Here is a 144179-nt window from a genome sequence, read left to right as displayed (position 1 = left end):
GGTTAAAAAAGTTATAATTGAATTAAACATCATATAAAATATAAAATTATACTCAAATTTAGCAAGAAATACTCAGTTATTTTCTCGAAAAACATATTCCGTATTTGCACGAATAACAATAGTTGTGTGTTTTGTATAAAGCTACAATATCTTTCTTGTAGCGTTACAAACTATTTCTTGACAAGAGGTTTACAAAGAAATAGTTTTAAAAGTACAGAAATTATCTTTCTGTCTAACTAAATTCTTGCTTAATGTTGTAGAAATTAAAATATGAAAAATTATTATGAATATTTCCTCATATTTGATTCGTTTTCCTCATTCGGCGATAACTATTTAATAATTTGTTGAGTTGTCCAATGTGCATTGATTTTTTTTTTTTGCGTTTTTACATAAAAAACTGATTTTTTTTTAAATTTTAGGAAATTTAAGAATAATTTTTTTACATTTAATCACTTGTTACGGATTTTTCTTCAAAAATATAAATTTACGATTTTGAAGCATACGGATATGGAATACGAGTTAGCAACAGCTGTAAATTTCATGTAGAAACGCGATTTTCTAGCCTTAAAGCAGTTCTTTTAAATTTCACTTGTGTCGTCATATTTTAGTTGAGGCGTCAATTTGTGAAGTTCGAGGTCACATAGTATGTCCCCGTATCGTAATACAAGATGGCCTCTGTTCCCATCCAGTTGTGGTTCAAGATGGCGACCCGGACTCAGGTCATTGACCCGCACGTCGCACCTCCCCCGCTACCCTGTCCTAGAACACCCATAAGCACACTACTGACGTTGATCCCGAACAAAATGGAAGGTCACATTGATTTTCAATAATGTTGAGAGCAGAGGACCTACTAAAAACCTTCAAGCAGAACTGGAGTGACCTAAAAAAAAATATAACACTAAAGCCGATGCTTTTTTTTTCTTTCTTCCTGTGGCTCTAAGCACAGTTTTTTTTTTTATTTATTTCACCTCCCCCCCCCCCCCTTCTACGTGCATGTGTGTGGAAGTTGAAAGCTCCGGAAATACCAAAAAGAATATATCCTTCTTTTATTTCCTGTGGGACTTCGTCCTGCGAGGAAGCATTTGAACCCGCGAACGAAAGGAAATTGAAGTCACTACCCCAGTCTTTAAATTTTTTTTTTTAGAAATAAGGTTGGAAGGAGAAGAGTGAGTGGTAGGAGGATACTCTCGAGGTGATCCGAGTACATATCGAATAAATACGGACGAGCGCGCCAGACGATATAAAAGAGGCAAAAGAATCAATAATCTCTCCTGTCCTCCATGAAATAATGAACTCGCAGAAGCTCTCTTATTAAAATTAAAAATTTGTAAAATTAAATTTAATGACCACAATTTCATTCCTTAAAGTGAGACATGAAATGGACGATGTTGCGAGAAGAAAAAAGAACGAGTTTCCAAGATTTCCTGTGCTTTAAAATAACATACACGTAACTCAGAAAGATTAAGAAAATAAATGTGTGTTCGGATTTTAAAATCTTCATTAGAATGATATCTCACTAATCTATTTAACTACCGGTTATTAAAATATTACAAAATCTTTACCCTTCACTAACCCATGACCACTCCTGCCTTTTCCAAGGGCTTTTCCGTGATTACATTATTAGATGCATTCCATGAGTTCGAAAGGGGGGAGTTACATTATCAAGAGCCTCAACATAAGTACCACGTCATTTCACACCCAGCCTACGTCGTGGAATCAAATACACTGGAGACTAATACATCACAACTATATACGAACAATACAGGCGAGAAAGTGGATTTCCCTAGCGGCAAGAGGTGTGATTACAAAATATCATATAGATACATTGATAAATTATATATTATATAATCTGTTATCAAAGATTACTAGTTCCTTTCAAGAATTTTAAAGCAATGGAAGTTTCCCCCCCCCCCCAAATCGGTACAATTTTATACAAAAAAATTAATGAGTTGGTGTTCTATGCATTCGCGCATAGTTCATCCTATTGAGTTCAAAATTTGTACAGTTGTTGGCACTTTCGTGAAAGTTTCTGACACAGAACTATCAACGTACTTCGATTAAAAAGTGTGTTTTTTTTTTAGGTAAAACGTAATTGGGTGTTAAATTTCACTAGGGGTATTATATTTCAGTGGAGTTGTCATTTTTGAAGGTCAAGGTCATATAATATGGCCTCCGTGAAGTCATAATCCAAGATGGCCGCTGTCCCCATACAGATGGTCACCCGGGCACGCAAGTCGTATCGGATTATATATACTTACATATAATCCGATACGAATTTCGCTATTGCATTGTTGAAGCTTCATTTGTATTCATAGCAACGGGCTTTTGAATTGTTGGTAACTTCTGCGTCTCCATGGCAACGGCCATTGCATCGGTTTTTGTTCTGCTTTTCTAAGAGAAAAGAAATTTAAATTACTTGTCACAATGTTGATACAAAATGAACTAAAAAAGTTACTTTGTTCACACTGGACATATCTTCTGCCATCTATCGGGAGTGACGTGACAACAACGCCAGGTTTTTGTGACAAAGAAATCTTGGAGTTGTCCGGTATTCGTATATAATGTATTTGGAGGGAAATCCGCACGTGATTTGAAACACGAGAGAGTTAAGCGCTGACGTCACAAGGCGCAAACGTTCGGTGAGAAAGATCACATATTTGGCTTATCGAAGTTAACAAATAGCAAACGTTCAAAAATGTATGCGAAACAAGTGCAAGTGAGTAGCTAGTTGATTCGGGAGAGCAACTACACGTTCAGTTGACAGTAGACTCTTAGGGGACAAAATATATCTAATTAAACGTTCTTCCTGGTTGTAGGTTATGGGTGAAGTACAGACTGCCATATTGGATTTGCGAAATCACTGCATGATCTTGATTCCGGGCGTCATCCTTATCCATAATATTTAACCCTAGAAAATGCAAAAGATCGCCTATCTTGCTTTCATCTGCTGGTGATCGCCACATGGTTTTTTCCCCCTCTGTTAGTGTTTAACATCGTTTCAGGTGTTTGTTCCTAGAGTTGCGCCAGTGTCGCTCTGTATCGTGCACGTAAGGTAGATGTTCCATTACCTACAAGCGTTGTTGTGGACATAATCAAATTAATTGGAAGAGAGGTACGAGTAGAGACAGGGAAAATTTGCGGTTTCAATGACCTCTAGGATAGAATGAAGGATTTTGGAGCCTAGTCTATCGCGAATCTGTATGCCCTCTAGGAGTAGGTGATTGGAACCACGACAGGGTTGATCTCTGGCATGGAAAAATGACGCCTTTTATCCACACAGGCATACTTGCCTCGCACAGGACCTAGGGAAAGGAGGACCGTTTATGTACCGAAGACAAAACAACATCGTACAGTAAATATGGAAGATGCAACCGCACACAGGGCCGGATTAAGGGGAGGGCAACGTGGGGGAAAGCCCCGGGGCCTCCACAAACGGAGGGCCCCCACAATAGAGACTTCGGAAAAAAAATCTTTCAAATTCCGACACGTAAACACTAGTAAACATCTTTTCCTTTGATATTCTTTTTTTCGCTGTTTTATCTTTACCTACAGTACATACATGATTATATTATTGTTAAATATTAACATAAATATTCATTAACGCTATAATTTAATTTCATATAATTCTTGTCTCCGATTATATTTATGTATGTTTTTTTTTTTAAATACTAAGAGAATCTACTTGATTTCACAATAAATTATTTATTGGAAAACTCGGCTGAAAAAAAAATTGTTAATTTTATTTGTAAAATAATTCGGGGCCAGGGGGCCTCCGCTCCTCTGTTGCCCCGAGGCCTCCAGACCTCTAAATCCGGCCCTGACCGCACAGTTAAAGTGTTTTGATGAACGTGCTGCCTTCGTTTCGGAAAAGGAAATGGCAAAAAAAAAGTGCACGGTACTCATTCGGACGTTCTTTGCGAAAAAAAAAATGCAATGAGGAACTCCGTAAGTCGCGCGGGCTGGCACGCTCGTGCTTCGTGCGAGTAACGGTACGCGGCCAAATGTTGTACCCCCGCGTCGTCGGTGTTTGCGAGGAACGGATCGCTCCACGTCACGTGATGTGATTGGGGGAAAAAAAGGTAATCCCAGACGCGTAAAACAAAACAAAAAAAAATTTACTCGCGGGAAAAGAATCCTTTGAGACGTCTTCTTTCCTGGTTCGTTGAATCGTTTCATGTGACAAATACTCTTCTGTTTCCATTTTTTTTTATACCGGTGAAATATATATGTTTTTCTCTTTATATCTACATGATTTTTCTTTCTTTGGGCCATTCTGGTTTTCCCTTCATCGTATACTCTCCTACATTAATTTCCTTTCTCTGCAATAAAAAAAATGCATGGTGGATTTTTTATTTATACTCGGACGAAATGTTTCTTGGTTTTTATCAGTTCCACCTGGCACCCATTACATTATGAAGGGAGACACACTCGCACACTCCTTAATAAATTCTTGTTCTTGGCTATGACCCTGCAAATCAAACAATGTGAAAATCGTTATTATTTATGTGGTTGTTAAAATACTTTAAAAAAAACATGATTTCCTTACGTTATCTAGTTCTAAGTTGCGAGGTAGTTATTAATGATATGTCTTTTTTTCTTTCTAAGTTATGTCGTTTGTAAGTTGTGTGGTAAAGCGTTTTGTGTGTGTGTGTTCTGGATTTGTAAGTTCCAAGTTACAATAGTCCTACTTTTCCATGTGCAGGGCAGGGAAATGAATGTCACCGGGGCATCATTATTGGCTGTATGCAAAGGACAAGCATCAATATGACGCAATCTACGTTGCCAGAAGTTGGCGCTTCCATACCTAGTTTGGTGTTTGTTGACATAACACCTTGTACCCCTTTCTCGGGGTACCGTTTTACAAGGAAATTAAAAGGAAGTTTATATTATAGTTTTCCTTTAGTATAGTTTATTTGAGTTTTGGTGTTATCCGTACGGAGGTATTTTTGAAATATTGGTAACGTTTTTCAGCGCTAGCGTCGCCCGGGAGCACCTGGTAACAGTTAGTGAGAATATCATTAAATAATTGTGTTTATTAGTTATATTTATAATGTAGTTATATATTTGTATAAAACTATTTTAATTATTAATGCGACATAGCGAAGTTGGACAAGTGGTGCTCGGGGTAAAACGAAACAAATCACGAGCTCAGCGCGCATGCGCGCGAGGGAGACAGACGTTTTCCCTCCCTTCTTTGAAGGAGGGGAGGGGAGGGAGGCGATCAGCTGTTCTGGACGACGGGCCGGTGTGTGAGGTGGTCCGCGCAAGCGGCCTCGCAAATAAATGACTTTTGCGAGTGTGGGGCCGGCTTGGGCAGCAAAATAACTCGTTGGTATCTGTGTGCAAGAGTAGCTGTAAAGCTCGTCAAGAAGATAGTCGCGGTACTATCGCGGCGGAACGAGGCTCCTTCCGGCTAGTATAGCCGTCAGCACCGACTGGCCTGAGGACCAGTGGGGTTTAGCGAGGATTCGCTAATCCAACGGAGACGACGAGCCGATACGTGAGTGACTTCCCTTGTGATTCCCCTTGTGCAACGGGGTTATGCTGCAAGAGATTGGTGGCAGAAATAATTACGTCAAGCCTGAGAGTGTTATTTTACGTCGGAGGTCTGTTTTTCCCCAGCTACATTTAACAACTTTATGATATGGACACGTGAAGTAAATAATTGAAACTTATGATGAAATTCAAATGGTAGAGACTCGCGTTGAACGTTTTAAGGGTACCCGTCCCCCGAACAATCGAGCATGTCGCGTAACAAGGAAGGTGTTAACTAGCTCGAACTTGGTTTATCAGAGATTTTAAATCACTATAAGGTGTCTATTGTAACTGATGTTAAGTTTAGGGGATTTTTATATTTCCTTATCATGTGCTGGGTATGAATATATATATATATATATATATATATATATATAGTTTATAGCATCGGGCCCGATTTAGTTAATATGTACCGGCGAATGCTTATATTCTTTTAATGCTTGTAATTGTTTGATTTCAGAGGTTCAGATTAATAAATAATGTTTTGCCGTACTTGCCGCAAAAGTTGTGCTTTCTCAAGCAAATTCCTTTCTTTCGCTGTTTAATTTAAGCCCTGTTTTTTTTATACCCGTGTTGATTGCCGAAAGGTTTGGTGAACTGTGTGCCGTAACCTATTTTTCTGATATGTCGGATGGCGATACACTATACCAGGTAATTCCCGGCACTTGTTCGCGGTTTGCGACGCTCCCTTGGGGCTTACGGGGGCGTCAAATGCGCCACTCTGCTTTTGGGATTTGCTTGTGGCTAAGCATAGCGGTTGTGGTTGGTATTGGAGTAATTTCAATGATGCCTGTTAGCTGGATCTATAAGCTGACTAAGCCCGAGTTACTAAGTAACGTTCAGGCTGTGGGTTTGGCTGTAACTGACGATGTGCACCCCGACGAGCTTCGCAAATTATTTTTTGAATATTTAAAGACTGAGGGATGGGTATCGGGTAGTCGCCCGGCCGAAAGGGCGATACGTGAATTTCAGGAAAAAAGTAATCCGGAAGGCCAAGTTGAAAATAAAGTCATCATGGAAGGTATTAAAGGGGTGCCGTGGTTACACGAGACCGCCATTTCGGAGTGGGTTCACCAACTGACGAAAGAAAATGTGGTTAGTAATTTGGAAAGTCTTGGGGTAGTGGTAGATGAGAAGGATGATTGGCCTATGTTGCAATTGCAATTGCTAGCTGAAATGTTAAAAGAAGGTAAGGAATCGCATAAACAAATTCCGCGACGTGTCGACAGAGAATTGGAAAATAAGCTGGAAAAAATGTCATGGTTGGAGAATATTAAGGCGGTTCCCAACTTGCAACGGGGGGAAATCGAAGATTGGATTTTATTTTGTAGGGAAGTGGAAAAATTCCTGGAATTAAATTATAAGGTGAATCAGGAAATTTTGATGAAAAGTCTGGCAAGTAAATGTTCGGGTGTAGCCCACACCGTTATTACCGACGGCATAAAACGCGAGAAAAATTGGAGCGAGGTGAAAGAAAATTTGTGGAGTAGTTTGTGCCCGCGTAAAAGAAAATTGGGATTAATGCAGCAATATATATTTAGGTTTCAAAAATTTGATGAAAAAACTGTGGAATATGTAAATGATATTAAGTTGTATTTGAAGGTTTTTGGATTGGAGCTGAGTGAAAGGGCGGTAGTCGATATAATTATCGAAAATATGAATCCTGATATCAGAAGGGAATGCAGTTTTGTCAAATGTCCGGGTAATTTAGTGGAATTGAATTCTTGGGCTGTTGAGGTCGATAATGTTATGTTCATGCGTCGTGAGTACGATAAAAGACGAGTGGATAATAAGACTGATGTAGTAAGCGTGGGTAGCAGTAGGGTAGGAGAGGAGGATAAGGAGGTTGAGAGTGAAGTTGTGGAGCGGGATAAAGTAATGAGTAGGAGAGGGCAATAAAAATGTGAGTGTAGTTATTGTGGGCGGGCCGGGCATTTAGCCCGTTTTTGTTTTAAAAGAAAAAAAGTCCAATACGTCGCAGAGGTTAAAGGATTAAGGGCTTGTTATGATTGCGGAGTGAGGGGTCACGTATTGAAGGAGTGCAAAAAGAATAAAGCAAAAGATGTGGTATGTGGTTTTTGCGGTAAACGGGGGCATTGGGCACGGAGGTGTGGCATGAAAGCCGAGCTACGTAGACTTAGGTTCGGAAATAAACATTTTTTAGCGGTGATGAGGAGTTCAAACACTTTCAATATTGGCGTTGAAATAGAGGGAAAGGCGGTTAAAGCACTCGTGGATACAGGTGCAAATAAAAGTTTTATAAACAGAAATTATTTGGTGGAATGCCAGCGAGAAAATAAAAAATTTAAAGGGAAGAAAATTGTTCAAGAAGAAGTGATTAAGGTGCAATTAGCGGACGGGAAAGTGTATGAGTGCGCTGAACGGGTAAGGTTGCATGTAAACATTGATAAGTTTTCCTGGGACAGGGAGTTTTTTGTCATACCGAATTTAGTCAGCGAACTGATTTTAGGGATGGATTTCCTCACGGATACCCAGGCAGTTATTAATTGTAAAAGAAAAGAAGTGAGGTTTGGGTTTGAACCAAGTGTGAAAGTACCGTTTGGAAAAGGGAAGAAAGGTAGGGTTATTTGTGGTGGTATTGAGGGTGTGAAGGAGCGTTTAAATACGGAAGAGGTGAAGCAAATAGAGAGGATCATAGAGGATTTTAATGACGTGATATGTAAAAAGGTGGGTAAATGCGAGTTGGCTCCCTATAAAATTGAGCTGACAGATAACACCCCGGTTAAGTGTGTGCCATACCAATGTGCCCCTCCCAAATTGAAAGCTTTTCGGCAAATAATTAAGGAACTTGAGAAACAAGAGATCATTGCTCCTTCCAACTCAAATTATGCTTCTCCGGCCTTTTTAGTAAAAAAGAAAAAGCCGGGAGAATATCGTTTAGTTTTGGATTATCGTTTGCTCAACCAGAAAATTAGGCTGGATCCTTTCCCCTTACCAAAAATCGAAATTATTTTTCAATATTTAAGCAAAGCTAAATATTTTACGGTGTTAGATTTAAATGCTGCTTTTCACCAGTGCGTCCTATAAAAAACCAGTCAAAAGTTTACAGGATTTGTTACACCCTGGGGGCAGTATGAATGGAAGAGGGTACCATTTGGGGTCAATTTTGGAGCGCAATGTTTATCTCGTATCTTAGGAAATATTTTGCAGGATTTTCAATATAAGTTTGTTTTAAGTTTTTTAGATGATATTTGTGTATTTTCCGAGAGTTTTGAGCAACATCTTCAGCATTTGAGAAAGGTCTTGGAAAAATTAAGAGATGCCGGATTTACAGTAAACCCGGAAAAAGTGTGTTGGGCGCAAAGTAAAATTAAGTTCCTGGGTTTTGAAGTAGGGGAGGGTGTATTACAAATGGACCGCGAAAAAATTTCCCCAATTGTTAATTTCCCTGCGCCAAAAAACGTTAAAGGAGTTATGAGGTTTTTGGGAATGATAGGTTTTTTTAGTAAATTCATCCCTGAGTATGCCGATATTTGTGTTCCCCTAAATCAGTTAAAAAAGAAAGGGCAAATTTATGTATGGGGAGATGAGCAAGAACAAGCTTTTTTGAAACTGAAGAAAGCGATCTCTGAACCCCCCATATTAATGTTACCGGACTTTGAAAAAAGATTCGTAGTGCAAGTAGACGCCTCTAGCAAAGCGTTAGGGGGAGTTTTGCTTCAAGAAGGTAAAGACGGGTTTCACCCAATTATGTATGTAAGTAGAACATTGAATAGGCATGAACAAAAATATGGCGTATATGAGAAGGAGGCGTTGGCGTGTATTTATGCTATTGAGCGATTTGAAAATTTTCTAGAGCACGCGGAATTCGACCTGTGGACTGATAATGAAGCATTAACTTGGTTATTCTCCCATCCCCGCCAATTGGGAAAAATAGGAAGATGGGTTATGAGGTTAACTCGTTTTAGGTTTAAAATTCACCATCTTAAGGGACGCGAAAACGTCATTGCCGATGCCCTCTCTCGAATGTATGATTCACAGAATTTTTGTAGCGAGCCAGACGAGGAAGAGGTAGGGAGTTGGCAGGGAGATGATAAAGGCGAAGGAAGTGAAAATGAGCACAGTGATAGTAAGGAAGAAGGCGAGAATGGCGAACCAAGGGAAAATGAAGTTTGTAATATGCTGTGGGGTTTCCCGGAAAGTTTTGAAAATATTAAAGAATATCAGGATAAGGATCAAGAAATACAAAATATTAAGACTCGTATGCGAGGATCGAAAGATGATGAATTTCAGATATTTAAAGACCAAATTTATAGAGTGCAAGGTGGAAAGAGAAGGCTGGTAATCCCTGTTTTGATGAGGCCCATGATTCTACGTTATTTTCACGACTCTGTAATAGGGGGACATGGTGGAAAACAGAAAACCCTCGATAAAATTTCTGAACATTTTTATTGGGAAAGTTTAAAAAAGGATGTGGAAGAGTATGTAAAGGGGTGCGAAGCCTGTCAATTAGCTAAGCAGCCGGTGAATAGTAAGGTAGGTTTTTATTCAGTGGTAAGCCTTTCCAGGCCCTGGGAAAGGGCCTATGTTGACGTGTTTGGGCCCCTGCCCCGATCATTGCAAGGGAACAATTGTGTTTTAATTTTATTAGATGGTTTCAGTAAATTTTGTGTACTATTACCTATGCGGGACATGAAAAGCGCCAGGGTGATTTCCGCCTTAGTTGAGAGAGTCTGGAAGCTTTTTGGGGGACCCGAGCAATTGGTTTCAGATAATGCGAGTTATTTTAATAGTCACAGTTTCCAGCAGATGTGTTTTAGCTGGGGTATTAAACACGTAAATACTAGTCCACACTATCCGCAACCGAATTTAGTGGAAAGATTGAATAAGGGGGTAAAAGCAGTGTTAACGATTTTTCACCATGAACAGCATAGGAAGTGGGATGAGTCACTGGAATTTTTAAATCTTGGATTAAATATGACGCAGCATAGAAGCACAGGTTACACCCCTGCTAGTGTATTTTTGGGACGAGAACTATGTCATCCCTTGTTGAACATATGGGGAATTGAGCCAACTAACTTTACGGTGTCTAGCCCCCGCCTTCTGGAGAAGGTTTGGACCGAGGTGTCAAAAAATCTGGGTAAAGCTCGCTCAAAGTTAGCCCAGAAATATAATAAGGGGAGAATAGCAAACCCTTATAGGGAAGGTCAAGAGGGGTTTTATGCCGCCAATTTTTAGCCAGTGATAAGGGAAAATACCTTAGTGCTAAATTGCAATTTGCGTTTGCCGGGCCTTTTATAATTAGGAAGTTTTTAGGTCCTGTTACGGTGCTTCTAGAAGATGTGGAAAAAGGGAAGTTTGTGAAAAAAAGCACATGTTAGCCACCTTAAACCTTATTCTAGGAAATCTTAAATATGGTAATTTGTAGTTATCTAAGTTATTAGGGTTTAGTCTTGTTGGTAATTATGTTTTAGAGATTGTAAAGAGTACGCCGTACGTTTTTGTTATTTATAAGTTTTTGGTAATTTTTTTTTAGTGCATTAATTTTGGGGTAGGTTTAGTTTAGCTTTCGGAGTGAGGTACCACTCTATTCAGTGTGTGTTCTATCATGTCTCTTGACTCGTGTTTTTGAGAAATTTTCCGCAATCTGTTTGTGATTCTAAGGCTGTGATTTATTTCCTTCTATAAGTGTTTAAATGTTCTATTCTATGTTTTTATTGGTACCTGCCCAAAGAAATTGTTATTACCTTAGTTTTATTTTTAAATTTTTTTTTGGGGGGATATTGTACCCCTTTCTCGGGGTACCGTTTTACAAGGAAATTAAAAGGAAGTTTATATTATAGTTTTCCTTTAGTATAGTTTATTTGAGTTTTGGTGTTATCCGTACGGCGGTATTTTTGAAATATTGGTAACGTTTTTCAGCGCTAGTGTCGCCCGGGAGCACCTGGTAACAGTTAGTGAGAATATCATTAAATAATTGTGTTTATTAGTTATATTTATAATGTAGTTATATATTTGTATAAAACTATTTTTATTATTAATGCGACATAGCGAAGTTGGACAAGTGGTGCTCGGGGTAAAACGAAACAAATCACGAGCTCAGCGCGCATGCGCGCGAGGGAGACAGACTTTTTCCTCTCCCTTCTTTGAAGGAGGGGAGGGGAGGGAGGCGATCAGCTGTTCTGGACGACGGGCCGGTGTGTGAGGTGGTCCGCGCAAGCGGCCTCGCAAAAAAATGACTTTTGCGAGTGTGGGGCCGGCTTGGGCAGCAAAATAACTCGTTGGTATCTGTGTGCAAGAGTAGCTGTAAAGCTCGTCAAGAAGATAGTCGCGGTACTATCGCGGCGGAACGAGGCTCCTTCCGGCTAGTATAGCCGTCAGCACCGACTGGCCTGAGGACCAGTGGGGTTTAGCGAGGATTCGCTAATCCAACGGAGACGACGAGCCGATACGTGAGTGACTTCCCTTGTGATTCCCCTTGTGCAACGGGGTTATGCTGCAAGAGATTGGTGGCAGAAATAATTACGTCAAGCCTGAGAGTTTTATTTTACGTCGGAGGTCTGTTTCTCCCCAGCTACATTTTACAACTTTATGATATGGACACGTGAAGTAAATAATTGAAACTTATGATGAAATTCAAATGGTAGAGACTCGCGTTGAACGTTTTAAGGGTACCCGTCCCCCGAACAATCGAGCATGTCGCGTAACAAGGAAGGTGTTAACTAGCTCGAACTTGGTTTATCAGAGATTTTAAATCACTATAAGGTGTCTATTGTAACTGATGTTAAGTTTAGGGGATTTTTATATTTCCTTATCATGTGCTGGGTATGAATATATATATATATATAGTTTATAGCATCGGGCCCGATTTAGTTAATATGTACCGGCGAATGCTTATATTCTTTTAATGCTTGTAATTGTTTGATTTCAGAGGTTCAGATTAATAAATAATGTTTTGCCGTACTTGCCGCAAAAGTTGTGCTTTCTCAAGCAAATTCCTTTCTTTCGCTGTTTAATTTAAGCCCTGTTTTTTTTATACCCGTGTTGATTGCCGAAAGGTTTGGTGAACTGTGTGCCGTAACCTATTTTTCTGATATGTCGGATGGCGATACACTATACCAGGTAATTCCCGGCACTTGTTCGCGGTTCGCGACGCTCCCTTGGGGCTTACGGGGGCGTCAACCTTCGAAAGCCAATATTGTATGCGTATATATATGTTAGGTAATTTGTCTCTTTTACCATGTTTTCCAACACAGATGTCCTTATTACAAATGACTGCATTGCAGCTAAACGTATTGGATATATAAGCTTCTTAATCATAGGCTTTCGCACCTCAATAAAAAAAATGTTACATTTCATACAGAAATGTTAGTCAATCATAAATTTTTCTCGTGAAATTTTTCAAAATAAGTACAGTTTGTGGAATTGTTCACGAACTGTTTCTACAAAATCAAAGTTACCCACAGGCCTTGGTTGAATTACACAAATGAACGCATTCAGTTAAAACAACTATCATGTCGTGTATGTTCAATGTGAAAATACTCAGACACCGAGTGTTAAACTAATTGATGTCAATAAGCTGTAGCGGTAAAAACCAACTCATGTCATTGTATACGTCCATAATATTATACAGAGTAAATTTAGTTGAGCGCATTGTTGTGCACCTTGAGCTATGGTCGAGACAAAACGTGCGACTGACAATTATCATTCCATGGGTTCGAATTGTCAGCAGTTCACTAATTTCTTGATGGCATTAGCGCCAGTAAATGATGATATGATAAAACACCGATCAAAAATTCACTTACTACATTTACAGGCTCAAGTTACAGAAACATAACTATATCTTCAAAGCGGAAAAAAAAGATTTTGTAGAAGTGAAACTTCTTTGGGCGCGATAAAAGTCTAATTTCAAGGTCGAATTTTAATGCAACGTTTTAGGGAAACTTTTTAGTGAAACCTTTCTGACTTGTCCAAAGAGATATAAAGAGAGCACTATGCTATCTACGTTAATGGGATCGTTTACGTTCTCCTCTTTGTGCGACGATTCGTCCCCTGCCCAAAAAAAATAGAACCGAGAGAGATAGATGAACGAAAGAGTAAGACAGAGAGTGTGTGCATGCGCTTGTTTCAGAAAATAGGTATAGGTATCCTATACAACCACCTGTGAATGACTTGAATTTTATATTTGCTATCAAAGGGCTGGCGTTCCTCCTTGTTCAACCCACAGCGTAGAGAGCCCTTTTTCCCACATAGATAGCGCTACTTGTTATGAATTTCATATTTCGTTTAGAGATTTGGCGTGTTCCAAATGTCAGAATCTTTTGAAGAAACAGTGACACGTGCAGTTTTTCTTTATGATGTATTTCAACAGTGAGTAATATTTATTTAGAAAATTATTTTTTTTCTCATTCTTCTCTCTTTCTCTCTCTCTCTCTCTCTCTCTCTCTCTCTCTGACGTTTAATTACTTACGATATATACGTACTTACGAGTGCAGGTTTTAATTGCCAAAGAAGTTTCACTTCTATCACGTATAATGAGTTACACGCTCTCTTTTTTATTTATAATCGTCTTTACGGGTGGCATAGTTAAGGCGATACTCCTTATGGTACAGTTAACTACATTTTCTGCTATTTTATCATACACTAGCTGCCCGACCCGGCTTCGCACGACTATACTAATGGGGGAAAAAAATTAAGCCACATCTCCCATTTACAGTAAAGATAAATAAAAAAAAATCAGTGAAAATTTATTTCAATGCTGTATAATGTACCGGAGAGAAAATTAATAGCACCGATTGTTTCCCGTCTCGTGCACGCAACGTACAACTGATGTACCCGTACTTCGCTACGGCAGTCTACAGGCAGATCACTCTTGCGCCGCTCATAATACATGCCCCTCCTTGTGGGTACGCCACTTCCGTGCGATGCCCGTTGCCATGGAGACGCAGAAGGCATGAACAATGCAAAATCCTGTTCTCATGCAGACAAAGTACCCACTGTTGCCTGGTTTTAACCAACCCATGGGTAATTTTCGGAAAATGTCATCCTGCGTAACATAAGGAACATTACTGTGAAGTTTCAAGTCTGTAAAATATATATACTTGAAAAAAGGGCAATTTTTGATATTTAAAGTACCCGCAAAATTTCAACGGTGATGAGGACTGCACTAACAATGAAATAGTCGTTGCCATAGAGACGAATGAAGCATCAACAAAGCAACAGCCGTTGCCATGGTTATTTCCTACCAAAAACTGGAAATTTTGATATATTACGCCCCCGAAACTCCCCTTGGGATCGGATTTCCGCAGAATCCGTTCTTAGTGAGCGTCTACATCACAAAATGAGTAACTATGCTAAATTTCAAATCAATCGGGTGTATAGTTTTAGAGATCTCGTGATGAGTGAGTAAGTGAGTGGTATTTAGCTTATTTATATATACACATATATATACTTTTATATATATATATATATAAGTCCTTGTCAGAATTGTAATGGGAGAGGAAAATTATTGATGGTCCGAAAAATGAAAATTAATTAAAAATAATAAAAATAATTCTAGTAAAAGGAAAAAAAAACATTTAAACACAGAGAGAGGAAAAAAAACAATCGTTTAGGTTTGCGATTTAAAGTGATAAAAAGTATTTAAATACTAATTGAACTCTTATGAGGGTACTGATTGCTTCGTTGTTAATATCACACGGGTGTATTTTACTTGTATGGGAAAATTAAGAATGATAAGGCATCTAGTGCGTGGCAACAATGTTAATAGACAATAGGAAATAAACTTCTAGCGCCTGCGGCATTGTCAACACACACTTCGTACGTCTACTGCATGTTGTATCTAACCCCCTCCAACGCATTTGATTCTAAATTGGACTTTTAGTAAGGATCCCTAATGTTATTGATAATATTATATAGCATATAGCCTTCCTCGATAAATGTAATATCCAATACTGAAAGAATTTTTCAAATCGTACCAGTGGCTCCTAGATTAGCGCGTTCAAACAAACAAACAAACAAACTCTTCAGCTTTATAATATAAGTATAGATGGTAATTTAAAATAAAAACATTACATGAACATAATATATGGAAAATAGTTATTAAATTGTAACTAAATGTTCAAAGATAAGAGGCAACCAGTACAGAATTAAACCAAAAAGATAATTTAAAGGTAACTAAAGATTCAGAATGGGTACACACGTGCTGGAAAGTAATTAACGCTTAGAGAAAATCCGGTATTGCCAAAACAAGATGATAATAATAAGCAGTGTCACATTAAAACCAGTCACTCATAAGTATATTCATACACAGATTCAAGTGGTAGGTTAGCCGTGAGGTGATCATGGAAATTAGGTGTTCCGAACATTTTTTTTTCAGCGTGTGTATGAAATTATATAGGTTTTTTTTATTGCCTTGTCATCAGATATTGTTCCTTCAATAGCCTGCTACTTGCAGCTGCATTAAGTTCCTGACAAACATTATGTTTTTATTTACGGGGATTGCTATTTTTCATTATCTGTGTGTATTTACTTAATAAGTTACTGTGATAACAAACGAATAATCAAAGAAAATTTTGATATCAATTAAAAAATAATAATTTTATACAGAAAAAAATAACAAACAACTATGGCATACTAACCATATCTTAGCATTATTGTACATCTCGATTTGGATAGTATTATCACGTAAACGAAGAGTTTAAATAAGCACAAATTTTTGTAGATATAAAAATATACTCACGTCAGTGAAGACTTTGCTGCCTCAAATATTTGTTTAAGATTACACCACGTTTTACATTGAAGCGCCCCGTCAAACAGTATAATCACTTAGAGGCTTAGCATAGTAACCCGTGTTGTTTACATTTCTTAATATTTTGGTTTTGACTTTTGATTGGACTACTTGCTTTTTGTCTAGAGTCATTCTCGTTAAAATAACTGGCTCTAATTACTTTCATGATATAATAAAAAAAATGCCCATTTTTTTGTGATTTGAAATGCAAAACTACCATACAATTGAAGAATATTCATGATCTAGATTTTCGGTCTAATACAAATTAATTTATAATGCTTTAAAAGTAAACTTATTTTAAAAAATTGTATCCTAATGTAAGGTTTAGAACGCTCCATTTTTTCGCCGTAATATAGTAGGTATTCGAAATTATGTCATTTAAAGAAACGAATTTAAAATATTTCTGCAAAGTTCTTTTTATGTAAGGTGTGTGCTTTATTGTGGATTTAAAACAGGGCTGATCTACTATAGCATCTAAGTTTATATCCTACCGTGAACTATCGATCTATCGATCACTCGATCCTGTTATCGGACTTCCAAAACAAAGCGCCCTGCACAGTCGATAATCGGGTGGGTCGCTGGGTGAATGCTGATAATCATGTTAACACGCTGTTTACGACCTGTCGAATGACGCAAAGTGTGTGTTAGTTCATGGCCTGTTTGGTTGGGGGGGGGGGGGGGCTGTAGGTGGGAGGAAGGTGTGGAACTCGATTATCGACTTTCTTGACTCCCGATTGCTGACAATCCTCGTCACTGCCTGCGGTGGCTGCGGGCAGGAGTAGGGAAATATGTCTAGGACGCAAACGTATTATACGACGGCTGAAAACAAGTTATCCCGTGCTCCTAAAGACGATGCCGTAGTGGTTTGGAGCCCATATCATCTTGAAGACCTCAACACCTTAAGGGTGTAGGTTCTATATAGTTTTACTTCTAGTATTTCTTTTTTTGGACGTGATCCCTGCCTATAATATTAAAAATACTTTTATTCTTCTAGAGACACCACTACCCACTATATAACCCAAAATGAGTGTGTCGAGGGGAAGACACAAAGCCTGAGCGCCAAATTTTTCCCGTGGTGTGGAGGCCTCGATCGCCGGGAGATTTTTCTAGCTCCCCGGTATAAATTTTTCAAAGTCCCGAATGCCTGTCTCGAGGGGAAACACAGAGTCCGAGTGCCAAAATTTTCCCGGGCTGTCGAGGCCTCGATCGCCGGGAGATTTTTCTAGCTCCCCGGTATAAATTTTTTAAAGTCCCGAATGCCTGTCTCGAGGGGAAGACACAGAGTCCGAGTGCCAAAATTTTCCCGGGCTGTCGAGGCCTCGGTCGCCGAGAGATTTTTCTTGTTTTAAATAAATTCATAACAAAGCCACATTTAACTTTTTTTAAAATACTTTCTCTACAAAACAAATCCTTATTTAATGTTTTTTCTGAACTTTTTATGCCAGTCCTTGCGTAAGCTGAATGCGTGAAATCATGTTTTACACAGATTTGTATTAACCGTTCCAATGTAGCCTTCGTGAAAAAATATTTTATTTTTATTTTTAGTAAATTATAAATAAATCAATAAATAAAAGTTTTCCCAAAAGTATGAAACATTCAGGTTTCTATAGTTTAAAAAAATGTAAATTTTAAACATAGTAGATTATAAGTTATTACCTCTTATGTTCTAAATACATTTACTAATTCATGTTTTACATATTTCTAATTTCATTAAATTATACTCGTAAGTTAGTCCGCTGATTGCTTCCCTCTCCTCCTGTAAACCACAACCCCCCTTTCTTTTAAAGCTATTACCAAATCGTTAGTGAGTTCAAGGCCCCTGCCTACGGCATACACACGTTGTGCAGCGTTTCAAATAAAAACCACGCTATTTTAAAACTGCTCAAGATATCCGAGTGGTATCATGTTTACGAAAAGCCTTAAATAATACGCCGAGGGCGGATGAGTAGTCATGTTTCCGGATTTAGTATTTAAGGCGTATTGTTAGATTAGTTAAAGTGGAAAAAAAATCGGCTGTCTGTAAAGTCGGTTTACGGACGATAGTTTAACGTGACGTCATAACAAAACATTGATGAAATTATTGCATACTTGTATGAATAAAATTGAATCATTTTTATTGAATTATCACTATTTTGTATGGATACAAAGAAGGAGTGAAAGGAAATCTACAATTTAATTGATAAATTTACTTTTATTTGCACTCATTAATTCAAATATGTTTATTACTTTAACGAAGATATTATTTTAACTATAACTTTTATACATGTTTGCTATTTAACTTCTTCCAATCTGTGTTATTCTGTTAAGGATATGACGATGATAGGAAAAGTAGGAAACGAATGGGAGTGTTTAAAGTTTAATGTGCCTCGACAAAGTCAAATCGATGGTTGTTCCAATCGAGTGGAAGAGAGATAGATGCGGCGCAAGCGTACAGTGAGCGTAACGGGACACAGCGTAACGGGACAATGTGCATTACGGGACACTTTTTCGTGCGTGCAGCCGGCGTTCATCGATTTATTAGACGTTGTCACGTCAAAAATGGCTTGCTTTGAGAGAATTTTAGGCATGGAACACTCGGTCCATATTCTTGGAAGCACTAGAGGGGTGTTTTTTTTAAGTAATTACTGTTTTGAAATTTCGGCCACTGCAGCGCTGCGAGGTGTGTACCTACATTTTTTGGCAAAGCCACGGACGCCATTACGAAAACATTCGACCGTGTTTACGTTTGTCTGTATTTGAAATGACTCCACCGATTGAGAATCCCGCCGACTGTTGTATACGCGCTGTGATTCGTTTTCTTAGAGCTAAAGGCGTGAAAGCGGCTGAAATTCGTCGTCAGATCATTAAAGTGTATGGGAACGGTACTAAACTGGGTTAAAACTTTTAAAGATGGCCGCACGAATGTTCTCGATGAGAAGTGAAGAGGGCGACCTCCTGTCATTACTGAAGATTAGGTGCAGAAAGATGACTTAAAAGGTACATACATATTACGATTTTGTGGTTATCTTACATGCTGCAGTGGTTGTTAAATCAAGCGGACGTATTCTGTGAGGATGGGATTCAATAGCTGCTTCCATGGTACGATAAGTACCTCAATATTTGTAGAAATTATGTAAAAATGTAGATTAATAGACACCGGAAAAAATTCACGGATTCTTTTCGTTTTAGGCTAACATCCAAACAAGCATATCTTCGTACCGAACATATGTCATATTCCCGAGGATATGAAAGACTGTAAATAGTGTCCTAGAGGTGAATGAAACCGCGAAATTTTTTAATACCTGTAGATTAACGTACAGGCATACATTTAAAAATAAAATCGTTAAGAAAAGTCTACTAGTTTTTTTATGTCAAAATGGTAATTACTTTAAAAAAACACGCCTCGTAAATTAAAAATTAAAAATTATGTTCGGCCACTCAAAAAGACTATAAGTTCAACCGTGTCGGACGTAAAAATAAAAAAATAATGACCAGGAAACACCGATAACGTGACGGTGATTTCGAACGCCCTTATTTCCTTCTCCCGAACACGCCCGCAGGGAAGGCAGTTGCTACGGCAGCAACACACGAAGAGCAACCCCCGTCAGGAAGGGTCTCTGGGTGTGGGTGAAGTGGTAAACGGGGTGAAAAAGGGGAGGGGGGCTGAGCTGGAAGTGCTACCGAAGCGGAAATTATAGCGGAGGACTCGATTTTCAACCCCCCACCCCCACACCCTTTTCACCTTCACCTTTTGCCTTCGATTGGTTATAGAAGCAGGAGGACGTTATGTGGTTCGTGTTGGCTAGGAAGGGAAAATGGGGGAGGGGTTGTCCTGGAGATCTTTCAGAATCGAGGAAATGAACCCGGGTGGCGAAGAAAGGACCAAGTAACAAAAGCCACGTGATACCACTTCTTTTTTTTTTTATGGGTTTGGAAGTGGGAGAGAACCTTGTTCTCGGGAAATGAAGACGTCACGAACTGGGATTGGAAACAAAAGAAGGAAAAAAAGATTAGAATAATGTTTCCCCCGTGGTGGTAGAAGTTTAATAGCTGGATCGCGTGATTTTGAAGTTTAAAAAAACAATTTCAACTAGCGTCTCAGAAAAATTTAAAAGTATTTTTTTTTTCCTAGTTTACTTGGGCTTTACATTCATGTCGACAACGAGATCATGATTTATAGTAAACCATGGTTAATTGAAATCAGGATGGATGAATGGGGATCCTAAACAAATTACAACTTTTTTTTTCAATAGCGGTGCTTAGCTTGGTCCGAAGAGTGATTGAAGCAGAGAAACTTGCATTAATGAATCGTTACCCGTACAATTACCATTGTTACCGTTATTATGGTTATTTTAATCTCTTTGTGATACTCGTGCCATGAATTGTTATGCTTACCATTACCATGGCACTAGTACTAATGTTGTGACACTTGTAACATTAGTGTGGTACTCATACGATGAATTGTTAAGCATGCCATTACCATGGATCTAGTACGATTACTGGGGTAGTCACGTATAATACTCATACCATAAATTGTTGGCAATTCTTGGCAACTGGTTTCCAAGGGAATCTTTTGTAAAAGTACAGAATTATTTTTTTTTTTATGTGAGTTTACAAACCGTGGCATAGTAGTCTTACGAGTATATTTATTTTTGTGTCTGGACAAACATTTCTCTGGTATACCACAAGGCGCAACGGTAAATCACCTATGCCGCACCAGTGAGTACCACTGGTCTATGTCTTTCATTTTAACTTTTTCGATGATCCCGCTATGTTGATACGTCTAACTGACAAATAACAACTCACATTTATTCATTTTTTTGCCTCGGAAAATCAACTGGAAAAAAAAATTCAAATGAAAGTGGAAGCAATTTTCACACATCCTACAGGATGAGATTACACTAACCGGGGGGGTTGAAATTCGTTCATTTTTTTTTAAACAAATACTTTATGTTTGCGCATGTAAATTGAGCCAATTTTAACGAGTTCGCTCTATCGTCAAGGTCTCTTTGGGAGGGGTGTGGGTAGAGGGCACAGGAAACAAACCTGGATGGCTTTGGTGGTGTGACGAGCTTTGGTGGTGTGACGAGCTTTGGGGGTGTGACGACCGCTCTCACGTACCCTCACACACACACACACACACACACCCTTACCTCATACACCTCCACCCAAGACCCCACGGGTCGAACTCGCCATTATAAGGTAACCTGCCCCTCCGGTAGGTTTCCAGCGGTCTCAGGCCATTAAAATTAACGACGGTCTCCATAAAACGCAAGCTTTAACTGCCCTCGTGGCAGTACCGCCAACACACTAAGCTTTTTTTTCTCCCCCACTTCACCCCAACGGAAAAAAAAATGAAATTAAAATAATTATTCCTTCGCTCAGAGTTCGTTATAGTTATAGCGAGGTTTTAATCTGGTTTCTGGCGAATCGAGGATTCGCGTCGGTTTCCGGATAAGAAGGGTTTTGATAGCGCGGCAGATTTTTGAAAATTGTTATTCGTCCTTAATTGGTCGCATACAACTGCTTCTGGGTAACAGCCAGGACCGTCTGCTGTACCTGTGAATATATATACTGTATAGAAGTCGCCAGCCCAGGTTAAAATTTCTAATACGGTTTGAGGTAGTTGGTCAATTCACCGCCGCAATCGCCACCATGTCTAGGGCATCGACCTGTGGTGGTCCCTAGCGGACAAGTGTCGAACTCTTCAAACACCCCTTCCCCCTCCCGTTGAACTACCTTGAGCTGCAGTGAATGATTGGTGGGGGGGTGCGGGGAAATGACAGCGGGCGACAGTGCTGCGCTCTAACGTGTAAATAACAACCTAAGACGATACAGGGCGTTACGGCAGCGCCCTGCAGCGGTGCAGTTCCCAAGCTGCTCATCATACGCTTCTGAAAAACGTAGAGTAAATCCTATCCACTCGCGACTTCTATACAGTAGGTATATATACTCAAAGGCTGTGCCTTTTCGTCAAGGCTTGTGTGGAGCCATCTTCTTGTGTGTCCGCGGCGCAGTGTTTGTCACGCACCGCCGAGCTCTGGTAGGCACCCTTGGCCGGACGTGACTGCTGGAGGAGATTCCTGCAGATAAAGAGTGTCTCTGTTTCGGTGCGCGCGGCGAGCAGCCCCTCGCTGTGACCGGCCAAATACAGCGTGCGTCCGAACACGAACGAAAAATGGGGTTTGGCAGTGTCATGGACACGGCCGTGTGTTGGACGTCTATACGTGTACGTAACAGGTAATATTTTCCATACAAAATATAAAATACGCTATTTTATGTATGTTATAATCATTTTTGAACACTAAAGAAGTCGCGTATAGGCCGACATTATATATTTATTATTATTTTTATTTTAACACCATATATATTCACTGTACCTATTTTACACTAATGTTTTGTATGTGCAATCGATAGATTTTGACGAGAGCTGACGATTGAAACTCAAACGAACGTCGTAGCTTCTTCGAGTCAAAAGTTGTACTAAATGGAAATCTCGAAACGCAGCGAAATGATCTCAAACTGACAGCGCTTCCCCCTCCACCGCGCGCGATGCGTCACAGTCCTCACTTAGCGTAACGAATTCTTTGATCCTTTAGCTATCCAGTGGTGTAATTAAATTTTGCATGGAGATGATAGATATGTAGCTGCAACGCCAAACTGTATCCCCCGATTTTATCATCATTCGTTTTTTGAATTGCCTCCCACTACGGAAGCAGATTTAAAGACGTATTCGCGTCAAAACTTCAGCTGCAGTAGAAAACTCATGGACGACTTGTGGTCTCAACTCATTCCTATGAGACTAGTACACGCCTTCGAAGTTGAAGCTGAACAACATTTCAACTGAAAATGATAGGTGAGTATTTAAGAAAGGACACAAGGCTTCTGTAATATTTTCAGTTCAATGAAGTTCTACAACCACCACGAATTTTGTCGCCAAAGCAAAACTGTTTCACTGAAATATGTTTGAAAATGTAGGAGTCACCACCAATCATTTCAGCGAAATAATCTTCCTACGGCTACAACATTCGCGTTAGTTACAGAAATTCGTTCAGCAAAGCAAAATCCATACGCTAGTGTTATATCTTAAAACAGTTTATCTATCATATAGAACTAACATTTTGCTCAGCCCCAACTTCAAAGACGTATATAACACCCTTGGGAAGCAGGCCCTACTTCAGACCACAAGTCGTATTTTTGTTTTAAATTTATATTGTCGTGACGAAACTGCAGCAGAATTTTCTTCTTCAAAGTCACTCTGTACAAATACTGCTGCAGAATTTCCAGAGCTAACGGTGTTAATCGCCTTTGAAGACAGATGTAACAAGACATGCCGAAACGCAATGGAAAGACCATCATTTCCACAGACCTGTTATCAGCTGAGGTGCCGAGCTTTAGTGATTTATATAGTCACAAATATGTCACACAAACAAGTTATATTTCAAAAAATTAACACATGGCAACTTAAAAAAAAAATAAAATTAAATTGAACAGTTGTCAGGTCGTATATTTGAGTCATGGGTGCTTTGAAATAAGGTACTGAGCTGTTCTTCATTACACTGTGAATATTATATATATAAATTGTGTTTTCAATTACATTAATTGACACGATTCATTCTTATTTTCCGCACCCGCCACTAGAATTCATTGCCGGAGCAGCTAAGTCAACTATCATATCTGTTTGCAGAGTAAATTTTAAAATATATAATAAAACGGCTCCATTAAATACGAAAAAAAGTGTTAATAAAGTACTAAAGCCCAGATTTATACCTGATTTTTTTTCCAATGAATTTTATTAAAATACTGCCTATTTGTTCAAATCCATTAAACAGACTGTAATACTATAAAGTTTTCCCTTGGCTTCGTGAACTACGGTTCGCGCCATCCGCCACAGATGGCAAACGACTTCCGTTTCATTCATGCAGTAATTCCTGCCAAATGCCGTATACCGAGAGCTAAGGAGTTACACATCAAAAATACGTTGATAAATGCGTCGATGAAAAATGTGATTTATCGTTCTTTATGCTCGAAATTTATTCTTAAAGAAAACCTTTACCAAGTATTCCTTTTTTTTTTTTTTTCCTTGCTAGAAAATCGTCTCAGCATAGTATAGTTCATACTCTTGCCCGCTGTGCTTTATGGCTCCTAAAATCCGACCACGAGAGGGGGGGGAAAAAAAAAAGGAATTAAACTTCGGTAAAGGGCGCCCCGAGATTTATTAAACGTTGTTCGAGAAAAAGCGAATGGGGAGGAAGGCCTCCTTAACCCCCCCCCCCTCCTTTATCTTCTCTTCCCCCCCGGAAAAGAAAACTATCCCTCGTACATTCTCCATGCTTCTGCCACCGCAATAAAAACCTCACCCTACTTCCCCTCACCCATCCTTTTTATTCCTTACTTTTTTTTCCCCCTTTCTTTCTCACGGAGTCCTACGTGCCATCTTTATTCCTCCCACCGAAAAGCGTGACCACCTTTTTATTCCTCCCAGAAGCGGGCAATTTTCTCTCTCTCCCGGCTTGCCTGCCATTTCGCGTTCAACCTCGCTTGCATCCCACCCACCCAACCACCCCCCCCCCCCAATTTTTTTTTTTTTTTTGCTTGCCGCCCCACCCATCCTAGCCCCTCCTTTATATCATCCCCTGCACACACTTATAAAACATACTGTCAGACGTTTCAGTTACCTGCAGGCGGGCTTTTTGAGCGCAACGTGAGCCCAAACTTGCAAAAAAAATAACCGCGTGAAACACACACGCTGCATCAACGAGCAGGGATGGGACAAGAAACACGCCGTCTTTGCTTCAACAGATTTTCCACCCGATAAACAATTATCTACCATTGCATTTTCTTGATTCGGTCTTGATTAAATCACAGTACACTTTTTTTTTTTTTTTTTTTCGTAAATGAAACAGAAATATTCACGCAAACTTACAAATATTTCTAAATTGGTACATTTACATTAAAACAGTTGTACCGCTATAAAATTCTGGGTTCGGATTCTTACCCGGGTATCTATCCTTTGAGTTGTTCCAGTACCTCCAATAGTTAAATTTATTTGTAAACGGTTCCATGAATATATTTCCAGTATTAACTGCGCACACTGATATGAAACAAAATAAAATAAAAATTATTGAATACTCGATTTGTAAAAAAAATATGCTTGAATGAAACATTAATTTAAATATAAAATTATGCAACAATGTTCGTAATAACTAGGTACTAAGCATTTCCCGTAAAAAGTATTTCATATATGTAAAAAGAACCATAATAATGTGTTGTACAAAGTTACAGTAGTATTATAAACTATTTCTTGGCAACTGGCTTCTAAAGGAATCTTTAGTAAAAGTACAGATTTTTTTTATTTATGTAAAATATGACCGACTGATACAAATATTTTATTTACTCTGCGAAATCATTGGCATTCAGTATCGAATTCCACTTTTGCGAATGATCACTCTTGTAATAATACTGTTCCAAAACCACATGAAGCGCATCAAATGCACCAACTTTACATTTTGGTATTTTAAGCCACACAGCCTACATAAATGCACGAACTGCATCACAACTGTTCCGAAACTTCCTGAAGCGCATAAAATGCACCGATTTCGAGAAAATTTGTAGGAAATGAAAATTAGTCTAACATACATGGGTTGGGTTCTGTTCAGTTCTGTTGGGTTAGGTTATTGACATTTTGTCAAACAGAATTGAGTTATGTTTTAATAAGGAGAAACAAGTGTATCGTTTTTCCTTCAAATCAATACTTTTCGTATTTTTATCACGCTCGACAATATTTTGGAGAATTGTAGGTTACATTTTGTGTCCGAATTTTGTATTATAGTTTTATTTCCAACATGAGAACACATTAATGTGCTCGTTACCGAGTTAAGATGATTACACATCAGTAGAGACCTGCAAAATTCGCGGATTCATTGACCTCTAGGATAGACTCCGCAGTCCTTTAAATACTCGCGGAAATGACACCTGTTCATTGGCTACTGACGCGTGAGACGTTTAAACCAGGCTGTCCGTAATTCGGCACTTTCTTGGTTTAGTGTTTCCCATTGGCTCTCATTTCCCCGGATATAATGTGGGCCAATCGCAGAAGCGGTACGAAGGTATAGTTGTTTTGATGCTAGCCTATCGCGAAATGAATCCGCGAATTTTGCATGTCTCTACACATCAGTGACGAGTAGGTACTCGAAAAATCGCTCTCATTTTTTCCCCCGTTTCACGGACAATTTATAAATTTACTATACATAAATTTTAGTAATTCTTACGTACTATGTAATCGATGTATAGTTAACTTTATAAACTTGTGAGTGGATACAATAAATGGAGAATAAATGTTGGTTGTCTGTAAAGTCGGTTTACGGACGATAGTTTAACGTGACAACGTCATTACAAAACATTGATGAAATGATTGCATACTTTTATGAATAAAATTGAATCATTTTTATTTAATTATCACTATTTTTATGGATACAAAGAAGGAGTGAATGAAATCTACAATTTAATTGATAAATTTACTTTTATTTGCACTCATTAATTCAAATATGTTTATTACTTTAACGAACAGATTATTTTAACTATAACTTTTATACATGTTCGCTGTTTAACTTCTTCCAATCTGTGTTATTCTGTTAAGGATAGGACGATGATAGGAAAAGTAGGAAACGAAAGGGAGTGTTTCAAGTTTAATGTGCCTCGAAAAAGTCAAATCGATGGTTGTTCCAATCGAGTGGAAGAGAGATATATGCGGCTCAAGCGTACAATGAGCGTAACGGGACACAGTGTAACGGGACAATGTGCATTACGGGACACTTTTTTGTGCGTGCAGCCGGCGTTCATCGATTTATTAGACGTTGTCACGTCAAAAAATGTTTAAAAAATTTTTGCAAAGGTTAATCAATCTCCTCCCACCGAGGTAGTTCTCGTTCGAATCCCTGCAGGTTTAAACCAGAATTGGGAACGTGACGGACGTTTTCGTGAGACTTTTTTTTTCTCACTGTACTCCCACTACCCTACGCATTGTCCTTTATGTCAGTGATCCATTATTATCTAATCGTTCCTCATCATTAGAGACCTGAAAAATTCGCGGATTCATTCGGTGATAGGCTAGAATTCAAACACATATACCTCTTAGATAATTTTGCTATTGGCTTACTGTTCATCTGGACGAATCTCAACCAGTTATAAACCCTCAACCAAAGAAGGATCGAATCACAGACAAACCAGCTGAGACGACTTACAAGTCGGCAGCCAATGAACTTGCGTTATTTGCCCGAATGTACAGGGGTATGTGCAGTCTATCCTGAAGGCCATCGAAACCGCGAATTTTGCAGGTCTTTACTGATCATTTTCTACTAAATTTATGTCAATGAGCAATTAAGGCGTCTACCTGGTCGGAAGTGTATCTGTGTAAGTGAGGCGGGATGATAAGTGCGACGCTCGCTGGTGCTTCTAGCGCGGCTATCTCCTCTAAACACGCAGTCTTATCGTCGTTCGTAGGGAAACTGTTAGATTTTTCGGTGACCGTAACATTATATGGCGGAGAAATGAAGATTAATTTCAACTGAAAGTTCCTTGAGTGCTTTTAAGAATCTGTACCGGATATTTCAAGCCAAAAAAATTATCATGAAAAAAGATTTTAAAGCCAATTTTCACTCTTATGAAATTACAGTTTAAAAAATAAATACGTTAACAGAGTTACTCATCCGCCTTTCAGCGTATTTTCATAAACAGACACCACTTATATATATATATATATATATATATATATATATATATATATATCGCCGTTTTCAAATTGAGAGTTAATTTTTTGAAGCTCTCTGCACTATGTTTAAGTGGCGTGGGTAGGCGGGATACTTAAGGCTCAATTTCGCATGTCTAGATGGTGATTACATTTTATAGCCAACATTAATGTTTCCAGTTATATTGCCACTAATTTTTTTCACCACACAAACATTACAGTTTGTATTTTGTGTCAAAGGTTTTTTGCTCGTTATAATCTATATGCCATCTACTCTTTGGAAATCCACAGATAAATAGGCATGATTAAAAATGTTTCCTGGCTAGCTATTTGTTGGGCTTCTCGTTTGAAGCCAAGTACGTGCGAATAACGGCACGTTTCTCCTTGACTGTGTTACCATTAATAATGTCCCGAAAAAGAAACTTGGACATTATTTCATTTGTATTTTTCCCGACTAAAAACATTGTTAATGACGAGATAACCAACCTACGTGTAAATATCGTTGTACAACGATATTTGTCGCCATGATGGAAAACGATTATCAACTAGTCATTGATAGGACAACTTCTGTGTGCTGTAGAAGTTGTAAACATTCAGAGCGACCATACAGTGAGGTAGATGGGTGAAGTGAGCTATCTCTTTTTCGTCACTGGGAAAGACGCAGGGGTACCTACCGGACAGGTCGAGAGCTTCGTAATAAAAGGAATAAAAATAGGAAGTCTCACCCATAATCGATCGATTTTTCCCTGTATATTTCAGACTAGTTAAAAGTATTTCAAGAAGGATATAGTTGGATTTTTGACGTATTGATTACCGGGTAATTTGAGGGGAAATTTGTGGGAGGCGGGCAGGACTGTAGTTTATTTATACTAGGGTAACGAGCAGATTTAGTAGGGAGTCATGATGCAGACACAAGTGAGGTAGCATTAAGAGAGCAAGTAAGGTGGGGGGGGGGAGAGGAGGTTACGAAGGCTGGAGGTCCGGACAGCTAAGCCAAAAATAATTATATAACTTCAATTGGTGAACAATTCAACTCACCCAGAAGAAGCCAAAATAGCTATGACCATTAAAAAAAATTGGTTGTCTCTAAAGTCGGTTTACGGACGATAGTTTAACGTGACAACGTCATAACAAAACATTGATGAAATGATCGCATACTTTTATGAATAAAATTAATCATTTTTTTTTAAATTATCACTATTTTGTATGGATACAAAGAAGGAGTGAAATTAAATCTACAATTTAATTGATAAATTTACTTTTATTTGCACTCATTAATTGAAATATGTTTGTTACTTTAACCAAGAGATTATTTTAACTATAACTTTTATACATGTTTGCTATTTAACTTCTTCCAATCTGTGTTATTCTGTTAAGGATATGACGATGATAGGAAAAGTAGGAAACGAATGGGAGTGTTTCAAGTTTAATGTGCCTCGAAAAAGTCAAATGGATGGTTGTTCCAATCGAGTGGAAGAGAGATATATGCGGCGCAAGCGTACAATGAGCGTAACCGGAAACAGCGTAACGGGACAATGTGCGTTACGGGACACTTTTTCGTTCGTGCAGCCGGCGTTGATCGATTTATTAGACGTTGTCACGTTAAAAGTAAAACATTGATTTTGTATATTTGAGTATCTTCCAAGTAATAATTCCGATGCACAAATCTAATATCAGTAATACTTTAAAGCTTTTTTGGCTTTAACATTAAACAGTCTTTAACTTGAACATATGTCTTGCATATCATTTAGGTCTTAAAAAATTGTCCAAGCTAAATTATATACATCCTTCCTTCATCATGGTAGAAAAAAAACTTTTTTTTTTTAACCTCTACCTCCTAGTTCACCATCACATAATTTTTTACGCAGTTACGTTCTAAACGCAGGTTTCTCAGATGTTAGTAAAACCTAAATTTTATTAATATTTAAATGATAAAGTAAAAAATTGAAGATTCAAGATAAAGGATATATCCTCTTTATGGTTTCATGCTTTCAATGCATTTCAGGACTGGCGTGAAATATTTGGCCTTTGAAGTCCATGGAAAAAACAAATTATTTTATGACTTGTTTTCTAAACAAATCCTTGTAGGAACAAATAAAGTTATGTGAGAAATTGTGAGCAACAGTAGGTACGAAATCACAGAATTAAAGTACTTTTCGTGGCCTAGTTCGCTCAGTCGTTTCCCAGCTGAGAGGCGGAAACGTAGCCGGTGCTCGCGTGCGGTTCGGAACATGTGATCCGGTTCCCAGGCTGGGATATGCGATTTAGCTTCGCAGATGAACGGGCGGGATCCGGATCGAACCGGATCGATCCGGCCCGTACCGGCGCGCTCTTCGAAGCGGAACCACCGCGGTTTTTTTTTTTTTTTTTTTTAACTCTCGCGAATGGGGATTGCAGAACTCAAAGGCTTTGTCTCGAAGCCGACTTAATCGCGGCTCCCGTCAGGCACCGCTGAGCTGCTCGCAACGCCATGAAATAAATGACTAGGGACAGTTTTTTTTTTGCGAAACAAAAAAAAGAAAATAATAATAATAATTCCGAAGCTCATTAGACTGCAGTAAGTTATTGCCATGAGAGAAGCCATTGCTACAGACCAGCAAAAACATTTTCGCTTTATTACGTGGATAAAAGCTCAGTGTAATAATTTCTGTACCTTGAAAATTATTTTCTCTTTTAAAAAATATAGGGGAGGACGGGGCAAGTTGGCGATGTTAAGAGTTCGCCATTTTTTATAATTTTAATTTTGGAAATACGATTTCCTTCTTTCCATACACGATTAGAATAGTCTTTTGTCGTGGTGTAACTACGTGGAAAAATCTATATTTCTATATTATCTCAAAAATTCTGCCCTTTTAAAAATATAATGCAAATGTGTCATCTTGCCCCGTTACCGGGGCAAGATGACTTTGACTACGGGGTAAGATGACATTTTTGACACAAGTTTAAACATATTTATTCTTAGAATGTAAACTAACTAATTTAACATTGTTACATGCTTTTTTACATATATGGCATGTTATTAAAGGCTTGGTTTGTTGAAAATTACAATTAATAGTTAACTTACATAACTAATTCAGAGTTGGTGTTTTTATAAACAATAATCGCAAACAAATGTTCATCCTTCAAAGTTCGAGCAGTCCTCGTTCCACCATGTGTGGCATTTGCAACACTCGATCCAGTCTTCTGATGGAGGGTCGACATAAATCTCATCACACACAGGACACTGCACTTCGGATATTTGAGCTGAAGTCATGCCTGGCGAAAGTTGGAGCTTCTTGGATTTTTCTCGAGAATCGAACTTCAGTTTCTTAGTAACAGTTACTTTTTTGGCATCTCGAGACTCATGTCTTTGTTGCTTCAAACGTTCTTGTTCTATCCTCTGAGATTTTCTCTGAACCAGCATCGGTTTCATGGGTGAGCTTGTGATGACACTTGCACATTGCTTATGACTTCTCCTTTTTCTCACATATGGTCTTTCTTTAGGCAATGGTTTGAAATCGAAAACACTTCGGCACAGTTTTGGCTCAACAGGAGTAGCATTTCTTATAGGCCCTATCTTAATGAGAGTAGCATTTCTTGAAAGTCCTGGCTCAACGGGAGTAGAATTTCTTGAAGGTCCTGGCTCAATGGAAGTAGCATTTATTGAAGGTCCTGGTTCTTCAGTTTTCTCTGCCTGATGTTCATTTACTGCTTTTTCCAACGCAAGATCATGATCGGTGGGGTTCGCTGCAGCTAAATCATGCTCAGCAAACTCAAGGGGATCATAAGGCTCGATTCCACATTCTCGGAACCCATTGACTGCATTACCGACTGTAGCTGCTTTTAAATAAGCAGTGCTCAGTAGCTCACCAATTTTTTTGTCAGTTATGGCTTGCCCTGGATCAGTGACCATAAAGTTGTCACAAGCTTGACTGTAATAGGTTTTTAATGGCCCAAAAAAGGAAACATCCAGCAGTTGAAGACGATGGGTAGTGTGGGGTGGGAATCCGACCATAACGATGTGATTTTCCCGGCATATTTTATAGCCTCCAGTGTTACGTGTGTTTTATGGTTGTCAACAAGCAACAGCACATGAAATTCACTGGTTTCTTTGACATGTAGTTTGAAATGTTTCAAAAACAACACAAATATTTCTCCATTGCTCCAACTATTATCACTGCAATGCCCAACGGTTCCCGGAGGGGCTCTTTCCACAAGTTCAGGTCGCATCCGATTTCTTGCGAAAACCAAAAAAGGGGGCAGGTAATATCCGCAAGCATTAATGCAACAAATAATAGTAACATTTCTTCCTCTCTCTGCCAAAATGATCTTGGAAACTCTCTTACTTCCTGTGGGTGAAATAACCTTTGGTAGCCTATTAGGTACAGTGGAAAGTGCAGATTCATCTGCATTGTAAATGGCAGAAGCTGGAAATCTATGTTTTTCCCGCACTTCTTTCAAAATTAAGAAAAACTTGTCAACATTTGGCTTGTTAAAGCCCATTGCTCTGGCAATGGATGTTTCCTCTGGTCTCCGAAAACTGAACTTACATTTTTTCAGAAAACTAGCCAACCAATCCTCACCTGCCATCCTGGTCTCCACATTGAACGGATGCGAAATTCCACTATATTCTGCAAAGTAAAACACAAGTCTTCTACATTGCTGCTTTGTCATCCCAAAAAACAATTTATCCGTTGCTGTCGAGTAGTTCCTTAAATCTTCTAGCTGCTCTTCAGTGAAAACTTCTCGAAATCTTCCACCATGAATAGGCATTTCCTAGAAAAAAAATACAATTAGGTAGGTTAAATACTTTTTAATTAGAATTTTTGTTTAATGAAAGCCTGTAGGGCATGAACAATTAAGACACAACTGAGACGCAACTGTAAAAAGCACTTGGGGCAAGATGACGAGTCGTCATCTTGCCCCAGTCAACTTGCCCCGATCAGCAATGTTATAAGTATTGGATTTTTTCGCTAGGAAAAAAAATAAAAGGTTAACAATATATAGTGGTTAAGAAAAGTATATTGTCTAAGGTAATAATTTGTGGCATTGAATAACCAAATATCTTACCTGTTTGTCCATGAGATATTACTTAGAAGTTCTTGAAAATTACAATACGTCAGACCAAATGTATGAACATCATCTAACAAACAACTAAATGGTGGCAGCGGCTTCATTGTGCGATTCTTTAGTGCCCAACAGTGTGGAGCGCTAGTAGTGTCTGTAAGGTGGTGCTATCTAGTAAAATGACGTGGAACTAAGTCATTCGTCATCTTGCCCCGCTCGTCAACTTGCCCCGTCCTCCCCTACCATTTAAATAGGGAATTTTTTTTGTCATATTATTTTTTTTAATTATTTTGTTATGCTGAGACTATTTTCATAATACCGGTAAAATCATAAAAATAGTATAATCACTATAAAATGCTTTTAAGAATGTTAAAATTTCCTTGATAACTGAGTGCGATTCTGAAATTATGTGAAAATAAATAAATAAAAATTTTACGATTGAATAGTTGGTCACGGGTGGTTCGACACGGCCCGAAGAACATGAGAACAATAACAAAATTTCAAATAAATTCCATGACCAATCACCATATGCAATTCAGACGAAAGGTAAAAAGTGACAGCGACCAATAGAAAAAAAATTACTTGTTTACTTACAAGCATGTTTATTTCACCTTGGGACCAGAAAGGAAATGTCCAACTAAGTTATTAGATACGGCTCCAATAAAAGCGAAAAATACTCGAAAACGTCTTGAATCCCAGCTTTGGACCTGATTTTCGACGGTAAAATTCACTGAAAAGTAAATACTATAAAGTTTCCGCACACGTAAGAAGCTATAATTCTATGGCATTATAAAAATATTAATTGAAACCGGATAAAATACGTATTATAACATTAAGTATATGTTTCTTAATTTGTATTGCTTAAAATAATGAAATCTGCCTGTAAATATTTTCTACAAACAAACCTTAACCTTACTGATGTGATGAAAATTATTATAAGATAATATATTAAAATGTTATTAAAAATTTTAAAAAAAATTTCCAGTGACGTTATTTGAAATATGTCTCTTGATGTTAAAAAGCACGCGTCCTGCCGCTGTATAACAAGCCTATTGGGAATCTATAGGAGAATATGTATTATAATTAATTGTTGTAATACCAGTATCATTATTTTTATTAAACTTGGAATTACTCCTTACTATGACTATTTTATTATACCACATTTATTCCAGGGAAGTTTCACTTTCATAAAGTTAAATTTGGCACACCAATACGTTTGGCATGTCCCTTAATATTTACGAAAGTGACTTGGTACGGGTTTATGTTGATACACGTGGGTCCACCATCTTGGTTACACATTTCCGTTTATTGAATTCCGTTCCAAATTCACGAAATTACTCTTACGTAATGTCGTTTACCGACAGCTACGATTTTTACACATCAATAAAACTTCGGTAACACAATGTCAATAAAATGTTATTTTCGTCAGAATCAAATTGTACTATACATTTTATTTTTGCAGTTCCTTTGTGGTAGAAGATTGACACTGACAAAAATATAATTAATTTTTATGACGTTGTTAATGTGTACATACAACAACAGTTTGCTAAGAAAAAACGACGTTGATTAATTTAACACATGTTATATGTGTTATCTCATATATGAATTCAAATATTTAATTTAACAAGTTAGTTATTAAAATAAAAGAGTTAATCTACATTCGTGTATTTTTAACGCAGACTATAGTAAAATTTTGTTTTGTTATAACGTTTGTGTAAAATCACACAAAATATTCTAGTTTTTATGTTAGACAAAAAGTCATTATAAATATAACTTTGTATATGCAACTATACGAATTTTTATACAGAGTGAAAAACTGTTTCAAATAACTTATGTTGTCTTATATTTAATATTTCTTTTTAAAATTATTATATTAATGAGAAGAAAAAAAACTATTTAATTTGAGAATCCTCGCCTTAACAAATTTGTGAACATTGTTGATGAATCAGTAAAACTTGAGTCGCTGAATTAGAACGTGGGGATTAACAGATTAAATGGAGAATTTAGAACATATAGATTTTCTAACAAAAACACTTATTCGGAGTAGTTTGCATTATATTTGAATTTGGAAATTTGAATTTACTCATTAACATTTTGTCCTTTAGTCATTTATGCGTGAATGATGGCAAAACCGCTCATATCGTATTATTTTAATATTTTACCATTACATGGACTGTAGGTACATGTTACAACAGGTTGGTTCACTATGCCGTGGTTGTTTATTTCAGCAAGGGTCTGAAGATACACTGTTAAAAAATTGTCACCTTAAATTATTACGAAGAACTCTGGTTACAAATTATCCAGGCATCTTCGTAAATTTACAGACACTAAGTTCATTTATTTAGAACATGAATCCAAAATATAAATTCTGGGTATATTAACAAAACATTCAAAAAAAGGGTAAAGTCCACAGTAAGAGCACGCTTATTTTGTACACACGTGTGTTTACCTTTGTTTAGAACGAGACGCACAGTTCGGAAGTCTAAACACGGCGTAATGTCTACGGAGGTCAAGTTATTTGAAATTACGAAGGTCTCTTCGTGCATTTGGCGGTGAATTCCAACGGTGTAGCTCTTGTAGATCGTGGAGCCCTGAAAGTAGATAATACTTCTCCACCTCCATTTACGGCCCTTTTGCATTTGAAAAGAAAAAAAAATTATGCGAGCGGACGGGGGGCGTAGCGTAATCCCCCCCGTCTTGAGCCCGGATCCATCCCAATTCCATCTCAAGGTCTCGCTACCGGTAATGACGGGAGAGTACTTTCAACGAATCCCGGGGCTCGAAATCCCGTCATTACAACGAGCGCCGTAATGGTTAGGCCTGCCGCTTGAATATACATATATATATACTTTTTTTTCGTTCGGGGATGAAGAAGGCTTTACAGAGTAGAGGCTTTACGGCGCAACCTTTGAACTCTTGTCTCCCGACGTAGACTGCGGCGCGAGAGAAGCGGAGAGTCGTGGTTGTAGAGAGAGAGAGAGAGAGAGAGAGAGAGAGAGAGAGAGAGAGAGAGAGAGAGAGAAAACATTTTTTTTTTTTGGAAAGGGTGGGGGATGGGTTGTTGGGTTGGTTTCCTGTCGCAAGAAAGAGCTGCGCTTGACATTCTATTCATGCGGAATGAATGCCAGTGATCTGTGTCTCCGCGGGTCGGGCAGAAGGGGTGGGGGGGGAAGAGACGCCTCTGGGAGGTTGGCACCACTGGGTTCCAGGGGAGGTTCGTCGGAGGAGGAGTGGGAGAATTTGGCAAAAAGGACACGCCAGAAGGAAGAGGGGGAGGGATGCCCTACGGGGGATGAAGATACATCGTACCCCCGCGGGGGTGGATGGTGGAGGGGGGGTGGAGGGTGGGCGAAAAGACAAAAGATTTCGTGCGAACACGTAAGGGGTAATACATTCCCTGTGACAGCCCGTGAGGCTCCGTAGAGAAAGACAGGCAAGTTCCTTGGGAACGGTAGTCGTTGGAGGTGTGGGGGTGGAGAGAGAAAACGAGATAAGCGATACGATGGCGAGAGAAAGGAGGGGTTTACCTTGTCGTAGGGTTGGGGGGGGGGGGCAAGAGCGTCGAGGCTAGTCGAGGGAAGCATTTTGTGTGCGGGCCGCGAGAAACACGGCAACGCCGCCATTAATTACCGCCCACGCAACCCGTCTTCCGTTGGATTATGCCCGCTGATGTTTTCCCTCACGGCGTTTCTCTCTCTCTCTCTCTCTTTCTTTCTCTCCCTTCCTCGACGTGGCAGCTTTGACGTAATATTTTTCAATACGTTTTCTTAAACGTTTTGTCATGTACACATTATGAGTAAGATTTTTTTTTTTTTTTTTTGCGCGGGAAGAACTTTTGACTGGCTGAGTGTCAAGGATTTTTTTTTATTAAGTTGCATGTTTACCGCCGGCAAAATATTTACAGACATTTCAGAACCGAAGCAAACGCGTCTTAAAAGTCTGTGAATCGTGTGCTGACTGACGTTAGTCATTCTTCAAAATCATCATCATCATCATCCTCAGCTGCTTATAGCCAGCGGCCCGGTCAGCAAAGTAAAAATGCCTGCAAATTCCTCTTGTCACTACACCATTCCTCATCCTTCTCACTGTTCCAATTTTCTATCTGCTGCACTCCTTTAAACTATCTTTTCTTCCCACCTCCTGCTTGATCTTGCTTGGGGCTTTCTTCCTGTGCGCTTCAACTCCATCATTTTCCTGGGCAGACCTGAGTGAAGTAACACCAGCCACGGCTTCGCACGGATGTTATCTACTAACGTGGCGTCATTTAGAGTTAACAAATAAGCACTTACGTGTAGAGACCGGAAAAATTCGCCGGTTCATTTCGCGATAGGCTAAAATACAAATGGTTATACCTCAGTGCTGCCTCTGCTATTGGCTCACAACTCACCTGGATGACTCTGGGCCAATGAGAAACACCCGACCAAAGCTTTATTGAATCACAGGCTGCTGCTACGTTGGGACGCCTCACAAGACAGCAGCCAATGAGTGGGTGGCATTTGACCGTGTGTACGTATAACTATGGAGTTCATCCATAAGGTCACTGAACCAACGAATTTTTCCGGTCCCTTCTTATGTATATCAAGATTTCTTAAGTGTCTAGTGTTTTCAAAGATTATATGCATTCTAAAACTACCTTACTTGAATAACAATCTAACAACCTAAAAAAATTTAAATACGATAAATTATTACAGAAAGAAAAACACCAGGGAGTACTAAAATCATTAAAAACTTAACAGTAAAACTACTTATTTAATTTACGAATAAGTAAAAAGAACGTAGGATGCGTTGTCAGAGCCACGAAAAAAAAAGATGTACTTTTAAAAAATATTCCTTTGTAAACCAGTTGCCAAGAAATAGTTTGTAATACTACAAGGAAGATATTGTAACTCTGTACGACACATGGCTATACGGTTATGTGTGCACATGTGAAAATTATTTTTCGAGATAATGCTGAGAATTTCTTAAGAAAATTTACGCAAAATTTGATATTTTAAATGACGTTTGATTCAAGCATAGTTTTTTTAACCATGGAAAAAATAATAGAATATTCAATAAACTGGCATTATTTTGTTTTGTTATTCTTATTCATGTGCGTAATTATTCAGGGAACAATTTACAAATAATTTTAAATATTGCAGATGCTGGGAAAAAACAAAGCAATTTAAATGCCTGGTTAAAAAAACGAACCCAATATTACTTCTAAAACTATTTTGTAGTGATACAGTCGTTTTCATATAAATGTACAAAATTACAACTATCTGTAATTTCCCGTGAATATCTCTGTTCCGTTTACAAAAAAATACAGCGTAATGTACGTGACTCATTAATTCAGGGATTAATTAAGCAAATTTTCAGAATCTTTCCATTCCTATTTAGTATTACGTTCTGGTAGAATTCTTTCCTTTTTATTTATCATTTTATCGGCCATTCTAATTTTTTTTTTTTACAGAAAACCACGAAAATTAAATTTTGCAACTATGACTGCGTGAATGTCATTGTGAGAAAAATATAATTATAAAGAAAAGTCTTAATATTATTTCAATCCTATAATTATTAAGCCATTAGTAAGTACGTCCTCGAGAAAATATCAATTTGAAGACATCGGTTTAAACAAAACCATGATAATAAAAACATTTTCTGGGTCGTAAGTTTTTTTTTTTTATGTATGTTGCACCTTCCGATTACAAGAAAGCTTGAAATATAAGATACTAATTCTGCTTTTCTGTGACAAAAAATAATGTGTGGGTGAATGTAAAACTATCAACTTTTGTTTCTGTACGTTTAAAAGATGTATTTGGCGCTGTGTAAAAAATTGGTAAAGAGTCGTATAGCTTACAAAAATTTAATAATTTTAAATTTTTGACATGTTTTTTTTCTTATTAGTAGTGGAATTTTTTTTTTAAATAAATATTTCTAGAAAACCAAATTGTGCTGCAGGCGCTTAGGTAAAACAAATACACATATGTTCTACTTTTATTACAATAACCTGTTAAGTTACACTTTTGGATGTATAGACAAAATTACATATACATGTGTTAAATTAAAAAGTGTTATTTTTTGTCGTTTTACTGCAATTTTAGGTACACACACAAGTCATTGTAAAAGTACAAAATATTTGTCAATGTAAATTTTTTACTGCCAAGTAAATGCAAAAAAATAATGTCACCAAGATTATTAGAAGTGATTTCATGAACAAAAATTGAACGTAATAAAATTATAAACCCATAAAATATTTTGGAAAATAATGCAAATTAATATATGTCCATTTTTTGTGTAAATTTACTCAACGGGCATTTACATTAACTGTGTAACGCCCCTCGTGCCTCAAAATAAAATTATTTTTTTTGATAAAAAGTCCTTGGAAGCATGCTGGGCCCATAACCCAGAGGTCCGTGGATCGGAACCACGCTCTGCTACCAATTGTAACGCCCCTCGTGCCTCAAAATAAAATTATTTTATTTTGATAAAAAGTCCTTGGAAACTGCTGGACAAAATACAAAGAAAATTAAAGTTAATTACCAGAGGGGGCACGAGGCAGTGCACAAGACAAAATTTACACTCCCTGCACACTAGTAACTTGGGGAGTTCGTGGATCGATAAAATGAAGAAGGTATTTGATAAATAAATACACTACATCGGTAGCTTGGTCTATAGGTTTTCCTGGTTTATTATTAAGAGATTTTTTTTCTTCGCATTATTTCAACATGACAATAAAGATCTTAGTAAGTAACAAAGTTAAGGGGGCGCCCGGGATTATTTAAAACAATACATATTACACCTTAACAAATAAATGATTACATAAACAAAAATTTAAAAATTGCACCAAAATTTGATTCTCCCAATGATTACATATACATGAGTTTCCTTGATTTTACATGTTCCTGGGATTACGTTCTTAAAGCCCTGCTCGCTGGTATCTTGTTAATTAATTTAGTTGATTCGATGCAAGTAGAATATATATATAGCTTATATCACCCGGGCCTTCCCAGGGTTTCTTCGGACCGAGAGGAAAATTCTTCTAAAGGGGGAAATCAGCAACAGGTCCCGAAGATCATGTTGGGAGCAATTTCTCTCCCCGGAAACTTTGACCCTGTCTGAAACACAGCCCAAATTCAAAACGAATTAGACCTGCGTCCAGACAGTCATACACAGTTGGCGCGAAAAGCCAACAACGGGAATTTGGGGAGCAAAAAAAACGGATTACTCACCAAACAGGGTGTGGAAACAGGGCTCGCGAGGTGTCTCGCCCCGACATCAGGATGGCGCGTACCGAGAATTCGCGGATGCGCGGAAGAAACTAAAATTTTTAGGAAGGTAAAAAAAATAATAAAATTTAACTAAACATGACTTCTTCTAAATACTACATCTGACTGGCTACTGTACCACTGGGATCACATCCCTAAAGCAAGCTGACTACATTCTTGTGCACACGAATTCGCCGTTGCCGCGAAAAGCCTCTTAGCACAGAGGACGCCGAGAAGACGTGGTCAGTAGCCGAGGTCGGAGAACTAAGTCCGGCGATGGCGGTCAAAGCTTCTAATTAAATCGGGCGCTCAGCCCTAAGAAAAAAGGGGGGAATGTTCGGCTCAGGGCCGAAAACATGCGGAGGTGCCCGAGGCGGGCGTGACAACAACACGACATGCGCGCTCTCTACCGGCGGTAACAGGAAGCTACAAAGAATCGACTTCAACAGGCCGCGAGAAGGAAGCATATGGCTTAAGGGCGCCGCGGCGCTGCTCTCTAGCAACGTAAAGGGGAACTAACTGAGGCGGTGAGCTGACTTGCCACCAGGTGTCATGAGGGTGAGCTCTGCATGCTGGCGACCAGGCCCGCGGTTACTTTTTCCTCCGCTAGATGTCGGGGACGTCTCTGTCGGACCAGGGAGAAGGTCCTTGAATTAGGCCATCGTTCTGTCAGGTCACTGCTCCTAGCTTGATTTCTCAGAACTAATGTGAGGTGGAGAGAGAGGAAGGGGGGGGGGGGGGGGACAGAAAACGCCACTAGCTTGAGAACGTCGGTCCACTGGAGACTGCTTCGTGACGAGACTTGCTATTCTCAGCAGCCCTCTAAGAAGAAGCAGCTCGCAGGCCAGAAGCTGCTCTATGCGAATTTGGTCATGAAGAGAAATAATATTACAAACTCGGGACGTGACTGCAGGCGAGAGAAATTTCAACTGGGCTGACCATGTCCACATTAGACAGCAAAATATCAGATTGGCCTCCTGGGAAAGGGCTTCGTTCCACTGGCACAAAGTTTAAATACGTGGCGTACACCGGCCTAACAAAAAGTAAATTACCCCCTTAACAACCAGATAAATTAAAAAATAAGCAATCCCAAAAAATTTTAAAATTATAGAAAAATTAAAAATAGGTGACGAAATGCCTAATTTCCGGCACAACTGGCAGTTATGGTAAAGATACACATTAGTGCAGATGAAAACTTATATATCACAGAGTAAAATACTTCAACGGCTATGATATATTTACGAAACCATTTTAATTGTACTTTTACGCTTTAGATAGTAATTTTACTTGAACATACTGTAAAAATGCATCAATACATGTAGGTGTAAAATTGCACTAACGTCGATGGAGACTGTTGCCACACACATTTTGTGTAAAGTTACAAAAAAATTATAGTGTAGTTTCTCCGATACAGTTAGTCGAAGAAGGTTATCGGTGTCAGATCCCACCATACTGTAAGAACTTGACTTTTGACTAAAATATTCAAAACAATTACCTATAAGATTATTAACACTTGTAGTTATTGGAGCATCGTCATTTAAGTGAATGAGACAGAGCGACACTGATGTACTCTAGGAACAAACATCAGGAACGAATATGTCAACTACTATCAGACACAGCAAGATGGCGACCACCAGCAGATGAAAAGACGAGAGATTACCATCAGATGAAAACAAAAATTTTGGCCTCTAGCAGACGATTTCGAAATAGTAGTCGTTTGTATATTCTAGCATTCAAGATGGTCGAATTCAAATTGCGGCCAGGATAAAGGTCTTACAAAATGGCGAAAGGTATCTAGCTATAAAGTCAAGTTTAAAGTAATCAAAGATGGCGGACCCCGAAACTGACACCGACAACTCACCCCGACACCTGGCGCAGGAAAAAAACTATTATATGCTGCTTGAAAAAGAAAATATATTGTATTTAAGAAACGTCTTTCAGGAAGCGTTTAAGTACATGAAATTTTGTGTCTCGTTTTTGCGGAATGTACTAAACTAAAAATAATTACAAACATGGAAACAGACTTGCTTAGTGATAAGCAAAAATATCAGTTTCATTTTTTTTTTTCATTGAAACCCAGTGAAAATATTTCATATGTTTCTTCTTTTATGAAAAATACTTCTGAACTACTTATATCTGTGGAGTTTTATGTTTTAAAAAGTACAGTCTTTGTAAAGTACCTACTCTAATCTCCAAACTATAAAATCTCACTTTCTAGTTACGTGAAATGTGTACAACGATACGAATGCGTAGAGAATAAACAATACGGTAGGAGAACTCACACAAACAAACATCATATGATAAACCGTAGAAATATCGGTACCACCTGAACACAAATTCAAATTTTCGTCCGTGTTGGGACGCAGTTTTATGTTCCATTCAATTATCTTCCTTTCCTCCCCTCCACCATCTAAAATCCGCCCCACCGTTATTACGTAATTCCTGTCTTCGCCTTCGCATATATCTGAGCTCTGAGAGAGTTTTCCCTTACCAGATAATGAAAATAATCCAGCCCTTTAAATAAACAGGTCCTTTGGGGTTAGTGGTTCCGTTTTTTTACGTCGTTTAACCTTTAACGTAGTCGGTCAAAGAAGATATGTAGTAACCGAAAGACTCCCAAGTTGGATGTAAAGGTTTAAGTGATAAAAATATTTTTGATATGTAACATTTTAGTTCTCGGTGTACGGCATTTGGTGGGAGACATTTCGTGAATGCGACGGAATTCAAGGAACGGAAATAAGTAACAAGCCGGTGCTGCCATCTGTGTTGGATGGCGCGAATAAAAGTTCACAAAGACAAGGGTAAACTTTGCAGTATTAACTGTTTAATGAAGTTCAACAAGATAGTTAGTATTTTCATAAAATCCCTTATCGAAAATCAAGTGCAAAGCCGGGTTTCCTAATTTTTTTAACGTTCTTTTCTGCTTTTATCGGAGCGGTTTCATTATAGAGTTTAAAGTTTTGCTCTGCTAATAAAATGATTCAATAGTCGACAAAGCTGCTCCGGCACTGAATTCTAGCGACGGGTGCGAAAACTATGTGTGATTCGAGTCAAAAAATGTAGTTGAAAACAAAAATATATTGCTTATATTTATCAAGGTCAGGATTATTTTAAAGAATTCTACGTTAAATTTCGTGTCAGCGTTTCGGATAATAAGTGTATTTTCAACATGAGAACACACGAATTTTCTCGTTACCGAAGCTAGATGTTACACATCTCTGGCGAGAGATTTTCAAACATTACAACATAGCGAATTTTTAAAGTATTATTACCGTTGTGATCATTTCCAAAAATTAATTCGATATTTTAGGCCAATTGGTACGCGTCAGGAGTAAATATTTGTAGTAGCCAGACACTATGTATAAGATTCAGGCAGTCTACTTTAATACATACTGTGTTTCAACCAAGCCTGATGTGTAGTATTGTGAAATTAAATAACTTTTTTTTTAATCTAAATTATCTATTTAAACAAAGATGGTGCCTTTTGTTTTCAATTCTTTCCCTTACGTGTGAATCAAGTTGTCAAGTTATATTTAAGAAGAAGACTCAAATAATCCTTATAAAAAACAATTAGTTTTAAATGGTTGACCACCAAAGAACGATCGCTCAATTGTATTTATGCATGGATAAAACATAAGCCAAAAGGGGCATAATAATATAAAACAGACTTAAGAAACCAAGAAAATCTCTATAGGAATCACTCAGGTAGCGGTAAACGTATGAAAAATTTGTGCTGTCCTTATTACGAATAATACTTAATGTAGCGTTTAGTTAGATACATTCTTAGATAGAATCAGTGAAATGTAAAAAAAAACTATATATATTTTTTTTTAAGTCTAAAATTGGTTATTTAGTTTTCCATCAAAGCATGGCTTGAATTCGGAGCAGTTACGGTAACAACAAAAAAAAACCTTTTCCCTCTGTCACAGCAGATATACGTAAACTCACGAGACATTTTCTTCTTATTCTCTATTGCTGCTGTCTCCCCTTTCTTTCGTTTTATAACTCGCCCCGCAGTGAGCTTAATGGCCGTTACGGCACGCCAGATGCAAATAATAATAAAAAAAAGAAGTACACGTTTAACGTTTCGCTCTTGTGGCGTGGTTTAAGATGAGTTTCTTGGTCGTATCTTTGAAAGGGAAATAAAAGGGAACGTAATTATGTACTGGCGTAGAGAATAAGGCAAGAGGGAAAACAAAAGACAAAAGGATACTTAGCCCATTTAGGGAAGAAGCATTTTCGAGAAATGTGATCTTGATGTTTTCTTAAAATGAAATGGTCTCATCCCCCTTTATTTTTTTTTTAATACGACACAGAAAGATTTTACTCGACAAACTAAAAACATTTGTGTGTTTTTTTTGTCTTTATGATTTACAGTAACAATAAAACCAGTATTCATTTTAGTTTCAAAAAAGGTTAGCTAAAGTATCTTACGTGATAAGAAGTACCTATATTATAGAACAGTGAATTAAAAATATCGGTTACGTTATATTTTAAGCTTAATATCCAAGAGAAATTCACGTGTCCTCAAATTCACTAAATATTATTTTCCTTTTTCACCACAGCTGTTTAGTTAAAATATGAGCCACTAAAAATTCAAAGTTATGTTGCTGGGGAAAAATTTTTAAATTTTTATTCACAAATAATCATGCCTGCATTGTCGTTAAAATACTGCAACAATACTTCAACAAAGTTAGCTATTGTGTTACAAGCTAAGTTTTATTGCCCGAAAGAATCATTGATTTTCAGATAAACAAAATATATCGAAGAAAATATAACTAGCACTTATCATTATCGTTGATTGAATGTTAAGTTTGTTTAATTTTGAGAAATAAATGGTATGGATTTTTTTCTGTTCCCTAAAAAAAAAGTTTTAGAGTGCATTCATTCTCATAGCTTCATAAGTTAATGAATAAGGCTAGCAATAACGTATGTATATAATTGTTATAGCTGCGTGCGTGACAAGTTTCGTGCAGTTATTTGGTAAACAAAGTCCTTTATCCTTTCCCGTACGCAATGAGCTACCTGTACATAGTACATTTGTCGTATTTCTCCGTCAATATTTGGAATAGGACACCACACTGCAACGTTTTTGTTCTAAATGGAACAGAATTATTCATTTAAAATTACAGTTAATTATAAATATGTACATTTACAGGGAAACAGCTGCAGTTCGAAGTAATGCTCGGTACGGATTCTTACCCGGGCATTTATGCTTTGCGTTGTTCACGTTTCTCCATTAGTTAAAGTTATTTGAAGAAAAAAAACCGTTACTTGAATATCTTTCCAGCATTAATGATCATCTTAATAAGCATAATAAAACAAAATAAATTTCAATTTTTGAATATTCACTTATCTTTACCGTGTTTATGCTTGAATGAAACATTAATTAAAATATAAAATTTATGCGCTAATTTTCGTAAGAAATAGTTTTATCTCGAAAAACGTATTTCTTGTATGCAAAAATAACCATAGATATGTGTTGTATTAAAAACTATTTCCTGGCAAATTGTTTCCAAATAGATGTTTTTTTGTAAAAGTACAGAATTTTTTTTTTCCTTTGCATATTTATATGACATATTTTTCTCCAAATTTGAACGGAATAACATTATGTGTCCTTTGTTTCCTTTGTGAATCACCTTTTATATTTCTTTGTGAGGCATCACACGTTATGTTTTTACTCTCCCTGGAAGAGTTTCCTACCTTTTAAAGACATAAAATAAGAGGGAGAAAGAGAGAGAGATAGAGATCGTGTAAGACGAGCAACGGGAAGATTTCTGATTTCGGAAGGCGTCCTGTTGATGGATTTTTCCCGCGGGAATTGGGGATGAAAAAAAAACCGAGTCCTCAGTAATGTATCAACACGACATGTCAGCGAGCAACTTGCAACAAAAAAAAACACGGTTCTAGAAGTGTATAAGGGGTGTTGGTTAGGAGGTGTGATATATTAATCCGTAGTGTTGAAGAGGTCCTAACGTCTGTCAGGATAAAGTTTTTTTTTCTAGCCAGGATTCCATTTTTTTTTCTACCACTCCCATAACAAATGTTTTATCTTGGAGGAAACGTCAGTAGAAGAAAGGAAAATCAATCGTTCCTAAAACGTCGTACGTCAAGCTTCTTTGATATTTCATTATTCGAAGCACTCAACTTAGGCATTCGAACAAACTTTATTCTCCCGCCGAAAAAAAAAATCTGGCGTATTAAAAAAAATTTTTTAAAAATTGTTGTTTTTATTGATCATACGCGGAATGAAACCGTATAGTAAAACTTAATAAATTGTTTGTATTCACATTCAGAGAATTTCAAATATTTAGTTTTCAATAAAAATGTATGTCTAATGTGTAAAAAAATGTTTTAAAATGGGTGCTACGATTTAATTTTATAACAATGTTTAACCTTAGATTGAATTCCCAGGGGCGTAAATAATTGTTACGTATATCCAACAAATTATTCAAATGCTCTAATGGAGTAAGAAGTCAGGACGTGGGCGTGTGAAATATTGAAGTCAAAATGAGAACGATCCCAAAAGTAAATTAGCCATTTTCGTAGCAAAAAAAAATGAATTAGTCATAATGAATTTCATTTCGATACTTCGAAATACGACACTAACTCTTTGCTAATTTTTTTTTGCATCTTTGTTTAACAATGCTCACTTCATTATGTTTTTAGAACTTATGCTTCTTTAGGCGCGTTAGGAAAAATATGATAAGAATGAATTTTTACGAAGCACGGGCAGCATGCAACAAAAATTTATATCTGGAAAAAATTCTGCATACAAATAAAAATTATATTTGTGCTTTCAAGTATATTACCTAAAGTTTATTTGTATAAGTGAGGTAATTTTTCTGTGGGTTTAATTTATGTGCAATTATAAATTATTGTATAATAAATATTTAATATTAATAAATAATAATAAACATTCCTCATATTTATTGATTTTCTTTGTGAAATTATACTAACCTCGATTACTTTACTAAATTAAATAATTAATTGTATAAGCGTGTTTACATTAATATTGAATACTGAGAATTTATTTTCTTTTTTATTTTTGATTGAATTTATACTTTACTAACAGTATTTATAATATTGTTACGAACGCGAGGACCGTGTCACGCGCCGTCCACTGACGTAAGGCATGACACGCGTGCCTGGCCGGATTACAAGGGTCGTCGATACCCCCTCCCCCTTCCGCGCCCCCAGAATCGTCCTTCCTCGGCGCCGTTATCTATCGCTGAGGGGCCTTGGGATTTCCGCGGGCCGCCGCTCGTAGTGGCGTGAATGAACGCCGCCTTTCTCGATGTTTCGGGCGTCGGGTCGTCCCGTGATGACACTACTCGTCACAGCTGCTCTCGTCGGTTCGAGAAGGGCGCCCCAGGTACTTAAGCAGCGACGCCGGCCTCTGCGACGAGTGCCGCGAAGAGAGTGAGTGACAACCCCCTCCCCCTGAGAGTGGCGCGATGCGGAGTTCCACGGGACCGCGCGAGTGCGACTGAGTGGCGCGAGACTGTGTGTGAGGAAAGGCGCGAGGTAAGGGGCGAACCACTGATGAACCTAGCTCCATTGAGTAGTGCGAACTTTTGCATGCAAAATTAAAGTTCCTTTTTTTTTATCACGCCAAGTAAGTAAAACTTCTAACACGCGTTCAAAAAACACGCACCCATTTTTTTTTTTTAGATTACGTGAATTTAGTTTTTTTACAAGCTTTTAATCAAACGTATATTACTAGCCTTTATGGAGTTACAGTTTTATTTTTCTTCTAAACAATGGCTAACCATAGTAACTTCAACTTTAAAATAGACACCCTCTCCATGTTCTGTGTCTCTTGATTCTTCCACTTCTAAACACACTATAATAGCATTTTTAAGAGAAAATTTTCTATTTCATAAACTTTAAAAAAAAATTCAAGTGCGATATTTAATTCGGTAAATCGTAATGCATGCCCACCTGCCGTATAAAAATTTCCACCCAATTTTGTAAACCTTTTTCAGAGTATTTTATTTTTATCTTGCTACAGTAGTTGTGTTTTATCTTTTGGCAATGAAAAGAGCTAAAATTTGGTAGGAATTAATCACTAAAATAACTCTCGTTATAAATATGGATGGGAGAGGGAGAGAGTAAAAAAAATTGGAAATACGCAGAGTGCATTAATAACGTAGTGACTGCAAAAATAAAATACAAATATTCTAAAAGCGAACGCCTCGATGGTCTTCGAACAAGTGCTGGCGTTAATGGCGTTTCACGGTCGACCGAGTCTGTTGTGTCGCAAAGAACAGCTAGTGCGGACGACTGGAATTCAGTCGCGTTCATTGCATTGTTAAAAAAAAAAAAAAGTCAACCTTTTTTTGGAGGGAATCACTGCCTGAACCAGAATTCACGTTTACCTTAGATCTCACTCACTCTTACCCACCCACATAAATTTTACATAGACCCATATCGTGCGAGAGAAGGAAAAAAAATTGGTTGTCTGTAAAGTCGGTTTACGGACGATAGTTTAACGTGACAACGTCATAACAAAACATTGATGAAATGATTGCATACTTTTATGAATAAAATTGAATCGCTTTTATTTTAATAAAAAAAGAATAAATACTTGATATTATACTAGTAATCAGATTTTTAAAATGCAAGATCAATTAACCTTTTTTGCCGAAATTGTTCTTGTAATAAGCAATGAAAACCATATTAAATTTTCACTTCTCTTTGTAAACAGTCGACGAAACAGTTCACGTGTAGATGACATGTAATTAATTTTAGAAACTTGCGTTTATCTATAAAGTTTAAATATAATTATGAACAAGTTTTCATATAAATAAACTGTAATCAAATATCTATCATCAATGATATGAATCACCATAATTTTTTAGTCAATTGTAACATAACCTATTATTACTGCACTCGCCGACAGCGTAACGGAACACAGCGTAAGGAACAATGAGTCTAACGGGACACAGCGTAACGGAACAATGAGCTTAATGGGACACAGTGTAACGGAACAATGTGCGTAACGGGACACTTTTTCGTGCGTGCAGCCGGCGTTCATCGATTTATTAGACATTGTCACGTCAAAAAAGGAAACACAATTATCATTATTTATACCATCACTTCAATACTGTTGAGTATATGATGACAATTTTTCCTATTACCCAAAGGTAAAACTTTTTAATTATGTAAACTTCTTATCTCTCGGTGTAGTTATTTGGTAGGAGCACCTGGTTTCGTAACCATGGAACGGAAGTCGATGAACGGAAATGGCGGACCCACGTGAGGCAACATAAACCCGTATCGTAAAAATTAGGGTATATACCAAACTCACTGGTGTGCCAAATGAAACTTTATGAAATTGAAACTAACCTGGAATAAGGTTGGTAAACTAAAATAGAAATAGTAAAACATAATCATTTTTTTAAACTGGCATTACAATGATAATAATACATTTTCTCGGGTCGTTACCACAACGCCGAAATACCATAACGCCGAATGTCAAAATTGACCACAACGCTGACAGCTAGAAAACTGCTGTGTACCTAACCTAGCGTAATATAACCTAACCTAACTTAACCTAGCCTATCCTAGCCTAGCCTAACCTAGTCTAACCTAACCTAGTCTAACCTAACCTAGTCTAACCTAACCTAACCTTTGTGGCAGTCCTGCAATGACATTTTTCGGCGTTGTGGTAATTCGGCGTTGTGGTACACAGCAGTTTTCTAGTTGTCGGCGTTGTGGTCAATTTGGCATTTCGGCGTTGTGGTATTTCGGCGTTGTGGTGCGTCCCCCATTTTCTCCCTTTCAAATCTCCAAAATCTTTGTGGCGCAGATGTATTACGCGCACTTGATGACGTCAAGGGACATGATTCAGAGCTCATCACTGCAGAACTTTTTTATTACCTTTTTTATAGCAATGGCTGTTGCATTGTTGATGTTTTAGTCGTCTCTCAGAAATGGATATTGCATTTTTGATCTTTATGTTGTCTCCCAACAACTTCTATTGCCTTTTTGATGTTTATTCTTTCTCCCTTCAATGGCTTTGCATTGTTGTTTTCTTCGTCCCCCGGAAATGGCTATTGCATTTCTGACGCTTTAACCCCTTTCTAATCTTAATCCATTATTTTTTCAGTTATCTTTGGTGACATATTGGCTTGATATTTTGTTTATACAAATAGGAAATTGAATGGTCTCAAAAACTTACATTTAAAATAATTATTAATAATTTTTATACACCAATTACTAAAATTCGATATATTTTTTTTGTTCGAGGTGCATCAATAGTGTACTCTGGTTGAGAGTCGTGTATTATAAGCACGGATACATCAGCTGGTTTAAAAACCATTCCAGGTAATTCATTAATACTCTGAATAAAACCATTAAATAAAACGGTTTTTGGCGCAGCATTGAATTTTGCCGTCAGCAGAAAAAAAAAATATTGGAAATTTTGAGTGAGACTTCGCCTAAGCGAGGTGAAATTTTGTACGTTTCGCACTCAAAATAGGAAACTCGTGACCTTGAACCTTATACAATACTCTTCATCTCGCTTTATAGTTTCTGTGAGTCAAATGTGACTTGAGATTAGTTCTATTGTCATAATATTTGTGTTAATATAACTGTTGAAAAGGGTGATTTCACCATCAATTTTACCATTTTTATTCTGTGTGTTGGAGATTCTTACATCATACGCGATAAGGTTATTTATTCCCTTGCATTGTGAGATTTCGTTATAGAATTTTGGATGTAGTTTTCCCAGAGTTAGGTAAAATTTGCATTTAAAAATTAGTAGTCAGATGCGTTCGAGAGGAATTGCGGTCTATAGTCTAATGTTTTGTAACTCACTATTTGATTTTAAGTTTAAGTTTTGACAGAGATTTATATAAAAAAAATTAGGACACTTGTTAAACGTAGGTAATGTATTTTACAGTTAAAATATTATAGAGAATATAATTACAATTTTTAAATTAAGAAACGTTAATAAAACAATTTTTTTTAATCTATATATGGTAAGAGTAGGAAAATTATTAAGACAAATGTAACGCTTTAGCTTCAGTTTGAACACTATAAGCATTCCCCCCCCCCTCTTCTGTTTTAATTCTAGTAGTAACTATTTGTAACTTCAGATACGCAATAATATGGATAAACTTGAAAAAAATCTATGGTAGTTTATACGGGAAAAAAAAAACAGAACTTACCCGCAGGAAACTTGGCAAAGTTAAGGACATTCCATGATAGCCATATATTTTTTCATCCCGCACTTCATTGGCAATAAAAAAAAGAGATTACCTCAAAAATAAAGACGCTAGCACCTGTTTTAGGTTACACTTTCTTTAAACATCATGCGCAAAGCCTTGTGACATTTAAACGCTTCGATACTAAACTTTTATATCCGTTACAGTCCGGAAAAATTCATTTCGTGATATGCTAAAAATTCAAATAATTATACCATTGTGCTGATTCTGCCATTGGCTCACTCTTAATCTGGAGGACTGTCGGCCAATTATAGACCCCTCAATCACAGAAGTATAGAATCATAGGCTACCCTGTCGAAACGACTGACAAGTCAGCAGCCAATGAACAGGTGGCATTTTACAGAGTAAGCACTGGATTGTGGAGGCTACCGTAGAGGTCATTCAGTCCGCGAATTTTTACGGTCTCTATAAATGTGTATGAAATATAGCTAGAGACAGAAAAATTCGCATATTCATTTCGCGATAGGCTAGAATCTAAACACACGTATATAACTTAGTGCTGCTGCTGCTGGCTCACAGTTCGCCTGGAAGTCTCTGGGCCAATCATAAACCCTCAACCAATATATTGACGAATCAAAAGCTTCCCAGTTGTTATGTTTCCTCGTGTGAGCAGAATGAGCATGTGATATATGTGTAGAGGACTGTGGAGTCTATCCTGTATGTCCATGAAGTTATGAATTTTTTCTAGTCCATAAGTACAACCCGCAAAATATTCGTTAATGGATGTTCAGAAATCTGCACTTTTAAAAAGTTTTTTTATAGTATTACTTTGTTGCTAATTTATTTCAGTATATTTAAACCGATGTTTGCTTCTATAATCTAATTATAAGTTAAAGCAATCTAATTAGTTATAAGTTAAAGTAAACAATGGTTACTCTTAAAAAAAATAAATCCGTCAGGGATATTACATTTAAGAAGTTTCGCGAGACGTTTTATTACAGCTGACGAAAGGACTCTTTAGATTTGTGTACCTCCGCACTTTATTTAGGCCCTTGCATTTTATACCTTCCTTCCTTCCTTTTTTTTTTTTTTTTTTTTTTTTGCTTTCCGGGAATACGTAACCGTTCCTCCGTGCGCTAAAGTTTCTTTACTCCTTGCATTATTTATCATTTTCTCGTGCTTCTTGTTTTCCCCTCTCTTTCCTGTCCCCGCCCCTCCCCCTCCTACCCGTTCCCGATCCACCCATTCGCTGTCCAAGCTGTTTCAAACTTCTAACTGTATTTGCCCTCACTTCTCCGACTTTATTTCCACTGCCTGTAAACTTCTCTTAGGACTTGGCTGGAAAAATGGCGAGTGTCCCTTTTTCGTGTGTAAGCATTTCTATTGATCTTTCACCCCGTGAAGCCATGTTCTGAAGAAAAAAAAAGAAATTGGTATTTAATTTTTTTCGATGCTTTTGACACGGTTGGATATTTTCTCTCTTGCAGCATATCTTTCTGGAAATTTTAAATTTTATTTAACTTTAATTGACTCTCTCTCTTTCTCTCTCTCTCTCTCTCTCTCTGGTCAAATGAAACCTTTCTAAAGTTATGTTTAGTATTTCCTTCCGTTCAACAAAACTTTGAAAAACCCACTTACTAAATACCCAGTATGTCCTACGGTAAGGTTTCTAGGTGTGAAAATATTTTTTTAGTGATATTATGCCTTTATACAATATCGAACTATGAATAAGGGGGGAAACGGTGCCTGCTACACAAAAAAAAACCTTGAAGTATTATTTTATACTAGCGCTTTTGAAGATAACTCATGTGCACAGCGATAACATATCAATAGGTTAGGCATGAAATAAAATATCCTATTAAGAACGTTCTAAATATGGCTACGATGTATAAAGTATGCACTACTTTCACATCCTTGGAACATGTAAAATACGTATTTATATTGACCTGTGGGGGAAAAAAAACATTACGATATCTGATAAATATCCCCAAATAACACAATTAAATGCTAAGTACATTACTAGAATTATTATTTCAATGGGGAAGATAATTTAAAACTGTATTTTTTTATTGGACATAACACCATTTCGGGTTTGCTTATCGTAGAGAAACCAAGAGACAGCGGTTGTTTCCGGCTTGTTTTCTACGTCCATGACTGTGTCTTATGTTCTGTGTTCTTTGCCTGTTCTTGAGCTGTTTCCATGACACACAGTGCGAACCCACTTTGGCGTACGAAACAAAAATAATTTAATTCATGACATCCTTAGGATATCCCCGATACACTCGTGGCTGTGTGGATTCAATTTCCCTGTAGTCCCACTTCCCAAACTACCCAGCGAATATTTTGGACAGAAGGCTGCGGTGGTTAGGCGGTTTAATTCGTTTGCCTCCCGTCCAAGATTGGGACGTGGTTCGATTATTGGCAAGGCCAAACCGGGATAGTGGACGCCATCCCGTTGCCATCTTGTTGTCAAATTTCGTCAAAAATTTCTCGAAAATGACTCAAAAATCCAAAAAAAAATATTCAATATGCCAGAAAAACTGATTTTTTTAATTTATAAAATTAACTTAATTAAATTCTTTAAAAGTTTAATTTATAAAAAGGTATTGGATTTGAATCTGGAGAGGAAATTCCATTAAGAATTGGCGATGGCTCCTTCCTCCAGGCAGCCACGGCAGTCTGATCTCCCACCCCAAATGGAAGGCAGATATTACAACAGTCAGTATGACGTTATGGCGGCCATCTCGTTTTCATCTTTTGGAGGCTGCCATCTTGGATCCGAGATATTTTTTTCGTCTCCTAGAAGGCGCCACCGTCATCTTGTTTTCAGTAATCGATACAAGGAACACTAGTACACATGCCGTCTGCTAGAGTGCGCTGCCACCTCTGATGGGGATTTTGGGAAAAACTGCACCCTTCCGTGAAAAATTTCCCCTCTGGACTTCTTAAAATTTTCCTTTCACAGCTGGAATTTTTCGAACGAAATATACATTTTTTAAATCGAAAATTTGAGTCATTTTCGAGACATTTTTGAGGATATTTGACACCAAGATGGCCGCTGTGACGTCTCAATACAAGATGGTCGACATTGGCTCCTCAGCTCCTCGTCATGGACCCTGTTCCCGGAACGCATCTTATATACTACTCACAGCATTACCGCTCGGCGCGAGGAAAATACTTGTAACAAAAAAAATTGGTTGTCTGTAAAGTCGGTTTACGGACGCTAGTTTAACGTGACAACGTCATAACAAAACATTGATGAAATGATTGCATACTTTCATGAATAAAATTGAATCATTTTTATTTTAATACTAAAAGAATAAATACTTGAAATAATACTAGTAATCAGATTTTTAAAATGAATGAATAATTAACCTTTACTGCCGAAATTGTTGTTGTAATAAGCAATGAAAACCACATTAACTTTTCACTTCACTTTTTAAACAGTCGACGAAACAGTTCACGTGTAGATGACATGTAATTAATTTTAAAAACTGGCGTTTATCTATAAATTTTAAATATAATTATGAACAAGTTTTCATATAAATAAACTGTAATCAAATATCTGTCATCAATTATATGAATAACCATAATTTTTTAGTCAATTCTAACTTAGCCTATTATTACTGCACTCGCCGAAGGTGTAACGGACCACAGCGTAACGGGACAATGAGCGTAACGGGACACGGCGTAAAGGAACAATTAGCGTAACGGGACACCGCGTAACGGGACACAGCGTAACGGAACAATGAGCGTAACGGAACACATAGTAACGGAACAATGAGCGTAACGGGACACCGCGTAACGGGACAATGTGCGTAACGGGACACTTTTTTCGTGCGTGCAGCCGGCGTTCGTCGATTTATTAGACGTTGTCACGTCAAAGAACCCCGAAGTGTGTGTCTGTACGTAGTCCAAGATGCAGCAGAAGTGCCGCGTGTGTCATCTCCTCGGTGTCACTCGTCGGCAGCGTGACGTGTGTGTGTGACGTGTGTGACGTGTGTGTGACGTGCGTGTTCCCCCCGCAGGCGGACGCGCGCTGCGCATGCTGGAGGTGCGCATCCCGCTGCACGCGGTGCGCGACCAGGACGCAGCGCTCGAGTGCCGCTTCAACCTGGAGGGCGAGACGCTCTACTCGGTCAAGTGGTACAAGGACGGCAACGAGTTCTACCGCTACCTGCCGCAGGACAGCCCTCCGGCGCAGCTCTTCCCGCTGCCGGGGGTGTCCGTCGACGTGAGTACACACCCCCCTACTCCTTCCCCCACCCCTCCTTCCCCTTCCCCACTCCTCATCACCCCTTCCCCTTCGCCCTCAACAACCACCCACATCCGCGTCGTTTTGTGATACGTAGAAACCACTCTGGAGTCTAGTCCGACGCCACAGTTCGCGACCGCCCCACTTACACGATCATATTACACAGCCACAATGAGTGCTAACTGGCAGCACGACGGTAAACGGCATAAGCCGCCCCCCCAAAAGACCAGACCTGACCAAACCAATGCGGACTGAAAGTCCAAGTGCCCCACCACTTGCATAGTAGAACTTCTACCACGCCCCACTCTTCTTCCAGGACCATCCTTCTATTCCTGTAATCCACCTGCTTGTGATAATGCATGACCTTTGCATCCCGCATGTATGGGCCCAGGGTTTTCCCTCTGTCTATGGAGGTTTTACCTGGGCCCAAATTATCTAGTTTTAGTCTAGAATCAAGAGTGAGGGGAGTTAGTCATGGCGAAAACGTCTGCCATGGCTGGCCAATCCCCTCCTAGCACATGATGCACGTGACCTTTTCTGCATGGTTAAAAACCCGCATGTTTAGAGCGTATAGGGCTTGCCCTGAGACGCACTTAGAGTCTTCCCTACCTAGACCCCTCCCTTACACACATAGTTTTAACTTAGGTTAGGAAAAAAACGTAGAAACCAGCAAAATTCGCGGATTCATTGACCTCTAGGATGTACTACACAGTCCTTGTAAATACTCGCGGAAATGAAAACCTGTTCATTGGCTACTGACGCGTGAGACGGTCTCAACCAGGCTGTCCGTAATTCGGCACTTTCTTGGTTTTTGTGTTTCCCATTTGGCTCACAGTTCCCCCCAGATTAAAATTGTGGGCCAATCGTAGAAGCGGTACGAAGGTATAGTTGTTTTTGATGCTAGCCTATCGCGAAACGAATCCGCGAATTTCGCATGTCTCTAGTGATACGAAATTATCTCGGCCAAAGAGATGTTACATAGGGACACCTGCATTTCGCGAATACGTTTCGTGTCACGGTATGTCACAAAACACTGTAGCTTTTTCTTAGAGTGATGGCGAATCGTGTGCGTGCAGCAGTACGGTATCATCATTCCACATTGGCCCCGTCAAGTGCGGGAAAACACCTCTCGCCACTACAGCCAGTAACTAAGAGTCCCGGAAATATCGCGGATTCCTTTGGCCTCAGGATAGAATTCAAAGTTATAGGTGTGCTCGACCCATGTTTACTTTTCCATTGGTTGATTTCTTAGCGAGAACATTTTCATCCTTGTTATTTGGCACTACCTGATTCGCTTACTTCTCTCCTAGCTGGACATCGTTGGCTCACGGTCGTAAGAGGGGCGTGTCCAGATAACTGCGGTCCAATCATGAACACAGTGCGACAGTGTGGAGGTTTGCATTCTAGCTTGCGACTAAATGAATCCGCGAAATTTCCGTGACTCTACCAATAACTACAAGAAAAAAACTACGGTGGTTTGCGATGTACCTTGACACCAAATTTATTCGAGAAATACAGGTGTCCCTAGAGATGTATAAAGAGAGCACTATGTCATATACGTTGCTGGGCTCCTTTTCTTTGTGCGATGATTAGGGACCGGAAAAAATTCGCTGGTTCAATGACCTCTAGGATGAACTTTATAGTTCTACGTACACTCGGTCAAATGTTGTCACCCTCTCATTGGCTGCTGTGTCTTTTGTGAAGGTGGTCCCCAACGTAGCGCGGCCTGTTATTCGATACAGCTTCGGTCGAGTGTTTCTCTCACCGGCCAAAAGGTGTCGTCCAGGTGAGTTGTGAGCCGATAGCAGAGGCGGCAGCACTGAGGTATAACTAATTTTAATTTCAGGCTGTCGTGAAATGAATACGCGAATTTTTTCCGGTCTCTAGCGATGATTCGTCAACTCGCCAAAATAAAAAAAGACCCGCGAGAGATGGATGGACGATAGAATAAGACAGAGAGTGTGCACATGCGCTGTTTTTTCCTTCTTCAGAATAATAGATATTGGTATCCTACACAGTCAGCTGTGGGTGCCTTGAATGTCTGCATTTGTTTTACTGGCGCGCTCTTTCGTTCCTCGTACAACCGGCAGCGTAGAGAGCGCTGTTGAGACAAGACTCTGCGTTTCCCGCATTGATAGCACTACCTGTTGTGAAATTCATATTTCATTTAAGATATTTTGGTGTGTTCCGAATGGCAGAATCGTTTGGAGAAACAGTCACATACACGATATTTTTTTTTTATGGTGGGAGTATTTCAACAGTGAGTAATATTTATTGTTTAGAAACTTGTCTTCTCTCTCTCTCTCTCTCTGGCTTCCGTTTTACCCCTTCTGATATACTTAGGAGTCGAGGATCACTTCTATCACATGTACGGAGTTGCATGTGCAAATAGGATTTTGTGGCATATTAGTTTCATTCTTAATTAAAGGTATCCATGTATTTTTTATTCAATATTTCCTTTAGTTTCCTTTAGATTTGGGTTTCTTCCATGACAAACAGTGCAAAACTGTGATGGTGTATGTGGAAATAATTGAATTGTATTAAATTAAAGTTCCTTTGTCGCGTTTACCGTCTCGCTTCTTCACCCCGGTGTGCGTGGCGTTCGCAGTAATCCTGGGGTCGGATTCTTGCCCGGGCATTTATGCTTTGCGTTGTCGCAGTACCTCACATAGTTAAATTAATAATGTGTAAACCGTTTCCTGTATAGCTTTCCAGTATTAACTGCGCACATTACTCAGAATGATACAACAAAATAAAATCACATTATTTAAATATTATATTATCTTTAACATTGTTTAAAAAATATATGCTTGCATGAAACATCAAATAAAATATAAAATCGAATGCCAATTTTCGTAAGAAATACTCAGTATTATATCGAGAAAAAAACGTATTTCATATATGTAAAAACCCACCATAGCTATGTGCTATACAAATTTCAAATTTCTTTCTCGTAGTATTTCAAACTACTTGTTGGAAACTGGTTTCCAAAGAGACCTTTTGTAAAAGCACAGAATATTTTTTTTCTTTGTGCGTTCTAGATGATGAATGAGGAAAAAAATGTTTTTTGTTGATTTACGAACCTTTAAATTCATAAAAAAAACATTAAATAAGGACTAATTGAGCATTTAATACATTTATAAACAATAAATTATGGTTGTGTAGTGAATTTGTTTTAAATCAAGTGCAAAATTACAAAATTTTAGCTGAGACCTGAAAAATTCGCGGAATCCAAAATCGTTCATATCCATGTTGCGTAAGTGATTGGACTACACATTACCTGAGGAAATCTGAGCCAATGGAAAAACCACTAACAAAATAAGTACTGAAACGCCAGCATCCCAGTTGACAGGTCTCACGAGCCAGTAGCCAATGAGCAGGTGTAGTTTGTCCGAGCGCATAGAGGATCGTGAAGTCAGGGCCGGTGCAAGGTAAATTGGCGCCCTAGGCGGAAAACCTTAATGTCCCCCACCCCCTCGGGCCGGACACCCCAAAAAAAATTTTCCTTGCCTCAAAATACTTCACGTAAGCCTAAGATTTTGTCAACAATCAAATGAAAGCAGGCTTGTGTTTTTTTGTTTTTTTTACTTTTTTACTTATAACAAATCATAAACAGGTCACCGTGGACTTTAAATAATTACTTATATCAATATAAACATTCCAAACTGTTACAAAAATCAATTTTCATATAGTTTCAATAATCGTTAAACATATTATATGAGCTGTTATGTGTCGTGCTGCGCCGCCCCCAGCTACTTGGCGCCCTAGGCGGTTGCCTAGTTCGCCTATATGGACGCGCCGGTCCTGCGTGAAGTATATCCTGAAGTTCACTGAAACCACGAATTTTTTCAAATGTTAATAAAGGATGCTGTCCTGTTAAATCATCAGATCTAAGTATGGATTGTGCTGGGCAAGGGGGGGAAGGAGGTATGGTCGGACACTGGATGCGAGTGGTGGCGCGGCTCGCTGTGGTGGGTAATGGGAATTGGTGGTTGCGGAGGGGGGGGGGGGGGTGGTGGGGATGGATGGGGGGTGGATTAGGGTGGGTGTGGGGTGGGGTCAGTCCGCAATGCCATTCCAGCCATGTGTCGCCCCACCGGGTATTGCCGATAACGGTGATCATGCCCTTCGTCATTGTGGAGGAAGGGGTGGAGGAGGTGTTGGGGGGTGGGGGAAAGGGTTCTGGCCTAGGGAAGAGAAGAGGGGGAACATGGCCGTCGACACGCGGCGAGATATCGAGATATCGATTCGCGATATCGGAACGAAGCTTCTCTCTCTCTCTCTCTCTCTCTCCCTCTCGTGAACACAAGTCCGCGCTCTCCGATAGGATCGCCCCTGACCGCATGTATGTACCAGAAGCTGAAATAATAATAATAATAAAACTGTGTCGGAACGCGTCGGGAAATTAAGCGGTTTACACAGACTAGAGCTTATGCATCGAGAGCGCGTGGATTGAGAGGGCCGTCTAGCCATGGATGTATTGATACGGAATGGGTCGAAATATAATGCCGACACTCACCAAGGTGTGTTATTATATGGTATTATATCTGCTGTGAGGCTGTTACGTGTTAATTAACAACAGGCAGTAACAAAGTATTAAATAAAAAAAGCTGGCCAATATATTGATTGTGCAATTAATAGGGGTAGGCATTTTTCGCGAATAAATCTGAACGCCTATTAGACTGCAACAAGGTATACGCGCACCAGCGGTTTCTTCGTTGTGATTGGCGGCCTTTCTACGAGAGAAGTAGTTGCCTTATTTGGCTGAGCCAGTAAGGACGCATTTTCTTCCGCAATGAATTACTGTGATTGGTGCTAACAATTCGTCATGTAACTGAAAGAAACTCACCCAATCACGAAACACAGACGATGCTACAGTGTTTTAACTTTCAGCTAGTCTCGGAATCTTTTCGCGAAATGTGCATGCCCCTGCTGATAAGTGTTATAGATTGGAAAAATTCGCGGTTTCAATGACCTTTAGGATAGACTCCGCGATCCTCTGTGTACTCGGGAGAACTACCGCCTGCTCATTGGCTACTGAGTCTTGGCACCTGTTTACTGGGATGCGTGTGATTCGATACTTCTTTCGTTGAGCGTTTTTCACCAGCTCAGAGTCCTTCCGGTAGACGGTGGTCCAGTCACACAAACTGAATGAGTATTGAGGTTAGCCTTTCGCGAAATGAATCCGCGAATTTTCCTCTCTCTACTGATAATCATTTAAAATGGCAAGAAATGAAGCAATCCTAAAAGAAAGATTAGTTTGTTTTTTATTTTTGTTTCACGTATTGACTTAGAGACATGCAAAATTCGCGGATTCATTTCGCGATAGGCTAGCATCAAAACAACTATAAGTTCGTACCGCTTCTGCGATTGGCCCACATTTTATCCGGGGAACTATGAGCCAATGGGAAACACTAAACCAAGAAAGTGCGAATTACGGACAGCCTAGTTGAGACGTCTCACGCGTCAGTAGCCAATGAACAGGTGTCATTTCCGCGAGTATTTAAAGGACTGTGGAGTCTATCCTAGAGGTCAATGAATCCGCGAATTTTGCAGGTCTCTACGTATTGTTGATAGTGAATTTGTCTAAAATGTAAAAATAAAAATGGCCTAGTAAGGTGCTACGGCCACACAGGGCGCTATGCTCGCTATGTTCGCGATGTTTGCTATGTTTGTTATGTTCACTACGCAAGTGAAATACAGCCAGCTGCATCTCAGGTGTCACTGGCCACACACAGCTGTGTACGCCTTGTTCGCTGTGTTGGCGACGTCACCAGGTGTTTGGTTCTCGACTATTTTTTTTCTAAAACGTCGCTGAATTCGCGCATACGCAGATAAACAAAAACATTTGTTTTCGCGAGGAATTGTTATGTACTTCTGCGTTTGTTTTTTTATTAAGTTCAATTTCTCTCGGTGTTGTGCTTTAAATAATTAAGTCAACGGAAAAGTCAACTGAAAGATCACAAAAATTATCCATGTTTATGGAATAGATCTATGGAAGAATGTAGAAGGCAGGATTTACAGGACAGTGCTTGGGATTTGAACCCAGGGGAAGCTATCAAACTGAGTTGAATTTATCCTGAAATAATCCATGAATTTTGTTTCGTCTTCGTAAGCAACTGCTTCATCAAATGATTAAATTAATCAAATTCTTTTTTTTTTTTAATATTAAATCCATGAACATTTTTTTTACGTTTACGTACTGTGAGATCCAGCAGAATATCATCATCGTCGGAATCATCACTCGAAACCCACGGCATGCATCTCTCCGACGTCGCGAACTAGACTATCCTGTCTGGCCGCCTGGCGCAGCGAACATAGCGAACATTGCGAACATAGCGATCATCACGGACAGTTAGTGAGGCGGGATGTAAAGCACGCTCGCTGGTGCTTCCAGCGGGTTATTGATATGGGAAAGTCGGAGCACAATACAGACATGCAGACGACGTGTAACTTTCACCAAGACTACGTTTATTGCAAAATCACTTCTTTCAGGTAATACACAAATCAGTACCACCAACTGAGCATTAAAACATAATGACAAATTCTCACACACGTCAAAAAAGACTAATACCAACAGTTATCACCTCCAAGCACAAAACCATTATATTTAAGCGGGTTAACATATCAAGTGACGTAAAAGTTAAAATTAAGGTGTTTTGCTAGTTCCTTGCGTGCTTTCAAGAAACTTCAACGGGTGTTTCGTGCCATTAAAAATATTCTGAAAACACGTTGTTTTAAACAATTTTCACTCTCCTGAAAATACAGTTTTAAAAACAAAATAATGAAACAGAAACTACTCACCCGCCCTCAGCATTTTCATGCTTTTAGTTAAGAGACATACTCTGGTATCATCAACAGATTTCAATACCATTGGTTAAAAGTGGTGGTTAAAGCATTATAAGTGAAATTTAAGGATTTTTTAGGGCCCTTATTCAAATAAAGACAAATTAAGGATTTTTTTAAGGATATTAATGAGGTGTGCGAACCCTGCAAACAAAGCCCTCGCGCGCATAATACAAGGATAGGTTTGTATTGTATAGTCTGTGTCATGTTAGAGTCCCGGAAATTTCGCGGATTCCTCTGGCCTCAGGATAGGATTCAAAGTTATAGGTGTGCTCGACGCATGTTTACTTTCCCATTGGTTGATTTCTTAGCGAGAACATTTTTATCCTCGTTATTTGGCACTACCTGATTCGCTTACTTCTCTCCTATCTGGGCATCATTGGCTCACGGTCGTAAGAGGGGCGTGTCCAAACAACTGCGGTCCAATCATGAACACAGTGCGACAGTGTGGAGGTTTGCATTCTAGCTTGCGACTAAATGAATGCGCGAAAATTCCGTGACCCTACTCATTTCCCGAATGACGTCACACGACGTTGTTTGCAAAGCGCTGTTGGCAGAGGAACAGTGGCAGAAGGTACTGCAGTACTTCGAAGAAGTGTCAGGTGACGCAGGGTTGTTGCCCTCCGCAGATCCGCAACTCGTCGGAGAGCCAGGTGGTGCTGCGGTCTGTGAACCTGTCCAGCACGGGCCGCTACCTGTGCGAGGTGTCGGCGGAGGCGCCGTCCTTCGAGACGGTGTCGCAGCACGGGGACCTCGTCGTGGTCGGTGAGTGCGCGTCGACACCTGTCTCCCTTCTCTCCCTTCTCTACCTTCTCTACCTTATCCTCGTCTCACCCTTCTCCCCTTCTCATCCTTCTCCTCCTGTCCCCATTCTTCCCCTTCTCCGCCTTCGCTCCTCTCTTTTTTCTCCCGCTCCCCTTGTTTCCATTTTCTATTTCTCCCCTTATCTACCTTCTCCTCTACTCACCCTTCTCCCCTTCTCATTCTTCTCCTCCATTCACCATTCCTCCCCTCCTCCGCCTTCGCTCCTCTCCTTTTTCTCCCGCTCACCTCGTTTCCATTTTCTATTTCTCCCCTTATCTACACTGAGAGAAAAGTCTGTTTGCCTCAACAAAATATTTCTTTGTATATGGCGAAATAAACATATATTTTGTTAATTCAAACAAATATTTTGCAGTAGGAAAGATTCTGTTAACCCAACAAAATGATTTTGTCTACTCAAATATATATATATATATAGTTAGGTGTAACAAATCATTTATGTCACTTTTACCGAGTTTGGTTAAGCTAACAAAATATTTTGTTCCACCAAGTAAATATTTGTTTTGCCATATATAAACAAATACTTGTTTGATTCGAACAAACCTTTTTCTCTGTGTACCTTCTCCTCTACTCACCCTTCACCCCTACTCACACTTCTCTCCCTTCTCACCCTTCTCTCCCTTTTCTTTCCCCTTCTCCTTATTGCCTTCTCCCATTTTATCTCTTTTATTCTTCTCCCCTTATCTTTCTCTCCATTTTCTCCTTCTGCCTTTCTTTCCCTTTTTTCCATCTCCCCTTCTTTTTCTTTAATCCTTCTCCTCTCTTCCTTTTTTTCACTTGCACATTTTTCTACCTTTTTCTCCCGTTCCCTATCGTCAGAAGTTTCGAGCCTCATTCATTACGTAACCTCGATAAAATAAAACTGGTTGCACTGAGGCTACAAAATATTTTGCCAGTTAGAAGATAACGGGTTTGATCGGAACAGGGCCTAGTTGGTATAATATTCAACTAATCGTGTGTTGACTGAGGTGAACTACTCAAGACTATACATATAATGCTAAATAATGTGTGTTAACAAGATAATTTTGCAATGCTTCCTAAGTAACTTATTAGCAAAAGAGATATTTTGTGGTACTAATATTTTTTGAGCAAAAAAAATAGTACTTTGTTTTCACCACAACAAGACTTAAATAAAAATATTTTTTATTACTAAGAAGCTACAACTCAGTCCTGAGCCCAGGAAGTTAAATTTCCACAAGTTAAAGATTCCCGTTATTAATGATTCGAGCGTAATTAAAACATACTTTATGCGCTCAACTTATTATTATTTCAGCAAGCTGTACATGGCATTTAGCAGGCCAGACTGGACTCGAACCTGGGACCCTTGGCTCACAAACCAGAACATACAAACTTTGCTTTTTACTGGTTGGATTTATCAGGATGCAACCCTACCAAATGTTCCGTGGTGAAAACGAAACATATTTTGTAGTCTCAGCGAAATCATTAATTAGTGAAGACAATATTTTGCTATCGCTAATAAGACACTTCGTGTACCTACGATAAAATGTGATTTTTTTGACAACATAATTTATTTGTGGGGTGCACATGTTACCTATAAATAAATACGTATTCAGCTGATTGCATTTCGAAAAGTTCTTATTTTTTGATAGTTTGCATATTGTAAACATTCTAATTACTGCAGGTTTGCATTCTGAGATAGTATCATATTTGGCCTGGTTCACAGTGACTTAATATTTCGTGGTGGCCAAAGAACTATTTTTTTTCAGAGCAGTAATATACTCAGACAATGGTGGGGTTGTAAACGCCATCGCCTTTTTATGGACATACCTGAATTACTGTCGACTTTTTGTACATCACATTTTATTTTTATTTCTTCAGTATAAAAGTTTTAAATTTTTCAATTTGAAAACAAACGCAGTTGTTGAGCTAAAAAAGTAAATTATGTTTTCAATTATAATTTGTTTCACTAAGTTTACAAACCAGTCTTGAAATTAGTATTTACATTTGAGTACAAGAAAGTGTTATTCTATTTTGAATTTCTGTATTTTATAAGAAGGGATGCTAGTCGAAGCAGAATAGGCTACTTGTACGAATAAGCATTAATAGTTAATGATAATAATCCGTGGGTATGTGTTTGATAACACACCTATAAGTACTTATAAATAAACTACACACAGTAATTTTTCATGTGTTTGATAACACACCTTTAAGGCCTTATAAATAAACTACACACAGTAATTTTTTTTCGTAAATGAACAGAAATATTCATGTAAAATTACAAGATATTTATAAATTTGTACATTTACATTCAACTTTGTATCACTACAAAATAGCGCTCGCAGTATTACTGAGTTCAAATTCTTACCCGGGCATTCCTGCTTTGTGTTGACCCAGTACCTCCAATAACTAAAGTTATTTGTATAACGTTCCCTGGGTAACTTTTCATTATTAACTGCGCACATAATAAGAATGATAAAATAAAGTCAAAATGTTGAATATTCGATTATCTTTCCCGTGGTTTAAAAAAAAATATTCTTGAGTTATACTTTTTCGGTTTTAATGTAACTTTGATTCCAAATTACGTTTGAAAAATTCATAAAAGAAAGCGTCGTGCTCATAATGTTACAGAGAACAATATGAAAAGTATCTTTTCACAGTGTTTTTTTTTCAAAACAGTTTTCTTGTCTAATAAATAATGTGTACATATTTTAAAAGTTTAAATCGTGTCTTATTATGACTGTTCAAGTTAAAAAAAAAAAAAAGTGAATTCCAGGATAGTTTTCACTATAACAAAGTTTCATTTGGCACACCAATACGCTTAGTGTGGCCCCCGTATGTTCACGAAAATGACTATATATGGGTGCTTGTTCCCACACTGCGGGCCCGCCATCTTGACGACTTTAGGGTCGCGGCCGTAGCAGAAACGCGCGTGCATATTGCCTTTTTTTTCAGCCCGTTTGATTCGCCGTTTGTGTGATATGCAAGCGCAATTCATGGCATACTAAAAATTTCTTCCTGAACGCGCATAAAGATGTAAAAAGGGGGGGGGGGGGGGCTCTGCCCGGTTACCGTGTAATAATGCAGACGTGGCCAACCCTTTGATAATATCGTCATTGGAGGAGGGGTCCGGCCAGCCGCCAGAACAGAAGACCGCGCAGCACATGCCAAGGGCTATCGACCAACGGTTCCGTCCTCTTCGTATCATCCTACCCCCCTCCCCTTTCCCCCTCCGGCAGCCGAATGTTTCCGATTATCTCGGCCGATTGCGCTGTGACGTTTCGGGTGCCCGGGGGATAATTGCCGGGGCGTCATGTCCCCCCCCCCCTCTCCCCACACTCTCTTCCACCCACCCCATTTTCCCCTCGCGACGGGAGCCTTCCGTATTAAACGTCAACATCGCCCGCGAGTAATCCCTCCCGACCCCCCCCCCCCCAACTCCTCCCCCGCCTACGCCGCGATCAGCGGGACGGCCGGTCAAATGGGGGGAGGGGGGGACGGGATACGGCACACTGTTAAAATTTTCCTCCTCCAATTCTCAAGGGGAAGCCTTCTTTTCAGAGACGAGAGAGCCAAACGCCCGATCGTTAGGGACCGGAAAAAATTCGCGAGTTCAATGACCTCCAGGAAGAACTCCATAGTTATACGTACACTCGGTCAAATGTCACCCACTCATTGGCTGCTGTCTTGTGAAACGTCCCAACGTAGCAGCCTGTGATTCGATAAAGCTTTAGTCGGGCGTTTCTCATTGGCCCAGAGTCATCCAGGTGAGTTGTGAGCCAATAGCAGAGGCAGCACTGAGGCATAACTATTTGTATTTTAGCCTATCGCGAAATGAATTCGCGAATTTTTCCGGTCTCTAATGGTAACTAATGGTCAATTAGGTTAGGTTATCTACATTATAAATACTTCAAAACATTGTGGAAGGTTTATTTGGTTAGGATAGCTACATTAAAGATGCTCTGAAATCATATAAACGGTTTCCTAGCATGAACTTCGGGCACCATGACTTCGGGGAACTTCGAGTGTGGCTCTCTCGTCTGTGAAATGAAGGCTTCCCATTCACAAGTGATCCAGGGATCCTCGTGAATTTCCGGCAATCTTCGTAAATTTACGGACACCCAGTTAACCTACTTTGGAAAATGAAACCGTGTTAATATTCTTGGTACATTAACAAAAAACATTCAAAAACTGGTGAAGTCTACAGCGAGAAAACGCTTATTTTTGTTCATTTTTTTTTAAATGAATCATTTTAACTCGGAAGTCGAAATACGGTGTGGTCTCTAATATCGTACTAATGCTAGCATAGACCGAGACACGTTGACCTGACCGTGTTTATTTATTTACCTCTGTATATCTTAAATAAGCTGAGTGAGGCGGAAGGGGGGGGGGGGGCTAAGTTGGTGACTATTCTGGGTAGCCCTGGCCTGGTCATGCCTGAAGCTCTAACACCTTCCTGATCAAAAGGGGCAGTAATCCCTTGACAGCTTTGTCTCAATATTACTTGCCCTGGAATGTTAAATAGATCTGTAAGCCGACTCCCAAACTACCCTTAAAGGGCGCATATTTGGGAGGACAGGTGGAGGGTACCGACCATAGGTTGGAACACAGATGTATATCTCACAAATGGTTGGTTGTACGAAATAAAGCGTAAAAAATATTATTCCATTTTAAACTCACTCACAATCACTATTTGTTTTTACTGAGGATTAAGGACAGTAAATATCGCAATATACCAATTTTTCATGGCGTTCGGTTGAACTTAATGGAATTTGATGCGCTGCAGCACTATCTAGCGGCGAGTTACGAAAAAAATGGATTGAATTAAAAATCTTCACCGGGAAAAAACACTTCGATGTGCCAACTTTCATGGCGATCGGTCAAACGGTGTCAGAGTTTATCGACGTCATTCATACATAGGCCTACATAATAACATCCCATTTGATATATAGATTATTAAAGCGAAAGTTTCTGAGCGAGTGTGTATGTTTGTTACTCAATAAAGCCCGAACCGCTTAGCGAATTTGGATGAAATCTGGCATAAAGCTAGCTCATAACCTGTAGTAACACACTGGCCACACATTGCTATGAAAATCCATCCCCAATGGATTGAAAAAGGGGTGAGTTCGTTTTTATAACAGAAAATCATAGGCCAAAGAAACAAACTCACTTTTTGTGTATCTATGACATACCGCCTATGATTTTCTATTGTAAAACTGAATTCGCCCCCTTTTTTACTCCCGTGGGGTGAAATTTCATAATTTTATGCAGCCTGTCACTTTTCGGCCCATAAACTATCTATATGCAAAAAAACATATCGATCCGTTGCTGCGTGAAAGGACGAACAGACAAACACACATTTAGAATATTTTGTAGGTATTATGTCGTACAATGCAAAGCCTTGATCGTTTTTTTTTTGACGTGACAACGTCTAATAAATTGATGAACGCCGGCTGCACGCACGAAAAAGGATGACTCAATGTCCCGTTACGCTCATTGTCCCGTTACGCTCAATGTACGTTTGCGCGGCATCTATCTCTTCCACTCGATTGGAACAATCATCGATTTGACTTTTTCGAGGCACATTAAACTTGAAACACTCCCATTCGTTTCCTACTTTTCCTATCATCGTCCTATCCTTAACAGAATAACACAGATTGGAAGAAGTTAAATAGCAAACATGTATAAAAAGTTATAGTTAAAACAATCTCTTCGTTAAAGTAATAAACATATTTGAATTAATGAGTGCAAATAAAAGTAAATTTATCAATTAAATTGTAGATTTCATTTCACTCCTTCTTTGTATCCATACAAAATAGTGATAATTCAATAAAAATGATTCAATTTTATTCATAAAAGTATGCAATCATTTCATCAATGTTTTTTTATGACGTTGTCACGTTAAACTATCGTCCGTAAACCGACTTTACAGACAACCAATTTTTTTTTAGTTACATTTAACTGTTAGACCGCGGGAAGAAACCGTTTGGCACAGCTAGTTTTAAATAAACGAATAACTCTTCGTTTATTTCAGGTGAATCCTTCGTTGGAAGGTCCGGAAATTTGACTGTAATTTCTGACAGTGTAGGGACGCCGGGTGCTGGCTCGGGTTGAAGTTGCATCCGGAGCTTCTGCGTCACACCACGGATCTTCTTCCCAGCCAATGGAGGGCCGAGACCGTGCGGGGCCCCACCCCATTTGCGTTTGCGGGACCCGAATGTTTTGGAGAAGTGCTCCATCCTTGGGAAGGGGGGGGGGAGGGGCGTGGGAGTTATGGAATAGCCAACCTCCGGAAAATTAGGAGAACACACTTTCCAAATCAACGTTTCGAACCCAACTTGAACTTAAATTTCGGAGAATGTTTTGGATAATTTTGTGTTCGTAATGAAGTATACTCGAGTGTGTTTTATAAACGATAATGATCGAATTCCTGTGACAGTAAAGAATCAGGCAAATTTTTGATTGTTTTTTTTTATAATAAGATATCATGAAAACTCAATTACACTCTAGTAACTATTTATCACTCTATTTTCTCGTTAATGTCCGTATTTTTGACAGAAAACTAGACACACAAGAAAAATTTAACAAAAAAAAAATGCGAGCTAGTCTTTCAGTACCTACTCGCCTGTGATTTGTAAACATCTAACCTCGGTAACGAGCCAATTAATGTATTCTAAAGTTGTTCGTGTTGCAGATAAACTTTGAATAAGCGAGTCTTTCGAAAGTATTAACTCCGTAGTAAATTTTGTGTTTTTTTTTTCTTTGCGGAAAAAAATATATAATCTAATGCTACTAAAATAACATAATAAATAAACTTATATTAAAAAAATAATAAACCGCTTTTATCATTGAATTAACAAAAATTAAAAAATAAAATTTAAATCTAAGTTTTATGTCCAACAGCCAAATAATGCACCCACCACAACTCTGTATAGCTAAAAACTGGGGTGTTTGATATCATTTGTCTTAAATTTTCTGTCAGTAATTTTAGGATTTTTTTTATTACGAAAATGAAAGAAGAGAGCTCCCTCCCTATGCTTTTAGTTATACAGAGTTGTGATGCATTATTTTGCTGCTGTACAAAAAACTTAAATAAAAAATTTATTATTTTTAATTATTAGTTCATTCAACGATAAAAGCGAGGCTTTTTAGTTTGTTAAATTATAAGTTTATTTTATTATTTTAAGTCACAAAATAAAATGAAATATCGAATATAAGTAATTGAAAAAATTTAAAAATACTAAATATGAGTGATTAAAGTATTTATTTGTTATAATGAACTTCAAATTAATCATTTATGTTCACGTAATCTAGTCATTTCAGCCAATGCGTCAACAATACATGGAACTTGTCTTGTTATCTTAGAGCAATCAAATTTTTCTACTTGGAGACCATCCAGTGACTTTACGCGACTAAGAGCTACTTAAGCCTGCTCAGCAGCAAAGAGACGAGATCCCAAATAAACAACTGAATAATCTACAGTGCAGTCTTGCATTTTATGCACGGTAGATGCCCAACTCAGTATTAATGGCAACATTCAGCAGTCCCATAGCTGTATTTCGCTGGAAACTGGGAAACTGAATGGCTATTGGTTTAATTATATGTACACCGTCTATGCCGAAATCAACAAGGACTGATGGAATGTCCGAATCATACAATAAATCACGCCGGAATAGTGGCCAGATAATTTCAGATATACCTAGTACCCATATTGCCATTAACGAACCCCTGGCTCATTTTCCACCATAACCTGACCTCGAAAACACTCTAAAAAGAACATACATAATTAGGATATTTTCTAAATTTAGGATTATTACGCCCCCCCCCCCCCCCTCCCCCTCCTATACCGAGAAGGAGAAAGTAAAATCCCGGGAACATTTACCAACATAACCCTACCTTTGAAACCCTCTAAATCGAAAAATATATATATTTTTTTAAATTTTCGAAATTTAGGGGCATCCAAGAAGGAAAAAGACGAAGCCCGGGCACATTTTCCACCATAACACGACTTCGGAAAAACTCTAAATAGAAAATAATAATTTTTAAAATTTTCAAAATGTCGGGCCATTACGCCTCCCCCCATTTTCTGAACACATTAAACACCATAACCCTAACTTTTGGATCGGAAACACTCCAAATCGAAAAAGCATTTATTTTTATAATTTTCGCAATTATGGGTCTTTAACCCTCCCCCTACCCCCTTAGGGTAGCAGTTGACCCCGGGACAAATCCCCACCATGCCCCGACCTCATGAATATACAGAAAGCCTGCTCGAAAATAGTGATTTTTTTACCCGCTGACCCCCCCCCCCCCCATTTACCCCTTAACAATGCCTTAAGTCATCAAAATATTGTATTGTCAAAGGTTCTTTATATGTATGCAAAATTTCAACACACTCGAACGTCGAAAAGTGGGTAAAAATTGAATGGAAAGATTTTATAATACAGTCTATTCCTTCATACATACACGTCAAGCTAATAAAAGCGTGGTAAAAACACCGCGCATAAAAATTAAACAGGGTGATACATACCTAGGTATCGACAGAGCCGTTGAGCCATTGATAAATAGCCAAAACTGAGTACAGATAAAAATAAACTTACTGTTCGTGTTTTTAATTGGTAAAAAAATTACGGTAATATGTATTTATAAGGAAAAAAACACAAACAAAAATAATAATTGTCGTTAGATTTGTATGAAATTACAAACCGAGAAGACAAAAAAAAATTTTTCAAACCGGCCGGGGGGGGGGGGGGGGGAATAAATAAATTTGTAATCAGCGAACAAATACAATATATTAAATTCTTTGGTTTTTATTCCTTTTTTTTTTTGTTTTTGTTGTCGTTGACTTAAATTATGTTGGTTCAACTCATTTAAATCCTAACGGTGAAGACCTTTAAAATGCTCTGTTAACGTGGAGAAGCCACCGTAGCCACGGTAGTTAAAACAGGAAGAAAAAAAAAAGCGAGGCCCGAGTAAACATCCCTAACGCCCCAATTTTGCCCGAGGCAAACCAATATATTTGTTAAAAAAAAGAAAAAAAGAAAAAAGAAAGTATGGGATGAGTTCGGGGAGGGGGGGGGTAGCAAAAAAAAACGTGGTTTAGAAGCCGGCGAAATACTTCAGGTCGCCCACGCGCGCGCACAGCTCTATAATTAAACCGGTCGGTCCCCGCTGATCGCCCGGCGCAGAAACCCTCGCGAATTACGTCGATATATATAACCCCCTCCTCCCTTAACACGACCTTACCCCCCTCTCTCCACACCGCGAACACCGGCACCCATAACCCCCCACCCCCCTTTCTCACAACCCCTAGCCAGCAGCGGGTACGCTACACCCTAACACACACACGCGCGCGCGCGATACTGCATCCGCGGCGCACGGAAAAATAACAATGGCGGCGCGCCCCCTTCCGGACCCCGGCAACCTTTCGCGTGTCGTCCGTTCCGGCCAAAAAAAAAAAAAAAAACACGGGGCATTATTTCGAGAGCCCGCGTACCACGCCCGACGTCAGTAACGAGTTTTTTTTTTTCCCCCGCCGCGCCGCTGAAATAAAGCTGTTCGGATGTCAACTTATAAATAGCTCGTAAATAGCAAAAAAAAAAAATGTTAGGAAAAATATAATAGGCATACTGCTCCAAACTAACAAGGGAGGTAGCAAGAGAAGAAAAAAAATACCTTAGTAACTATTCAATAAGCTCTTATTGTAGCTGATCTCCCTATTATGGTCATTTCACCAGAGACTAAAAAATATATAATATGTATAATAATCTTATAAACAAACGCAGAACCAAATTCACATTTTCTATAAATAATATTATATGTATCGAATACGTGTTCTTTTTTTTCTAACTAAAAATAAATCTTGACCCTTTAACATTCATTTTGTTAATTCATTTAGTTTTTTTTTTTGTAATTTTCAATAATAATGTTAGTGTTTTGATTTGTAATTTGTGTTTTCCGGGTATACAGGCAATAAAAAAACACGTTATTACATTGTTTATGGGTAGAGACCTGCAAAATTCGCGGTTTCGATGGCCTTCAGGATAGACTGCACATACCCCTGTACACTCGGGCAAATAACGCAAGTTCATTGGCTGCCGACTTGTAAGTCGTCTCAGCTGGCTTGTCTGTGATTCGATCCTTCTTTGGTTGGTTTAGGGTTTATAACTGCGGTTGAGATTCGTCCAGATGAACAAGTAAGCCAGTAGCAAAATTATCTAAAGAGGTATATGTGTTTGAACTCTAGCCTATCACCGAATGAATCCGCGAATTTCGCAGGTCTCTATTTATGGGCTTTAACCTCCCCATGGGGTATAATGTCTGTCAATGTGGTACAGATGTTGCGAAGCCCTCGCCGAAATGGGGGGCTCTCCGGCCAAAGCACCTTGGACAGAGGCACATTTGCGGGGCAGCACTTTGCCACCTCTCGCCGATGATGAATGGGCCCCCCGGGCGGGCTTGTAATGGATTGTTAGCGAGCTGTGTCGGCAGGCGGCGGGGATAATGAGAACGGGAACAACCCGTACCTCCCCCCCCCCCCCCCATCCCTCCTCCTGACCCCTCCCCGTGAATAGCGCAGCGTTTACCGAGAGCTAATAACGCGGAATCATAAATCAGTTACGTGCCCTAAATCAATAAGCATCACGTGGCACTAGCCTCTCTCTCTCTCTCTCTCTCTCTCTCTCTCTCGACCCCCCCCCCCCGAACCCATTTTCCCATCTAAACGCCACTCGACAAACCCAAACAATATACGCTGCCGCCAACGGAGAAAATGTTTTGTCGCAAAACCGCCGTTATTCGGCGAACAGGCTCCGAGGACAACCCCCTCCCGATGACTCCCGAATCTCTCAGCACTCGCCAGACACGCGTAGCGTCTGACCTCGTCGAACGAGCGAATCCGCGTGTTGCTCGCGTTGCACGTGCACGCACCTATGATGCGAAAACTCGGACACGAAACTCGACGTAGCTTTCTTTGGAATGATGCCGAGCGTGAATAAATGCGGGCAAATTATTGTGTTCCCAAAACTAAATTTCTGGACGCGAACCACGCGTGGTTCCCGCAACCGCCGCTAGAATTCGCTGCCGGAGCAGCTTCTATTGAACCATTTGATTAGCAGTCAGGAATTTCACAACATAAATGAAACGGCTCCGATAAAAGCGAAAAAGTCTTGAAAAAAAAATTGGTTCTCTGTAAAGTCGGTTTACGGACGATAGTTTAACGTGACAACGTCATAACAAAACATTTATGAAATGATTGCATACTTTTATGAATAAAATTGAATTATTTTTGTTTAATTATCACTATTTTGTGTGGATACAAAGAAGGAGTGAAATGAAATCTACAATTAAATTGATAAATTTACTTTTATTTGCAATCATTAATTCAAATATGTTTATTACTTTAACGAAGAGATTATTTTAACTATAACTTTTATACATGTCTGCTTTTTAACTTCTTCCAATCTGTGTTATTCTGTTAAGGATAGGACGATGATAGGAAAAGTAGGAAACGAATGGGAGTGTTTCAAGTATAATGTGCCTCTCGAAAAAGTCAAATCGATGGTTGTTCCAATTGAGTGGAAGAGAGTTAGATGCGGCGCAAGCGTACAATGAGCGTAACGGGACAAAGCGTAACGGGGAAATTATCGTAACGGGACAATGAGTAATCCTTCTTTCGTGCGTGCAGCCGGCGTTCATCGATTTATTAGACGTTGTCACGTCAAAAAATTACTATACCCCGGCTTTGGAACTGATTTTCTACAAAAAAAAATTTATTAAAATACTGCACATATATATTTTTTTTAAATTCATTGAATATTTAACACTTAAAAGTTTCCCTTCAGGCTTTGTGAACTTTGTTCCGCAACATCCGCCACAGATAAGAACACCGTTGTAACACATTTTCGTTCCACACGACTTCCGTCCCATTCGCGAAATTGCTCCTGTCAAATGCCGTGTGACGAGAGCCGGAAAAAAAAAATAATACATCGGTGCGTGGACGCCACACGCGTTAGAAATCAAACTTCGCACTCAGCAATACAATTTAACTGTGAAAAACGACAGTGCGGCACGCGATGGCATACTAAACGCCATCTTGTCCAGGAAATATGTTTGTCGCCGTGTTCCAAGCGGGGTCTGTGTTCACGAGAAACACTGAGCCGTGGCCGTCATTTCACAAGAGCTTTCCTTCCCTGAGTGAAGAGTGGGGCGCTCGATAACCCCTCTCTCCTTCTCCGCCATCGACCACTCCCCTTTTGCGAGCGTTGCACATTAAGTTACTCTCTGATGAGTCATCACCTCGGTATTTTCCCAATCGGTTGTTGTAAACAAGTTTCTACTTTAAAAAAAATCTGCAGCCTCAAAAAGATGTTCATTGTGGATTACCCATAGATAATTTTTTTTTACACTCAAAATGTGAAACGGCGAAATATTAAATTTCTGCGAGAAGGTGAGGTTTGTGTGGGGAACATGATAAAACTTCTTCAACATGGGTCGGAAAAGTATTCCCTTTAGTTTTAACAATGATCCATTGAAATTTCAGTTATTTGCATCAGATTTGACAGTTTCCAGAGGAGTGAAAAAACCCAAGCTGTTTATTCACGCAAAAAATTACTTTTATTTACAGTTTAAAAATTTGGTTGTAATATTGTGGACATAATTATGGTGAAAATATTTGCTGAAAATACGCTCCAGTATCTGAGGGTACTTCCCATGAACTGGACATGAAAAATTCAGCCTACGACAATGTTATAATTTGAACACGTAGCGGAAGGCTGCGAGTATTGGCTTGGAAAAAAAATAATCACGGAATGAATCTCTTACCTACTACAGTTACACTGGTTTGCTATCATGCAATGCGGCAAGTCATGATATTTTTTTTTCCACGGCAGGCAACATGAAGTTATTTTTTTCCCCTTTGATTTTTTTTTACATCCTCTGCGAGAACATTTCCCGCACTTGTTTTAGGCTTTTTTTTTTTTTGGTTGTGAGGGGGCGTGGGGAGGGGGGTGAATTTTTAATTAATCCTGTCGTTCACACGGCGTATCAATCATTCCCTTCCTCTGCTCCGCGCCACGTGACGTGTAATTACAGACATTAGGCGCCGGCGTGGCGGATGATAAGAACTGGAGGGCGAGGCGAGAAGCCGGGATGTTGGAGTGAATTAGGGGAACGGAGGATTTGAAAGGCGGGCACTCGCAGACACAGGCGAAACGCATCACGCAGTGAATACGTTCAGGGAGGGATGAGCTCGGTAGAAATTTTCACTAGAGGTCAGCGTGTATTTCGAAAAAAAATATATATCCGATATTCGGGGATTAATTCGATATTCGATATTCGAGAATTAATTCGATATTCGATATTCGCGAAAAAAAATTATTTTACATGTTTGTTAATATTTTTTTATTTGATATTCGTGAGTAATTTGATATTCGATTCGACATTTCATATCGAATACTTACATGCTTTCAATTATTCACTGCCAACTTGATACATCATGTGGGAATCATTTTAAAAAATATAAAATATTTGAAAAGAAGTAAGTGTATGAAATTAAGATGATTTACGAACGCTAGACAGAAATATATATATATATATTTTCATGTAAGGAAATAAGTTGCAGTTGTATTTTCGTTTTACAAAAATATTTTGTTCGACGATTTCCTTTCGTGAAATAAGTTTCTCGAAATACATTTAACAGAAGGTTACTACAGGTTTAGGTCTTGTTAGAAATGTATAAAATGTGAAAAAATAAGTACAAAAGAAAACTAATGAAAATTTTACGCACTTAGAAAATTTGAAGCATAAAGTCAGCATAACACTTAAACACTCTTTCTAGTGAACAGAAATTTCGTATAGTTTGGCTCCATGGGGCAAGTCCAACGTAAAGTTCCATAATTCAAGTACAAATCGACATAGCAAAACAGCAATCTTTATTCGTGTTGGTGCTGTCCTAGCCTAAATCACATCCCAATCGTGAAAAATGCCAAGTCAATTTGAAAAATATATATCTACTACTAATGTGTGCGTTATCTAAGTTAAAATCACGGGGGTCAAATTATGCTTATATCTTACCTTCTATTATATTTTGTAAGAAAAGAAAATTTTCCCACAACCCCAAAATCTATCCTTTTTTTACCGTCTTTTATGCCATGTATTAGACCTCACAACCACCAACGCCTTCCTTTTACGAACTATTTATCGCCGTTGGTTAGGTAATGTTGGGTTACTTCGCTCGCCGACATAGTTGTCGTTATCTCGCAACAAGGAGAAGAGAGTGAGTCGGCAAAGTCAAATAGTGCCTTCGCTGGTGATGTTACCTGGCAGTAAAAGACCGTCCAATTGGTAGAGACTGCAAGCTTTGATAATTGGCTTATAATTTTTTTCTTTACTACGTGCCGGTCAGCCATATGCTAGTAGAAGAGTGGCCGAATTACTTCGTCCCACCCAAAAGAAGTAGGGATTCCACGGTAAAAAAAAATCAACCAATGAGATGGTAGATATGGGTACAGAATACGCAGGACTGCTAATTTTAACCTGACCCCAAAATAACCCGCGAAATTTCCCGATCTCTATCAATTGGGTATCACATATCAGAATTAAGGTTTGATGGTCAGCCCCTGGCAACAACGGAGACCTGCAATCCGCAATACCGAACTGCTGTGCGGAATTGCCGAAGCATCACGGTTGCAGGCGCAGCTACTCACACCCGAAATGGAGGTTGAGGGAACCATCTGTCAACACGAAGTCTTTGCGGCTAATGTTTTTGATAATTTTTTTAATTGTTTAATTAAACAAAAATTATTTGTGCTTTACAAAAAAATAAAGTTGGAGAAAAAAATATTTTCGACCTGGTCTACAGGGGCAGATAGATTTATGCACGTTGGAACAAAAAGTGCCTAAGTCCATTTTAATCTAATGTTGCCCCTTCCAGTAAGGGTTGGTCGTATCAACAATTGTTTAAACACAGACATTTAAAAAAAATTATAATGTTTCGAAGTAACCGAATGGATTTAGTACTGTCACTATCAAGCGAGTTATGAACTGTTTTGCCCTTCAAACCATTTTTTCTTTACTCTTTAAGCTAATGATTGGTGTTATCAAAAAATCTTCCAACCAACAAACAAAAGGTTTTAGTAATACCCTTAGGAGTTTTGATAACTTTAAATGGATGAAAAATTTTGCAACTGATGGCGTATAGTGAATTTTTCGTTTCAGTTTTTTTCAAATCTTCCCTATTTTCAATGCTCTGGCTTTTATTTTCCATCTCGATTGTCACTAGAAATAATAACTAAACATTATTTGCAAGCTATACAATTTCGCGTAATCATTATAATGAACAGTAGTATATGAATGTATTTCCGACGGCAGGATTCAGGTTGCGGTGCTTGGTGCCGAGCCACATCTCTGACGTCACGTCTATCTGTGACGTCACGGCGGCCATCTTGGACGAGCGTAACGTGACAATATGCGTAACGTGACACTTTTTCGTGCATGCAGCCGGCGTAACGGGACACAGCGTAACGGGACATAACGTAACGGACAAGTATATCACGGCGGCCATCTTGGATCCGCCATCTTGGATGACGTCATTTTGTTTTCTCGAACTTTCCGCCATTTTGTTTTCCGCCATATTGGATGATGACGTCACCGTTGCAATTTCCGTTACGGCCGCCATCTTTAACTTTTTTATTTATTATCCGATTTTAATGAAATTTTTTTTAAAAATTATAAAAAAATTTAAATAATATAAATTTAATAAAATATTTATAAAAAACAAACATTATCGATACGGAGCACGGAGTCCTCGGTTCGAACCCGAGGAGGTCAAAAAATTAATAATGGCGACCGATCCTTCCCCCTGTGGTGGCTGCTGACAGACTGCCCCCCCACCACTTTTTTTAAAGCATATATATCGACAGTGAGCATGACGTCATGTCCGCCATCTTGAAATCTGGACGCCATCTTGAAAATCTTTATTTATTATCCGATTTTAATGAAACAAATTCCAAAATTCATCAAAAAATTAACGTATTTGAATTCTGTTTGATTATATCGATGTACGTCCTTGGTTCGATTCCCGGCGAGAGTAAACGATCAATCCTTCCTCCATGAAAGCTACCTAGACTGATCTACCACCAACAATACCAAGGTTTATATCATCAACTGGTATGACATCATGTCCGCCATCTTGTCTTCATCCGCTGGAGTCCACCATCTTGTTTTCGTCTGCTAGAGTGTGCCGATACCATGTAGTATAATTATCTGGTCACCATACTTTTGTCCTCAACTGTTGTCATTGACCTTGACCTTTGACCTTGACCTTGAAATTTGACCTTGACCTTGAAATTTGACCTTGACCTTGAAATTTGACCTTGACCTTGAAATTTGACCTTGACATTGAAATTTGACCTTGACCTTGAAATTTGACCTTGACATTGAAATTTGACTTTGTCCTCGAAATTTGACTTTGTCCTTCTTGACCATTATGGATCCGACATTTTATGTTCAGTAGATGCTACCAGGAGCTACCACCTGCTGGAGTAAGCCATCTTGTGTGTGTGTACTCGTATTATAGAGTACATTTCCATCTGGATAATTTTATTCTAACCCGCTACAGTACAGTAATCAATTACTACTGTGACACACGCCATCTTGAAATTTGGACGCCATCTTGAAAATTCGTAATTTTAATGCTAGAGATTCGGGAAAAAGTTCAAAATTCATTAAATAAATTTATAATCTATATACTGATTGATTGGATCGACTAAGGTCCTTGGTTCGACCCCTGACCGATACCAATCAACTTTAATTTTAAAAAATACCACAAAAGCGACAGGTTTGAGAAAATAAAAAACACCACAAGTTCTTTTAAAAACTTTTATTACATACATTCTAATCTACTACAAGTACATAATAAACACAGACAAAGTACTAAAGTCTTGTGGATTCCTCGATTCAAACAGTCTTCTTATTGTACGGACAAAGCCTTTTACATGACTTTAAATGTCTATACGATCCGTTCATCACCGCAGTCAGAGACGGACTGAAGTTCATATCACCAGGGTCCCACTTATATATTCTCATTTGCTGGTACAACACACGAGTCAAAACAATAACCATGTTCATTATACTTCTCGGAGCATTTTTTATAATGAAGATGTAAGCTATCAAGACGTGAAATTAGTTTTTTGCACTTATTGCACTGAAATTGTATTCTTTTAACATTATTAGAACAACTGCTTCTTTCATGTCTGCGAGCATTTGAGGTAATAGTAAATGATGCGTCACAGTATTTGCACCGACGCAATGTATGCTTTTCATTAGTGGAAGAATCCATTGCTGACGATGAAACTTCGGATGATGGTGGTATCACATCTGTTGAAATCTCCTCCAATGTTGACGTCGTCGTTGCCAACGGGATCTGCACCTTCTCCATCGTAGCTGTCGTCAAGGTTCCCGTAGACGATGGTACAACCTCCGAGTTCGACGTTAAAGACGGTAAAGATGCCATCGAGGTCTCAAGAACAGCTAATTGACACGTCTTATGCACCAGAAGAAACAAACTAGGTGATCCTTACACCGCCGACGTCAGTAACTAACTGAGCGTCCTGCTGTCTAGGACTCGCTTATATACATGCACCGGATGGAATAATAATACGCTAGTCAAATCAAGAACCATTTACAATAATACTAGAGTCAAATCTACAAATTAAAAGAGAGGATCATTTGATCGAAAAAAAATTCGATGTCTCCAATATACGCCAGGCTCCAAGAGCTACAATTCACGTCATCAGATCCATCTAAATTTTGCTCCTATGCTTCAATTGACCATTAGCTGCAAGTGCTCCAACAGATCCATCAGCTCCAACACGTAATGTACGCAATGTACGCACAATACATGCAATTTACATGCAATAAATGTAATGATCACTCAGTACACACAGGAAACGGAACGTACACACAGTACACACAGGAAACGGAACGTACACACAATACACACAGGAAACGAAACGTACACACAGTACACACAGGAAACGAAACGTACACACAGTACACACAGGAAACGGAACGTACACACAGTACACACAGGAAACGAAACGTACACACAGTACACACAGGAAACGAAACGTACACACAGTACACACAGGAAGCGGAACGTACACACAGTACACACAGGAAACGGAACGTACACACAGTACACACAGGAAACGGAACGTACACACAATACACACAGGAAACGGAACGTACACACAGTACACACAGGAAACGGAACGTACACACAGTACACACAGGAAAAGGAACGTACACACAGTACACACAGGAAACGGAACGTACACACAGTACACACAGGAAACGGATCGTATACACAGTACACACAGGAAACAGAACGTACACACAGGAAACGAAACGTACACACAGTACACACAGAAAACGGAACGTACACACAGTACACACAGAAAACGGAACGTACACACAGGAAACGAAACGTACACACAGTACACACAGGAAAGGAAACGTATACACACATTACACACATTAAACGGAATGATCACACATACATTAGCGGAAACACACAGGCTTAGTTGGAAATCAGAATACAAGAAACAAAAACATTAAATTTTTACTTTCAATATTTAATTACTTCTCAACATTACACAAATACAAGTAAAAGAAACCATTATTGTATGTAGCCAGCTTTCCTCAGTTCTTTGAGTATGAAGGATATTTCTTTGATGCACGAATAGTTTCCTGCACAAAGCGAGTCATGTAGAAGTCTTAGCCGGTCAACCAATATGTTTGGATCTTTCCATGATGTGTAATCAATCTCTTCTACCACCATCTTACTTGCTTGTTTATTATAAATACTGTTAATATCACAATCGTCCCTGCGATCATAATAAGCATTATCAGATTTATTTTTTATAACACGACGTTTCCATCGTTTCGGTCTCAGGACATCGCCACATTCTTCGATCTTGTCAGCTCTAGGTGCTTCATCACAGTCTATGCCTTTGTCAACAGCCTCAGAGTCACTGTAACAATCACTGTAGAAGACATCCTCTTCACCCATATTACCGTATGAATTCGCTATCGATGATGTCGAAGTGTCTTCATCGTCTTCATGCTTCCTTTTTAGGAGTCCATCATTTTTACAAAGAATGGAGGATCTACTGAATATAGGCTTGAATGTATTCTCACTTTTCACGGTGTTGATACTTCCATTAGTTTCAGTCTTCCCGAAGCCATTAGCATCCTTCAATTTATGTTCTTCCTCACAATCGGGTGAGCTAATACCATCACGCTCAGGACAAGGAAAATTATTGACGTAATGCAGATCACTCTTCTTTAGTCTAGTGGATTCATCGGTGTCCTCTATGCCGTAAGTAGTCTTGACTTTACATGTTCTACCATGTCTTTTTAAGCTGTCAATTCTTGTTAACAACCTGCTACAACGATTACAGCTTAACATGTTGCGTAGTGGGTTTCTAGCACAATCATTCTTCTCATGACGTCTAGCATTCCTTCTCATGGCAAAATCCTTGCCACAGTATCTACAGCGGCTTCCTTCCGATTCAGCTGCAGATAACAAACCACGATCCATGGTAGCTTCTGTGACTAATGTTAGATACAAACTGTCAGTTTTCTCCAATTGGAACCATTTCTTAAATAGAGTTTTTGAAATGTTTCATCAGCGAGAGTTAAGTTATCTAATGCAAAGAAAATTGATGCAAGTAGTTCTGGCTGTCGTCAACAGATGTCGCTACGTGTTGCTTGTAGGTAAATAATATCTATTTCATTAATGTGGGATGCGTAACGCTCACTATCGATCGCAAAGGGAGGTTGGCTTCGATAGTATCCAAGGAGAAAAAAAGTTCGTCCGTGCTTCTCAGATTTCTCACGGTCCACCATCTTGGATTGTGACGTCACGGCGGCCATCTTGGATGGGTGTGACCTTGACCTTTGACCGAAACCTCAGGAATGATCGCAAGCACACGGATTAACCATCAAAATATTGATAAGAATAATCAGGAGCACACGGAGAAAAACCATCATAATATTGGCAAGAATAATCAGGAGCACACGGAGAAAACCGACACAAGTTTTCTTTGATATCATAAAAATATAAAAAAAAATTAATAAAAAATTAAAAATAAAAACGAAAAAAAAAATCAAACATTCTGGCTTGTGAACTTCTCATTGTTGAGCAAAGATAGAGTTCTAGTACAAGCCAGAATGTTTGATTTTTTTTTTTCGTTTTTATTTTTAATTTTTTATTAATTTTTTTTTATATTTTTATGATATCAAAGAAAACTTGTGTTGGTTTTCTCCGTGTGCTCCTGATTATTCTTGCCAATATTATGATGGTTTTTCTCCGTGTGCTCCTGATTATTCTTATCAATATTTTGATGGTTAATCCGTGTGCTTGCGATCATTCCTGAGGTTTCGGTCAAAGGTCAAGGTCACACCCATCCAAGATGGCCGCCGTGACGTCACAATCCAAGATGGTGGACCGTGAGAAATCTGAGAAGCACGGACGAACTTTTTTTCTCCTTGGATACTATCGAAGCCAACCTCCCTTTGCGATCGATAGTGAGCGTTCCGCATCCCACATTAATGAAATAGATATTATTTACCTACAAGCAACACGTAGCGACATCTGTTGACGACAGCCAGAACTACTTGCATCAATTTTCTTTGCATTAGATAACTTAACTCTCGCTGATGAAACATTTCAAAAACTCTATTTAAGAAATGGTTCCAATTGGAGAAAACTGACAGTTTGTATCTAACATTAGTCACAGAAGCTACCATGGATCGTGGTTTGTTATCTGCAGCTGAATCGGAAGGAAGCCGCTGTAGATACTGTGGCAAGGATTTTGCCATGAGAAGGAATGCTAGACGTCATGAGAAGAATGATTGTGCTAGAAACCCACTACGCAACATGTTAAGCTGTAATCGTTGTAGCAGGTTGTTAACAAGAATTGACAGCTTAAAAAGACATGGTAGAACATGTAAAGTCAAGACTACTTACGGCATAGAGGACACCGATGAATCCACTAGACTAAAGAAGAGTGATCTGCATTACGTCAATAATTTTCCTTGTCCTGAGCGTGATGGTATTAGCTCACCCGATTGTGAGGAAGAACATAAATTGAAGGATGCTAATGGCTTCGGGAAGAATGAAACTAATGGAAGTATCAACACCGTGAAAAGTGAGAATACATTCAAGCCTATATTCAGTAGATCCTCCATTCTTTGTAAAAATGATGGACTCCTAAAAAGGAAGCATGAAGACGATGAAGACACTTCGACATCATCGATAGCGAATTCATACGGTAATATGGGTGAAGAGGATGTCTTCTACAGTGATTGTTACAGTGACTCTGAGGCTGTTGACAAAGGCATAGACTGTGATGAAGCACCTAGAGCTGACAAGATCGAAGAATGTGGCGATGTCCTGAGACCGAAACGATGGAAACGTCGTGTTATAAAAAATAAATCTGATAATGCTTATTATGATCGCAGGGACGATTGTGATATTAACAGTATTTATAATAAACAAGCAAGTAAGATGGTGGTAGAAGAGATTGATTACACATCATGGAAAGATCCAAACATATTGGTTGACCGGCTAAGACTTCTACATGACTCGCTTTGTGCAGGAAACTATTCGTGCATCAAAGAAATATCCTTCATACTCAAAGAACTGAGGAAAGCTGGCTACATACAATAATGGTTTCTTTTACTTGTATTTGTGTAATGTTGAGAAGTAATTAAATATTGAAAGTAAAAATTTAATGTTTTTGTTTCTTGTATTCTGATTTCCAACTAAGCCTGTGTGTTTCCGCTAATGTATGTGTGATCATTCCGTTTAATGTGTGTAATGTGTGTATACGTTTCCTTTCCTGTGTGTACTGTGTGTACGTTTCGTTTCCTGTGTGTACGTTCCGTTTTCTGTGTGTACTGTGTGTACGTTCCGTTTTCTGTGTGTACTGTGTGTACGTTTCGTTTCCTGTGTGTACGTTCTGTTTCCTGTGTGTACTGTGTATACGATCCGTTTCCTGTGTGTACTGTGTGTACGTTCCGTTTCCTGTGTGTACTGTGTGTACGTTCCTTTTCCTGTGTGTACTGTGTGTACGTTCCGTTTCCTGTGTGTACTGTGTGTACGTTCCGTTTCCTGTGTGTATTGTGTGTACGTTCCGTTTCCTGTGTGTACTGTGTGTACGTTCCGTTTCCTGTGTGTACTGTGTGTACGTTCCGCTTCCTGTGTGTACTGTGTGTACGTTTCGTTTCCTGTGTGTACTGTGTGTACGTTTCGTTTCCTGTGTGTACTGTGTGTACGTTCCGTTTCCTGTGTGTACTGTGTGTACGTTTCGTTTCCTGTGTGTACTGTGTGTACGTTTCGTTTCCTGTGTGTATTGTGTGTACGTTCCGTTTCCTGTGTGTACTGTGTGTACGTTCCGTTTCCTGTGTGTACTGAGTGATCATTACATTTATTGCATGTAAATTGCATGTATTGTGCGTACATTGCGTACATTACGTGTTGGAGCTGATGGATCTGTTGGAGCACTTGCAGCTAATGGTCAATTGAAGCATAGGAGCAAAATTTAGATGGATCTGATGACGTGAATTGTAGCTCTTGGAGCCTGGCGTATATTGGAGAGATCGAATTTTTTTTCGATCAAATGATCCTCTTTTTTAATTTGTAGATTTGACTCTAGTATTATTGTAAATGGTTCTTGATTTGACTAGCGTATTATTATTCCATCCGGTGCATGTATATAAGCGAGTCCTAGACAGCAGGACGCTCAGTTAGTTACTGACGTCGGCGGTGTAAGGATCACCTAGTTTGTTTCTTCTGGTGCATAAGACGTGTCAATTAGCTGTTCTTGAGACCTCGATGGCATCTTTACCGTCTTTAACGTCGAACTCGGAGGTTGTACCATCGTCTACGGGAACCTTGACGACAGCTACGATGGAGAAGGTGCAGATCCCGTTGGCAACGACGACGTCAACATTGGAGGAGATTTCAACAGATGTGATACCACCATCATCCGAAGTTTCATCGTCAGCAATGGATTCTTCCACTAATGAAAAGCATACATTGCGTCGGTGCAAATACTGTGACGCATCATTTACTATTACCTCAAATGCTCGCAGACATGAAAGAAGCAGTTGTTCTAATAATGTTAAAAGAATACAATTTCAGTGCAATAAGTGCAAAAAACTAATTTCACGTCTTGATAGCTTACATCTTCATTATAAAAAATGCTCCGAGAAGTATAATGAACATGGTTATTGTTTTGACTCGTGTGTTGTACCAGCAAATGAGAATATATAAGTGGGACCCTGGTGATATGAACTTCAGTCCGTCTCTGGCTGCGGTGATGAACGGATCGTATAGACATTTAAAGTCATGTAAAAGGCTTTGTCCGTACAATAAGAAGACTGTTTGAATCGAGGAATCCACAAGACTTTAGTACTTTGTCTGTGTTTATTATGTACTTGTAGTAGATTAGAATGTATGTAATAAAAGTTTTTAAAAGAACTTGTGGTGTTTTTTATTTTCTCAAACCTGTCGCTTTTGTGGTATTTTTTAAAATTAAAGTTGATTGGTATCGGTCAGAGGTCGAACCAAGGACCTTAGTCGATCCAATCAATCAGTATATAGATTATAAATTTATTTAATGAATTTTGAACTTTTTCCCGAATCTCTAGCATTAAAATTACGGATTTTCAAGATGGCGTCCAAATTTCAAGATGGCGTGTGTCACAGTAGTAATTGATTACTGTACTGTAGCGGGTTAGAATAAAATTATCCAGATGGAAATGTACTCTATAATACGAGTACACACACACAAGATGGCTTACTCCAGCAGGTGGTAGCTCCTGGTAGCATCTACTGAACATAAAATGTCGGATCCATAATGGTCAACAAGGACAAAGTCAAATTTCGAGGACAAAGTCAAATTTCAATGTCAAGGTCAAATTTCGAGGACAAAGTCAAATTTCAATGTCAAGGTCAAATTTCAAGGTCAAGGTCAAATTTCAAGGTCAAGGTCAAATTTCAAGGTCAAGGTCAAATTTCAAGGTCAAGGTCAAATTTCAAGGTCAAGGTCAAAGGCCAAGGTCAAGGTCAAAGGTCAAGGTCAATGACAACAGTTGAGGACAAAAGTATGGTGACCAGATAATTATACTACATGGTATCGGCACACTCTAGCAGACGAAAACAAGATGGTGGACTCCAGCGGATGAAGACAAGATGGCGGACATGATGTCATACCAGTTGATGATATAAACCTTGGTATTGTTGGTGGTAGATCAGTCTAGGTAGCTTTCATGGAGGAAGGATTGATCGTTTACTCTCGCCGGGAATCGAACCAAGGACGTACATCGATATAATCAAACAGAATTCAAATACGTTAATTTTTTGATGAATTTTGGAATTTGTTTCATTAAAATCGGATAATAAATAAAGATTTTCAAGATGGCGTCCAGATTTCAAGATGGCGGACATGACGTCATGCTCACTGTCGATATATATGCTTTAAAAAAGTGGTGGGGGGGCAGTCTGTCAGCAGCCACCACAGGGGGAAGGATCGGTCGCCATTATTAATTTTTTGACCTCGTCGGGTTCGAACCGAGGACTCCGTGCTCCGTATCGATAATGTTTGTTTTTTATAAATATTTTATTAAATTTATATTATTTAAATTTTTTTATAATTTTTAAAAAAAATTTCATTAAAATCGGATAATAAATAAAAAAGTTAAAGATGGCGGCCGTAACGGAAATTGCAACGGTGACGTCATCATCCAATATGGCGGAAAACAAAATGGCGGAAAGTTCGAGAAAACAAAATGACGTCATCCAAGATGGCGGATCCAAGATGGCCGCCGTGATATACTTGTCCGTTACGTTATGTCCCGTTACGCTGTGTCCCGTTACGCCGGCTGCATGCACGAAAAAGTGTCACGTTACGCATATTGTCACGTTACGCTCGTCCAAGATGGCCGCCGTGACGTCACAGATAGACGTGACGTCAGAGATGTGGCTCGGCACCAAGCACCGCAACCTGAATCCTGCCGTCGGAAATACATTCATATACTACTATGAACACTTTTTAGACACAAAATATGAACTAAACAAAAATGTCCATAATATTAAAAGTACAATTAAATAGAGAACTTGCGCCCATTTTTGCCGCTATTACAGTGGTTGATTCAAAAGTAATTTTGACTTTATTTCTGTGTGTTTGTGTATTCATATTCTTTTTTTTACCTGCTTCAAGTTCTCTTTATGACATACAGTGTAACCTGCAATGACGCACATGATCAGAATTTTTTTTTATCCGTCTTCCCTGATGCAAGAGTTATTCAAAGAACGTGTTTTTGTTACAATATTTGTGCTTCGCTCCCGTTCGCAAGTCCGTACATGTAATATGTAGAATGTCAGCCTTCATATTGTTACGATTTATGTAATGTTGTGGGGAAGTCTGGGTTCGTAAGGGATAGCCCAATTATGGTTTTTAACACAGTTTTATTGATTACTACTTAATATTTACATCACTAATAAATAAACTTACTTAATAATTCCCAATCACCAATTACTCGCACTTAAAAATAGTTTATTTTTTCAAGTCATTCAGTATCTGTCAAGTTACACAGTCCGTACTTCTCACTGGGCCTCACTCCTCGCGAAACTCACGCGGCTCATCCCGCGGAACTCCGTCGCCTAAACCCTGTCGACAACTCACCACGAAACACTGTCGCGGGACTCTGTCATCAAACTCTCGCCGCAACCGTGGCACTTCTCGCCACTCACCGTCGCCCCCCAAAAAAAAATTCTCATGGAGGCTGGCGTCCCAGCTTAAATAGTCTCTGGCGCTCTTCTAGAACTGACGAGAGTAGCTGGGGGCCAGTCGCGTCATCCCGCGCCGACCCGACGCCCGAAGCTCACGCCACGGGCCGCGGATTTCTCAAGGCCGCTCGGCGATTCATAACGTTGCCGAGGTAGGACGTTGCGCGGGGCTAAAAGGGGGGAGGGGGTAGCGACGACCCTTGTAATCCGGCCAGGCGCGCGTGGCATGCCTCACGTCAGTGGAGGCCAAGACTGGTAGAGAAGAAGGTTGGGCCGTCTCGCCTGTTTTGAGTAACGGTACCCCGGAGGGTCGCGCGTGACGTCACCGCGGCGCATCCCTCTCCGAGTCTAGGGCTGACTGCCACGCATTGCCAGTTCCAGACCGCGATTTTTACCCGCCTTACTTCGGCATGAGTTCGTAGTTAGATCGGAGTGGTTTAAAATTATATTTATTTATAGTAGTTTCCTTATCCTACTTATGTTTCGGAGTTTAATGGTATTACAACCACACAAACGGGAGAGCTGCGAGTTTTTTGTTGCTGCGATCAGTAGTCGCACGCCGTAGTGGATTTTTTTCGTGCTTCGTCGTAGATGTGACTGTGTAATAAAAATGCCCGCTTGTGCAGTTGCGACCTGCAGAAACGTTTCAGGTCGTGGTGACAGTGCGTTATGTTTTTATAGATTTCCTGAAGATCCAGACATTTCAATAAAGTGGGTGTTAGCTTGCAAGAGAAAAGACAAGTTCAATCCGAGGAATGTTAGCATTTGTTCGGATCACTTCGTTTCCGAGGACTTTGAAAGAGACTTACAAGCGGAACTGACCGGTCAGAAGAGAAGAAAAGTCTTGAAAAAATGTTCTGTGCCACATGCAAACATACCTAATAAAACTGAATGCACTTCAGACTATAGAGGAAAACGTCTTCGTTCGCGAAGCGTGAAGAGGAAGCTTGTGGAAGAATTACACAAATCTGTAAAGGCACGAAAATCGGACGATTCGGTGCATTGTAACACTGTACATGATGAACAAAAAACTCCGAATTGTCAGTTAGTTGCAGAAGACGATGTGAACTCAGAGGCTTATTTGTCAGCGAAAATGCAAGCCATGGAAAATGAAATAATGATATTAAAAATGAAAGTATCTGACCTGGAAAATGAAATAATACGGAGGCGAGAATCTGAAAAGCGCTTGGAAATGGAAAACAAAATGTTGAAACAACAGTTATTGAAAATTAAAATTCTGCATAAGCGATGTCCAAAATTAGTTAAAACTGAATTGCGGAATATTTTGAAAAATGTTTTCACGCCAAAACAAATTGAAAGATTCATAACCAAAAAGAAATGCTGCTGGGGAAAAGAAGACATAGCAGCAGCAATTACTCTAAGATCAATTTCTCGGAAAGCCTATCTTTACATGAAAAATAAAGTAGGCTTGCCACTTCCGGGATTGTCAACTCTTCGAAAATGGACCAGGAATTTAAAATGTATGCCAGGAATTCAAACTGAAGTGTTAGCAGTCCTTGAAGCTACGACTAAAATCATGACTGAAACAGAGCGCATAACAATTCTGTCATTTGACGAGATGAGTGTAGATTCAAGATTATGTTACGACCAAAGTGACGATAGAATACTTGGGCCAAATATAAACGCACAAGTAATAATGGCTCGAGGACTAGCTTCAAAGTGGAAACAGCCAATATTTTACGACTTCGATAGAAAGATAACAAAAGATCTTCTTTTCGATGTTATAAGAGCGCTCGAGGAACGGCCATTTTGTGTCGTTGCGATGGTCAGTGACATGGGCGGAAGTAATATAGGCTTGTGGAAAGAACTAAATATAACACCAGCTAGTACAACGTTTGAAAATCCCCATAGTAGCCACCCTGTGTGGGTTTTTGCAGACATGCCACATGCCATTAAGTTGTTGAGAAATAATTTTTTGGATTATGGAATACAGCTCCCTTGTGGAACAGTTATTAGGAAAGATCATGTGCAAGCCATAATTGAAAACACAGAATTGAAATTGTCTCCAAAACTTACTCCTCTTCATATTCAGCTAAAAGGGAACACTCGCCAGAAAGTAAAATTTGCTGTTCAGCTGTTTTCGCATCACACAGCGACACGGCTTTCTTTGAAATATCCTGAACATCCAGAAATCTGTAACTTCTTTGAGTTAGTTGACAAGTTTTTTGATGTTATGAATTCAAGATTTATTCACGATAAATGTAAGCCGTGGCACAGTGCTTTTGGTTTTCGAATTGAAGAACAATTGTCAATAATTACAGAAATGGAGGCGATGGTTCTTAACATGAGAATCGTAGGTCACAAAACATTGATGCCATTTCAGAAAGGTTTATTAATTTCTGTGCGATCTGTAATTGGTCTACACAATTATCTTCAGAAAAATAACTCACTGAAATACATCATAACTTGTCGCTTAAACCAGGACTTACTTGAAAGTTTTTTTTCGCGCCTCAGAAGCATCGGCGGTACTTACGATAACCCTACACCAACAGATTTCAAGTACAGGTTCAGACAAATGTTACTAGGATCTGAACTTCCTCTGCCACAAGGCGCATGTGTTGAAGACGATAGTTTGAAGCAAAAACCATATCTGACCAGCCAGATGTTCACCGAATTGAATTTAAACATTCCAGAAAACAAGAACGAAGAAAACGAGGCGGTTCAAGATGATTTGTTCACGCCCTTGACTACGTCATGGGAAGAGAATGAAGCATTAAGATATGTAGCTGGATATTTGATTCATGCAAGCGAGGACGCTAATCTAAAAAGTATTGAAGAAACAGAAAACAAAGGTAATTATCATAATTTTATTTGTTGCTATGATTTATTTTATTCTCTGTTTACTGTAGGATTGTGTGTTTTGATTTTTATAGATGGATGGATAGAAATACTGAGTCGCGGAAAATTGACTGTCCCGTCATCAAAATTTGTGAAAACTGTACAGCATGCTGAAGAAATATTTAAAACACATCACGGGTTAGGATTACAGAACGGAAAAGGTGTTGTGCGAAACTTTTTCGTGAAACTAGTAGAACATTTTCCAGATGTTAACAAAAAAGTTTTAATGAAGTTTGCAAGAACCAGAACTTTTATTAGACTTCGGCATTTAAATCGTCAAGCAAAAATTGCAAGCACGGAAAAGAAAAGGCAGAAGAAGCTTGCACAGCTTGTTCAGAAAACCAGAAATTAAGGTAACTGATATATTAATATTCGTCAATGTGCTTGTTTGAGTGACAAAATGTTATAACTGCATGCATATGAGCAATATACAATGGTATGCGCATTTTTCGAGCCATGGTTTATTTCTTTTTCTAGTCAATTTATGCACTCCCGTCTCGTGTTCATATCAGTAAGGCCGAATTGGTAATAAACACAGCGTGTAGTTTCTACACTACTTAAAAATGAACGTCTTAGTCTACAATATAGTAAATTATTAGATTATTGGTATTTGTATGACCGTCTTCAGAAATGCTCACTTAGTCACTTTAGGAGTATCCTTAAAATAAGTTTCAAACATACATAGTATAATTATAATATAATATAATTACCTTGCAAACAAAAAAACAAATACGAGTAGGTATTATTAGAATTTGTCCGACGAATCGCTTGCACGAGCATGAAACACGATGCGCATGAAACTGTTATTATGTATATATACTCGTAACAAAGTTATTTATTTTTCCTCTCCAAATTGTGACAGCCACATAACTGTGTGAGATATAAAGAAACTGTTTGATATATGTTCCAACACAGTAGCTGTATCGGCGTGAAAACGAGTGAAAGATGTAGGTTTTGCCCTTAGCTGAGAGCTCAGCTGGCCGGTTCCTGCGCCGCAGTGACGTCACGAGCAGCCCTTGGAAGTACCGTTACTCAAACCGGCCCTCTCGGGCCAACCTCCTTCTCTACCAGTCTTGAGTGGAGGCCACGTGATACGCGCAGGGCCTCCAAGCCAGTTCCGAACCTTGGCATCGCGGTATGGTCTCTCTTGTTCGTAACATTGTATCCATCTTGTTCGAGAGCCACAGCCCAAATGACGACTGTTGCTGTGAACTGCACGTTCATATCGTTCGCAGGAAAGCGCCTTCGAGCTCTTCGCCGGCTGATGAGTTCCGAACGCACGCAGTTTGGTGTCTCGTGATTGTCCAGTTGCGTTCTGTAACCCACCAAAACGTGCACCAGCAAATTTGGTAAAAATTCAGTGTTCAGAGTGTTGCGTGAAATTTTACCTTTTTTTTTTTTTAAGCGTAATATTAAAATTAGCTGTTTTTGTTTAGTTTTGTGGCATTAAAATAATTTTAAGTTAGCGAGAGAAAAAAAAATGTGTGAGCGTTCAATTGAAACATTTCAGCAAATTCGACGATGGCCTGGCGAAATTCGTGAACGCGCGCGCCAGTTCGGTTTGAGGAAGGAAGTTTCGTCGCCCGCGGGAGTTGGAAGGCAAGTAAGTGTTGAGACAGTGTTGGAGTGGCGTTGGTTCGGGAAGGGTTGCGGAGTTAACGGGGGTGAGGGGGGGGGGGGGGGTTGTTCTATGTGCAATGCGAGGGAAACACGACTGGCGCAAGACACGTCAAAGAGAGAGAGGAGAAGGGCCCTTCCGTCTATCCCCCTCCAGCCGCGTAATTAGCAACACCGCCCAGAAATATTCAACCCCGGTTCTCTTCCTTTCCCTTTTCCTCCCTCCCTCCGGTGTTTTTCTCGAGTGCTTCCTTTGATTGCAAAGTCAATTAGCGAACTTGCGGCAAGTGCTCGGGTTGCAGAGCCGAGTTGCCGCTGCTCCGGGGTTGGTAAGTGCTGTTGCCCGCGTTAGTTGTCGGCCCGAGAAATGCGGTTACCGCAACAATACTTCCTCCCCCCTTTCCCCGCCGCGGGTCTTGCTAAACGACCACAATCAGGGGAATGTCACGGGCCGGCAAATTTCAAATCATGCACCCCGAGATAAAAACCATTTCGTATCGCCACGGAACGTAAATATATTTCAATCAAATACCTACGTTATTTGTGAAGGGATTTTTTTTCCCCCGTGCCCAACAAATATTTCTACCCATTTAAACTTATCATGTTCCCTGGTACACGTGAATCATTAGTTGGATTTTAAATTTTTTGCTTGGCTAGGAAATCATTTAGTAATATTGCAGTTACGTCTCAAATAAAGAAAAAAAAATTTGTTACATGTGAGTTAAATAGGTCCTAAATGATATCCAAATTAATTACATAAATTTATGTTAATACCTAATATTTACAAAAATCTAGATGTCTACACCAATCGTTAATCGCACTTTCGCGAGTCCACTATTCATTATTCCCACTGAAGTTGGACTCGACATTGGCTCTCTCTCTCTATCTCTCTCTCTCTCTCTCTCTCTCTCTCTCTCTCTCTCCTGTTCGTCTCTGGCCCCGCTGCTCGGTCCCAACACACCGCTTCTCGCTGCTCGCTTCGTCCGCCGCGCACACAACACCACACACACACGAGTTCCGTCGCTTGTCTCTCTCCACTTCACTTGTCTCATCGCTCAGAGCATCCGTCCGTCTCACACCTCTCCCGGGTGACGCCACAACCTCTTGCCCTGCCACGCAGATGGCAGCACCGTGGTTGTTACGCACATCCGTTTCCTGACATCCGTCGCTTTCACGGAGAAAAAAAAAATATATATTTCCACTTGAACGCCGCATACCGAGAGCTAAGATGTCGCGCATAAAAAAAACATATATATAACTTTTATGAACACTTAAAATGTGGTTATTATGACGTTGTTTGAAATAAGGAGGATACGGTGAAACGTGATTTTCTGAGAAGCAAAATAATTTAGCAAAAAACCACCCACGCATTCGTCGCGCGTGTCTACGGGGCGGAATTATGCGCAAGTCTGGCACCGCTCGGAATCTGCAGAGCTTCGTGCCGTCCGTCAGTGCGATGCGCGTAATTTAATGCCTCCCCGCACGAGCGCGTTGTTATTTTGTGGGCCCCCTAGGGGAGGGGTGGGGGTGGGGTGAGGACGTCCTGGGCTCGGTTTACCCGCCGGTGGGTGGTGGGGTGTGGGGGGGGGGGTTGTGTGGGAGGAGGGTAAAATCCCTTTCCTGGTGTCGAGCCGAAGTTACGTGTTCCCGTTTCCGCTGGGACACCCCGCGCACGTATGTATGTCCGCGTCGGATGTCCTCAGCGAACACAATACCTTCACCTGTTGTCGCGCTTGAAAACTCCCGGGTGTTCACGGGCGGGCGGTATACGAAATTAACTTGCCTTGACACTTCGTGTTTTCAGCCATTTATTTTTAATAAATCAATTTTATGACTATCGTTTATTTATTGTTTGAAAATAATTTGTAATTAATTCCAGCTCAAATTTATTTCATGCTTCTTTTTTTTTTTAAGAAACTTCAGAGCCCCTTTTTTACGTCAACCTTGTGCACGAACTTCAAACATGTAACCGTGTTTTATAGGTAATACCTTTTTTTAACTAAAAACGTATTTGCTATTTAAAAAAATTCATTTTTTTATGTATTTAATTTCTTTGTAATTTTTCTTTAACGTAATATGTATAATATATTTAAAACACAGCATGTATCATAAAGAGACTAGTGGCAAAAACCCGCAAGCTTATTTTTGTTGCTGTTAAATTTTTCAACAAACTTTGTATAATTATGGGAAAGGTGTGAATGAAGGAAGGAAAAAAAGAATAATGATGTGTTCTTACTCACGTATGTTTTGTTTTTCTTGCGATTATCTCTTCGACCTCCGTTGTTTTTCAGTGTCTCGTGTCGCAAAATGAGTTTCCACAAATCATTCAGCTGGAACACTGTGTTTCACATTGGCGGTGGAGAAGAAAAAAATCAAATCTGAGCGAGTATTTCAGAACTCGCCAGAGATGTGTAACATCCAGCTTTGGGAACGAGCAATTTTTTTTTTATTTCATTTCGCAAATACACTTATAATACGAAACTCAGGCACGAAATTTAACGTGGAATTCTTTAAAATAATGCTGAGCTTGAAAAAAAAACACCCGCCGCTAGAATTAATTATCGAATCGATTTGCAGAGCGAAATTATAAACTATATAATAAAAAAGGCTCAGATAAAAGCGGAAGAGACTTGAAAAAATAATTCTGAACTAAAAACTAAATACAAAAAAAAACATTCTGCCTATCTTTTTAAAAAATCTCAATCAAACGATAAATACTCTAAACGTTTCCGATTGTTTATGTGAACTTTGGTTGCCGCCATCCGCCACAGACGTGGTTACGCAATTCCGTTTCATGTAACTTCCGTCGCGACGCCAAACATGAACGTGTTTGAAACATGTTGCGACCTGTTGGTGCATCTACGCAGAACGCCCGAACGACGTGCGTCTCGTCGTGGTTCAGTCAGTGAACCTGTGCCGACAAGCACCGAGGGAAAGCCAATCCGCAGCTCCGGTCACAGACGTCGTCGTCGCGTGTCTCACCGAAGCAGTCGTCGCAGAAGAAGATGTGCAGTTGGAAACCTTTGTTCCCGAGCCCGTGACCTGCGAACCAGCTGTAACGGGAAACGACGGGACAGTACCTATAGTCGACATGGCATTCTGTGCTGCGTTCAGGGCCCCGCCTACCCGGGCACACACACGGTGCGCAGAGCTTCAGGAAAAACAACGCGATTAAAAAACTACTCGAGATATCCCAGTGGGTTCTGCTTACGAAAAGCATTTAAGAGTTCGCTGAGGGCCGAAAAGTACTTTTGATTTCGGATTAAGTTTTTAAACCGTATTTTTGAAAAGAGTTAAAATGGCTAAAACGCATCTTTTCAGAGTAATTTTTAGGAGTAAAACAACCGGTACAGAGTCTTGAAAGTACTTGAGGTACTTGCATTACACCTTTATCTTCATTTTTCGGCAATATAATTTTACGGTCACCGCTCAAATTTCACAGTTATCTTGTGACTAAGAGAAGACTGCGCGCCAGTTCAGAGACTTGCGCTTAGAGGCTACACCGCGCTAGAAATACCATCGAACGTCGCGCTTATCATCCCGCGTCACTAACACACATACACCACTGACGATGTGGGCCCCTTAATGACTTTGCTTACGAAAATGCTTAATGCCTTAACCTAATATGCATTTGTGTAATTTTTTCTAAATAAATGTGTAAAACTTGTACTTTTGTATTTTTTATTTCTAGAATTTTAAGGTACTTATACCTGAATTTTAACGAAATTAGTGCTACCAAATGCCGTACACCGACAGATAAGATGTTGACACATAAGGAATAAAAAAAACAAGAGCCCGAATTATCGGCGATTTTTTTTTCCTAACCTAAATTAAATCTAAGTGTGTTGGGGAGGGTTCCGGGTTAGGTAGGGAGACTAAGTGCGTCTCAGGCCGAAGCCCATACGCTCTAATCATGCAGGGTATTAGCCATGCAGGAGGGGTAGCATGCATCATGTGCTAGGAGGGGATTGACCAGCCATGGCAGCGATTGGCGCCATGACTAACTCCCCTCACTGACTATACTAGACTAAAACTAGATAAGTTGGGCCCAGGTAAAACCTGCATATACACAGGGAAAACCCTGGGCTCTGACATGCGTGATGCAAAATTTCATGCATTAGTATCAAGCAGGAGGCTTACGGGAAAACAGAAGGATGGATCTGGAAGAAGAGTTGGACAGAGTAGAAAAGAGTCTACCATGTCGGGGGGGGGGGGGGGGGGGGGTTGGGGGCTTGGACATTGCTGTCCGCATTGTTTTGGGTGGCACTGGTTGTTTCGGGGGCGACTTTAGTCGTTTCCCGCCAGGCTGCCAGCAAGCCCACTTAAAATTACGAAGAAGGAAATTTTTAGTTAATTATTAAAGCTGCAATTCAAAATCTCATGCCTTTCAGAACACAGCCGGCACTGGAGGTGAGGCCTGCCAGGCGGGCGATGCCATCAGACATGAGGGTCAGCACTGACACGACAGGCAGAGAACCCCCGGGGGCTGACCATACACCTTCGTGCTTCGCACTATATCGCCACGAGCAAGATAATTTTCGTACGCTCGGGGAAGCTGACGTTCCGCGTCAGTTGTCCGAAACGCCCGCGCGCCGCGCCACTGTCGCCGTCTCGCTTTGACGCGGGAAGCGTCGTGTTGGAGAGGGAGGGAGGGAGGGAAGCAAGCGGGTTTGGAACCGGAAGGGAAGGGGTCGGAAAAGTAGAAGGATTGCAGACCAATAGTTATTCCGCTCTCCCGACCGAGCGGAATCGCATTTCGGCACCCGGCTCTTCGCATCGCGCCGCGCACGGACCAGTTCCCAAAGCTGCACGCGCGCGCACACTAACCAACATGACGGGAAAAAAAAGGGAACCATTTCCCTACCCCCCACCCCCTTCCTATCCGATGTCTGCCGTGAGTTTCAAAAATTACGTACACTCGCTACCGATAGTATCGGCCGGCGTTGGCTCTGTACAGTCACGGCAACGTGCAGTGTGAAAAAAAATATATTGTGATTTTAGTTGTCAAAACCAATATTTTTAATGTGTTAACATATTTTTAGCATTTTTTTATGAATAATTTCGTGAATGGAACAGTAGTCGATTGGAGCGGAAATGTGATCTCGAAAATATGGCACACCCATATATAATGATTTCGTGAACATTGCAGAATTCACACCACGTATAAGTATTAAAAAATAAAACTTTATAATAGTATAATTATCCTTTAATAATTTATGTCTTTATTTATAGTTGTTAAATGAAGAAATTACAACTTAAAAATACGATACAACTCTTAGCTAACATTGAAATCTAGAGATAGCGCAGTGTTCATCATACTGTAGGCACACAACACATTGTTAGCCTAAATATATTCGATTCAGTAAGAAATAGAATAATTTTGTATTGAATATTTTTCGTTAAAACTTAAATGTGAAGTTTTTATAAAGTATTTACAGACTGATTTCTGTCGTTTAGGCAAAAAAAATCATCAAACATATACGTAGTGTTATGATATTATTTTAAAACGTTTAAGGCTAATATTTTAGTAATACCATTTAAGTACATCTCCTAATGTGTGCAGAAACTTTTAATATGTCAACTTTTTGATTAATTTTAACAAGAATGGTGGTAATTTAATAAACATCGTAGTCTAAAATCAGATCCAAAGCCGAGGTTTACGATTTTTTCGAGTCTTTTTTACGTTTTTATCGGAGCCTTATCAAAAATTTTATATATTCCCGTTTGTTTCGTGCTGCTGTCTGTACGTGATGGTGGCAAGCAACATTTACATTTTAGACAGCGAATTCTAGCAGTGAGCGCAAAAATTATGTGTGTGATTCGCGTCTGGAAAATTTGGTAATTATTTCCAAAGCGAATATTTTATTTATAAGTATATAGCTATATCACGTTCGGGATTTTCTTTTAAAATAATTCTATTCAAAATTTCGTGTCTGAGTCTCGTATTATAAGTTTGTTTGCAACATGATCAACGTGAGAAACACGTGAATTCGATCGTCACGTAGGGTAGATGTTTACAAATCACTGGCGAGGTACTGAAAGACTCGCTTACAATTAAATTCTTTCCATAGATTTTTTTTCGTTGTTTTTACGCTATCGACGTATGTGTAAAAAAAAAAAAACACTTTCGTACTGGTCGTCAATTTAAGTTTCAAATTCGCAGCTTGGAACGATGCTCAACGGACGGGAAAGGACCGATTGCGAAATTAACCCGAGAACAAAAGAATGAAGTGTACCGCGAGACGCATGTGCATTGCTGTGCTGTGACCGCGCGCTCTCGCTTCCTCTATGCTCTCTATGTTCTCTATGTTCTCTCTCCCGTTCTCTGTAACTCTCAATAACCTTTCCTTCTCTTCAGCGGTGTTAAACCCTTCCCCCCATAACCCCCTGGATCGCGCGCGCGAAGCTCAAACGTGGACCGGCGCCTAACCCGGCTGCAAATTGATATTTTCAAGTAGAAAATCAAATTACGTTCGCCGGGTTGCGCGATTTGATTAGAAGCGTTCGTCAGAAGCGGCAACGGTCCGAAAGGGATGAATGGTTCAAGAGCTTTGGTAGAGGGGAAAAGAGAATTTTTTTTTTAAGAGGAAAGGTTTGTGGGAAGGAGGGAAAGTGTGCGTGGCCGTGGGAATGTGAAGAAAAAAAATTTCCCCCCAGTAGCCGTTGAAACGCGAACTCCCCGGCGCATCACGCATGCAGATGTGACGTTAACAAACGAGAAACGAAAAGAAACGAAACGAAAAAATGTATATGTATGTACGCGGTAGGATGTTTCATTAGCAGGGCGGGGTTACAAGCACAATAGAGCACGCAATACCCGCGCATTTTCGACCCCCGGAGTTTAACCAGCCGGTACAGTCATGTCGGACAGGGGAGGAAAAAAAATGTGGCGGATCACGTGTTTTGGAGCGGGTCGAGAACTATGAGCTTATTTAAAATAGTTTCTAGTTTCCGTTTCTAGCTAGCGCGCTATTAATTTTAAACTATGACACGACACGGCTCTGATGATAAAAGCGAAATAGACTTGCAAAAAATACAAAACCGAGGTTTTGGACCTGATTTTCGACAAGGAATTTTATGAAATACTACCCATATTGTTTAAATTAACCAAAAAGTTAATACTATAGCGATTACCTTTGACTCTGTGAACTTTCGTTTGCGCCATCCTCCACAGATGGCACATTTTCGTTCCATAAGACTCCCGTTTCATTTACGAAATTACTCCTACTAAAAGCCGTATGCCAATAGATAAATATTTACACATCAAAAAAAAAATACACTCTTTCAGGCAAAAATTTCTTTGACTCTGTCATCTGTAGACACTAATTAACGTTATATTGCTGTGTGTGTGTGTGTTTGTGGTGGGTAGGATAGGCATGTTCCAATTACACCTTCAATAATGATTCATGAACTGGTATCCATTAACTAATTGCTCGGCACGCGATGGGTTTCCGTGTCACGTGATTGCAGTCCCTGGCCCTTGGAGGAGGTATGACGACAGTATGAGGAAGGGGGGGTAGAGGGGTGGAGAGATGTTCAGATCCTCCGTCAAATCAATCTTCATTTGCCTGCGCCCTGCGTGCGGGAACGCGAATTGGTTCGTTGTCGTCTAGCAGGCTTCGCGTCGAACCCCCCCTCTCTCTCTCCCTCAATTCCCCCCCACCCTGTTCCTTCTCCCGCTACTAGCGTGAAACCACCCCTACAACCACCTTCTGAGAGAAAGGAAGGTGGTTCCTCCGTGTGTTTGCCTTTAATTTGCTCACTTCGTCTGCAGTAGTGGCAGGGGTCTCTCTCTCGCCCTGGGACCGTCTTCCAGGAGCTCGGAGCAAACATGGCGCCCTTCCGCCTCGTGTTCCCCCGCACCCCTCTTCCTTCCCCCTCCCTCCCTCCGCGTCTTCCTTTCGTCTGTTTCTCTCTCGCTTCGCCATCTCGGTTGCTTCACTCTTTAGTCATTTCTGTAATTGCGAGGCGTCCTCGTGATTCGTCCCAAATTTTCTCGGCCGATAACAACTAAAACTATAAAATGACTCGGCTCCGAATTAGACTTGCAAAAAAAAATATACTAAACCCCCTGTTTTTGGACCTGATTTTCGAACAAGGAATTTTATAAAATACTACCCCGTATTGTTTAAAATTAATCAACTGTGTAATACTGTAACGATTACCTTTGTCTCTGTGAACTTTGGTTTGCGTCATCCGCCACAGATGGCAGCACCGTAGTTACACATTTCCGTTCCTTACCTGTTACCTGTTAGCAGAAAAAGAATCAAAAGTTTTGTTCATCATTTTGATAATTTGCGTGACTAACTCTTAAATACCTGGCAACAAATATTGTGAGCTTAGAAACAAATGCAAGAGAGCTGCTGGAATAAATTTTCAGAAAAAAAACTTTAATTCTTAGTAGTTATATAGCTACAAATGGTGTAACCAAATCAATCAATGGAAACAAAGATGGCGACAGCGCAGTCTAGCAGACGATGTGTTTAATACGCGACACCAGCGCTTCTAGTAGCAATAATTGAAAATAAATATGGCGGCTTGGCCTCCAAAAAGTGCTTGTGTGAACTGAACAATTTTTCACAATTACCTACATTTGGTATTATTTTGTCAGTAGGTTATTCTGTTGTATTGAAAATATATATTTTTGATTGGTGGTCTTTTACTTCAAACTGTTTCCTTGGTATGTTTATTGATTTCTTTGTATCTGTATGATTGGATGACATAACGTTCACCATAATTAATTATTCTGTTTGTTCCTTGAGTTCGCCAGCGTCGCTCTGTTTCAAGAACGTAAGGTCGATGTTCAATAACTTGCTAGTGTTTTATGATCCTTATACAAGCATTAAAATTAATGTTTAATGCAAAATTCGTTGGACGTGAGGTAATTTGAACTATGACATGTTGGACCTCTAGTATTAAAATTATACACATTTGACCACACAGCCATTGAGACATAAACCAGACTAAGATTTAAATATCTAAATATAAAATTAACACATATTCGGACCTGTAATTTTTTTTATGAATATCCAGTCAACGTTATAGTCGGACAGAGCAACATACATATTAACATTCATGCATATATGAATACACGCATACATGCACGCATGTACTTATGCATACATATACACATTAATACATTTATGCATACATACATGCATACACACATTCATTCGTTAATGCATACATATACGCATACATGCATATATGCACACTCGAATACATTAATCCACGCATACATTCACACATGCATACATATATACATACATACACACATGCATTTACACCACTTATCCTTCAAAAAGTTTAATCTTTCTTGGGTTTCTCTTGGTGTGTGGTCCCATGCCAACCTATGTTTTTGTGGAGAAGCCTAAGATGTCCATCAAGTTCTGTCCCTGCCCGAACACGCCCGAATATTCACCTTCGGCCAACCTCGGTATTTGTTTTATTTTTGCCCATAAAAAATGAATTAAAAATATTAAAAGTTGTCGGTTAGGTTAGCTACATTAAAACACTTTAAAACAATGTGGACGGTTAGTTAGGTTATTATAGCTACATTAAAATAAACAGAGAAATATAAATATTTATAAATAAACCCGTGGTTGGCCAAAGGTGAGTATTCGGGCGTGTTCGGGCAGGGACAGAACTTGATGTACATCTTAGGCTTCCCGTTTTTGTGAGCCGTTTTTAAGAATAAAAACCTCTGCCTCTACTCTGACAAACACAGCAATAAAAATTCTAATACAAGATTCGCTTAATTCGACCATAATTTTTTGAAGTTTAACTACGTTAATTTATGAAACATTTTTTTTTGTTGAGCGCGCATGCATACATGCACAGATGCATTCTCACATAACCTACATACATTCATACAAACATACATACATACGTAGGCCTTATCACTCAATTTTATTTGGAGACCTCGCTTTACTCGGTCGATAAAAATATTGTATTTTATTTTCAAATGAAAATGTCCCTTTGGTAAACGTAGGTTCGCTTAACGATAACACCAGACGAAAACACGGATCGATCGATCGATAGATCGATACAGGGTCGTAGCCGCGGAATAAATGCGTGGGTTCCCTCAGAGCACTTCTGGCGCGGCAGTGTGTAGCGGCTCGTAAATGCGCCATCGAAACTTAACCGGCTGGGAAAGATAGCATCAAGTGAGGGGGAGGGGGGGTTCACCCCTTCCCCTCTTAAACGCGATTTTACCGCGCTTTTATCGTCCTCCGAACCCCACACCAGCGCAACTTTACACTCGCGGTACAAATTTCCATAACGCGTGGTATTACCCCTCACTCCATTTCCCCGAGAAGCGCGCGCGTATAGTGCATCCAGTGCAGAAGAAAAGGGGTTTTTGAGGGGATGATGATGGGGGGGTAAAAGGGTCAAGGAAGCGAACGCGTCACTAAAAACAGGCAATGAATATAAAGGGGACGTTTAAACATCTCCTGGCTTAGCCCCACGGCCGTATCTTTTTCTCTGCTGCGATGAGAACTCTCGTCCCAATTGAGTAATATTTATGGGCGTAGCAGGGAAAGACGTGTGTGCGTTATTAACCTCTAAAAACGTAGGGAGTTGCAGGGAAAGGCACTGATATGCGTTTTTTAACGTCTGAAAACGTAGGCCGTTTGCAGGGAAAGACACGCGTGTGAATTTTTAACGCCTAGATACGAATGGCATTGCAGGGTAAGACTAGGGTGTGAGTTTTTTTTTTAACGTCTAAACAAGTAGCCTATGGGTTAAAACGTGTCACTTGTCAAAGAGTATGTAAGTCAGTTTCTTCTAAAGTATGTGACAATAATGAAAAATTACCTGCGAGCCAAACATTTTCTTTAGAATAAAATAATATTTGGATAAATCATTCTGTTCCTATACCACGGCGATCATGTTTCGATTCTCGGTGAGGGTCTAATTTGAATTTTTTTTTAATCGTAGGTTGGGAGTTGTGACGGACTATCCCGTGAACTGGTTGATAAAAAATAAACAATGGGAACCTTAACCTTATAAACAAACACCCCCCCCCCCCACACACACACACACACACACGTCTACTCCAATTCTCCGCTCTCCACTGTGTCGAGGCGTTTAGCTTTGATTCATTATGTCATTCAGTCATCGGCGTCAACACTTGTTGGCTTGAAGGGGGTTGGGAGCATGGCATAGAGAGGAAACTTTTTAGTAAATAAAAATATTATTTTAAAAAAATACTGCTGCATTATAATTTATCGGGACGTTTCTAAGTAAATTAGTGTTTTGTCAAAATTATTTGCAAAATACGTTATATATAGATACTATTTGCACTGCCTTGGTAGTAAAAAGTTTACTGTGACAAATATTGTGCAATTTTACAGTTACTTACATGTGTACCTACAAGCTCAGTTACTGAAAAGGAAAAAAAAACTGAACTAATTAATTTAACACTCACAGGTATCTGAGTTGTTTTGCTTTTTAATACAAATGTGTAGTCCGTCACGTTAGTAATTGCAATAAAATATTAACAACAGTGTATTTTTACCGAAGCGGGTCGCACAATTTTGGACTCTAGAAAAATTTGTGTAAAATTATAAGTGTTATAGTTTTTTAAAAAAATAACACGACAAAAATTGTAAAATTACTCAACCTTTATGTACGTAATAATACGAATTTTTTTACAGTCAACATTGTCTGATATAACAGTAAATTTACTGGTTTATTTTTATCAAAGGTTGTATCTCAGATAAAAGACAACTGAATCTTCTTGGAAACTTTGTCGAATTCTAACTTCCTAGTTCTGGTCTGTGTTGTTAAAAATGGCAAACATGTCGGTGGAAGGACGAAAGGTGTACTTTTAGGACCTAAACAGGTTTGAAGGATTTGTTACCACTCCAAGATTGGTTGTAAGCTCATATTCAATGTACCATGCATTTAAGAACAAATCCTTTATTTTACGAATAACCATGCATAAATTAAAACTATTTTTCTTAGTAAATTTAAGTGAAAATATTTAACAGAATAATTAGAAGTAAATTCTTTAAAGTTTACCTGTTACATTGCTTCAATAGACACTTTCAAGAGAAATATTTTTCATAAAATTACACACACACACATATATATATATATAGACTTTTTTGGTTGTCAAATTATTTATTTTACACATTTTGGCAACCTAGAATCATAACTATGTAATTGAATTGCAGAATAAAAATATTATAACTTTACAATTATGTCTAGCAAAAAAATACATTTTACACTATTTACCTGTCACAATTCTAAAAACTTTAAGACTTACACATATAAATGTGCCAAATGTATTTAACATTATATATATATATATATATATATATATATATATATATATATATATATATATAAAGAGAGAGTTTCGTGAAAATAACTGTGTTAAAAAGTACACCCGATAAACTATGCTTCACCTATCACGCTGTCAAATTTATTTTACGTAATAACTTCGACAAATTTATGTCTGAAAAATTAGGGTAGTAATGGCCGTTTCTGTTTGCTCCTATCAGCACTATAAATCGACATTTCGCGAAAGTTATATTTATGTATTTCAAAATAAAATTCTTGAGGAAATTTTTAATTTTAAAATATTTTGAGTAAGATATTTGTGGTTAGGTTTTCCAACCTACTACTATAAAAAAAGTTAATTTTGTTGGCAACTGAGCCACACGTACTTTGGAGTTCTATGTCTCGTAGTTTTCCTCAAATTAATGTCAGCTTTAACCATAGCATAGAAATAATAAAGAAGAATTTATGTATTCGTCACTGGAGTTTAATTTGCCAATATAACTACCAAAAACATTTATAAATAGTGAAATGGGTCACTCGTAGTTTAGGAAACACAAAATATCATTACATTTAATGAGTCCTAGTTTGAGAGCAGTAAGTAAAAGCTGTACTGTGTGATCAAATAAATTTAAAAATTTTTATTTATATTGAAGTGCCATTTTGTAAACTGTAACGTAGCACAATGGTATTGTTTTCATAACTTTATTTTTAAATGCTGAAATGTTATGGTGGAATGTTTACTTTCTGTGCAGAAGGGAAGGATAATTTTGTACAGAATGTATCAAACAATACACGCCATACCACTATGAACATATGCAGTGCATTAGAAGGCAGAAATTTTAATGATCATAGGCCTGAAAATATTTTTGTTCATCACTAGAGACCGGAAAAATTCGCAAATTCATTTCGCGATAGGCTAAAATACAAATAGTTATACCTCAGTGCTGCCTCTGCTATTGGCTCACAACTCACCTTTAATGACTCTGGGCCAGTGAGAAACACCCAACCAACGCTTAATCGAATCACAGGCTGCTACGTTGGGGGCGTCTCACAAGACAGCAGCCGATGGGTGGGTGACATTTGACCGAGAGTACGTATAACTATGGAGTTCGTCCTACAGGTCATTGAACCCGCGAATTTTTCCGGTTCCTATTCATCACACATTTGTTCAGGGCCGGTACAAGGTAAATTGGCGCCCTAGGCGAAAAACCTTAACCCCCCGCCGGAAACCCCAAAAAAAAAAAAAAAAAAAAAAAAAAATCCTTGCCTCAAAATACATCACGTAAGCCTAAGATTTTGCCAACAATCAAATGAAAGCAAGCTTTTTTTTTACTTTTTTACTAATTATAAATCATAAGCCGGTCACCGTGGACTTTAAATAATTACTTATATCACTATAAACATTCCGAACTGTTAACGAAAATCCATTTTCATCTAGTTTGAATAATCGTTAAACATGTTACATCAGCTGTTGTGTGTCGTGCTGCTCTGTCCCCCAGCTACTCGGCGCCCTGGGCGGTTGCCTGGTTCGCCCATTATGGACGCGCCGGCCCTGCATTTGTTGCATGTTTTTTTTTTTTTTTTTTTTGAAGTCTGTGTCACGGATCGCACCGGCGAGCGCTGAAAGGATCGCTCGTCGCGTTAACAATTTTTCCCGTGCGAGGATGCTCTGAGATGCTCTGGCGGGGCCTGATGTTCTCCGAAACCCGCAGCGCTGCCGGAGGAGGGACCCCGCATCACCGGAGGCAGGCCGCGCTACCAGGTGGGGGACACGGTCAGCGTCAACTGCACGTCCGGCCGCTCCAAGCCGGCAGCGCAGCTCATGTGGTTCATCAACGGCCAGCAGGTGAGAGAAAAACCTGAGATCTGAGATGCACAAATCTGAAAAAAAATTTTCCTAACCTAACTAAAACCTTTGAATATATATATACTGTATAGAAGTCGCCAGCCCAGGTTAAAATTTCTAATACGGTTTTGAGGTAGTTGGTTAATTCACCGCCGCAATCGCCACCATCTCTAGGGCATCGACTTGTGGTGGTCCCTAGCGGACAAGTGTCGAACTCTTCAAACGCCCCTTCCCCCTTCCGTTGAACTACCTGGAGCTGCAGTGAATGATGGGTGGGGGGTGCGGGGAATCACAGCGGGCGACAGTGCTGCGCTCTAACGTGTAAATAACAACCTAAGACGATACAGGGCGTTACGGCAGCGCACTGCAGCGGTGAAGTTCCCAAGCTGCTCATCATACGCTTCTGAAAATCGTAGAGTAAATCCTATCCACTCGCGACTTCTATACAGTATATATATTCAAAGCTAAAACTAAGTGTATTTTGGAGGGGTCCGGGTTAGGGAGGGACCTAGATGCGTCTCAGGCCGAAGTCTATACGCCTATTCATGCTGGGATTAGCCATGCAGGAAGAGAGGGTCGCATGCATCATGTGCTAGTAGGGGGATTGGCCAGCCATGGCAGCGATTGGCGCCATGACTAACTCCCCTCGTTCTTAAATCTAGACTATAACTAGAGATAGGTTGGGCCCAGATAAAAAACCTGCATAGACACAGGGAAAACACCTGGGCACATTCGTGCGGGATGCAAATCGGCATGCATTACGTGTAAGAATTTACAGGAGACAGAGGACTGAGATGCACGCAAAGTTCTGCCATTCCCGATCACACCCGAACAATTCACCTTTCGGCCAACTTCGGGATTTGTTTTATTTTCGCGCAGGAAAAGTGGTCGGATAGGTTAGCTACATTAAAACAATTTGAAACACTATGGACGGTTAGTTAGGTTAGTATAGCTACATTAAAATAAACAGAGAAATATAAATATATATTAATAAACCCGAGGTTGGCCGAAGGTGAATATTCCGGGCGTGTTCGGGCAGGGACAGAACTTGATGTACATCATAGGCTTCCCAGCAGGTGAGCCCACCGTCGCCGCGGTCGCGCAGGCGTGCCAACTTCCCCGCCGGGAAAACCATTCTTTTCACGGGACGAGAGATACCAGGGAAGCCTACAACTCACGTAGTTTCGGGTTCCCTGCAATAATTTCCGAAAGATTTCCGAAGTTTTTGCGTTTTGGTACTAACGCCACTTCAGCCGCTAAATCAGAAGTCTCCCAATTAAAAAAAAAAGCATGTTGTGACTAACCTAACCTAATTTCAATTTTTTAGAGAAATCCGAAGTTGCACGAACGTGGTAGGGAACCGAAACTACGTGAGTTGTAGGCTTCCCAGAGAGCCATCTTCGGTTGTTTTTTTTTTTTTTTTGGTTCATTGTAAATAAATATGGCGGTGTTGATAAAAGGATACTAATGGTCAATTAGGTTACGTTAGCTACATTATAAATACTTTAAAACATTGTGGACGGTTGATTTGGTTAGGATAGCTACATTAAAGATACGGAAAAAAAGCATGAACTTCGGGGAACTTCGGGTTTTGGCTCTCTCGTCCGTGAAAAGAAGGCTTCCCAACTTCCCCGCCCGTCGCCGCCGTTATCTCTGCAACGTTAAAAAAAAAATTCTATAAAATAATATAGACCATTGGTTACAATAAATTAGTAGTAATTTTTAAAATGGTAATTCCTGGCCAAATATTAAGATAATTTTACATTTTTTTTAACTTAGACAACGGACTATTCTTACGAAATCAAAATTTTGTAATATTTACACCAAACCCTTAAAACGTAAAACCTAATAACATTTTGGAATTTTTATTTTATTTTTAATTTTCAGAGGAGTGGCTGTCCAAAATAAACAGTGTATCCACATTCTCGGGGTGTTTGCTTGAGATGGGCGTCTCGACTTCGATTCTCTTTAGGTTGAAGTTTCCCAGCTGCTCAGAATCCTCCACTTATCGTTAACACTTTCAGTCACACTATGTTAATTTCTACGAATTAATTTTAATTTTTTTTTGTATTTTTACTTTTATGTATATTTATTATAATATTAAACATAAATATATAATAATTTTTTTTTTCTTGGGCATGAAGTACGATGACTAGAATGTAGGAAACACCACAACCCCCACATTCAAGGTTTGATGAATTCCATGTATCATTGAGAGATTAAGGGTGGTATTCCAAGACGTTCGGGTGAGGTAGTGTATAAGCACTGCCGTGTTGGGATACAACCGTAATAAAACTCGCGGACCATATTCCAAAACGTGTCCAACCGAATCCTAGCAAGGTAACAGATCATGGACCGCGAGGGTAAACACTGGTCTCAACGCATTCTAGCGGACGTTTCGTAACCATAAATACAATTGTTATGGGCAGAAATACTAAAGATAGCAGCACCGTCGCACAAAAATAGAACCGCCTTTCTCATTTTCTCAAGAACTTTTTTAAGTTGCGATTTTTTCCTTGTTAATGCCATTGAAGTGTACAAAATGTATTTAGTGATAGTTTCGCTACCATTAAGTTTAATTTGGCACACAAATACGCCTGGTGCGACCCCTTATGTTCGCGAAAGTAACTATTTACGAGTTACTGGCGTTCGACGTGGGTCAGAAATTTTTGGACGAAATCACCGATCCACTGGATCTACATCCATCATTAGTCTATTATCCACAGTCATAGTATATTGTATACATCAGTCATTATAGTATAGTGCCACTTTTATTCAATGGTCTACTTCCATCATTAATATATGGTATGCATCTATAATTAATATATAGTATGGATCGACTATTAGTTTATGAACTAAATCCATCATTAGTCTATGGTCCCCATCCGTCCGAAGTATACTGTTCACATCAATCATTATAGGCTAGTTCCACTTTTAATCAATGGTCTACTGCCATTGTTAATTTATAGTCTAGATCCACTATTAGTCTATGATATACATCCATCATTAATCTATAGTCTAGATCCACTATTAGTCTATGATATACATCCATCATTAGTCTATTGCGTACATCGTTGTATAGTATATTGTTCACATCCATCATTATGGTCTGTGGTCTACGTTCACCACTAGTGCATTGTTTATAGTGGCGTAGCAAGCGGGTGGCAGGGATGGGCCTTCGCCAGTGGCGCTGCCACGACGGTTTCGCGGTTATTGAACCCTCCTCCCCCTGTTCTCTTTTAATCTTATAAGGAGAGCCATTTTCAAGTGGGGAAGCCTAAGATGTACATCAAGTTCTGTCCCTGCCCGAACACGCCCGAATATTCACCTTCGGCCAACCTCGGGTTTATTTATACACATATTTATATTTCTCTGTTTATTTTAATGTAGCTGTACTAACCTAACTAACCGTCCATAGTGTTTTAAAGTGTTTTAATGTATAACTTACCTAACCGACCACTTTTAATATTCGAATTCATTTTTCCTGCGCAAAAATTAAAACAAATCCCGAGGTTGGCCGAAGGTGAATGTTCGGGCGTGTTCAAGCAGGGACGGAACTTGATGTACATCTCAGGCTTCTCTTTCAAGTGGGGAAGCCTACGATTCACTCGTCCTTCTAAGCATACCCGAATACTCACGTCGTCAAGCCTTCTTTTCACAGACGAGAGAGCCAAAACCCGAAATTCCCCGAAGTTTCGCTTTTTTTTTTCCCCGTACCACAACAGGTGTATTTATTTGGGGGAAACCGTTTACATGATTTCACAGTATCTTTAATGCAGCCATCCTAACCAAATCAACCGTCCACAATGTTTGAAATTATTTATAATGTAGCTAACCTAATTGACCATTAGTTATCATGAGTTGTATATTTGTTTACAAAGTACAAAAAAAAAAGAAGAACTCCGGAGATGCACGATCGGGCGTTTGGCTCTCTCGTCTGTCGAAAGAAGGCTTGCCGACGTGAGTGTTCGGGTGTGTCCAGAAGGACGAGTGAAGTGTGGCCACAGGGGCGCCGGTGACCTTTGCGCTGGGCCCCCGCAGGCGAACCAGACGCAGCTGCGCGGGCCGCACGCCAAGGCGCGCGGAAGCGACGGGCTCGAGGCGGCCGTGCTGGGGCTGGAGTTCAAGGTGGCGGCGCGCCACTTCGCGCGCGGCGACCTCAAGCTCAAGTGCCTGGCGACCATCGCGACCGTGTACTGGCGCAGCAACGAGGAGAGCGTGGAGGGCGACCGGCCGCAGAGCGCGCCCGTGCTGGAGAGCCGCGGCTCGTCCCGCGCCGGACTCGTGCACGGTGAGTAGTTCCGGACTTGATGTAAGTTTTTGGACATACGCCATTGCTAAGAACTTTTTCTGTTGAAGAAAAACTAATAAATAAATAAAAATACCCAAAAACAAAAAAAAAAGACAAAAAACACACTAAATTAGGCAAACAATTGCTGTTGTCAACAAGGATATGAACACCACAAAATATTCCGAAACAGGAATATGGTCAACAAACAAAGAAAAACAAAGAAAAATGTACTAAGAGAACGAAAAAATCCCCACAAATGATGACAACACAAAAATATTGAAACCCAAAATAATTCAGCACAACAGTTGAAGCGAGATAACAGTAGTTCCAGGGCCCGTCCGCTAGACAGCAGCTTTCACAAATGCACTGACAGCTAGAGACCGGGAAAAAAAAATTCGCGGGTTCGTTTCACGATAGGCCTTGACTCCAAACTCGTACACCTTTATGCTGAGTCAGCGATTTGGACCAACGTTTATCTGAAGGACTCTAAGCCAATGAAAAAAATCCTTCAACAAAAAACGTATCAAATCACAAGCATCCCAGTTGACGCGTGCCACGAGTCAGTATCCAATGAGCAGGTGCAAATTGTCCCAGTACATAGAGTATCATGGAGTCTATCCTAGAGGTCATTGAAACCGCGAATTTTTCCGGTCTCAACTGATAGCGCGCTACATTCATTGTGAGAAGTAATGCATCAGCCATCATCATGCGAACAAACCGGTGAAGATTTAAAAATGTTCGCAGGCTTTCCCGGCCATTGTCTGAAGTAGCTTGGCTTCTGGGTTTTAGCTGCGTCCTTGGCGAATAATTCACCGACGTTTCGGTCGACTTTTCAGTCGCCATCATCAGGGAGCAGTTACCTAACTATTAAATCTGCTTAAATATGCAATCCCAAGAAATGTGTACGTAAGTTTATTACAACTGCTGTAATAGACTACAACAATAATAGGTAATGTGTTTTTTGTAATCATGGTTGCAAACCACTCCGCTTCTTCTGCACCTTGAAAAAAAACTGTGATTATATATAAATTGGAAAAAAGTAGTTTGCAACTAAAATTGCCGTAATTTGAATACTAAGACTAAACATGGTCTAAATACTTCTGCCTTCAAATGTCGATAAACATTTAGTGAAAGAACAAAGTTATGGAAATATAAAATTTTAAAAAATCAAATGCCCTCAACCGTATTTATTATTATTTTAGTATGCAGAAAGTATCAAAACAAATATTAGTGTTTGCAGCCAGGTACAATTCTCTCAGAAAATTCGCTAAGCCCATGGTTTGAAATATTTATGCTTGTATGTTTCCAAAAAAAAAAATAACTTATTTCATATTTGCAAAAATAATCAAAGCAAATGTGTTGTACGAATTTAAAATATTATTTTGTTTCTTATAGTAATACAAACTATTTCTATGAAAACTGGTGTCCCAGGGAATCTTTTGTAAAAGTATGCGAAAGAAAAAAAAAATTCCGCGCGTGTGTACTAACGCCGTAAAGTGTTATCCTCCGTCGCCGCACAGACCTGGTGTTTGATGCTCGCGTACACTGACGTCACTTCCCCCCCCCCCCTGACCGAAGCGAGTCGCCCTGGTCGGGACGGGAAAGTCCTCTCTCTGCCGGACGCGACTGGCTGGCGACGAGGATTGAATTATTCAGCCCTTTCGGGCCTCGTCGGCGTTTCGAACGCCTCTGAAGTGCCGGAACCAGCAGGGAGCCAAATTAAATATCCCCGCGCGCGGGCAGAAAGGACGACTGATTTAATCCAACCCCTCCTACGAACCGAATTAAAAGTTTCCTCTTTTTTTTTGCGTCTTTTTTTTTAAGTGAAACTTCTCTGCTGAGGGGGCTACAATTTCCGAGCGTTACGAAAATTCCCAATCGTATGTGAGGAATAGTTATGTACGTGGTGGAGGAACAAGGAGAGGAGGGGAATAGTTAGGTACGTGGTGGGGGAACAAGGAGAGGAGGGGTATAGTTATGTATGTGGTGGGGGAACAAGGAGAGGAGGAGACGGCAGGGGAGAGGTAGAAATGACGCAGCATACTTGCTTAAATTTTTTTTGATGTGTCTCATCCAAAGAGATTTATGTTTACTATACTTAATAATATATTAAGCAAGAAGTTTCACTTCTGTTGCGCTAGGTCTCCATGCAATTTTTTTATTTTTTTTATTTTTATTTTTACCTTTGCAGTCCTAGGACAAGTTGGAGTTGGCGTGATTTGGTAGGTAATCATCAATAAAGCGTCCAGTCAAAGTATGTAGATTAAATACATCGCGAACACTCGTCTTGCTGCGGCTATTGCCAACTGCACTATATCGGGTTCGAGCGGACTCCCAAGTTCTGTGTTCAGCGTGATGTGACTTGTTATGTTTATTTTATTATTATTACGTGGTACTAGGCCAATTCACATAATTTTTTTTTTCTTATTTTAAACACAACAAAGAAAAACTTGATTTAAAATTAAAATGTTGAACTTACTTGACAACGCTATTACAGAAAGAAAAAACTTATTGAAAAGTTTTTGATATATAAACTAAGCCAGGTTAAATACTTAAAATTATTAGTTTGAAAATTTATACTTGAGAAAACAAATTTACCTGCACATAAATATTTTTTTTTCTGTATACTTTTACATAAGGTTCCTTTTGGAAACCATTTGCCAATAAACAGTTTGTAATGCTACAGGAGAGATATTGTAACTTTTTTGCATCCATGGCTATGATTATTTTTGCATTCTTGAAATACGTTTTCGCGAGATGATATTGACAAGGGGAGGGTCTGAGTTTGGGGCTCGCCAATTTGGTTTAAACTGTGAGAGTAGAAGCAGGTAGTTGCCCCTTTCAACGTTCTGATTTACCTCGCCTGAGTAGGCCCTAGGAAGTGAGAAGAACCGCTCTTTAAAGACGTAGAGTTTGAGAAATATTGTTCATGGATTTTCATTTCAGCGGTGTGGCGCAGTGATCCAGCGCATTGTTTGACAATCCACCAACTTGGATTTTATATTTGTTGCTGGGCTCTAAGCTGTGATTCAGACCTTTCAGCTTTAAAAAAAATCTAACGGTAGAACTTAATTCCCGAATATATATTACATATTTAGACTTATTTATGCAATCATATAGCCATTTCTTAAATGTGTGTTCTTGTAATGTTTATCCAAACAATACTTTATTTCGAGGGGAAAAAATGCAAAATAAGTGTGAAATTGTATTCGTAAGTATCTGCTAAATTACTGTAGACTAAGAAATGTGATTTTTTTTGCACGTGAATACGTTACTCCGTTCATTTAGCGATCTCTTTAGCAGAAATGGTTTGTGAATTCATTTATTCATTCTCGATTCCATGTTTTCAAATTTTAATTTTTATGAAATTTTATCACCTAATTATTTGAAAGAAAAAACACGTATTTTAAATAATTATTAGCTAAAAATGTAATGGATATTATGTTGTATGATTTCTTCATGGAGTAAAAGCACTGCTGAATTGTTGGGTAATACACTAGAAGTTATTAAATTAAATCCCTAGAGAACAGTATTTCTTCGGTAAACAAAGATGTATGTGTGACGCCAGGTTTTTAGCTGTATTAAAATTTTTCATTTTCAAAATGCTTTCAGCTAGATTGTATCCACATAAAAACAAGAGACCTGTTTTTTATTCTTAACAATACTCTCTTTAATATGTGTTTTTCATTACTCAATGGTAAATACGCACCTCTTAAATTCGCAAGAAAGGGAACTATGTATTTTTCACATGAAGGCTACTACTATACGTAAGTTTTACAAATATATACGCAGGGATAAAAGTAATTAATTATATTATTAAGGGTAATTTGTTTTTAATTTTTAACTATTTTTCTTTCTATCACTACGTAAAACATTATTTCGCAAATGTTCAAACAGTTAAGTTATTTATAGTACATTAAAAATGTCGAGAGTAACCAGTATTATTGGTTTTCAACCGGGAAAGAATCAATACTGTTAGTCAATTACTTCTTGTTTTAGGTATAGACTGACGGATGTTTAATAAGGGGACTTTGACAACTAAAAACACTTTTAAAAATAATTATGTGATGGAATATTTTAATTTCAAAGAAACGACATTGTATGAGAAGCCTAAACGTACAGCAGTGTTCCACGTAAGTATAAAATAGTGATTTGCAAGTTGCCAAACACTCTTAAGGTAGAATAAAACTAAGCTCTCGTTATTCGAAATAGCTCGATACACGGAAGTTTGAGTAGCCACATGAAAAAAATATATATATTCTTCTCTTACAGTTTGAAATTACGGTGGATTAACTATTTTTCAACGAATAATGCACATAAAAAGGGGTATTTCGCACAGTTGGCGATCGTTAGTACAGGCATTCTTCAGTTCGGCACATTCTGTAATCCGGCAACTATCGAACGACTCGCGATCAGATTATTTTTTGTTGCATTCGGACGTTTGCTGGCTTGCTTCGCTTTTTTTTTTTTTTTTTGTTACGTGTAACATCTTAAATCTTGGTATACGGCATTTGGTAGGTCGTGAATGGAACGTAAGTCGCATGGAACGTAAATGTGTAACAACCACGGTGCTGCCATCTGTTTCACAAAGTCAAAGGGAAACTTTTTTAAAGTATTTACTGTTTAATTTATTTTAGCAAAATGGGAAGTATTTTAATAAATTTTCTTATCGAAAATCAGGTCCAAGGCCGGGGTTTAATATTTTTTTCAAGTGTTTTTTCGCTTTTATCGGAGCCGTTTCATTATAAAGTTTAAAATTTCGCTCTGCAAACGGAGTGATTCGATAGTAGAGGCAGCTGTTCAGGCAACGAATTCTAGCGGCGGGTTGCGGAAACTACGTGTGGTTAGAGTCTAGAAATGTAGTTGAAAACGCAATTGGCGTGTATTTATCAAGCTCGGCATTACTTGAATTAATTCTGCGTTAAATTTTGCGTCCAAGTTTCGTATTATAAGTTTATTTTTAATATGAGAACACGCGAATTTATTCGTTACCAAGCTTAGATAAACTTCTCTGGTGAGTTCTGAAAAACTCGCTCACAATTTTTTTTTTTTCCAGTTCGTTTAGTGTTCATCTTGGCTGTCAGTTTTCATTTGAGTGCAGCGTTTCTTGTGTTATAACCGGTTTTACACAATCACACTCGCGCAATATTACAACAGTTTGTTGCATACGTACGTTCGATAATACGGCAAAATCCTTAATCACACACGGCCGTTATCCCGAAAGTAGCTTACCGTTTGAACGAGATCTTCTTTTAAACTAAGATACTCCGAATTTCGAAATCCGAGTTTCTGTGACCCGTTGTAAACATGGAAAACAGGCATGTAAAATGAAAGAGAATGAATTTTACTGTGGTCATAGAAAGTTTTATTTTTAAAGTTTCGTTAAAACTTTAATTGTTTTTTTTTTTTTAGTTCAAAGTGAGTAATCTCAGTGAAAGCCCGATTTTTTTTTACGAAGGTACGCAAAAATTCATGAAGATGCCTGAATGACTTGTAACTAGTATTCTCCGTAATTTCATGATGAAATAGTTTTTTTTTTTTTACAACGAATTAACACTGGTTCCGCGTTCCACTACAGTTAAGCAAGACTCTGAATGGAAGCAGGTTGTGTTTATATAAAGAAAAAAGAAATTAAGTGGAGGGTAAAAAAACGCTACCTATTGAAATCACACGCTTCAGTCAAACACACACGCTGGGATTTTTTTTTTTTTTACTCTGAACGCGGTTTGCGAGCCTGGTGGAAGTTGGTATTTACATTTCACGAGCGAATCGGTTACCGTCGAAAAAAAAAAAACAGTTGCGGTCGTAGCCACCGCGAGCGAGGGGTGAATTTCGAAAGTTGCTTCCAGGCTTCGGTGGCGGCACACGGAAGGGCGTGGGTGACAGTTTACATAACGGTGAGGTTTATCTAGCTCACTCCCTCCTCCAACCCCCTTTTTTTTCACTGCTACACCCCCAAACCCGCTCAGCTCTCCTAGATGATTCCGCAAGGGATGCTATTTTTTTTTTAAGTTGGTAAATTCTGTGTTTCCGTTGGTTTCCTGTCATCTCTGCGTGGCTAAAGTAAGCTAAGATATGTTCACGTTAAGTTTGCAGTCCACTCGAACTTATTTGAGTACTTTCAAAATCCACTGTGAACTAAAAACGGAAAGATATACATAATTTATTTATACTTCTGGTGCACGCTAAGTTATTTGGCACCATGTCAAGCAAAGTGTGTATTTCCTCAAGTTAAATTCTCGTGAAAATTTGTGCTCGAAATTGGTTGTTTCTAATGTTGGTGTACAATCGTTGAAATATGCGGGATGAGTCGGAATCCCACTTCGGCTGCAAGTTCAAGCTGAAGTGCTTCCCAATGCTGATGTAGGCTGAATGATCCGCGTTCGTTTATTTTTGTTTTCTCATTATTTCTGGTGTAGGTTATGTTACATAAATAAAATCCTCGTAAAAATTCGTTCCTTATTTTATTTTGTCTGGTAGAGTAGGTTTTTTTTTTTTTTTTTGGCAGGTGATCATGACTAAAATGAAAGGTTGGTTTGGCTAGGTCAGTGACATTTAAAATACTCTATAATCGTATACTTTTTTATTATTATGACCGGGAAGTCGCATGAGCCAGTGGCAAAATTCGGGTGTGTGCGAGATTGTAAAAGGAGGGGTTTTGGGGGTGTATCAATGAATATTGGGCTTTCCTTCCGATACCTAGTCATAACAATTGTATTATATAAGCAGGACAACAATATGCCGAAAACATGCACAGGGTGATAGTATTCAAATGATTACTAAAAATTTTCCGTAGGAACTATGAGAGAGTTACCGACAAAATGTTTTAATATGACAGTACTGTGTTCCTATTGAAACAGAATTTAAATATGTTGACATTTATTATTTTTATAACTAATGTTAGAACTTGTAAACAAATTATCTTTTCACTTCAATTATAAGACAATTATAAATTTATTAGCTTTACAATACACTTTATTGTAGATTTTCATTGCTTATTTATTTGTTTTGATTTCGGATCAAAAATGTTCCACCTGCAGTAACCTGATGAATTTCATACTCGCTGACGATAGTTTTTTTTTAGGGGGGGGGGGGGGGCGGTCCAGTGACTAGTTATCCATACAGTCAAGATACAGAAACTTTTAATGTTGCAATTATAACTTTAACATATTACTCAACTCTTGAAAATTTTATTTCAGCCCAGTGTTAAATTTATAGGACATAACCATCCTCCATACGAACATTTCACAGTAGAATTATACTTAGTTATTTTATTTAACTCCACATTTGTCCTTTAGTAAAAAAAAAAAAAAGAAATTAGCTACAATATCAAACTTTCCCTAGTTCCTGCATTTCCATTGGAATTGATAAATATGTATGTATTCCATTGTGCATTACATAATTAAAATGTCGTAACAAATTTTGACATAAAAATAAATGTTTACAAAATTGGTTCATTGAAACTTTTTTTTTTTTTTTTTTTTTTTTTTTTTTTTTTTTTTTTTTTTTTTTTTTTTTTTAAGGTTTGCCAGTTTTCCAGTTTCCGAACTTTTATTCGATGTGAAAGTTGTATGTACCTAATTCAGTTTCTAGCCCCTTAAAAATTTCCCCGTAACGAAATTTTGGAGGTTGTGACGGTGCTTAAAAGGACTGTTACGAACGAGAAGGAACTATACCATGCGGACGAACCGGTAACCACGAAGGTCACAGTCCACTTGCTTTTCGAAAGGACAGGGAACATCCCCCCCCCCCCTGCCCCCTCTGCCAGCGCCAGTGTCGGTGGGAAAGGTTAACTGTTGCTACGTGTCCCAGCGAACTGCGGCTTCCTAATTAGCCCGGCGCCTCTTGTGCCCTTCTCGCGCGGGCTTCCGGAGCGCTGAGCAGCGCCGGCGAGGGAACCTTGTTGGGCGTCCGAACCGACCTCCGCGCGAAAGCGGCATAAGCGGCCAGGCCATTAAGCTTTGCAGAGCCAAGTTCGAAGGTCGACACCGCAGAAGTTTCTGGAGTCGGGATTTATCTCTGCGGTGTGTGTTTTGCCCTGCAGAATTTTAAGTACATTCGGACAGATATTACGTTTACGGGGAAATATATTAAATTTTCACAGAAATCACACATAATTTGCAGAAAAAAAGATTTTTATTACATTACATTGCATACATTTTAATCATTTGTATCCCGTGTTGACTAAAGTTTTATTTAAATTAAAAACTTTCTATTTTTTTTCTTGTTGTTTCTGCAGTAAAAAATGTACATCTTGCTCAAACAAATGCTCCAACAATTTTTTTTTTTTTAAGTTTCCAGTGATAAATTCTGTAATAATTTTAAAGTTAAATATGTTCATTATTACTAACAAATGTAATAATATCATTTTTGCTCCTGTTTAATTAAAGACGATTAACAAATAAAATAATAATTTATTTTCTCCAAAAAACCTTTAAATTTTGTGTTGATTTTTAAATTGTTAATACATGTCAAATATGAAAATTGTATAAGCACATTTAAATAAAATTTATTTCTCAATTGTATTTTTTCGTTGCACCACACGTCTCTAAAAGAAATAAAATACAGCTATTCATTGCTTCCGTATAAACACGATTTCTCTCCTGTGTACACGACCGTTATGTTCGTTGTTTTTAATCAGAATTTTGAAAATCTAACTATTTTTAACATATTCTCCACGTTCCCCCACCACTATTCCCTCCACCACATATCTAACTATTCCCCTCATGCGATCGGTATTTCCATAACGCTGGAAAATTGTAGCCCCCTCAGCAAAGAAGTTTCACTAAAAATTGGTTGTCTGTAAAGTCGTTTTACGGACGATAGTTTAACGTGACGTCATAACAAAACATTGATGAAATGATTGATCCAGAAGAAAATGAAATATCATATTCGGCCTGAGACTGAGCCGTAATAGGTTTTTGCAACCAAACCATTTGAGGAAGAAATTTTTTTAAATTTTTCTATCTTTTGTATAATAAAATCTACCTCTGCATACTTTTATGAATAAAATTGAATCATTTTTATTGAATTATCACTATTTTGTATGGATACAAAGAAGGAGTGAAATAAAATCTACAATTTGATTAATAAATTTTCTTTTATTTGCATTCATTAATTCAAATATATTTATTACTTTTGAAGTGTCGTTCGCGCCGTATTTATTTTTACAAGTACAAAAAAAATTTCAGCCACCGGGATTTGATCCGTCAATTTATCGATTGGTAGTCAGCGATACTAACCGCACAGCCACGAGGCAATATTAAAGAATTGTTTCAGATGTAATAAATTAATAGTATTCCACGCACGATATTTGTTTGAATTTCTTTTAACTAGCATATTCTCTGTTGGACTCGAAATATTTACACGCTCGTGGGCTCATAACTATAATACGGTGTGTGATTTAGTTGATCAAATAATAACTCATGACAAATAATTACCAATGTCAAACTAAAGCGTGAAAAGTATCATACCAGCAATAAATATTTAGTTAAACAGCTAAAACAATACTCATACAACACTGTTCAAATATACTGATTTACACTAGTAATTAAAATAATACGTACTTGTAAGAACGCCATTTTCCTTGCGAATATACTCCCGTGGCGCGGTTCACAACAATAACCTCGAACCCCGCTATGTTGTCGTCTGCCCCAAGCCGTGTGTGGCGACATGCTCAGGCGTGATCCAACCGACGCGACCCCGCCTATCCCTGCAGCATGGCGGGGTGAAACCTGAGCAGTACGCCACCACGTGCCGGCCGAGTTCTCTGTACCGTCCGCAACATACCAGAGAGATGCCACGCATGCGTAAACAGGACACATCCGTAGTGGGACATCCGTAGTGGGACAATTTTTCGTGCGTGCAGCCAGCGTTCATCGATTTATTAGACGTTGTCACGTAAAAAAATGAACACGGCGTGTGAGAGCGATTGCTAACGCCTCGCCTCCCCTTGCCCTTGCTGTCCGCAGCGGCCGGTCGCTGCGCGCCGGCCCTGAGCTGCAGCCACCTGGTGCTGGCCTGCGGCTGCCTCGCCGTCATGGCCAGCAGGCGCGGCGCCGCCGGCTGCGGCAGGTAACAACGCCCGCGGCCCGCCGCCTGCCGCCGCGTGTGACATGGGTTGCGGTGCGGGTTCTGCCGGTGGAGGGGAGGCGGTGGTGGGCCACCTTCCCCTCTCCCTCCTCCGACACTTCCACCCCACTCTTCACAACCTTATGACGTCTGGAGGGGAGTATGGGAGCTCCCCCCCTGTTCTGCTGTGGACGACTACTCAACAGTGTTCAAGTGATACGTGTGCTGTGCTGGGATGTTTGTTTTTTCTTCTCCCCTCTCTCTGTGTTCTCGTTATCTAGGACCTGAACGGACCTGCACTGGGTCTTTTATTTTCCTCACGGAAATGGTTTTAAAGTATCAATTCACTCTGAACGCAGGGACGCCAGAACGGGTCTGCGAAGGTGCGGGGCAAAAACATCATTATTCCTCAGGAAGATCTCCATTGTAAAGGTATGTTGTTTTGTATCGTGGATATAGTTTTTTTTGGGGGGGGGGGAAGGGGAAGCGAAAGAGTGAGAGGGGGAGAGGTAGATAAGGAGATAGAGTAGTCATAAGTGCGACATCGGCTTTAACTCTCGATCTCAAGGAAAGTTGATGATTTCATATTTATGGCAAATAATTTTCTCTAAGGACTTTTTTTTTTTTTTTAACACGATACTTCTCTTAAACTTGCATTTGTCACAAATATTCCAGAGAGGTATCATAAATTTACGGAATAGCCCTGAACTAGTATTAATGACAAGAAAACGAAAAATAAAAGCATGGCTTGTGTGACCAAAGCCATAGACCCGGGGGGGAGGGGGGCGTGGGTTCGAGAATAATCTAGGCATCGCTATGGAATATTCGTTTTTGTGAAGTTATTTTGTAGTTTTTTTTATAAACGTTTGCGTGGATAAAATAATATGTTAAGTAATGTTTAGAAGGGAAGTGGAGCACAGGATTCAGGTGTGGTGCATGGTGGTGGTTAATGCCCGGACGCCATCTGGAATTGTGATGTCACGGCGATCTTCTTGAACGAACTTTACCTTGACCTTGGCCGCCAAATGGGATTCCGACATTTTGTCTTCTAGAAATTTACCATCTTGTTTTCTAGAACTTTCTACCATTTTGAATTAAGGTGTAACAGAGCCGCCATTTTATTTTCTAGAACTTTCTGCCATCTTGGATTATGATGTCACTTTCACCATATTAGAAATCCGCGCTATTACCCAAAAAGTCGTAAAATTTTAAGAATATAAAAAATGTATAAATTTCAAATTTAATAATGTTTTAATGAAAATGTAATTCTTTGGAGTCCGTGGTTCAAACCCGATGATGCTGATTTAGTATTTTTTTAAATATTTTCTCCATGCGATCCACAAGCAGTAAGTACTCTTATTATGTTATCATTAATTATTTCATGACTTTAAAAATATTATATTTAAAGATACTTTTTATGTACCTCTCATCAATTGAATTGTTTTACCTGTAATTTTGATAAAAAATTAAAACCGTAACCACATAAAACATTTTTAAACAAAGTGGGCAAGCTTAGTACAATGTATGTTGGGCAGCTCAGGTTTGTGATAAGATTAAGCTTGAATGGACGTGTGCCTGGTGTAACTCGCAGCTAATGCACAAATGGTTCCCCTAGTGCGAGTATACTTGCTTGAGCCTGCATGGTTCCTGCATGTATCAAAGCAATACAACAGTTCGTACTTTCAGTTGTCGTCCAACCTGCAAGAAAAATGTTTTCTTTCCAGTCTGCCAGCACGTAGGTGAGTGTTAAGACCTAGCTACAGCAGTGTCGAGTACAGCTACTGGGATTCCATATATCTACGCACACACACGGAAATCTGCTATGGAGGCGCTCAGCACTGTTGATGTTCGCACTTTCTACTGTCCTACGGAACCGACTCAGCAATTGTTGATTGCTGCGATCCATCACATGAGACAGCATACGAATCTTCCAGCCAGCATCGAAGAGGTAGTCGCTTCGTCTGCACGTGTTCCGAACAGTGCAGGACAAGACTTGTTTCAATCTGTTGTGACCTGTGATGCATCTCTGCACAGATGTCCCGAATGACGTAGGACATGTACATCACGTCGTCGTTGCTACGAAAGTGTTCCTACACATGAATGATATGTGCCTGGGGTGAGCAGCGACTCAAAGCCATGTCTCATCAAGGTAGTCATCGCGGAGAGCAATGCCAAAGGATTATCAGGTGGATACCTGTGTTCCTGCCTCCGAGACCAACGGATCAATAACCATAGTCGACAAGGCGGTGTACGTAGTCAACAAGGCAGTACCTAGAGTCAACGAGGCAGTCCGTGCAGCATTAAAGATTCTCCTTACGAAAATACTTAATAACTAGGGGCCTGAAGATTTCGCGAAAAGATCTGAACACTTATTAGACTGCAACAAGGCATAACCGCGCCTGTGGTTTCATCCTTGTGATTGGCGGCCGTCTGTGAGAGAAGTCGTTGCCTTATTTGACCAAGCCACTCAGGACGCGTTTGCTTCCGCACTGAATCACTGTGGTTGGTGTTGTTAAAATCGATATGTACCTGGAAGAAACTCACCAATCACGAAACACAGACGATGCTACAGTATTTTAACTTTCATCTAATCCCGAAATCGGCATGCCCCTATTAATAACTTAACCTAAAATGGTTGAGTGACTATTGTGTAAATACTTTTAAATAAAATTTTAAAACTAGATTTTGTGTGTTTTATTTTTAGATTTTTAAGGTGCCCGCGAATTAATTTAAATCAAAACTTTAAAAAAAAATAGCTGTTTTGTTGACTCACATTTTATATCAACGACTGATAGTATATGTATAAGTGAGGCTCGGATGATAGGGACTTCAGTTCACCTACAGTTTTGGTGGAGTGAGGATCGTCTGGTTTGACTAACCTGGTACGTAAGTTTGGTGACTTCTTGAGAGTTCAATGTCATCTATATCATCAGCTGCAGTGACTTCAATGATCGAAAGTTAACAGCTAGCGATTTTATATCACCAATCTCTGCCTACTGTGGAAATTTTTGATATGCTATCGTAATAATAATTTTTAGCATGTTATATACCAGAGTAGCATGTGTTGTAATCAGTTTGTACTCTACGAAAACTTGAAAAGCCCAATAAAATACTTGAAAGGACTTGTGTACGTGCATCAGGACCTAACTGTAACTTGTAAGGCCTTTACATGTTCAGTGCAAAATGCCATGAAATATGCCTTTGTTTATTTTTTTGCTGTTGATAAATCACTTTTCTGTAAAAAAAAAAAATGTGGCGGTGTTACAATTGGTCGACCTTATAAACTCAAAATATATGATAAAATATGTAAGACTACAAACTGAGAAGTGATTGTTTCCGCAATGCCACGTGACTTCCGCACATGTATATATGAATGGCTTGTCTTCAGTCTTCAGTGTGAATTAATTCGCCTTTGATTGCGGAAGAGCGAGTTGTTTCATTGTACCCCTTTCTCGGGGTACCGTTTTATAAGGAAATTAAAAGGAAGTTTATATTATAGTTTTCCTTTAGTATAGTTTATTTGAGTATTGGTGTTATCCGTACGGCGGTATTTTTGAAATATTGGTAACGTTTTTCAGCGCTAGTGTCGCCCGGGAGCACCTGGTAACAGTTAGTGAGAATATCATTAAATAATTGTGTTTATTAGTTATATTTATAATGTAGTTATATATTTGTATAAAACTATTTTAATTATTAATGCGACATAGCAAAGTTGGACAAGTGGTGATCGGGGTAAAATGAAACAAATCACGAGCACAGCGCGCATGCGCGCGAGGGAGACAGACTTTTTCCCCTCCCTTCTTTGAAGGAGGGGAGGAGAAGGCAGGCGATCAGCTGTTCTGGACGACGGGCCGGTGTGTGAGGTGGTCCGGGCAAGCGGCCTCGCAAAAAATGACTTTTGCGAGTGTGGGCCCGGCTTGGGCAGCAAAATAACTCGTAGGTATCTGTGTGCAAGAGTAGCTGTAAAGCTCGTCAAGAAGATAGTCGCGGTACTATCGCGGCGGAACGAGGCTCCTTCCGGCTAGTATAGCCGTCAGCACCGACTGCCTGAGGACCAGTGGGGTTTAGCGAGGATTCGCTAATCCAACGGAGACGACGAGCCGATACGTGAGTGACTTCCCTTGTGATTCCCCTTGTGCAACGGGGTTATGCTGCAAGAGATTGGTGGCAGAAATAATTACGTCAAGCCTGAGAGTGTTATTTTACGTCGGAGGTCTGTTTTTCCCTAGCTACATTTAACAACTTTATGATATGGACACGTGAAGTAAATAATTGAAACTTATGATGAAATTCAAATGGTAGAGACTCGCGTTGAACGTTTTAAGGGTACCCGTCCCCCGAACAATTGAGCACGTCGCGTAACAAGGAAGGTGTTAACTAGCTCGAACTTGGTTTATCAGAGATTTTAAATCACTATAAGGTGTCTATTGTAACTGATGTTAAGTTTAGGGGATTTTTATATTTCCTTATCATGTGCTGGGTATGAATATATATATATATATATATATATATATATATATATATATATATATATATATATATATAGTTTATAGCATCGGGCCCGATTTAGTTAATATGTACCGGCGAATGCTTATATTCTTTTAATGTTTGTAATAGTTTGATTTCAGAGGTTCAGATTAATAAATAATGTTTTGTCGTACTTGCCGCAAGAGTTGTGCTTTCCCAAGCAAATTCCTTTCTTTCGCTGTTTAATTTAAGCCCTGTTTTTTTTATACCCGTGTTGATTGCCGAGAGTTTTGGTGAACTGTGTGCCGTAGCCTATTTTTCTGATATGTCGGATGGCGATACACTATACCAGGTAATTCCCGGCAGTTGTTCGCGGTTTGCGACGCTCCCTTGGGGCTTACGGGGGCGTCATCATCGACAGTCTTTACAGCCACAGTAGCATCGACGGCGGAGACCTCGATGGCTATACGCCGACAACCTTGGAGATCAACATCGCCCACAGGAGACTTCCAACGTGTGCAGTTGCGGCAGCCGAGAGAGAGACCTTGGATGTTTACAGCACCGGCAGCGGTTCCGAACTCAATGTCCATCGATTCATCGTGTACCGATGCTGTTGCGATGTCGTCATCCGTGCTTGGTTACTGTAGCATATACTGTGATTAGACTTTCATCATTTATTTTGGCAACCGCAAGCGCAATGACCCACCCGTATCACCCCGAAAAAAAACCAGTTCCAGTGAGGTACGAATGTTAAGGATGTGGGAATTTAATTTCACGGAAAATCGTTCTGAAAATACATACCAAGACATGTAAAGTACAGGTTTCAAAAATCCTGTGTAACTGAGGGAATTTATAATGGTGTGTATTATTTGTTGTTGTAATAGAGTTGAATTTATGCAATTAATACATATTTCTTGTAATATCATGTAGAACATTTTTAATGAGTCAGTTTAATTAACTCTGTGCTGCCTGGGATCGAACTAAAGGACTGAATCTATCGAAACAATTATTATAATAATAGGTAAATATTTTACTGAATTTTCGAAATTTTTCAGTAAGGTTTGGACGAAAGTTATTAATTTTTTTTAAATAGTGGCCATTATGGCCGACAAGATGCCGAAAGCTGCGATAGCTGACTGTCTAGTGATTGACGTTAGTTAGCTCTAGATGGTAATTAATAAAATAATATGGCGGTAGCTCACTCTAGCAGGCGAGTATAACATGGCAAATTGCAGTATGGTTGCATTGACATCATAATGCCGTAAATAATATTTGCCTTGTTATCATTAGTGGGGGTTAGTCTGCTAGTGGTCAGCGTGGAGAAAGAGTTTAAATATATATAATATATTAATAGTATAATTTAAACACACAACCACACATATACTCACTCACGCACATAATAAAGGAATTTTATTACTATTGTTGTAGTATTATATATAATATATATTTACTTAATGTCCTTTGTGGGGGTCGAACCGAGGATACTAAGGTCCTTGGCGTGATTTTTTTTAAACTTTGTTAAAATAGAAATTAAATAACGTTTTATTATAACTTTTAAACTTTTTCCGATTTTTTCATAATAATAATAATAATGATAATGGATTTCCAATATGGCGGACGTGACGTCGTAATCCAAGATGGCGGAAAGTTCTAGATAACTAAATGGCAGGATCCAATATGGCAGCCAGGGTCAAAGGTCAAGTAACAGGTAATAAAATATTGCCTCCGAGACATCACAATCCAAAATGGCGGCCGGTCATTGACCCGCACTACGGCCCCACTATCGAAAAAAAAAATTATTGCGTCAGTTTGTTGTCGAAATCTGTTGACCATTAAAAAAAAAGTCAGGGTCTGAATGAATGGCATTCGTAGGAGTCATCTGTCCTCCCGAAGATACAGGCCTGTCAAGTCAGACAGCTTGGAGAATGCGTAAGGTGGGTATGATGTGAGTATGGAGTAACAAGGAGATGCATTGGTGGAAGGAAACACCCGGAGTAACCTGAGAGGGAAAAAAATATCGGCCCACGGAAACGTCCACCACGTTTCCCCCAATTTCTCAACCACCATGGCCTGTCTATTATTACGTACGAATTGTTATTTTAACCACTGTGTTGATTGCAATTATAACACGTTACAGAACAACACCTCAAAAATGTTCAACATCATGGATAACTTGTTTTCTTTACTCGCACCAAGGTAGGGGTTTTTCAAAAAGGCCGAAATTCAAAAATATAAATAATAGTTGAAAATTCGTAAAGTTTATCTCCGAAGCATAAATTTAACTTGATATGATCTGTTCTTAAAAGCATTTTCATTTCTTACTAGGCTAGTATCTCTACAATTAGTTTTGAAGAAATGACGATTTTGCTCCCGCACACAGATAATTGCCAAGTAGAAGGGTAACGTGATGGCCACCCCTGATATTCTGACGTCCCTGTCTAAATACTGAATTGTTGAAAATTGCAGCAAATGGCTGTGGTTTCACTGGGGGGAGGAAAATGTGAGCGAGTAGTTCAGTACTCGCCAGTGATGTGTGACATCTAACCTCGGTAACAAGCAAATTCATGTGTTCGCATTTACAAATACGCTCGTGATTCGAAAGTCGGACGAGAAATTCAAACGTAGAAATCTTTAAAAATAACGCCGAGAGTGTTAAATCCACGCTATATTCCTGGACGCGAATGCGAATCACACGTAAATTTCCGCACCCTCCGCTAGAATTCGCTGCCGGAGCAGTTTCATTGACTATCGAATCATTAGATCAGCAGACCGAAATTTGAAACTATATAATGAAACGGTTTCAATAAAAGCAACCATTTTTTGAGAAAAAAAATACTAAACCCCGTCTTTGGTCCTGATTTTGACAAGGAATGTTACTAAAATACCGCTCATCTTGCTAAAACTCACTGAACAGTTAATACTATAAAGTTTCCCTTTGTCTTTGTGAACTTTGGTTCGCGCCATCCGCCACAGATGACAGCACTGTGATTGTTACACATTTCCGTTCCTTGCCTACAGTTGCATTCACGAAATGACTCCCACCAAATGCCGTATACCGAAAACTAAGATGTTACACATCAAAAAAAAAATTGCTTACTGGAGTGAAATAGAAAGACAGATATTCGAAAACATGACCTACATAGTACGTGTCCAGCAACTCACCACGACGTTATCTCAATCCATTGAAAACCTGTTAAGGCTGCTGCACTAAATTAATTTACAATGGAGCAATTTTAACATTTTTTTTTTTTTCAGTCAATTCTTCACTGGTTCTCGGTATTTTTTTCACGGGTTCATTCTTTGCAAGTGTGTGGACGTAGTAACCACTTGGCTCTTGTTTGCCCGAGAATTGATGGCCGCTGAACTTGTATTTGGTCAGTACCCGCAAGGGGGTGACTTTAGTTCATGTTAAAAGATTTTTATTTCATAAGCCTCATTTTTTTTTCGGAGATAATACTGAATATTGTAAATATAAAATAAACTATTAAAAGATTTTTTTACACCAAAACATAATCATACATTGTTTTAATGTGCATGAAATGGCGTTAAAAAGTTCTGTTATTTTTGTTGTATTTTTTTTACTGGCAATAACAATGACTGGTTTGTGCGAACTGTGTTATTTCTACTAAACAAATCAAAAAGATTACGTTGCATATACAGAATCCTGAAAAGTTCAAAATACAAAAAAAAAAAGTTTTTTTTTCTCGTAGTCAAGGGTTTAATAAATGGATCAGTGATGCGTGATTGAAAAATGACAATTTTTTTTTAGGACTCATGCGAATCTTTTTCATCAAAGATAATTGAAGTCTATAGACGATGTATTGCCAAGTCAGTATTTTTTTTTTTTTTTTTTCGTGAAGCAATCCGAGTCGAAGCACTGGGTGTCGCGGTTACTTTGAAATACGCTGGTGCTTGTGTGATTAGCAATGCATCTCATTAGCTGTGAGCCGTCAGTTCGAAAGCATTCATCAACACGTGTGTCGCGCCTTTCCTTTGACGGCGTGTCTCGTCCTGAGATTGCAGCGTGCATTTTAAAGGGGCATTGACTCTCTCTTTCCGATGCACGATTTCTGCCATTGACTTTTTTTTCGGCGTGCTCTGTCGCTAGATCCACACCATTTAGCAAAAAATGTTTCAGACACAACTTTGTAATATAATGGAAAAATAATAATATGCATCTGAAACAATGTGTTTTGGAAAGTAAAATTTGAATGAGAATTTTGGATATAAATTTTTCAGTTTTATTTAATCAAGGGAATCATCTAATAATATTATTCATTTCTAAGGCATCGTAGTTTAAATAAGCCATTTTTTCAACTGTTTTTGTTTTAAATATTTTTGTTTGATTTTAAAACAATATCTTTCGAGCCTAGCGCGTAATTTTATGGAATTTCTTGTTATTAATATTGACGCACTGCTACAAAAAGTATCTAATTTAAAATTGAAGTATTTTTTTCTCGTCACAGTGATTACAACTGTGATAATTCTGCCAATAGACACTTAGAAAACCAAAAGTAAATTTAAAAATGTAAATAAATTTGTTTTAATTAAATATGTAGTATCAAATAAATATTTTAATGCTAACAAACCAGTTATTATCAATCTGACAACAGTGTTTGCTATTTACCAGGTACTGCAATCTAAGCATGAGACAGACTATAGATGTCGGTACTTCGTGCGATTGCAGACATAGTTGGAATATTTGCTGCATGTACGGGAAACTGTTGGACTGGGTTACTTTGAATCAGCACTGCTAATATTAACCAAATCTTTTATTTGTAATGTCTATACTATTATATGTAAATCTTTCCGTGAAATATACCTGCATCTTATTTTGTTTCTGAATTAAGTTGTTTAATTAACGATTTCTTTAATTAAATAATTTCTCAGTGAAATAAGTATTAAAGCGATGAACTCGTGTGTGATACGTAAGTTTAAAACTAATCTTCATATAATCGAATGCTAACTGTGCGTTTTTATTTCATATCAATATTAAGATTTTTCTCACTGTGGGAAATATTTACATTTGCTAAAAATTGTATTCAGAAAATGAGTCGACAGTATATTTGACCACTTAATACATGTTTACTAATAAATTGGTCCATCAGGAATCGGGTACGCTAAGTTTCACTTTAAAAAGAAAACAGTGTTACGTTTATGACTCTTTCTCCTGCCAGTGCGTCTGCATTTTGTACATATGTTCAGTAACTTTTAGTATTTCTCAAAAAACAGCAATTTGTCATCGGAAAAATATAACGTTCAGCACGTAAGAAATGTGAATAGTAAAACATTGAAAAAAGATTTACTCAAAAAAATCTTTGTCCGTCTGTGTGTCGATTGTCAACTGCACCCGACGACTATAATCGATATAAATTTCAAACGGCTAGATTATTCACTAAATTTGACACATTAAAATATTCTTATTAAAATATTTAATATATTTTTAATATCCAACACATTTAAAATGAATATGGAATTTTTTTTCCTTTGGAATTTGAGATATCATTGAACAGTGATAGAAAAAATTTTAATGATTATGGCTTGAGAGAACTTTAGATATTATAATTGTCAAACGATTTTGTTATGATTCTCGTTGAAAAATTGTGATATTTTAGAACATTAGATATTGAAGTATAGTATAGATAATATTCTGTATCTGAAACACACAGATACTAAGCAGTTTTCCATAATTTAAAAAAAAAATGTAATTTCAGAATAAAATGTCAGTGACGTAACTAGCCAAAGTAACTAATTTTTTAGTAGTTTATTTTTACTAGTTATTTCTAGTCATTGTTTTTTTCTTTGATTAGTGTAACTTTAGATTTTATTTTCTTTAAAATTTAACTCTGATGTAGAATTCGTGCATTTTCAAAACATTTCCAGACAACCTTATCACTGTCACCTAAACATTAACATATCCAGTTCACATATCGCTTACATCGAAGTGGCCGCTCATGTCTAATAGCCTGAGGCGTCAGCCTTCCATCGTTCATCCATTCATGAATAGTGGTGGCCGCATATCGTTGCCATTATGACGTACTGGTCATGAGATGTTAATCGAAAAATTAATATTGTCACGTTTATTATGTGTTTCATCACCTCGTAAATTATAAGGATTAGAATTTAAACATTTTCTTAATATTCTCAGTACAATATTTTGTACAATTATTTAACATGTACTCCTAAAATATTTTTAAAGTGAAAAATATTTACTCTAGCTCTTCTTTCCAACGTATATGTATGTACAATATTTATTTGTGTTAATTTATTCGAACACATTTTTTTTAAAAACCTATTTAAATATAATAGTCATGAGTGTTGTTTACTAGAACGAAAAAAAAATTGAGTGTGATATAGCTGATGCCAAAGAGACTAGCATGTTTGTTACACAAGTGGTGTGATCAGTAAAAGTTATTTAAAAATATATTGGTCAAAATATCCTTGACCAGGTATTTTGTAATAGAAATTTAAACAGTTATGTTGTGATTGTGATCACTCCTGTATTTTAATCAGCAGGAGTGACAGGTTTTCGTGCATTCACACAAAAGTTACTGTAGTCTTTAATGAATTTATTATTCACTTGGAACAGTTAAATGCATAAATTACTAAACGTCATTGTTTTTCATTTAATAGATAAAGGTTTTTCTTGTAATATTTAGTTTTGTATTTTTTCTAAATCACAGCTAGAGCTCTATTAGTTTAATTTTTAACAAATCGCATTCTCATCAGAAACGTTGATTTATTAGTGTTGGATAAAAATGTATCATTGTAAATAGTATCAAAACAAATGCATTTGAGGTATTCATACCCTCATGCAAACATTTCAATAAATAAACACCACACAACGTTATTGAATATTATATCACCATCAGACTATTTTCAGCAACTAAAAGTTAAACAATTTTTATTAAAGCTTTAAAAACTAAGCCAAAATAGTTTACTTTCATGTTGGTAATGCTGTTTGTATGCTGTAACACATTTTTTTTTTACTTTGTCAAACAGCCACTGACAATAACATTATGGTAAAAAAAAATCTCTATAACGATTATTTTTGGGTCAGAAAATGTAGCGATACAAGTGTATTTGTCAGAACACTTGTTTGTTGCGATTTCCACATAAATAAATTAGTATGTGACTGAAAGGATTAACAGAACCACTTTTATCAATATTTGTTTCGACATGTTAAAAGTAACTCCGAATCATGTCCCTCTAAAACAAGAATGTGTGACTGTGCAGTAATTGTAATTGATTTCCGCATACTTACCCCAGCATTCAACATCTGAACTGAGCTTTCGAAGTTGCACGAAAATGTGTTCATAAACTAATTTAATAATGAAAGGGATAATCTTATTCCCATGTTCGGCTCTTTCGTATTATTGTGGTAAATTTGTGATGCTGTATGTGATGCCATTTACTTGTTTAAGTGACATTTTAAACATTGTTGACTAGCCTAATGCAATTATTGTGTATTTATCATAAACCTGTAATAACATGAAATGTATTACTAAGATATCCACTTCAGATTTTGTTATATATTTATTTGTGAAAAAGTTGTGTATTTGCATGAAATAGTTTTGTTCTAACTAGTCATATTTGTGTTTATTTTGTAAATAGACACAAAATAGTTAAAATAAATATTTTGCTAGAAAACCATAGTATTTAAAAATAAATTTTCAACGAATGTGATTTTTTTCTAAGTCAAATTTCACAATGATCTCAATATTTTCCTTATTTATATTATATTCTATGTATGTGAGAATTTTGAAATATCGTATTCTTTCTATGTAAAATATTGTAAATGTATAATTTGTCCGCAAAAATGATGAATTCTATTTACTGCTTATATATCACAGTTACAAATAAATATACGTCTTGAAAACTATTTTCTTTTGATTATTGTTGGCTGTGTGTGTGTTATCGTTGCTATATCAATCGAGTCGTTGATGGTCGTTTCAATAACCTAACCTACCTACATGTTTATGAGTATATTTAATTTGATAATAATAAGCGTTTTAAACAAATTAGTTTTACCATAGGTTCCAAAGTAATAATTTGTATGGTTTCATACAATTAAAAGCCACACAATTTAAAATTATAAACGCCCACACCTAGTAGTAAAATGATAAACTAAATGTCTGCGAAAACCCTACATAATCACGTAAACAACCTCATAGGTCATTTGCTTTAGTAGTTAGGTCTCCTGACAGACGGGTCAAAGGTCACGGTTTCAATTCCGGGCAGGGTTGGGAAATTTTTTTTCTCGTGAAAATGATTTTTTTTCCCTCATCAGATTCAGGATTGGCTGACATGGTGTTCAGTAGTCCCAACATCTGCACTCTGCGGAAGGTAGTGGTGAACCATCACAATATCACTCTACCCCGAGAACTTCAGAAGCACCGCGATTTCCAACTGCTCGCTGCTATAGTGTCTCATCCTTAGTTTCCAGTGAGCATTCACTCTCTGTTTCCAAAGCCCGGTTTCTGCCATAAGCGCTGCTATTGTTTCGGTGATCTCCGTTGCCAGATATATGCCATACAGCACAAAGTTTTAGACACAACTTTGTATTGCAGTCATAATTATTTTTAGTCTATCTGAAACAGTGTATTTTGTAAAGAAATATTTAGTATTAAATTTTTGAAAATACATTTTCTTGTTGTATTTCATCAAGAGCATGATTGTATTTATTTTTTTTTCCTTCTTCTTACGAGATTTAACTTAAAGACGCCATCATGGTTTGAACCATTTGTGTCAACTTTTTTGTATGGTATTAGTTAAATGAAAAAAATTTTGCCTCTCTTCGAGCAAAGCACATAAATTAATGGAATGCTTTGTTATTAATAGTTAAAGAATGATGCATAAATGTTTCTCCTGTTAAATGATAATGTGTTAGCATTCAATTATTTATCTTTCTTTCAGAATTACCTCTGAAATAATGATACTGTCGATATACACTATTAAATGGTGTAAATAATTACAAATTGTAAAATTAAAAAAATATTTAAACTAAGGCTGGGCGCACACAGCATAAGACAAGACCTGACGTGAATCACGCCGTATTTCCGTTACGTTATTTATTTCCATATTCTTGAAATAAAATTGGTGTCATGATAGTCATCCAAAGATCAATTTAATAAAATAGTTCTTTCTTGTACTATACATACTAATCGATCTGCATTCACCTCTACAATGAAAAAAAAAATCAATTAAAATACTTTACAAGTGAACAATTACTCAAATTATAGTAACACTGAAAAACAATATTGATAGGCATAAACCTAAGCTTTCGGTATACAGCATTTGATGTGAGTCATTTCGTGAATGCTACGGAAGTTAAAGAAAGGAATGTGTAACCACGGTGCTGCCATCTGTGGCGGATAGCGCGAAACAAAGTCCACAAAGCCAAAGGGAAACTTTATAGTATTAACTGTTTAGTGAGTTTTAACAATATGGGCGGTATTTGACTAAAACTGCTGTCAAAAATTAGGTTAAAAGCTGGGATTTAGTATTTTTAAAGCCTTTTTTTTTCGCTTTTATCGGAGTCGTTTCAGTATATGGTTTAAAATTTTTGGTCTGCTAATCGAATTATTCGATAGTCGACGTAGCTGCTCCGGCAACGAATTCTTATGTGGCGGGTGCGGAAACTACGTGTGATTCGCGTCCAGAAGTGTAGTTGGAAACACAACGTGTTTATATTTATCACTCTCGGCATTTTTGAAAGAATTTTACTTTGAATTTCGAGTCCTGGTTTCGTAATATAAGTGTATTTACAACTTCAGAACTCGTGAATTGGCTCGTTACCGAAGGTTAGATGTTACACAACTCTGGCAAGCACTGAAAGACGTGCTTACTTGTTTTTAATTGGTCTGTTACGAACACACTGTCATGTAGGAAATAAGGATTCACACTAAGGTGTACCTCTGGTGACAAATATCTTGTACACGCCACGCGCATGCGCAGAAGACTTGAAGCCACTGGACAGTCTGCTCACGACGAAGTTGGAGCAGTCATTCGATGTTGTCGCCTCTTGTCTGATCGCGACAGTTTTGTGGCTGTCGTGCCACGTCTGATTCTGAGTCCGTTGTTTTTTACATAACTCTATTATCAGACAAAATGTCGCTTCGTGTCTCATTCTACGTGTGCCCGGCCTTATTATGATTAATGACCACGAATTAAAAACTTTTAATCATAACAAACTGGGTCGTTTCAATCTGGCAGCAGTGCGCGCCATTTACTCTGTACTGCAAACTAAGGGTGAGACACTCTATACCTGAGGATCACCACGCTTCGGATGGAGCGACAAGGACTCATCACAGGTAAGTATATAACTGATAAATAGGTTACAGTACTAGAGAACGAAACTGGAAGAAATTTGTTTTTTTATCATGTGTGTCGTAGAAAAATTTGTTTGTGAGTTGTATGGGTTAAGTCCACCATCACATTTTTTTCTCTCAGACGGATGTTTATGGAATAGCAAAAAATTTCATCATAACTTCTTTGTAATTGAATTAACCGCTCTTTTCGAAAAAGAATAATTAATTCATGACCAAATAATTCTTTCTGATATAGGCTGTTTTTAGTAAGAAACTAGACGTAAAAATATGTCAGTACTCTCAATACTAGAAAACAATTATATTTGCCGGATTTGCTTGGCTTCTGGGTTGTAGTCGCGTCGAAGATGAAGATATCACCGATGTTTCGGTCGACATTGCAGTCGCCATCATCAGGGTAGAGTTACCTACTGAGGTTGTTAAAAGTTCTCCTGCCTTTTTTAATACTCCCGTCTGAGAGCGGAGTGTTTCCCGATTGGCTGCAGCTGTGAGTCAATCAGAGTCTTCCTTCTTCAGGCAGGAGAACTTGTAACAACCTCAGAAGGTAACTGTTCCCTGATGATGGCGACTGCAACGTCGACCGAAACATCGGTGATATCTTCGCCTTGAACGCGGCTACGACCCAGAGGCCAAGCAACTCCAGACAATGGGCGCGAAAGCCTGCGATCTTTACTAACTATATTTACCAAATAGTCATAATTATATTTTGCCCAGAGGGGCCTAACTGTGAATTAAAACACTTACGTCAAAATAAACGATGTAACACTACTTTTAAGGGCTGTCAAAATATTATCAACCACAAACATGGGTATCATTTCGATTTATTTATTTAATTTTTTTTATATCCATTTCAACAGGAAGGATGAACAATTTGATATTTAATTACTCTCATAAGTTTTATTACTTCATTTTACAATACGTTATAAAGTTGATACTATCTCAATACTATATCTAAATTAGTCGTGATACCATCGTAAATTATTCATAGTAAATATTTCACTTTACTTTAATCGAGATAAACTATTACACAGCAGTGATTACAGTGAATAAATGATCATAAAGGAAAACTTATCAGAGAAAGTAAGCTTCGTGAACAGAACAAATTGTTATATGGTACAAAACTAATTATCAAGGGAATGACCGTAAACTGAGAGCAAAGTATTTCTGAAAGTAATATGGCCGCAAAAATATTAGTGACAAACTTTAATGTTGTTGAGACGTACTAGAATGCATCTATTTGTCAATGTGTATATGTATACTCCATCGATTTTCGGACATAGTTCGATATAGTTAAGTAATGGTACGGTCACGGGAAGCCTAAGATGTCCATCAAGTTCTGTCCCTGCCCGAACACGCCCGAATATTCACCTTCGGCCAACCTCGGGTTTATATATATATATATATATATATATTTCTCTGTTTATTTTTATGTGGCTATACTAACCTAACTAACCGTCCATAGTGTTTTAAAGTGTTTTAATGTAGCTTACCTAACCGACCACTTTTAATATTTGAATTCATTCATTCCTGCGCTAAAATAAAACAAATCCCGAAGTTGGCAGAAGGTGAATTGTTCGGGTGTAATCGGGAATGGCAGAACTTTATGTGCATCTTAGGTCTCCCTACGGTCACAGTGGACGCTTGTTCTGAAGAGTTCATCAGAACAACCCAGCAACGCGGATGAGATGGAATTGTTCACACTGCCTGAGACCGCCTCTGCAGATTACGCACGAACACGTCAGAACTACCTGTAGTCGGTCGTTCAAACCATTTTGATTTTTCAAACGTGCTGGTTGTAGGTTAATCAGTATGTCATAATAACGGACGTAGAAAAACCGGGGACGCACCGCAACGCCGAAATACCACAACGCCGAAATGCCAAATTGAACACAACGCCGACAGCTAGAAAACTGCTGTGTACTACAACGCCGAAATACACTAACGCCGAAAAATGTCATTGCAGGACTGCCACAAAGGTGAGGTTAGGTTAGACTAGGTTAGGTTAGACTAGGTTAGGTTAGTCTACGTTAGGCTAGGTTAGGTTAGGCTAGGATAGGCTAGGTTAAGTTAGGCTAGGTTATATTACGCTAGGTTAGGTTAAGTTAGGTAAGGTTAGGTTTGATTGTGGTATTTCGTCGTTAATGTACATTTAAGAAACACACACAAATTCATTCAGATGTTATTTCGGCGTTTTGGTACACAGCAGTTTTCTAGCTGTCGGCGTTGTGGTCAATTTTGACATTCGGCGTTATGGTATTTCGGCGTTGTGGTAACGACCCGAAAAACCTAATAGTCTCGTATTTGAAAACAAGTGTTTGTGGGACATGCAAAAATAAAGATTTAAAAAATACCTCAACAGAAATATTTCTCGGCAGAAGTGGGATGTAATTGCTGGAGAAATGAGCATAATTAGTAAGTATAATTTTTTTTTATTGTATTTATATTTTTTTCTTGTAGGTGAACATTTATAAATGTTTCCCCTCGGAACTTTAGTTTGAACTTAAACATTTTTTTTATTTGTTATTAGAGTATTCTTCATTTGAAACTGTGCTTCTGATATCAGAACTCGCCTGCACTGAAACCACCATGTTGTGACGAACAAAAAATCTGAGCTACTCTGACGAATCCATCCTCTGTCACCGTCAGAGATTAGAGAAAGATACAGATGGAGCATAAACACAGTTTGTAGGTATCTCTGCTGAAGCCAGGTAAGGGGAAGCTGGTCGCCGCCATATTGTTCCATGAAGAAAATCGCATTTTCTCATAAGTGATGTATGTATGGTGGTGGAAAAGTGCATGAATATTAAACAAATAAAGACTGTTGACCCGAGAAAAATGAATTGTGTTCAAGAGTACGTAGTAAACTACATTTCTATATACTATGTAAACAAATGGCCGCCATCTTCTTACGTGAACAAACTGGCCACAGTGCTCAGAGCTTATGCTTTCTCTAATCTCTGGTCATCGTGGGCCTAACGGGTCGCTGTTCGATGACGGTAGCCTACAACTCATGTAGTTTCGGTTCCCTACCACGTTCGTGCAACTTCGGATTTCTCTCAAAAATTGAAATTAAAAAAAATCGAAGGGTTAGGTTAGATTAGGTCAGTCACAACATGCTTGTTTTCATTGGAAACTTCTGATTTAGCGGCTGAAGTGGCGTTAGTATCAAAACGCAAAAACTTCGGAAACCTTCGGAAATTCTTGCAGGGAACCGAAACTACGTGAGTTGTAGGCTTCCCGTTCGATGAAGGAATGGAACGAGGGGCTTGTGGAGGGAGGGGGTAGAGAGGAGTGTGTAGGAAGTGGTTGGTGCGCCACGACAGACATGTGTCGCGTAAGCCCGCAACGCCGAGCCTCGCTGGTGTGTAATTCAGATTCGATGAACCGCGGGTCCCGTTCGACCGTTCAGTAACCAGCGCCAGCGGTTCGATGGAACACGGGAGCGGACCACGTGGCGGTGTGAGCCAATGGCGGCTTCAGGATGACTTTTCGAGAGGGGCTGGCTATCGCACAAAGAAAGGTCCGTAGTTGCAAAAAAAAAAAAACAAATGAAACTGGTCGGATATTGGCCCTTGGAATATTATTTACAAATTACAAGTTTCAAAAACAGAAAACCTTAGTAGATCCATGCAACTTTTGATGAGATAAAAGTTTAACATACCAAAATATAATAAATATTTAAGTAAATATAAATATACACTAATCAATAAAATTGGTCTCGGGAGGGGCTATCGCCCCCAACGCCCCCCCCCCCCCTTCTGGAGCCGCGCTTGGTGTGAGAGACCGAAGTAACGTAGCAGGGAAAAAAATGGAAAGTGGCTGTGTCATGGACACGGCCGTGTGTTGTACGTGAATACTTGTACGTAACAGGTAATATTTTCTGTACAAAATATAAATTACCCTGTTTTTTATTAACATCATATATATTCACTGTAACTATTTTACGCTAATGTTTCACATATGCAATCGATAATTTTTGACGTGAGCTGACGATTTAAACTCAAACGAACGTCGTCGAAAAAGTTATTATGGTTAAGAAGCAATTTTTACTAGATATTTAAAACTAAATATTATTATATATTAAATTACCCAATGGCCTTAAATTTTTATGGGACCTGTATATTATAGTTCCATTCGTAAACAAAAGCGTATGGCATTATTGGCATTAGCTTATTTTAAAATTTAGGTTCTCAGTCACCACAGACTCCTCAAAATCCACGCGTAACCCTCAAACGTCTTATAGAAAGCTCACATATCCCTCATACCCCTCACCTCACCTCACAGAATCTTCAATAATCCTCAAAAACTCGTTACTTTATTCATAGTATTCTAATAGATTCCTCAATGACTGCACAGTCTGTACAGACTGGTCAAAATCCTTATGGAATCCTTAATAATCCTCACCGACTAATAAATTTATCACGGTATCCTTGTCATCGACTCCGTTGACTCCACAGACGTGACGGAATCCAATCCTCCGTTGTTACGACTTTGTAGCAGGATCTTCGCTCTGCTTTCTTTACGGATTCCCTTCTTTATCTCCTGTTTCCACGCACTTTTCAACAGCACGTCTTCGCTTTTGTGACTGGTATGGTGCGCGCAGAACCTACTGCTCTTGAAAGATAACTCTTTCAAAACGACGTGTGACAATGGGCGCATTGCAACAGAGCACGGAAGGGTTGTTGTTGACAACAGCAATTTTTTGCTTAATTTGTGTTTTTGTCTTTTGGGTTTTTTGTAGTTTTCTTCTACAGACATACATGTGCTCAGCAATGGCGTATGTCCAAAAGCTTACATCAAGTCATGCACTCCCATTGCACAAATCTTTCAAAGATAGTTTCAGATTTTATATAAAAATATTATTTTTATTTTAATATGACGCTTTGCTATATAACAATAGAACCTATGTATACGTTTGGCCATTATTTAAAGAGACATTAAACATAATTAAATTACATTGGCATAATTCCAATAAGCTTCGTTTTATTTTCAAAAGGATTATTCGTTTTACAAGCCAATAAATAACTCTTGAACATATGTTATTAATTTGGTTTCGTCGCCGCGTTTGGAAAATAAAAGAGAAAAATAGAAAAGGGGGGAAGACGTAAAAGTGCCGAACAATGGAACGCGAACTGAGGATAAGTGCCATAGAGGTTGAAAGCCTGAACCCGATGGTTCGCAATTGACTTCGCGTTCCTTCAGCCCTTTTGTAGTCGGTTTCCGATGGCCTTATTTTTTTTTCTTCTTCCCCTCCCTACGAGAACGTTTCCTCTGCTTTCGAGCCCCTTGTACCCGGCTCGATTCCAACGGTCGCATTTTTCAGACGCGGCTCGGTACAATGGCGTGTAAACAGCCTGGAGGATATGTGACCCCCATTCCCTCCACCCGCCCGGGAAACCCCTCAAACAATCCTCCCGTTGCCGTCCAAAGAGGAGAGAGAAAATGGTTTCTCCGTCTCGACAACGTTAACAAACGACTCGTTCCTGATTTTCTCTCTCTCTCTCTCTCTTTTGTACGTGGTGCTTCCGTAAAGCGTTTAAACGAATTCCAGTAGTCTAAAAAAAAAATTATTGTTTTCAAATATATATATTTTTTTTCCAAGTACCCGTATCCAAACAGATGATAAATCAAATAAATAAACAGCTCAATTTTTTGGCTCTATAATTTCGTTGATTTAGTAAACTGACCTACTGAGTAGAAAATTGGCCTATGCATGCATCAACTAACATTGCGTTGTGGAATTTTAAGTTATTGTGCTTTTGGCGTTCAGTGGTTCCACAAATAAGTGTTTAAGGTTCTTTTTTTCAACTGTCAGAAAACTATTTTCTCTGCTTTGACTATACTTCATATTTTTGTGAAGTGATTATATATCAAATAAAATACTGATTTTCTAAATAATGCATTATGTTTAAAAAAGAATGTTCCAGTTTTAAATCTAATAGTCCCAACTGTAAGCTTTGAATAGTGTTGTTTCAATGTAACAATTAAAGACTAAGTTAAACAGTTTTAGATAAGAGCATACGCGAGTACTGCTTTTTTTTTTTTTCGCTTTAGAATAATTATTTCGTACCATAAGTTTTTTTTTGTTAGTGCTTGAGATTTATCTATAAACTTACAAATCAACCGTCATTGTTATTACTTTATATTTATGATCGCAATAGAAGTGAAAAATAATACCCATTTGTAGGGGCATGTATTTTTCGCCAAAAAGTCTGATCGCTTATTGGACTGCAATAAGGTATGCCTGCGCTAGCGATTGTTTTCTTGTGATTGGTGGCCGTCTGAAATGGAAGACGTTTTCGTATCTGGCCGGGCCATTCCGTTGCTTCCGTACTGGATAGCTGTGATTGGTGCGCCGGCAGTAGACATGTACCTGAAATAAATCCAAACAACCACGAAACACAGACAACGCTGCAAAATTTGAACACATGGCTGGTCTGGAAATCTTTCCGCGAAAAAATGCATGGCCCTAGACATTAATTAGACATTGGAACCTTTTGATATATCACAACAATACAGACTAAAAATCACTGGAGATACTATCTTAAATCGGATTATTTGGATTAAAAGTCAATATCATCAGTAGTTTTTAAGTTTAATAATTTCTTACAGACAAACAGAAAAATGTAAGATTTGTTTTAGTTACATAATTTACTAATAGAAAGAGTAGGTATGTGTAGTAAGTCGAAAATCTCAGACAAAAACCTCAATTTGTATGTTTGTTTGTTATGTTGAATCAAAAACATTTCAAATTAAAAATTTGATAAACGTTTTAGAAAAAGATTGAATAAAGGAGCCAACTAAAAACACGTTTTGAAGTCAATGGGCAGAGACGGAAATGTGCGACAATTTTTTGTTGACACCCGTGAGATATGATCAATTATTTCATCCTTGTGGTTGTAAACAGGATCCTGTTCACTAAGTAAAGTACGAAAAAAAGCTACTGAAGTTATAGTTTATACCCTGTCATGCTAAAACTGGTATTAAATATTTTAAAGTGAAATAATATAAAACATACATATGTAATTATAAGAATCAATCTTCCTTTATATGTTGTATTACATTGGTACGAATTTAGAATTCACTTTGGGAATTTCGAGATTGATGCAGCTCAGAATCTAGATTACCGGTCGTGTTTGATAACAAACTATGAAGGGATGTCTAAAAACGAATGTAACCAATACATTTCATTC

At 38.7% G+C, this 144179-nt stretch overlaps 1 protein-coding gene across 1 annotated transcript; it reads left to right on the top strand.

Moving 5' to 3' along the window:
* The first annotated feature begins 53124 nt into the window (after window positions 1–53124).
* On the top strand, window positions 53125–123786 carry LOC134536449 (uncharacterized). The gene is made up of 7 exons (XM_063376165.1): window positions 53125–53134; window positions 55503–55708; window positions 63205–63340; window positions 107696–107829; window positions 111871–112120; window positions 122092–122194; window positions 123783–123786. Exons 1-7 carry the CDS (start codon window positions 53125–53127, stop codon window positions 123784–123786), a joined length of 843 nt encoding a protein of 280 aa, XP_063232235.1.
* Window positions 123787–144179: the final 20393 nt, after the last annotated feature.

The sequence above is a fragment of the Bacillus rossius genome, chromosome 11 (assembly GCF_032445375.1).
Source record: "Bacillus rossius redtenbacheri isolate Brsri chromosome 11, Brsri_v3, whole genome shotgun sequence".
Classification (NCBI taxonomy): domain Eukaryota; kingdom Metazoa; phylum Arthropoda; class Insecta; order Phasmatodea; family Bacillidae; genus Bacillus; species Bacillus rossius.
This window is presented reverse-complemented; position numbering and strand designations above follow the sequence as displayed.

Coding starts and splice junctions, on each gene's coding strand:
- LOC134536449 (XM_063376165.1), top strand. Junction 55,709..63,204: donor TGCCGGGGGTGTCCGTCGAC/GTGAGTACACAC, acceptor TGCCCTCCGCAG/ATCCGCAACTCGTCGGAGAG. Junction 63,341..107,695: donor CGGGGACCTCGTCGTGGTCG/GTGAGTGCGCGT, acceptor CGAAACCCGCAG/CGCTGCCGGAGGAGGGACCC.